Below are 121,896 nucleotides of genomic sequence, written 5' to 3' on the forward strand. Positions count from 1 at the left end.
GATATCAGTCAACTTGAAAAATAATATATAAGTATAAAATAACACCAAGTATGTTTATGCAGCACTATTATTCCATCTTTACATAAGCCAGCATCATATTCAGCTTGAGAACAAGGACTCTGAACAGCTGGACACTTCTGAGAGTTTTGTACAGAAAGAAATGTTTTTTTCAAAAGTGGCAGGAAGGAAACATATTTATTGAATCTAACATTACATAAAAACTCCTAGTCATGGCTCACTTCCAGTGCAACAGCTAGCTCCATGCTAGATTTATTTGTAAATGGCCATACATTTTTGAGAGGATGTGATGGCCTTTAGCAACATAAGCATTAGTGAGGTCAGGAACTGATGTTGAATGATTTTATCAGAGGGTCAAACAACTCCAGCTATTCTCTCTCTTGGGTAGGGGATGGAGGACGTAGTGTAGAGAGTTTGTACAGGGTCCACAAATGATGCACCTTAAAATACTTAAGTTACATAATTACATAAAAAGTTAAGTAAAATGGATCTATTCTTAATAAACACACTGGTCTCTTTCTCATTCAATGCTATGATCCTCCAGAAATTTTACTACCAATCCCTATAACAACACTGTCTCGGACTTGACGCACACACTCAAAGAGGATGAACCATGGGGTCACTAGAGTTCACATACATGGGACTCTCTGATGTGCGGCGGCTCTCTGACTAGCTGATAAGCTTCATTTTGGTATTGCAATCGGCTGTGGGTGTGTCGTGTTTGGATTATCCAAAACACACAATACAAATTAGCGGTTAGATGAACAGGAACTTAATTTCTGTGCCCCAGTGCGTGTTCCACATACAGCACACAATATTTCACTCTGCAATGTGAAATGGAGATATAAACAGTTTAGCTCAATATTTAAGGCATGTCCCTCAGTTGCTGACAGCTGCAACAGTTGGATTAGAACACAGGCCCCTTTGACACCAGCAACTAACTTTCTACAAAAGAAAGAGTCCAGAAAACACAATCCTAAAGTTTATTAACAACACTGACAACTGAAAATATCTAATTTTGTCTTGTTTACATGTGAAATGTACCCCCTCAAGCAATAAACTTTACATAAATACGAAATATTTCACGCATGTGACCACACATGTTTACATAAGAAATATTTCAGTAGTAAGTCGTTTGATGTTATATGCAAGCTCAGTAAAAACTAACCAAGGGCATATTCTTTTGATTAATTTATTTATATGCAAAGTAAATTATTAAAGTAAAAGTAAAAATGATCAGTTCCCCTCAATAACTTTAACTAAAATTATCAGCGCTAGTTCCTCTAATGAATCTGTCCAGTGAAGGACACTGAGGTCATGACTCTTAAAAAGGCTTAGACAGTGGAAAGTGAACTTGTGTTTGCCGAGAAATCCCTTTAATCACCACCAAACACACCGTGTCCACTGAACATTCTTACCCAAGGCTTAGTCTAGAAACTGGGCTTGTTTTCATTCATTCTTCCAAAATCTTGTGATGTAATGACTAATACAAAGAATTATATTTACCCCCAATTCATGCATTTCTACTAGTAAGGCATGAGCAGAAGAAAATATAGAGAAAGTGCAGAATGCTGTTTCATACTAAGTTAAAGATATTAACTTGAAATGCACACACACACACACACACAATGCAGGTTGCTTAGTAATTCTGCGTTATTATTATTTCCTTCATTATTCCAGGGTCTGACATCTGATGTTCATTGTTAGATTCTCAGTGTATTTTATCTAAAGATGGGTATAACTCATCAGAAAAAAAAAACTTTGAAAAGCTATTGGAAAGTAACATCGAAATAGAAGATGCTGAATCAGGGCCAGAATGAATCATCTGATCAAATGTAAGGGGAACCGAGGTTTCAAGTACGAACCCTGCGCCTGCTCTACACTGGTGAGTTACAAACCGGTGAAACAGAGCTGTAGTTTCTGCCTGTTTACGCTGTTTAAAAGCCAAGAACAACTTGGAATTTATAATCGAGAAACCCAGGATCATAATATGTAGTGTTTTTGAAGGAATACACGATTCATTCCTCAGAATTAAAACGTGGCTACGAATGAACTGAATGGAGCTACACTCAGCACAAAACGCCGGAAGATGCAACACGCTTTGTCCACGTAGACTTACTCATAAACCAACGTAAACAAGGAAATCTCCTTGGAAATCTTACACTGGAAAACGGCAAAAAGGACATATTAACCCTAAAAATACTGACATTGGTTTCTGTGACGTGATATTATAATTCCAAGCGCATTTCTTCCCACAATCTGTCATTTGCCCACACACAGTGCAAACCTATATTCATTCAGCGTCTCCAGCACTAACATCATCACCGACTATAGTATGAACTGGTTTTTAATTATGATATTTTGCCCTTACCTTGGTGATTTTAATTCCATCTTGCGTTATATGTTTTACTGGAGGTAACAGAGTGGCGGGAAACTGTTCAACCCCTTCTCCTCTCGCCATTTTAGACCAACTGTACCCCAAATATTACCTTAACCCAGCTTTTAAAACTCAGTCTAATTCAGTTTACAGAACCCGACTGTGTCTTCAGATGGAGACCGTTAACAAGAACGACTAGCTTTCCGCTCTTTGAATGAAACCTCAAACCACGCCCACTTCCACGAGGCCATGTTGCGTGACAGTTGGCCCCTCCCACACAGTCATACTCGCGAGGGGGGGGGGGGGGATACATTATTCAGTTTCTTTATTATTATTAGTATTATTATTATTATAAAGCCTCCCAAGAAGTTCAATTGATTTAATTAGTTTTTCTCAGTCAATGTGGTACATTTCTTACATCAAGATTTACATTGACCTCACAACAAGTGCATTTCTCAAAACAGTTAGTGAAAACAGCTAAACGTACCTCGTTCAGAATTCATTTTGCCTCAAAAGCAAATACTTATGTGAATCAACTTATCAGTGCCATCAGAATGTCTAGTCATGTGTGTAATTGCCTATGAATAAGGGAGTCAAAATACTTAGTTATGTTGTCAGTGCAGCAGTGTACACTCTAAGTATATTCTGATGGAAACTACCTAAGCTTTGGGTTACAAGAATGCTGCACATTCTGTGGCATATCAATTAAAATGGTACGTGTTACACACAAAATACAAACTGACACAGAACACAAAGTTACTGAACACAAACACTGTATGTAGGACTAAGCATGTACCTAGCCCCACTGGCACCATTAATGCAGGCTCAGTGCCACCAGTTCCATGTGATCTTTACACGCTACATCACCAACCATCACAGCAGCACCTCTACAGTGCATTTGCCCAACTAGTCTGTGTTCTGCTTATTCACAACCAGTCACTAGACCTTTCAGCTGTTTCTGATAACTCTTTCACAGCTGCCCTTAGTTTCCGGCCTCCTAACTGCACAAGCAGGGGCATGGCAGACTTGGCTACAAATCCCCTAATACCTATCTCCACCTGTCTTACATGTGCCTTCCACCCACGTTCCCTGACCTCAGCCGCCAAGCCCACGTACTTCAGCTTCTTCCTTTCGAATGCTTTGTCTGCTGCATCTTCAAATGGAACTATTAACTCTATGAAACAAACTATCCATTTACTTGAGTACAGTGCCTCAGTGTATCTGGCCTCAGTGAGGTTAATGCAACGCACTCTGGGACCTGCAGTTTTTTTACCTACGTCCACCAACAATTTCCAATCTTGTGCTTCGCCCCATCTATCAATATTTATAGCCTCTGCACACTCTCGAATATGCTAACCCTCACATACCAACCTAATCACTTTATCACTACAACCATTCATTAATGCGTTTACATCTTTCAAAGGAAAAACTACAAAATTAGAAACTCATCCTAAACATTCAAAAGAACCTGAGACAACAACTTAAGGAATTATAGTGCTTTCTTTTCTATACATCCTGACACACCTCTCTGTTGGGCCACATGTTTTCATCCATGTCACACTGGATATCTTCCCTTGCAATGCAGCATGGAAAGAATCTCCTGGAGTGTCTAATCCAGTCTCTGCAGGCATGCATATACATGTAGTATTGTAAATGCTGTTTTGGGATAGAGAAACCTACACTTCACTAAAATGAGAAAAAAAAGATTTTCCACACAGCCATATGCATTTGAATATGTAACATTAAGCAATAGCATACACATACACGTGTGATGGTAGTGTTCTGAATTTGTCATATCAGTGTTTATTTGATGCTCTGTAAGAGATATGCGTATGATAGGTGTGTGTGTAGAGTTTTAGTGAAAGGTGTCAGTTTTGAGGAGAGAGAACATTGTTTTGAGTGCTGTGTTTCATTTTGCCAGAGATTTGTGGCTTTTTGACAAAGTAATAAACTCCTATGATTTTGTGTTTAGAGGTTTGATTAAATGAGCCAAGTTTCTGGAAACGTGTTTAAAAGTTTGGGAGAACCTGTAACTGAAAGCCAAGATTCACCTGAGAACATCCATTCATTATCTGTAAGCGCTTATCCAGTTCAGGGTCGCGGTGGGTCCAGAGCCTACCTGGAATCATTGGGCAGAAGGCGGGAATACACCCTGGAGGGGGCGCCAGTCCTTCACAGGGCAACACACACAGTCACACATTCACTCACACACTCACACCTATGGACACTTTGGAGTCGCCAATCCACCTACCAACGTGTGGTTTTGGACCGTGGGAGGAAACTGGAGCACCTGAGAACAATTTAATCAATTTAGGATAAATTACCAACATTTAACTAAAAAGTTTCATAGAAATTTACAAATTATGCCTGAGAGATTATAACATGTTCAGTACTTTTGCAGGTAATGACCTAAAGCCTATGTATTGGAGAGTAAGACAATTCAACAGACAATCAGTAGAAAACATTTTGATAAACATGACATAAGCAATTGATAATGCCAAAAAAAACAGCTGACAATTGTACATTTGATCATTTTCATGAATATACAAAATGTAAAATGTGAAACACAATGAAAAATGCTATTGTGATGTGCACAAGTGACAAGGAGATGTGGAGATTGAATGAACAGTTTTGAGAATTTCAACTCGGATCTGAGAAATGTACCAAATTGACTGAGAAAAACTGTAAACTAAACTAGTGCACTCGGGTTGCTGTTTGGGACAAATCTGGGAGAGGTAGTTTAGATTTGTTCATAAAATGCGGTGGCCACAAAGCATGAGTTTACCAAAGCTCTGTAAGGCTAGGTTGTTCATTATTATGGCCTTTTAAGCCTCTTAAAGCAACACTACATAGTATTTTTACCTTGCAATACAGCTTCAAAATTATTGGGATGGTCCACTTACATTTAATAGGCAGAGTAGAGCCTCTGTCGATGCTACACTGTGCTGAGCATTGCAGAAAGAGTTGTAACTTTTAGAGATGGGCAAGGCCACCCCAACGCAAACACACACACACAAACAAACACACACACACACACACAGACGCACACCACCCTTGATTTCAGGACAGTGCTGTAAAAGTGAATTATACTCTGCAACACTAGGAGCCCAGGGAGCAGCTAAACTACACTACTGCTATAATTACTGCTTTACCTAAAATACTGCTGTAACTTTATTATTATTATTATTATTATTATTATCCAACAGGTATCATGTCAATAAATATCACATTCTTATTGGTGCACTATAACTAATTGGATCTTATTAACTGGCATGTCACTCATTTACGCGTGGTTAGGAACTACACCACAAGGGGCGATTTAGGGATTGCTCCATGAGGTGTTATTGTGCTTTGGATGAATGACAATGTCTTTGTTCTTGAACCTGTTTTGCAGGCTCCATCGGATCTCTGCATAGTGATCTTATTTCAGACAATAACAGTATGTATCCCACACATACAGAATTTCATATTGTGGTAAAATGAAAGCTGTTCCTTAAATCATAAGACAAACATTTGATAGTGCAATTGATAGTGTGGCAACCTGTTACTGTAAATAAACCTACCCTTGCACACTCTCTCTCTCTCTCTCACACACACACACGCACAGCTGTTCACAGAATATCAAGGGCATGACGTCTACACAAGGCTCTACTACACACACAGAACTGTGACAGTTTAATTTCCATTCAAAATGCCAGTTAAATACAAGCTATACTTTTTGTTCAGGACATCAGACTTTTGGCAAGACTTTTCATAGAGCCATAAGGCTTCTAAGGAACATAAACACCACTTTTCAAAACTGGACTTTAGAAAGAAAAAAACTGGACATTCTAAGATACAGAGAGATCATTTAAGACCTGGTTTCATTTATAAAACAGTCCTATTCACTGTTTAAAATTACTGCACGTGAATGTTTGTGTGCAATGAGTTGATCATCAAATGTAACCCTGATAATGAAAATGTGAACACGTAGATGCAGATTTATATTTGGCCAACAAACAGTAGTGCCAGTGACCTACAGGCTACGCAACAAAATACCATCAATTAATAGACTTGTTTTAGTTGTGTGCTGCTTTGGTTTATCTCAGTGTTTCAGGCTTTTTCAAAACTTTTGTTAATTGCATTTTTTTAAAGAGTATTTTTGCCTACAAGCACTTTTTAATCAATCAATTAATCAATCAAATTTGATTTATGTAGCACTTCTGAGATAAATTATGTTGAAAATTCAAAATGCTTTACACATGTTTTTACAAATAAAAATAGGCTTCATGCTAAAAAAAAAAACCCAAGATATTACCAGCAAAAAAGACAACAATGAAGAGAAAAATAGTAAGAGACATAACAGAATTGTTAAACCATAAACATTTAAAATAAAAAAACATTCATACATTATCTGTAAGCGCTTATCCAGTTCAGGGTCGCGGTGGGTCCAGAGCCTACCTGGAATCATTGGGCGCAGGGCAGGAATACACTCTGGAGGGGGCGCCAGTCCTTCACAGGGCAACACAGACACACACACATTCACATGGACACTTTTTTGAGTCACCAATCCACCTACCAACGTGGGTTTTTGGACTGTGGGAGGAAACTGGAGTCACCCGGAGGAAACCCATGCAGACACAGGGAGAACACTCCTCACAGACAGTCACCCGGAGCAGGAATCAAACCCACAACCTCCAGGCCCCTGGAGCTGTGTGACTGCGACACCACCTGCTGCACCACCGTGCCAAAATTAAAAACATTTATATGTAAAATGGCATGAATAAAACTGAACAATAAAAATCAATTGTTTTTCATTTACATATAAAATTGTCCAAATTTTCAGCTGCTCTCATCTCTGCCTCCAGTGGTTTGACTGATAAAAGCTGAACCATCACCATCAAATGTTTTGATCCTGTTCTGAGGAGGATCTGAGAGATCTTCTTGGTTAATAAACCAAAAGCATTTTCTAAATATTGTCTGGCACAAGACCATGTAGTGCCTTATATGTTCATTATGATCTTTAAATTGAAATTAACAGGTAGCCAGTTTAAGGACTTTAAAGTCAGTGTAAAGTATGTTTGTTTGAGTCAATCTAGTGCCACATAATTTTGAATAAATTGTAATGGATTTGTGGTTTTGGTAGAACAGGAAGATGATTGCTCAATAATATTTAGATCTGGTGACTGTGCAGGCCATGGGAGATGTTCAACTTCACTTTTATGTTCATCAGACCAATCTTGGTTTACCAATACACGGCACCGCCTTCAGGACACAATGTTTGAACCATTGGATGCACATGGTCCTCCAGAATGGTTCGGTAGTCCTTGGCAGTGATGGGCCCATCTAGCACAAGTATTGGGCCAAGGGAATGCCATGATACGGCAGCCCAAACCATCACTGATCCACCCCCATGCTTCACTCTGGATGGTACGCTTCTTTGGGACTTCTCCACACTGTAACTCTCCTGGATGTGGGGAAAACAGTAAAGTTAGTAAACAATACAGTAAACAATACATGTTTCAAATTGTCCACAGCCCAAGATTTGCACTCCTTGCACCATTGAAGCAGACGTTTGGCATTGCCGTGCGTGACCAAAGGTTTGGCTATAGCAGCCCGGTCGTGTATATTGACCCAGTGGAGCTCCCAAAGGACAGTTCTGGTGGAAACAGGAGAGTTGAGGTGCACATTTAATTCTGCTATAATTTGGGCAGCCGTGGTTTTATGTTTTTTTGGATACAATCCGGGTCAGCACCCGAACATCCCTCTCAGACAGCGTCCTCCTGCGTCCACAGTGAATCCTGTTGGATGTGTTTCCTTCTTGGTGGTATGCTGACGTTACCCTGGATACCGTGGCTGTTGATACATCACAAAGACTTGTCGTCTTGGTCACAGATGCGCCAGCAAGACGTGCACCAACAATTTGTACTCTTTTGAACTCTGGTATGTCACGCATAATGTTGTGTGCATTGCAATATTTTGAGCAAAACTGTGCTCTTACCCTCTGCTGACTGAACCTTCCCACTCTGCTCTTACTGGTGCAATATGCAATTAATAAATATTGGCCACCAGGCTGCTCCAATTTAGCCATGAAACCTCCCACACTAAAATGACAGGTGTTTCAGTTTCATTGTCCAACCCCTGTATGTATATATATATATATATATATATATATATATATATTTTTATGACATGTGACATATGTGACATAGTGATAGTGGCCAGTGACGATATATAAGATGTACATACTATCTGCGCATTCGTTCATATTTATGTCAATTTATATAATAGTACTATAATGCTTTAAACAAAATCAATAAAGGCCAAAAAATTACAGTACAAATTAATAATATACTGCCTTGAATCTGTTAAGGTATTAACCGATCTCTGTCTCCACCTTGTGGGCACAATTTTAACTGTCCGTGAATACAGGGAGGCGTGGCTATGGCGTCAATTTGTTTTTGTCATAGAGAAGAGCACCAATCACAAACACCCAATTCAAATCCACGCTAAGGTCGGTTGTGATTGGAAGGTTTCCCTAAATTTTGCTGTAACTCCCCGTCCATTCAAAACAAGAACTGGAACCGATGAATGAATCCTAAACTGTAAACACCACATGCTCAAAATATACTGAGGGTGAGTCTAAACCTGGATTAAATAAAGAAGTATCTATGAATACAGTTCCCTAGTTTGATCTAGTTTAAAACAGTCAGGGTTAAATTACATTAAACAAAGCAATCCTGGGTTTCTTTTACAGTAAAGTACGATTAAACGCGATCAAGCGAAATGGCAGGCCAGGTTTTTTTTTTCAGACTTGTTGATCCATGTTTCAGATGAAGTGGTGCAAATTTACATTTCTCTCATTAAAAATTTAAAAAATTCTATTTAATATAATCCTTGCAGTTGTAACCCCATTTTAAACACAAAATTCAATAAAGTGTTGATCACACACACACACACACATGCACACACACAGTCTCCTCTTTTTGTCAATAACAAGAAACCTTTTTTTAATCAAAATATTTATGAAGAAAATTATTCTTATCGTATGCATTACAGACCTTCAGATATACTGAGGAAACATCATTTTAAAGGAACTCTTTACTGATGTAGTGGTGATGTGTTAATGTGTGTTGTACTGGTACGAGTGGCCCTGCCCTCAGTGTCACAGCTGGACTGAGAATAGTCCACCAACCAAAAATTTCAGTTGACAGACACCTGTGTCCACTGATAAAGGACTAGAGGACGACCAAACCAAACTGTACAGCAATAGATGAACTACTGTCTCTGACTTTACATCTACAAGGTAGACCAACGAGGTAGGTGTGTCTAACAGAGTGGATAATTATGGACACAGTTTTTAAAATCTCCAGCAACACTGCTGTGTCTGATCCTCTTGTACCAGTACAACACACACTAACACACCACCACTATGTCAGTCTTATTGCAGCTGATAAAATAGACAATAGATGTAGGTGTACCTAATCCAGTGATTCAGTGTACAATAATGGACTTTACCCAAAAATTTGCATTGTGTAAGATTTAGTCTCAAACTATAGTTTAGAGTGATCTCTACATAAACTTTCTGTGTTATCTGTCACTGTGTGGCAGACGTTTGGTAAAAATGTAAATGCATTCATGTTTAAATTACATTTAAACCAATATTATACACAGATCAAATTGGATAGTATAAAACTAATATTCATAAAATAACATGCACTAAATAAAACAACATTAAGATCTATGCAAACAGATAAGGTCTATGCATTACTATCACTAGGAGATTCCTGTGTTTCAGAGCCAATTGGCCTTGTTTGCTGGGTGGTTTGGGTGGTTAGGGTGGCCCTCCCTCGAGAGGTCTGTCTTCACAGTCAGAATGTACACCTCCTGTGAGTTAACAAAGCAGATCTTGCCAGTTTACATTCCCCTCCAAGCAATCCAGTGTTTGAAAATACAGCAGTACATTACATATATTAGAGCAACCATGTGCTCCTCACCTGTATATGTCATATGTGTTTAGGGGAGCCTAATATATATTGAAGAACAGGGTGAAAAGAAGCAAACAAATTATGCAGAGCAAAAGATGGACTACAGTCTGTAATTATAGAAATATAAAGTGCTCCTGCATGGTCAGTGAAGCTGAGAATGGACCGTGATTGTAGCAACAAGGAAGTAGTCATACTGTGTTGGTTGATTTGTGTATATCAAATTTGGACACAATAATATTAATATTTGTGAATGCAAGACAAACATTAGGAAGATGCCATCATCTTATCATATATTATCTGTAAATTGGGACAAACAATTCAGGCTTTAGGTGGCAAGTGTTTTTAGCAAAGATACTTTTGCACATATTTAGACTTTTACAGATAACAGTGTTTCCTACAGTGTCAGGAACCACATACGTGCCTTTATATAAGGACTTGTTCTTAAAATGGTAATGACACAAAGTATTAGCTTTCATTTGCTTCATAGCCAAGCGTGAAGGGTAAGAATCCCCAGGACAGTGGAGCAGCGGAACTACATTCTCTGTATGTTGGGGATCCTCGTTTATTGTCAATACCAAAACTTAATGCTGTCATGGCTCTTATCAGGTTTTCACATCAATGTCTGAGCCTCTAGTTACATGCCTTCCCAGAAGAGTACACTGTTACTGCACAGCAAGAGTGAGAGTTTCTTAGTAATACCCTTTATTTTAAACAAAACATTAATGTAGCAGACTTTTGACCTAGTTGCCTGTAGAGCTGCATTGCTAGCTGACTGTGGAAGGTTGATGAAAAGTGATTTTTGCACGGGTGGGGTTGAGGACCCTCCTTTCTCTCTCATTGAGCATGCGCTTTCAATGTGAAGGCTTCTTTAGAACAATAGACCACTTCCACAGCATCAGCTGGCTCTAACTGGCCCTCTTTGAGGCTTTTGTTAGCTAGGGTTAGCATTATGCATTGTAGCTGTGGTATAAAGACAGTGTCAGGCCCTTAGTGCTGCTGGAGGGTGGGGGTGGTGAAGGAATGATGGTGAAGAGAGAGAGGGGAGAGAAATAGAAGGAGGGTTTTGGTGTCTTTTGGAACAACTGGTTTTTGGCTGAGGAAACCAGACGCTAGCAGCAGTATCCACCAACATTTTCCTTTGTAGCAGCTGCTCATTTTTCTATTTTCTTTGTTTTGTTTTTGTTGTGTTTTGTCAATTCTCATTATACTATCTTTGTATCGCTACGCTAACACATCTGCATGTTGATTCACAATTTTAGTGTGGTAGTCTTTGTTATCAATTTTTATTTTTATTTCATGCTTTCTGATCAACAGTCATGTAGCGATTATGTAGCTAACATGCTAGCATAACTACTTTAATCATGAAATATTGAAATGAGTGAAATAATCATTCATTTTTTCAAACCAGTTTATTTTGTTCAGGGTTACCATGCGTCCAGACCCTACCCAGAATCATTAAATGCAAGGCAGGCACATAGGGAATCATAGGGAATCACACCCTAACACTGTCACACACACACCTATGTTCAGTTTCACAGTCAATCCACATACCAACATGTGTTTCTGGACTGTAGAAAGAAATAGCCCTGGAGGATACTTACTCAGACACAGGTAAACCCATCAGTCTCCTCACAGACAAGTCTCAAGAATGGGTTAGAACCCAGTACACAGAGATCATGGAGCTGAGTGGCAGGGAAACACACTTTAGCACCATTATGCTGCAGACTCAAATCAAAGATATTGTTTGTGATATGGACTACTGCATGTGTGCCGTCTGAGTGGTTATTATACACAGCAGACTTTATCAGTTAGCCAGATTACTTAAGGCCAGAGTTCCAAATTTTCCAGCAGGAAAATATATTAGCTTTCCTCTGTTTTTATGTGCTGCATTGGGATTAAATTATCTAGGAAAATCAGAGCCTTGTTTCATTGGTCTGTTTATTATGTTTTGTTGATATTCATGGTTATAATGGTTCCCATATTAATTATTATTATATTGTGACTGTCTTTCTGTGTTTAGACTATAGATATATTTGTTCTTGTTAAAGGTGCTATATGATTGTGGATAATGACTGTTGATGTTTGAACTGGCAGCAATCACGCCCCTCCCTGCAGTGCTCCTTCATATGTTCAGTTTTCTGTTGAGTTTCTTGGTCCAAGCCACTTCGTTTGTTTACTATTTGCAAACTTTAGGCTGTATACGAACAATGGACTTATTTCATCACACAGAAAGACCAGAAATCTAGAGAAATTTGAGAAAGAACTTGCTGAATTTTACAAAAATATACTGGATTAAAACAGTACAAAGCACCTTTAATGTGCGTTGTTAATATGTAACTGCAGTGCATTCCTAAAAATTGTGCATTGCTATTGCAATTATATTTCTACAAATGTCTCTTACAAAAAGAATAAAGAATACTTTAATGATTGTTATTGTCTTTTATTTATTGGTATCTAATTAGGGTTTCATGTCAAATGTAATATATCTAAACTGCTTGTTGCTGGGGGGGGGGGGTAACTTTGTGCTGTGTGTTCTTTCTAGAGGGGGAGGGGTCTAAGAGGAATTTTCAAATCTCTTTTGTCTCCATCTCTGCAGACGCTTGCTACTGCATGGAGAGCCGTTATGATGGAGAGGTGAGGAGTGAACAAGAAAAAAACAGCTCCATCATAATTTTTCACTATAAGGCTTTCTTCAGTACTTGTTTTCCTAAAAATGTCATATGCTAATAAATAATCTCTAATTCCACACTTTAATTTTCCATTATTGCAAATAAATACATTAGACAGACAGATAGATAGACAGATAGATAGATAGATAGATGGATGGTATTGGTTAATACTTTAGAACCAGATTAGAATTATAACTTGTTACCTTTAAGTTTTAAAAGTATAGATTAATGTGGGTTCCTTATCAAGGAATAAATGATCAATGTCTTATGACTTTTAATATACATAATTCTCAATCACATAATTTTACAATTACTGTACAATATTTCAGTTGTGGTTATTTTTGTGACATTCACTATTTGATTGTAGTTTTCTCTATGGTCTTCATTCCTTTCCTAGCCGCTGATGTACCTGTGATGAGGTCAGCGGGGCCATTCACACTCCAGCTTTCAAATCTCGGGGAGGGGAGGATTGTGATTGCCCATCAATCTCACAATTCACACATTCAATTGAAACCACTCTCTGGGTTATGGTTTTTAATGAATGGGTTGAAAATGGCCCTTTGTGGTAAAGATAAAGGATAAATCTAATCAGATCCAAAGACATCTCGGGTGGTAAGTGTCCCTAAACACTGCAGAGATACATTTTACAACATCTAGTATTTTTTAGCAGTGGAACTGTGACTCTACATTTGATTTCTAAATAAATGATTCCCCTTCACTATAAAATGTGCAGTAGTTACTGGATTAAACAGAATAAAAAACAAATAATGAAATAGGACCTAATTAAGATAAGGATTCAATAATACAACTAAACACTTTGTAGAAACTACTATTTTTCTGGTCCTAGTTTTTTTACTCCAAATTATTTGAAAGTAGTCCATAAAACAAAGAAACCTCATGTTGTAATTTTTTAAAAATAATTACACCCACAATATGTAACCTGCTAATCCAGCGCTTTGCCTTAAGAACAATTTATTTAAAAAATATATAATTTACATGCATTCACATAAATGGCTCTGAACTCACTATTTTCAACCCTTTCATTTAAAATGATAAAATGGACATAAAAGTTTATTAAAGTATTATATTTGACTAAACATAAGAGAAATGTTTAGCTTTGTCACTGTCCAATTTTGTGTATTTTCTTTTACTACATCAATAATGTGAAAAGTTCACAAGGCATGAACCAATAAAAATGCTCCAAATTTATTTGAAATTAAATCTTTTTACTTACACTTCCATTGAAAGTTATGAAGATACAAAGCTGATGTGAGTAACCAGACGTCTCTATTTCTACAACACAAATGTAGCATTTTGTTTACTCACTATTTGTTGCAGTGCTCTGAATGTAATCCTCTGCCATGAGTATCCATTTATTTTGTGTTTTAGGTCTCAGGTTTCTTTTCCCAAAATTACTGTAAAAATGTGTAATAACTTTATGCATTTGGGGTGAATATTTGTCTAATTAAAAAAAATAATAAAATTTAAGCACATGTTTGATTTAAAAAAGTATCAAAGGTAGAAATAGGTTTAAGTGAAGATTTTATAAATGTGAACTTAATGTAAAAATATTCATCAGTGTACAACACTGTTTTTTAATGGTACAGTAACAATTCCTGAAGACTTATAATGAAGATCCCCACCAGTGAAACCCATGTTTACCTCATTAATATTTTTGTGTATACACTAGGCAATGTTACATAAGGAAAATAAACAGTCAGAAACATGGATAAGCGCTTCTGCTTTGAAGCTGCAGTGTTGTAAGGGGTGGAGTGGTAAGTGGAGATATAGGTGGGGACTAATTGCATCTGTATACATAATGTGAAGGGGTAGAGTTACAGCTAAGCCAAATTTAAGGTGTTAGGGTGTTCGTTTTTTATCACAAAACTACTAAATATGTCATTTGACGAACAGATATGAGGTTTTAGGTATTAAAGCAATAATGAAAATGTTTTTATAAAGAAATGTGAGGTAAACTTCAGGTATATTTTAAGTATATTTTATAAATTAGAACGATGGTTCTAGATTTCATTGTATGTATGTCTGGAGTTAATGGATCGTTTGAGATTAAAAAAAAATCCTGAAAAGCTTTCTTTACATACTTAATTTATATACTATGCACCAAATGTAGGAAAACCGGTGGAGTTCCCCTTCAGGCGCGTGAAACTGAAGAGTCAAAGCTTTTCGTTTGAAAGCACAAACTCCTCTCGAGTCAAAGCTTGAATGAAACTGGGCGGCGCCAACGGCCAACCCGGGCGGGATCCACGACTCTCGTGGGCGTGGTTTCGTTGGATGATGGGCGTGAACCTGTGCTGCCTCGGCTACACAAAGGCGCAGCTGTTGGCGCGAAAAGTGCGTCAGGGGTGCGGCTGGTAACCGAACAGCCGTATTGTTTCTCCTTTAATAACTTTTAATATTACCGCAAAGGAAAGCGGTGTCGGCGACACGGAGCGAGAGGTTTGTCGGCATTTGTGTTTGCAGTTGATTTCTTGTCGCCTTTTCCGGAGTAGCCCGTCCTCCAGGAGTCGGACTCGTTTTTTCTTTTGTCTCTCTTTCTCCTCTGTTCTTTCTCACCACGCTGCTCCTGCAGGAGCTCAGTGACCACATGAGCCGGTGAGTAGCGCTATTTTTATATGATTGGGAAAAGCTAGTTTTAGTTGCTCGTGAGAATGTGTAGTGTAGTGCTTCCTGCTTCACAGGACACGAGTTACTTTACAGGTGAAAATCTGCACGATGCGGAAAGAGAGGATAGAGAGAGGGGGGTGTAAGTTACTGGGAGCTGATGTGCTGATTGTGCATTTGCACGAGGCGTTCAACATTTTCAGTTCCACCTTAAGCATTTCTCCTTAAACGGTGCTTAATTTATCTTACGTTACCGCGATGAAGCCGAAGCCTGTATCTTTCTATCTATTTATGTAACGTTTATCTAGGTTCTATCTGCCCCATCTTGGTGGTGCGGGCATGGCTTTGATGCAGTAACTTTAAATGGGTGGCTCAGTCTCTGCTGCCCTGCAGTTCGGACTGCAGCAGTTTGTGGACTTCAATGAGATAAGACCCTTCACACTTTAAGCTTTTTCTGGGAGTTTTTAAAATACCTCATAGCTATATACTACCGTCAGCATTATTATTGTTATTAGTGTTTAATGGAATTGCTATTTTAAAGAGTAGCACCAGTTAGGAAGGTTCTCCAGTGAATCTTTTTATGAACCAGACATTATATTGACTGCTAGCATGTATTAACTGTTCAATAGTGGTGTTAAGAGCAGTGCTTTTCCTGCTTTAACGTTTTATACTTGAATCGCCCTTGAGCAAGGGTCTTAAATCGCAACTGCCACCTGGGTGCTGTTATGGAAGGTTGAAATGCACAGGCACACTGTTACCTTTATCACTGTTACCTAATATCCACACCTTTTTATATACTGTATTAAATATAAGGCTATCCTCGTTTGGGGGGCCCACTCTACAGAGCAGACATTTTAGGGGCTACAAACAAATTATTCACTTTATTTGATTTGCAGGTTGTAGGAAAGGTTATCGCTTTCATAAATATCGTTTATTACTTTTTGGTGGTAAAATGGTGGTTATTCTCCCCAGGCCGTGACCTGACCCCCTGCAATGCCTGGACTTAGCTGCAGTGCTGGGTTCTGGCCCATGGAGCTAGAGTCCCAGCAGCACTACTTTTACTATGATGGTCTAGACACCGGCGAAGACTTCTACAAGTCAACAGCACCCAGTGAGGACATCTGGAAGAAGTTTGAGCTGCTCCCAACTCCACCCGTGTCACCATCTAGGCCCTGGGCGACACAGGATGTGACCTTTGAGGAGGATTATGGTCCGCCTTTTGAGCTTGAGCTGGAACCGCTGGATGTTCTAGCTAACCTGAGCTCCATCGTGTTGAAGGACTGCATGTGGAGTGGCCTGGCTGTGGGTCAGCAGCTGGAGAAAATAAGTAGAGATGCCAAGGTTGTGTCAACCACACGGGCACAGAGGGTGGCACCAGCCACAGCTCTCACACACAGCAGCCCTGCCACACAGTGTGTGAGTCCAGCAGCAGTCCTCAGTCTCCCAGGTCATCACGGGAAAAAAACAGTGTCTGGGTCATCCGGATCAGACTCTCACTCAGATTCATCCGGTGAGAGTTTAATCGCTGATATAAATATTTCTCATGTACAGGACAGGTCTGGATATTATCATGTTTCTGTACAGCATTATGATCTAAAAAACACTTGCTAGTAAATTAATGGGTGTACTTCTAGTTGTAAAATAACTACTTGGTACATTAGTATGCTGTTTTTATTGTAGTCCTGGTCAGATTCTCACAGAAGGCTGTACACTCCTCACAAACTGAGGGGGAAAAATTGTTCACAGTGGAACTAACTGCTGTAAGCACACATGCCTTTAATAACAAAGCACTCCTTCTTTCTTCTACTTTACCTTCAGATGAAGATGAAATAGATGTGGTGACTGTGGACAATCGTCCAAAACGTGGTCGTCCCCCTGGCCGTCGAACACCAGTCACCATCGCAGTGAGTGCTGACCCTCACGGGCCGTGCCCCAAACACTTCCACATCTCACTACATCGGCAACAACACAACTATGCTGCTCCTTCGCCTGAGTCTGACCACGAGGAAGAGGATCTAGAACCGCAGGGGAAAAGAGCCAGACTGGAGGCATCTTCATCCTCATCTTCGTCTCCTCTCTCTTCTCCAGCCACCTCAGATTCAGAGGACTCCACAGAGCAGCGACGAAACTTTTTAGAGAGGAAAAGAAGGGACGATCTCCGTTCCCGTTTCCAGGCTCTCCGTAGTGAAGTCCCAGGTCTTTCAGAATCTGCAAAAACCTCAAAAGTTGCCATCCTCACCCGGGCCACAGAGTATTTGGTGCAGCTGAAAGCACGCGAGAGGCGACAAAACCAAGAGAAGAAAAAACTCAGAGCCAAACAACAGCAGCTGCTTCGTAAAATCTATGTGCTGAAAAACTCATGATAGAAGATGATGAATTTCCTAGTGTGATTGGACAACCTGAGCCCGAAATCCAGTAGGAAGACGTGTTTTCCTCCACATCACTCTGGACTAAGTCAGTGGTCTTAAATCCTGGTGACTACCTCAGCCAGCTGTGTTTTTTTCTGGGTTTTGCCCAAATTGAAATTTTGTTATTTAAAGGGTTCAGATTCTAAACGCTAATTTCATTGAGGTTGTTGCTCTTCAGGACCTAACATTTGATCCAATACAAATCCAATCATGGCTGTGATTTTCAAGATTCATTGTTTTGTAAATGTGGGTGGAGATTAAACTTGCAGCAGATTGCCATGAGTAAACACCACTGGTCTAGTCCAGATGCCAGCAAATTGGCCAGAAAATATTTGAATACAATTAAATAAGTCCGTCATCAGAATTACAGGAGTTGGTTTAATGATTTAAAAAAAATGTCAGAATATGCAGGACGTTGGGTCTCTGCTGGACTTTGCACCTTCCATACAGGAAGAGTTTCAGGTAGTGGAGAGAGAGGTTCAGAATGAAACCAACCCAGTATGAAATTGTGTGTGTTGTGACAAATTTTAGTTGTGGAAGGAAATGATTGCTGCAGATGGGGATTCATTTGGGGGGTGGGGGGGCTTGAATATTTCTATAATCTAGAAGTAAGATGGTCTTTTGAGACAATACTGTTATCCATACCTCATTTTGATCTTAAATAATCCAATTGAAATTCTGTTTAAAATGAACATGGTGCATATGCACTCAGAAATCATGTTTTTAAACTTTTTGTTGTGGTTTAAAGGAAATTCTAAGAACATTTGCATTGCAGAATTATTGGAATACTTAGGGGTTTTCCACCCTGTGTGTGTTAAAGTAACCTCAGGATAAGACTACATAAGGCTGGTTTATGATCCTGAGTGGATGGTTGCAGCAGTTTGTGTTTCTGTGGGTGTTGGTGTTTCCATTGGGGTGACAGTTTTTTTTGTACAGGGGGATGGCCTGAGTGTTCTGGTCTAAAATTCTTTGCCTAAAAATACCTCATTTCTCTTTGTGTGCGATTCTAACAGCAGTGAACTTGTACAGACTTGTATAGAGAGTGGAATTATGGGCCTTTTTTTGTACATAAATATGTACATGGAACTGTAAATACTTTCACCTGGGTGGCTTCCTCCTGCATCTGCCGAAGAACATCAGATTTCTATTTTGATAAGAAAAAAAATAAATGCAACTGAAAAAGTAAATGCGGTGGTCTTTTTTTTTTTTTTTTTTTTTATTATATTCAGAAGTTTTTCAGGGCTGAAATAAAACTTAACCTAGATGTTCTCCCTTTATTATGTTAGCTTTGTTATAACACGTCCTGTATATTTGAAAACAGATTCGCCTAGAGTTTACAGACTAACAGTATGAGCAGTGTGAAGTACTTTAGAAATGGCTATTTTTGTTGTATAGTCATTGCTTGTTAGCTATGTTATCCATTGCAAAACATGAATTTCACATACATTTAGAACTTAAAAGCATAGTTAACTCCATGGCTCCAGTTCAGCATGTGGTTGCTAGCTTTTGTGAATCTGAAATGTTAAAATCCAATTTAAACAAGGTAATGTTAAACACATTCAATCCAATTCAACTTTGTCATTATATTAATGAAATGTTTTCCAGTGTAAAGACTGTCAGGCTGCATCCTCAGTGCAGTGAAATAGACAAAAACATGAACATTGTTAATAGCATGAGTGATTCCATAGAGCACAGTACAATGGGTTAATTATACAGGACAATGCAGTTACCCTGCATGTGTATGAGGAAGTGCAGTTAAATTAGCCACAGGTTAACTGACACTTTATCTCCCTTTACTTCCCTGACCTGCATAACTGGTTACACACACACGCGCACACACACACAAACACACGTACTGAACTCTATAACTTTGGTGTGCTTGTGATTTATCGCATTTGTATTTTCAAAGGCCTGTAGATATTTATATTGGTGAGTTCAGCTAATTTAAGGTGCACACTTATTGTCGTATCAATAGAAATAATAGAAAAGCAAGGAATTAAGTGTAGTTTTATGGAGCACTTGCACATAAACACAAGGTTAACATGCCAAAACCAAGTTTAAACTGGAGGGGCATAAACGAACTACACATTTGTGTCTTAAGGTAGATTGGGGGAAAAAAAAGTGAAACTTGTCAGTAGGGTTTATGTTTTTTTTCTTTTTTTTTTGTTTAATTTTGTGGGTGGCACGGTGGTGTAGCAGGGGGTGTCGCAGTCACCCAGCTTCAGGGACCTGGAGGTTGTGGGTTCAATTCCTGCTCCGGGTGACTGTCTGTGAGGAGTTGGTGTGTTCTTCCTGCGACTGCGTGGGTTTCCTCCGGGTGCTCCGGTTTCCTCCCACAGTCCAAAAACACATGTTGGTAGGTGGATTGGTGATTCAAAAGTGTCCGTAGGTGTGAATGAATGTGTATTGCCCTGTGAAGGACTGATGCCCCCTCCAGGGTGTATTCCTGCCTTGCGCCCAATGATTCCAGGTAGGCTCTGGACCCACCATGACCCTGAATTGGATAAGCGGTTATAGATAATGGATGGATGGACGTTTAATTTTGTAGCAAGTTTGGTCTGTGTTTAGTTTCATGCAGTTAGTGCTCTGCTGAATTCAGTCAGATCCATCAACAGCAAAAATATGTCAATATTACCCACCTATGGAGCAGGAATGGAGTAGCATCCTCATCTCGGTTCATGTCTTTATGCTTTACGCATCATGCAAAGAGACTGGAGAGTTTGCAGATGAAACACTTTCAGAATTGTTTTTAATTAAAATAGTGAACGTTGCTTTTAAAGCTGAAGATTATTCTCTGAGCTTATAATTTTTTGAGATAGAAGTACAGTGAAAGTCATGCTTGAAGATGCATGAGGGGTGGCAGAGACATGTGGCCACACCCAAATTCAGGATCTATCTTATCAAAAGTGGGAGGTGCTTTTTTTTGATTGCAAACACCAGATTCAAGTTCCTTGTTTCTGGTGCATGAAATCTCATCTCCAATGAAGAGTAAGATTAGCCCTGGCAGAGAGCATGGAGCTCACTGCACATTCCACCGGTTGCTTCTTGTTTTCTATCCATCAACTGCAGCCTGGGCTGCAAGTCTCAAGACATCAAGCCTTGCAGGCAAGGACAAGATGTGTGGGCACCACGCCTGACATCCTACAACACTGATGTGGTAAATATTAGAGTATTAAACTCTGCTCCAGTTGAACTGAGCAGATTCTGTGGTTGTTTTTACATCTGTCTTTCTCTCACATCCCTCTACACCATACAGATGGACAGCAATGTAAGGAAGTGTGTGTGTGTGTGTGTAGAGGAAGTGCACATTCAACCAAACTGACGATTAGGATTAAGCAATGTTCTTGCAAGCAATATAAGCTTCTGTCTTCTTAACGAATTTAACAAATGACTTACAATACTTTACATTACTGAGACTTATTTCATTTCTAGTCAAAATTAAGAAAAGACAATCATTAAGCAGAATATCCTCAACTTCTAAATACAAATCAGAAATTTCAGTGTTCACTGTGACCACACTTTACCCCACTTCCAAGCTTCTATTCATTTCAGGAAGTTCACTTTCAGGGTCGCCAAATAATCTTCAGCCACAAGGTTCAGTTTTAAATGTATATTTTTTATGTTATGCATCTCACAATTAAAGTAACCAAATTCTTGAGCATAACAGCCAATACACTAACAGTGTATACTGCAACACAACACAGTCTCTCTCTCTCTCTCTGTCTCAGAGAGAGCGATACGCACCCACAGGAAATCAGACATCCAGAGGTGTTCACACCTTGTGCTCTGTGATTCCAGGTAGGATCCAGACCCTGAACTGGATCAGTGTTTACAGACTCCCCTTTTCTTTGCTTTTTTCTCCTTCTGAATGATGTGCTTTGAAAGTTATGTAAGAGAAGTCAGTGGGGTAATGCACTGCATTTGCGTTGCATGTCTCTCAATACCTGCTGGCCCTTGAATCATACTTCATGTGCATTAGTTTTCACCTGTTAAAACCTTAGTTGGTTGTGATTATTTTCTTAATAGTGGGAATAATTAAAAAGCATTTGCCTTTTTTCTATTTTGAAGGCCCATTATAAGAATTAAATGAAGTTGTTATAATATAAATAACGGTACATCTGTGCTTTTTCTGTTTTTAGAATCTGGGATTTATGCTTTACCTAATATCAAAACTAGTATCGTTTTAATTTCCCCTTGGGGATTAATAAAGTAATATAATTTTATCTAATCTAATTTATTACTTGCACTGAAAAGACTTCACAGTGAAATTAAGTCTATCATACTAACATTACTGTTAGATGGGGGTGGGGTGCGGTGGGGTCCACACTAGCCAGTGTTAGCTCTCAACAACTCTCGTCTGCGTGGCTCTGGACTCTGCTGATTTGGTATAAATTCACATAAAACAGCAGATCATCGGACACTTGGGCCTAAGTGTATAGTTAAATGCGTGTATTCCTGTTCATTCATTATCTGTAACCCTTATCCAGTTCAGGGTCACGGTGGGTCCAGAGCCTACCTGGAATCATTGGGCGCAAGGCGGGACACACCCTGGAGGGGGCGCCAGTCCTTCACAGGGCAACACACACACTCACATATTCACTCACACACACTTTGGAGTCACCAATCCACCTACCAACCTGTGTTTTTCGACTGTGGGAGGAAACCCACGCGGACACAGGGAGAACTCACCAAACCCACAGTCACATGGAGCAGGACTCGAACCCACAACCTCCAGGTCCCTGGAGCTGTGTGACTGCAACACTACCTGCTGCGCCACCGTGCCGCCCTATTCCTGTTCAGTTTATTGTAAATGTATTCAATTAATTGAAGAAGTAATAGTTTTTATTGACATTTACCACTTATCCAGTTCAGGGTCAGGATTGGTCCAGAGCTTCATTTTCTTCAAAATCACAATTACAGAGAAATTATAAAAAGATATGTCTGAACACAGAGCTTGTGCAATGTTATATAAATAAGGGCAGTTAAATGTACATCTACTTACTCAGTTCAATAAAATATTGATGTGTTTATACAAAAAAATAAAAAATAAAATAAAGATAAACAATATATGCTGTGCCTCTGCAACCAAGCAAGCAATAATAAATGCCCGTTTGGTTGCAGAGGCACAGCAGCTTTACCTAGATGAAAACTTGCAACACATGATTGTATACTTTGTGTGTGTGTGTGGGAGGGAGAGAGAGAGAGAGAGAGAGGACTGAATATATGTTTTCAAAATCTGGTCAAGGTCAATGTACTTTCTAGATCTAAGGTAATGAGGTAAATATGTGTATGTGTGTGTGTGTGTGTGTGTATGTGTGAAAGAGAGAGGCAGACTGGACATGATGTAGGCCACTGAAAGGACGTGTATGTCAATAGAGCTAAACTGAATGACCTCCACACCAACACAGCTTCATTACATAATATACATTCAAACTGTCTACCCTCTCTCCCTCTCTCTCATAGACCACCCTTTCATTTATTACATCTCCACACAAAATAGCCATTAAGTATAAGTTATTTGATTCTCCCAAAGCCATTCTATTGAGGTCCTGCACTGACCAGTCCATGGTTTTGAGAACTCCAGCATCTTCAGAATGTGTCTAGAGTTTTTCAAATTTCTTATTTTATGAATATTTGTATTTTTTATTGTTTATTTCTATGAAATGTGGCTAAGTGGGTCTAAGCTTGCAGCAACACCAACCTCGGATGAGTGGAGCGGTGGCATTAACAGATAATATCTAGTCTTTATGTGTTTCCTCAGATTGTTCTTGGGTGCTGAAACAGCACAACTTTAGGGAACTCACCTTGTTACATTACACACTGCAGCAGAAAAGGAAATGGTGTCTGCTTTTTCTTCCTCAGGGACTGGCTAAATGTGGACGAATCATTTCGTCAGATTATGAAAACAGAAACTGTAATACTACAAATAAATAAATATTTTTAAAATCACTGCTTCATTTAGGGCTTAATTTTTAATACATCTAACAACTCCAAATCATCAACGCAGACATTACGCTATAGATTTTCCAGCAGGAAGGTCAAACAACTTTGTTTTTGAGGCATAGGCTGGGAGATGGTTAAGAAATTATTTCACAACATGCCTGTAAACATTGTAATTATACACATGATAAGAAGTAAAATATCCATAGATATTTTATAACAGAGTTTATCATGAAATACGCAGTCTGGTATTATATATAGCTAACAGGTCCACTAATATCTGTTAGCACCGCAGCTTCATGTGTATGATGTACAGTGGTGTGATGCTGCCCTCTAGTGTTGGAGGTGAAATTGCTAGCCAGGAGAGACTCGTTATCGTCAGGGTTTTTGATGTAAAGCTCCTCGTATAACTCACTCTTTGGAGGGGAACCAAAGATTGTTAATAATTTTGCTTACTAGAATGTCCATGGCATTTGTGTTTAATGTGAGAAAAAAATATATATAAATGTAAACATATACACAGGCGGCACGGTGGTGCAGCAGGTTAGTGTCGCAGTCACACAGCTTCAGGGACCTGGAGGTTGTGGGTTTGATTCCCGCTCCGGGTGACTGTCTGTGAGGAGTTGGTGCGTTCTCCCCGTGTCCGCGTGGGTTTCCTCCGGGTGCTCCGTTTTCCACCCACAATCCAAAAACACACGTTGGTAGGTGGATTGGTGACTTAAAGTGTCCGTATGTGTGTGTGTGTGACTGTGTTGCCCTGTGAAGGACTGGCGCCCTCTCCAGGGTGTATTCTCGCCTTGCGCCCAATGATTCCAGGTAGGCTCTGGACCCACCGCGACCCTGAACTGGATAAGGGTTACAGATAATGAATGAATGAATGAAATATATACACAAACTTATAGAAACATTTTGTAGCTCAGTTACAGACTGTAGTTCATCTGATTGCTTATATACATTGGCCTTTTTCATCCTATTCTTTATTGTCAGGACTCCCACAGGACCCAAAATGTATTGCACAATTTATATGTTCTCTTTTTAATGTGTTAAACTTGGAATTCCATAGACATTGTGCAGCATAATGCACAGAACTATGCCTCACTTATGGTTTTTCACCATAGGGCATATGGTCATTTTTAACATGAACATGTATCTCCAAAATAGCACGCTTACAGGAGAAGAAACATTTATAGTGTCATTTATCATGACACTTTCACACAATGTGAAGGGTATCTGCTGTGTTTAAATGATGCAATAAACTACAAATCAACAAAAATGTCTATACTTGCTTTTAATTGGACAGCAAGGATATATTAAATAAAATGGATGAAGCTGCATGAGTATAAAGTCACCATGCCTAATGCCAAACACGGGTCATACAGCTCCCAAGTGATGCACTTTGGAGCAATTTACTGCTATCTCTTGAATGATGGAATTCTCTCATATGCACATGTGGAGTCTATGATCCTGAACTATTTATCCAACATCAGTACCTGACATTATATATATATATATATATATAATTTTCAGAATGATATATATAATTTTGGTGGTGTGTATATGCACTCATCACATATATGACATTTATGGCACAAATTTAAGGCAGCATAATGACACAATTATAGTTCAGTGCACACTGAATGAAGGTGTGTTATCTAAGCAAGGCATTAGGGGTTTTTTTTGTTTGTTTGTTTTTACTAGAAAATATACACTGAGGAATCACTGGATTAGGAAAACCTATCTTATATCTACACTCTTTGTTGATTTTATGAGCTTCACTGACCATACAGGAGCATGTTTACAATTACAGTCCACCTGTTTCTCCACATATTTTCTAACCCCATTTCACCCTGCTCTACAATGGTCAGGATATCATTCTCAGTGCTGCAGTGACTCTGATGCATTAATGTGTGTTGTGCTGGTACGAGTGGATCAAACACAGCAGGGCTGCTAGTCCACCAACCAAAAGGATTCAGGTAACAGTTTCCTGTGTCAACTGATGAAGGACTTGAGGATTACCAACACATACTGTGCAGCAACAGATGAGCTACTGTCTCTGAACAGAGTGGACATAATGTTTAAAACCACCACCACCATTTCAGTGTGACTCCAGTGCTGAGAATAGTCCAAATTACGTTATGGGGTGGTCCTGAGTATGGCCTGGCCATTGGTAAGCATGGTGAAATGGGTACAAGGAAGTATGCAGAGAAATACAAAGTGCACCTGTACAGTCAGTAGAGCGGATAAAATGGACAGTGTGTAGGTGATCTCAATCTAGTGATCGTTCAGTGTAATTTCTATGCATAGACAGATTTAAGGGTTTAAGTAAATGAGTGGATGCAAGCTTTAACAGGAAATATGTATTGCACTTCCTTGAGAAGAAATGATATCAAACGGGGACTGTCGCTATCCGATTTGCGCCGCTGCCTGATTTGGACGGCGCATGCGCAAACACACCACCGATAGCTCCGATATCTTATTAATTTATTCTTCGAGTATAACTGTAAAGAGACACTGCCCTCTTTGTTTGAACGTCATGTGTATCCCACATCGTTATTCGTCATGTTTTATTTACAGGAGACTACCTCAACACGGAAATCGTCCGTTGTAAATAAGCCCTCTTTATTCAGTTATCAAGTTGTTTAAAACTAAAGGACAGTGAGGAACGGCCAGCTCATGTTTAAACACACAACGTTATTCACTCTTGAAAATAAAGCTCATCTTTGCTTTGGAAAACAGTCTCTTTGCTGCTATTAAGTTTATGCGTGAAGATCAGCGCATGCGCCATCCAAATCGGGTAGCGACAGGGACAACAAAATTGTTGGATGACTTGGCGACCACACACGTTTGGCTAAAATCGGGTTAGGTTAGGTAAGGTTGTGTTTTGGAAGGGTTAGGGCTATGTCTTTTTTTATTGGTTCGTTCACGTGACAGTTTTTGTAACAGCCAATCGAACTTACGCGCTTTCTCAAGTGTCATTGGTGGATTCATATTACATCCCGCCTCTCTGGCGTCGCACTACGAATTTAATTGGTTATCGCATGGGCGTTTAAATTTAAAATGTAACGGACGGTACGGAGGTACTTTCAACTGCTACCGTCACACAGTGAAGACGACAGAGAGTTGGTGGAGGCTCTAAAGGAAAGCGGTTTTTATATTCAGAGCTCTGTTTCTGGTACTGCTGACTCTGGTGACATTAAGAGGTAAGTTTAGAGACGAGGGATTTCTGTGAGGTATAAAGATTTTAAAAGATTTATTTATTTATCAATTGGCGTGACATTTGTTTTCTGTTGGTCCGTTTGGCAGATTTTCATACTAGTAGCTAGCTAGTGGTAGCTAGTGCTGTGCTAACTAAAATAACTAGAAACTAACCTTTTTTGTCGGTTTTCAATTCTGTGGTATTGAAATGGTTCTATTGGCATGATTGTTTTGAAAACAAGTCTCCCGCATTATCATTTAACGGTAGCTTGCTAGCTTAACAGTCCCATCTGTCTTCCTTTTTTTCATTTCAACTGCTTATTCATTTAGCAGCTAATGTAACACCACTCTCTTAACACAGAAAATGGTTATCAGACGGCAATCTACTTTAAATTTACTTACAAGAATCATCTTAATGAGTACAGATTTCAATAATCCACGTGACTTAGCAACTTGATGCTCAACCAGAGGTCCAAATTTACAAAACCAACTAGTCCTTTTTATATTTGGTAACTTTTCGGCTGCTTCTTTCTGCCTTTCTGCCAGAAAAAGCTGTCTAATTAAAATTGATGTGCAAATGACCTCTTCTGATGTGTTCATGTACATCTGTCAAACTATTACAATAGCTCTAAAATATGAAGAACGTGTTTAAGAATAATTATTTATTTATTTATTTATATGTATTTATTTATTTATTTTAGAAAAAAACTTACTTTGGCAAGAGGGCATGTCTGTTGTTGTGGTTGGACTGTCTGGCCACTGGAGGTCGCTTTGTCTAATGCAAGTTAATTGGTTAGGATTCAAAATGTGGTGGCTACGTGTATGAACTACAAAAAAAAAATAAATAGGGAGGCGCTCAGACAATAAGACCTTTTTAAAAAGTGGTCGAAGCTTTAAGATTTCTTAACCTAACCCACCTATTCATATTTAAATATATGGACAGTGTCAGCTGTGGAGTGAGGGATTTTTAAAATGAGTTTAATGGAGTAATTTTTTACTAAACTTATTCATAAATAAATAATATATTTTTTTTATTATACTTATTCTTAATTCTTTTAACCTAATTCACAATTCTTTAATATTGCACCTGTCTCTACAGCAATAACTAAATAAAACATGAAGTGCACTGAAGTGCAAAGGAACAGACCATGGACTTGGTCTTAGTCCGTCACAACATACTCACATTCACTTGCACGTTCACCGCTATGGATACTTACATGACTAATCCACCTACCAACATATGATTTTTGGATTGTGGGAGGAAACCAGAGCACAATCAGAAACCCTCTCTCAAAATCCACAACCCCAGGACCCTGCAGCTAGATGGATAGATCTGATCCCAGAGGGAAATTCCAGCTGTGACAAATTTACATTTTTTGCACGCCTGTTTTTATTGACATGTTAATTTTTCCAAAAAGGTTAATAGAAAAGTCAAATGCACAATTTCACCTTTAACCCAACTGTAGCTGATCATCCAAGATGTTTCTCTTTATGAACTAGATCTGAGTCTGAACTGAAAAATAAGTGTAACGCAAAGCTCTATCAAGATGTGTCATTTTTTTTAATGAACAGTTTTGAAAATGGGTGGAATTTCCTGTAAGTGGGAATCTATACATGATTTGGTAAACTGTCTTTATGTATAGTGAGGCTCTTTGAAAGTCTGCTTTTCAAGCTGATAGTTTGTTAATTTTTAAATAGAATTTCCTTGGTCATGGACAGAGAGTCTGTAAATGGTAATTATACCACCTTATTGAACACGCTAAATCAACTTTTGTCATGCCATCAAGGGACAGGCTTTATCAGAGTAAGGTCATAATGTAATATCAGCCTTATTTAACAAATGTGGTTTGCTTGAGCCTAAAACAAATGTAACATTTATCTGTTTCTCTTGAAGGCATGATTCTGTTGCACTGGGTGATTTTTGTGGAGTCACATTGTTTATTCAATTCTTATACTAACATGTTGAGCACAGTTGGGCTTGGGATGGGATTTTAGTGAAATAGCAGTGCCAACTTTTTTATTTTTTCAGCCACACATCAGCTGACTCAATCCGTCACTGACCTATATTCTGAACAATAGCCATTCACATTGTGTGAAAAATGTTGAAATCACCTGCTTAAAAGATGTTTTCTTTAATTTCAAAGTGAAGATTAAGTAATAAACTGAACTATTGATTTTCTGTAACTGTTTGTTACTTTATTGAAGACAGACATTTTCTTCCGTTTATTAAATTCAGAAAACTTTTCACTAGGGTTAGAAAAAAGAAACTGCCTGCTGCTTTGATCATTTCAATTATTAGTTATTTATTCTCTCTGCTCATGGCAGTTGCATATATAGATTTTTATTTTATTATTTTACACAACAGAGAGAATGCCAAACATCACAATAATGGCTGTACAAACATAATATAAAATCTTTGGATGCATCTGCCATTAGCAGAGAGAAAGCCTAGCATATCAGACCAAGCCAGTTATTTTTCTACATGTTCACAGACACTGGGGTTTCGTAAACACAGTAGACTGGTTTTAGAGCACACAGACTGGAGAGCTAGCAAATGGTGAGGAAACATCATCTCTTTTATAAAGGGTGTTTTGATTACAATAGTGAACTTTGCCTTAAGTTTTAAATTGTCAAAACTTATTACTTTGGGTTGAGTTAGCTGTATCAATATTGCAAAAATGAAAGATACCCAGGCCTGCTTGTTTGTGATTTCAGTCATTTTATCACAGCTTGTGATTCAACTGTTTATTTAAAGTTCAAGTCGTTCAGGCTTATCAGTAAAACCAGCTGGTTACTGTACATTCAGTGCTCACTGGGAGTGGCTCTTCTCATGAGATGTCGTCACGCCTGTACTCCCTTTTTTTATTATTTTTTTCCCTTCCCCTCTCTCCCCCTCTCACCCTCAGTATGAGTTCACTGGTGGTAAATGATGAGAATCAGGGTGTTTGCCCTGTACGGAAGCACTTCTTGTCCGAAGCTGCTGCTGACACTTTTTCCCTGGATCAGCCGACTGGCCGACCATCAATACTGCGACAGTCTCAGGCTGAAAACGTCAACAAAAGTCTGCCCAAAGGAGTGAAGGTTGGCTTTTATTACATTTATTAACTCTAAAATATGCAGTAATGCTAGACTAAGTTGACTGTACCACCTAGGGCCTTAGTAGCCTGTTAGTTAATTTAAATGTGGCAATATCCTTTTAATAATGTTCAAATCTGCTCCAGTTCTATGAAGTTAACTCAAATGACATACAAACTTCCTGTTTCCAAACAAATATAAAAATGTGTGCATATACAGTTCCCAAACATGTATAAAATAATAATGAAAATGCGTGTAATCGTTATACTTTTTAATCTGCCCTTATGTTTGTTCATTTTACCCTTGTTTGCCCCCACACACCTAAAAATGTCATGCTGTTTTTTCCTTCCTAATATGTTAAGCAGCGGGTTGCAGCTTTGCTAGAGTATTAGCTTTTCTAATGCCGTCACCTGATTTGGAAATGTTATCTGTATATTGACCCAATACTCTTGTGAACTCTCTAATCAAAATCATTATTAGTAAGTCTTAAGTTTGGCTTAAGCTTAGTTCTGGACTAATTACTCAATGGGAATTCAAAAAGACTTTTAATCCGGGACTGAGGTAGGCGATTATGACCCTAAAATAATATCACAATATTTGAGGGTATTTTGGTGATAACAGTAATTATTGGTGATATGACAACACACAGAAAAATACTTTTTTTATTAAAGTGTTATAAATATGAAATATATAATAAAAATATTTATTTGTTATTAAAGGCTTTTTTAACAAACCCTAGTTATTTGCAGACACAGGCGTCGTAAAAACATTTGACTGGTTTTGAGCAAACCTGCATTGCTTTTGAATTCTGTCTAGGTGTTATTCTTTAGCATGTGTACTTTGTTTAAACAAAATATGGCTGCTATTTCAAGTGAAGAGATTCCAGGTATTCTTTTAGTTGTAGGTAATCGTGTATTCTATTTGTGGGTGTTTCTCCAGGTTTGCTTCCAAACTCCACGCAGAGACCCAGTCACCAAGAAGATTATGTCTCCGAGCCGTGTCGGCAAAATGACCTCTGTAGAAGATTGCATGTCTGCTCTGGAGTCTCTCTCTTTGGATTCTGCTGAGTAAGTGCTAACCTTTTTTGCAATCAAAATGTCCGTTTAAAAAAATTGATGTATTTAGCTTTACTTTTAAATGCAACCAGTGACAGGACAGGGGGGAAAAATATTTAATCAAAAAGAAACATTTTCAACTTGCTTGGAAAATATGCAGCATCTACCCACAAGTGGTCATTCAAGTGCATTCAGGCCACCAAAGTCATTTATCATGATATAAATATAAACAAGTATTGTAATTTGCTCAAAACAACATTGTAGATTATATCATGCAAATATAATTTGACATTGACTTGATAGTAGATGGCGCGGTGCATCTGCTGCCGTCGAGTCTGTTGCGCAGACCTAACCCCTGTTGGGCGAGTGGACAGACGAAAAAATCATTTCGCTGCAATGTTTTACTTGTATAACTTTGTATGTGACAATAAATGCAATTCATTCATTCATTCAAATAGGAGAATGAAATGTAGGAGGGTCAGCTGATCACTGTTCGTTAATATGCAATACAAGTTAGTTTATGATTAACTTTAATCAATTAGTTTCTGTGGTGATTAAGGTCACACCAAATAAAGTTTTTAAAAGCGAAAAGGGGGGGTATACTTTAGGGATGGGCGGTATCCAAATTTTTCATACCATCATAACATCCCAAATATTAAAATGGTATTGCCGGGGTGGTGGAGGGTGCATTGTCAGGCCGTGTGAACCTCACATCTGTGTTTAAAGTTTTAAAATAAGCTAAATAGGACAGGTTCTACATTGTTCATAAGCATAGCTGGTAGCTGGCCAACTAACAGGCATTTGTGGTTTGGCACACCACAGCAGATGGGTTTTCCAGCCAACTCCTGTTTAGATCACACGTTTACAAGATAAAGTTGAACAACAGAAGAACTATACTGTTATACTTTTTTCCCCCTCCCTTTTTCTTCTTCTCCTTGGCATCTCTACTGATCTTGTTTTTATTTACTTGTTTCTTAATGGATTTTCTATTGCTTCTGAGTATCCTGTAGCACTTTGAGATTTCCTTGAAATGTAAAGTGCATTACAAATAAAATGTATTATTATTATTATACCTAGTAGACATCACTTTATGCAATCTGTGGTGCCCAATAAATGTAGTGAAGAATTATGAAAATTGTGTGAAATAACATTTTGAATGTTCAAATAAAGGCTACACTGGGATTACTTATAGTACTAGCACTGTAAGTCCATACTTAATTCATGTCTGAGTGGCTTAATTAACTCAATTTTCTTGTGCATGTTTTAGCATAAATTCCATTAATTTAAATTTTGTCATTGACCCTTATTTTCTAGGACATCCATTCAGCAGTGTGGTGTTGCAGTTGATAGCCAGAGTAAAAACGAGCATCCTTACCCTGATGATGAAATGCCTATTCAAAGCAAAGGAGGCTACACTATTGATTTTGACAACATTGAATCCATGAATCCTTTTCAAGGCACTGCAAAAATGGCCATGTCACCACCAAAACCTGATTTTCTTTCAAATATCATGACCACTCCAGAACCAGAACAACCTAATAGTGTTTCTGTTTCTTTACTCTCTGCTTCTGAAGAAGAGGAGACAGTTCTAGAAAAAACAACTAAGATGGACGTGGCTCTTGATGAAACTATTCCTTTGAGCCAGTCTGTAGAAGACTCCCTGGCAGAATTATCTTCAGATATGCCCTCAGCAGACACAACAGTGATTATTGGACAAAGTTCTGAAACACCAGACCTGGTTCATAACAAAAATGATTTGGAGGTTCCTCCACCAGCTTCTGTCTTAGAAAGTGCATCAGTTGCTGAAGAACTCTCAGAAGCTGTGGATTCACCATTGCCAGCCAAAGGATCCTACAACTTGGATTTTGAAGATCTTGATTTGGTAAATCCTTTTCAAACTGGTGGCTCAAAGCTTCAAAACTCTCCTCCCCTGGGCAAGAAAGCATCAGTGAGCAATTCTCCACCTCAAAAAATTGAGGAATCCAAGAAAGAAAATGAAGAATCCCTTAATACCACTCTAAATGTTATAGAGATGCCTACCCAGCCAGAAGCAAAGCCTGTAATCTCTGAAGCACCTTTAATTAAAACAGAAAGCACTTCATTGCCTGTGAAAGACAGCCACATGGTACTCGAATTTAACTTTGACAATGGTGGCAAAGTCAAAAGCAAGCCTCCTCTCAAGCATTTAGGGATGAAGAGGTCTGCAGGGACCAAACCAGCCCCCCAAAAAACCACCACTGCTCCTGTTAAAGAAAAATCCCCAGAACTCAAGCTTGAAACCCAAAATGAAACTGTAGAATTTGCACCTGAAGATATCCCCATCTCTAAAGGCTCTTATACTTTTGACTTTGATAAGTTTGATGACCCCAACTTTAACCCCTTTGGAACAAAAGCAACAATGAGTAACTCTCCTCCTCGAGGCAGTCAGAGTCCTGTAATGAACAAGGATCAGCAGGGACATATAACACCACCACAAACTGAAAAACAAACAGAAAAACACTGCACTACTGATGGCACAGAAAGGTATGTTTCTCTGATTTTGCTGTTTAAAATTGATTTGATTATATTCATGGGTTGAAGCTGACATCACAGTAGCAGTAATATTGGGCAGCTACTCATTACTCAAACTCACACACAACTCAACGCAAAATGATATTTAATTTTTTATGGCTCCTGTCAACATTTTAGTACTCATTTATGTGTTAAAATTGAAGAAATATGTATGGGTCCCTGACCCATATGTCAGGTATTTTAAACAATTCTGTTTTGTCTGTGTCAAACTCAGGCTGCCTCAAAGTAAAACCATACTGCCTACATATTGCATGTCACAACTAATAATACAAACTGTAATTGGATGCTAAATCAACAGGGAAAGCTTGACATAGCTAAGGAAATATTATTTTCGTCATACAACGCACTACATAAGTGCACAAATCAGTATTTTATTACCAACCTTGCCCTACAGAGGGTGTATGAAGACATTTGGGATAGTCCTCTCTCTGATCACCCACACTTTCAGACAAGGAGAATTACTTTCCTAAACTTTAAGCTAAACAGTTAAGAAATCTATGAAGACAGTTGTGATGAATATTATCCTCAAACAATATGTTCCCGTCTATATGCAAGGACAGTGAGATCAGCTGTCAGTGCAGGGAGTGGAGCTGTGTATGAGAGAAATTTCTTTCCCATTTATTTACATTAGTGCTGTGCTCTTAAACCAGACAATTGCACCCACGTCAAAAACATTACATCTCTTCAGAACTGACAAGAAAAAACAAGTTAGACTAGAAATATAACTCATGGTAAATAAATACATTCTTTTAAATTTAACAATCTTAATGTATGTATTTATTTATTTTTCCCCACTTTGAATCTAAAATTTGTTTTCCAAATGCAATCTTTTATTCTGAGATGATTATAATGCTGTAGAACTCATCTCTTATATAATTTTTTTCCCCCTCAAATATAGCACTATTCCCTGTGATGTAAAGCCTGCAGAAACAGAACCATCTCTGACTAAGGTTAGTGACTTTTCTGAAAGAAGGAAAAGTATTTATTTATTTAACCCCCCCCCCCCCACACCCTTGTAGCAACCCTTAGAAATTTACTTTATCATTGAGTAGTGGATCTGTTTTTTCCTGCAGGTGGAGGAAGATATTAAGCCTTCAACAGTTTCCCAGAGCATAATTACCTGCAGCCCTATCAAGCAGAAGCACACATCCACAGAGCTGACATCTGAGCTCTGCTCACAGAACCAAAGCTCAGAGTTTGATTTTACTACAGCTGATGAGGAGTTTGTGCCTGGCTCCATGTGTAAGTTTTCTAGACAGAACTGTACAACTGTTTAAATTTTATTAATTTTTTTTTTATTGTTAAATAATGTGCTCCTAATGAGCTACTGACGGTTTCATTTGGTCCTGCTTTGGGCAGATCACAATTTGGAGTCATGGTCCCTCAAGTGATGTCATTTGCAAACTTTTGTCTAATTTTCCTTGTGCACCGCTACATTTTTGTTCAAACTTGTATCTAAATATATCCAAGGAGGCATTATTTGGACAACTAGAAGTTTAGTGTGGGTTTTTTTTAATACTTTTTATTTATTAATTAATACATTTTTTTCTTTTAAATGTTTTTGTTACATTTAGTTATCCCTGGTGACTTTGATGGACAAATTGATTACTTGGAGCAATTTGGATCCAGCAATGTAAGTAGTGAGGTTTTTTATTTTATTTATTTTTGTTAATTATATCAATAGTTTAGAGTTAACTTGTCCCTTCAGATTCTGACTTGTATATCTTTTTTTTAGTTTAAAGAGTCTGCTCTGCGTAAACAGTCTCTGTATCTGAAGTTTGATCCGCTGTTGAAAGAAAGCCCAAAAAAAGCAGCGATGGAAAACATGAGCTCTGGTTTCTGCTTGCCTCGGCCTTCACTTGCCATCAGGTTAGTCACACACTTCACTAAAGCCCTGGAGACAATACATGACTTTTAAAATCTGGACAGATTATAAACAGACTGGGTATCTCTCACTATACAACATGTGGGGTTTTTTTAAATGGAGACTGGGAAAAAGTCAGACACGCTGTACAACTGGAGATTATTCTAATTTTCATTCCACCTGTATAGTGAATTAAGACTGTAACCGTGATTTTCTACAGGTAATACTGGTTATTTGGGGAGATGTGCAACCAGCATTATGTAATGTATTGTAGTTTTACCATTTAATCCGTCCTCCTTCACTGTACAAACCTGTTTACTTTCTGTGCTCTATTCTCATGGGCTGTTAATGGAATTTGTTCAGCCTTGAGTTGGTGAAATGTTTACATTGTGACTGTCAAGTAAAAAAAAAAATTCAGAAGTTTTGATATGCAATTTGGAGCCCCATTGTGGTTGCCTGTCTTCTCACTGTCCTGACTCCAAGGACCCTTGGAGTGAGAAATCAGAAAGAGTATGGCTCTGTCACTGCAGTGTTTCCTTTGACACAGAACAATTTGGGATACTGTTCCTAAAGCCTGGTCCACACTACTGGATAATCACGCTGAATTAGTCCTCTTGACAATTGCAAGATGTCTCCTGATTTAAGGGTGATCATAAACTCTTATCTTCCCAGATTGTCCTGTAGTATGGGGATTCTATAATTAAATCTTTTCCCTGCGCAGTTAGGGCTGCACTGATTTGTGAATCATAAATATGAAACATTCAATATTTATGACAATTATGTAGGAGTGGGGTGGATGCAGGTTCTCTGGTGTGAAATGCCATGTTAACATCATGCATGAAAGATGATAAACCAGTGAGTTGAGCTGTAATTATGTCACCGCCTTCACTTGTGGTGTTACTAAGGCAGTATTCTGAGGGAGGAAGGTGCAGTCATGTCTGTTTTAAAGCTTGTATAAAAATGCTGCATCTTTATGCTCCAATATCTTAAAACTTGTTGACTTACGCTCCCTCACCAGAATAATTACATGTGCCCTGGCAATGTGCTGAAATATTGAATACTCTAATGTGACTCGATTTATAAAGACCTTTTTAAAATGCTGCCTTGTGAGGCGACAAGAATGTATGCTCCTGCAGCTTTCTGTTTTAGACAGCCTGTGTGTGTCCTACCAGTCACCTACCAGCTTTTGGGATGTAGCATTTCAGTAGAAATTTCCACAAGGATTTGAGGAGCAGAGCTGTGTGTGGTGGTTCCATCAGGGTGGATCATGTAATGTGGCAACTTTTGAGGACTAACAACAATCAACGCAAATCTCTGAAAAATGTCTGTGTGGGGTTTTATACATTTTCAGCTTCAGTTAGGATTTTCAAAATCCTGTATTGTAAGCCAAGCATAACTTTGAAGCTGTAACATGGGTAAGGTTTTCAAACTGGTAATTAACACTTAAGTAAAGTGATGCCATTTTATTTATTTTAAATTGTGGTTTACAACTCTTTCCTCTGAATATTAAATTGTGCAGAAAGAAGTGATTGTGAATTAAAAAGTTCAAAAGTTTTCTGTAGAGAATGTTTTTATTTCCAATAATATTCTATGCAAATCAAGCACATTTCTTTAAAAAGTAAGACTTTACTTACTGTCTGTTATTTAGGATGATGGAAGCTGCTCGCTCTGAGGTGCAACAGAAATCTCAACGGCAAGTTCAGGAACTCAGCCCAAAATTACTGGATGACTTCCCTCCACCGGTAAAGCTTTTACTACAATAATTGTATTTATTGCTATTTTGTGTAGCCTTCTTTCACTTGTAACATGGTGCATAAATGGAAAGGAGTTCCAAATGACATTTTACCTTTTATAGTCTACAGAAAATCTGTTCTCAAGCCTGGTACGCATAACAAATGGATGTAAGCTGCCTGTCTAAGGTCTTAAATAATAACCAACAAAGCTTATATTACTAAGACTGGTCTTCTGTGTATAGGCCAAAGCTCCAGTGGCTCAGGACCCCACTGTGCTAGATCTGTTAGTTCCCACCATGAAACAACCACAGAAAAGTGAGGATGTCATCATAGACGTGCTGAAGTACAGTCAAAAGGACATGGATGCTGCATTGGAAAGGGCACACAAACAGGTGAGTGAATGCACTTAAACAGAGCAAAAGATAAGAGTCACAGGAATAAAATGTCAAAACTCCTTTTGGACACAAGCAGGGTTTGCCTGGTAATGTATGTCTGAAATCAGCACTTTCCAATTGGGCAACAAGTTATGTGAATTAACTGAAATCCTGCCCTCTGAATACCCCAAGTTTCAGAGTAAAATTATAATTTCTATTGTTCTTCTTCCTGCATGGCAAGGTCCAGACACTTTCAAATGCAACTGAAATTGAGCATTTTTAACTATGCTATTTAAAAAATAATAATAATTAATTAATAAATAAATAAATAAAAATTTTGGCACATTTTTGGTTTTTAAGTTTATTTTATTAATTTGTGTTATATACAGTGGTGTGAAAAAAAAAAAAAAAAAAAAAAAAAAGTTTGTTCTCCATGATTTTTCTTCCCCTCCCTGTTCGTCACTCAAGTGCTTCAGATCATCAAACAAATTTTAAATTGGTAAAAGACGACACAAGTAAGCACTAAATGAAGTTTAGTGGAGGAAAAAATCCAAACCTACATGGCCCTGTGCGGAAAGTGTTTGCCCCCTCAGTTAAAACATAACTCTGGTTTATCAAACCTGAATTCAATTTCTCTACCCACACTCAGGCCTGATTACTGTTCTGAACCAAGAAATCACTTAAAGAGCACCTGCCTGACAAAGTGAGTTGGACCCAAAGATCCTCAAAAGCTAGACATCATGCCAAGATTCAAAGAATTTGGGAACAAATGAGAAAAAGTAATTAAGCTCTATCAGTCTGGAAAGGGTTATAAAGCCTCTAAAGTTTTGGCATGCCAGTGAACCACAATGACAGCCATTACATGGCAAAAATATGGAACAGTGGTGAGCCTACCCAGGATCAGCAAGTCTCTGAATGGCTGAAGAAAAACAAAGTGAAGACTTTGGAGTGGCCTTGATTGCAGTTGTTACTGCTAAGGGTGGCTCAGCCACTTATTAGATTTAGGGGGCAAACACTTTTTCACACTAATATTTACATTTGTTTGATCTGAAACATTTGAGTGACAGACATGCAAAAGAGAAATCTTGAAGGGGTAGACTGTGTTATGACAATGATTTAAAAACATCAGATTTGATCTCTGAGATGTGGAAAATATCAGATTTGTGCCACGTTTAAGGGGGGGAAAAATCAGACTTGAGTAGGGCTGTCCCCTTATGGTGGTTATACTGTACTGTCAACATCAAGGAGTGGTAAGCAACGTAACCCCTGCGATGTATATCTTTACTTTAGTTTGTATGTAATTGTTAAATGTTGTTGTTGTTGTTTTGTTTTTTTTCCTTTTTCTTAAAAGGAGACAGTTGAGTGTAATCTTTCTGAAAGGCTGTCAGTCTTTATTTTATAAAATGGACACAATGGCAGCACACTTAGTCACAAAACCAAATGCAGCTTTGCCAGTTTGGGAGCATTTCAGTTTTCCTCCAAAAAGGCAGGGCCAGCCAATTTAGATGAGACAATTTGCAAAATCTGTTCAAGAAAGGTTGCTGTGAAACTGGAAAACGAGAGTTTGTCTACCAGGTATCAAAGCCCAAGTGCCAGCACCAAGTTATGGAGCAGCCTCAAAAGATAGATTTCAGGCTGGTGACAGGAATATAGAACTGGAATCAGGATAAATTATGTAATTTGGGGCAGGAATACAGCATATCGCAGTGTTACGCCATGTTAAAACAAGGCACAATTTTTAACGGCGGCAGTCTTAACATTTCACTTCAGCCTGCTATTGTTCCAAATTGCTTCACTGTGAATAAGCCAGGTCCACTTCAATCCCCCCCCCCCCCTTTTATTCTGTTATCTAAAACACAATTTTTATGTTTATTTTTCTTTTTCTCTACACAACTGCATTTTAATGTGCTCTGAGCTTGGTATGAGTATCTTGCAAACAAACTCTCTTGCACTCTTTCTCACTTTTGCTTACTCTCACTCTGACTCAGGCTGAGGAAAAAGAGGAGGAGCTGAAGGCTGAGATGGAGAAACTACGTCTGGATAGCCAACACATGGTGTAAGCGCACTCATTGATTCCTCTTGCATTTGGTCAGGAATGCCGTTTTATTTGTCTGGTATTTACTTGCATGCAGTAAGCCTGTTTGTGTGTAATATTATATACTATAATAAATTTGTCCCCTCACTCCCTCCTCCAGATTGATAGTGTCCGAATTTGAGGCAGTTATTGCTCAGATAACAGGTATGTCATACTTTTATATTAGAGGTGGAAATATTGGATTTTCAGTTAAATGCTTTGTCATGGTTCTAAGCAGTCTCTGATTTTTAAATATTTGAGGATCATGAGACAAAAGATATATTTTTGTAGAGTGAACTGATTTGCCACTGACATAAGGATATAAACTTAGGCTAATATCATGTAGTGTGAACCTGGCATAAGTAAAACAATAACAAATGCTATTGCTTTCAGGGCTTGCAATTTGAATTTCATGATACAACTTAAATATTCTTTTTTGGTCTTAAATATTTTCTGGTACGTGTAATAAGTTATTTTATTTGTTTAGCGGAGCACAAACAGAAAGAGGAGTTGGCGCAGGCCGAGCTAAGTAAGGTTCTTCAGGAGAAGCAGCAGCTTGCAAAAGATTTAAACGACATGGAACGGTCCTTCTCTGATGTTGTCAAACGCCTGGACAGGCGCAAGGAAGTCATTGAAGGCTTTAAGAAGGTATCTACATCCCTTTTTGTTTTTACAAGGGAGCCCCCCCAAAGCAGTCTCTACTATTTTTGAAGGCAGAATGACTGGTCATTTTAATGTGATGTGATCATGACTAAATGACAAATATAGGCATGCTCATGAATGATTGATCGTTTTAATAAGTCTTTGTGATAAATGGGAAGCTTCACAAAGTTAAATTCAAGTATTTAAACTAATGATTTAAGATGTCTTTTTCTGTTCTGTGTAGAATGAAGAGACACTTAAGCAGTGTGCACAGAGCTATTTGGGCAGATTGCAGAAAGAGGAGCAGCGCTACCAGATGTTGAAAACGCATGCAGAGGAAAAGATTGACCAGTAAGGACTCCTTTATAATCTTCTAGGCTGTATTTATCAGGAGTATTGGCAAAAACACTTCAAGTTGGTGTCACAGTGGCCTGACACATTAAAACTGGCCTTCAGAGCAGGCCTTGACACAAGATAAAATATGTCTGTAGGTTCGCGCATGAACAACTGTATAATGCTTATTCTACCCCCCTGTGCCATTTTTATTGTGTACTTTGAACTGCAGTTGTCATTTTACACAGAGTAAACCCTAGAAAAAAAAAACCATGACTGTCTTGAGGCTGTGTTGCCATGGTAATGTAAACAGCATTCGTTTCTACAGTGATGGAGAGCTTTCAGTCACACAATGTCATTAGTATTGGGCCACACTCACACTGATCTCAGAGCTCTGAGGAGCATATTTTGGCCTTTTTGACGAGAGGTTTATAAAAATTTCTCGTGTTTTAATAAATTTAAACTTGCCGAACATTTCACATAACACCCAAGTTTAGAATTATACAAAAAACAATTTCAAAATGGGTTCCCAGGGTTTTTAAATCAGTGTTCATACTTTCATCTGTTAATGATTATGAAGGTCTTTCATAATATGATACATGATAACATCGCTCAGCATCGTCTGTGCAGCAGGCAATGTGTTGCTGTTGGGAGTGTGTTGCAGCAGGCAGCGCCCCAAGTACGGCAACCAATGTAAAAGCATAGGCTTTATTTATTCAATGATCACAACCTTGACTATAATTTTCTTTTATCAGAACCTCATTTTATAATTAAGAAAACCCTGAAATTACAAACATACAGCAACATTTGTTTTGTTTAAACAAGTCTTGACGTAGTAAGGGACACTTCATCAGTAGGAGTGGTTCCGAAGGAACGTGAAGATTGCTTTCCGATTGGTAGTCGCTGCAGCGTGTCACTGCTCATTTGCATAAAGTTGAGTGGAGCTGAATTTCAAGTCGCTGAACTTACCCAATTCGTGTCGCCCAATGTCGCTGACTCTAACTGAAAATTAATGACTTCCGTTAGCTATTGTCGTTTTGTCACTTACGGCGTGCATGCACAGTAAGATGTGTTTTTGTGTGTGTGTGTAGGGCCAATAAGGAGATAGCAGAGGTCCGCTCTAAACTCGGCACTGAAGTTTCTGCTCTTCAAGTTCAGCTGCGGAGAGAGCAACTCAAAGTTCAGTCTCTGGAGAAAAACCTGGAACAGAAGGTATACACTGTAATACTTTAAACCAAATGCTAGTATTACATTTAAGGCAAATATATTAACATAATTCGATCATGGTGCATTATTTCAAGCCAAAATATCTTTAGTGTCCATTTGTCATGTAATTTGAGTACAACTATTACAATATACATTATGCAAATTATCACCTATTTGCTGCTTATTCATGTTAGTTTGTTTACAGCTCATTTTAATTGTGTAAAAACTACTAGACTAATGTGGATTTTGACTTTTTTTTTTTTGTATTTTCAGACAAAGGAGGTGGAGGATGTCACTAAACTGTGCGATGAGCTGATTATGAAAGTGCAGAAGCACTGATTTCTCTTATTTTTGTTAGTCCTGTGTCTGTCTCTTGTTCATGTTTACTGACTGAATAAAAAATATTTACTTGTAAACTGACTGCTCACTGATTATGGATGGGTTAGAAATGTACTACATGTATGCACTTTTCTTTATAGCTCGAGCTTTTAAAGCATTACCTGGAGTCCTGTTTGCAAATAAAGTTAGCACAAAAAAGTAAGGGATTTTGTTTGGTAGATCACTTTGTTGAAACAATGCTGTGGGTTAAAGTCTTGCTTCAGGTGACTGAAGATTTTTGTCCTCCCTGTGTGCGTGTCCCACTGCAACCCGAGTAGCAGACAATGAATGTATGTAACAATGCTTCTTGGCAGAAAATTGTATATAGTTGGAAAGCATGTTAATTTCCTTTTTAAATGGTGCTACATTTGTAAGGATCATGGGTTTGTGGGATGAACAGTACAGCTGAGTGTGCTGTGCACCATGAAAAATTTTGCCAAATCCTTTCTGCTAATGTCAAACAGCTTATTTTACCATTGACTCATTTGGTGGACTGGATAATTGAAGTTTGAAGAAAGAAGACACTCAATTTAAGAATTTCAGTTAACAGTTAAAGGATCCTCAGTAGTGTGTGGAAGAACCACACATAGCCTGGCACTTCCTCATGCTGGTCACGCACTGCTTTGGGATGGCATCCCATTCTTCAACCAGCATTTGTGTACAAGTCGGCCAGCGTGGTTGTGTTGGTCACTCCGGCACCAACAGCACGCACAAGCTGATTTCACAAGTGTTCAATGGGGTTGAGGTCAGGACGCTGGCAGGCCATTCCATCCTCTCCACTGCCAGATTCGGGTTTGTAGTCTCTGATAAACCCTGCTCTGTGGGGCAAGCTTTGTCATTTTTGAGGATAGAATTTGGTTCCAGACTGGAGATCTGGGATTGCCACTGGTTGCAGTATTTCATCTATCTCTCTGCATTGAGATTGCCTCCAATGATGACAAGCCTCGTTTTTCCAGTGATGGAGATGCCGCCCCACATCATCACACTGCCTCCACCAAAACATGTTACAGTATTGGTGTGGCATTCGGCATGGCGTTCTCTTGTCTTTTTCACACTTTGAGCCTATGATCTAACTGCCAGAAGGAGAATCTGGACTCATCACTAGATGTAACATTAATGTTCTGCCACATGTTCACGTTCCTGTGCACTTGTTGCCAACACCAGTGTAAATGGGCCTGATGGTGAAGGGCAGTCATTGCAGGCCTCCTGGTGACCCAACGAGACTGGAGATTGCCTACGTGCAGTCTGGGCAGAGAGCCACTGGCCATATCTTGCTACAAATCTGTAGAAGACAGCCTACAATACCCAAGTGCTGACAAGGTGAGGAAATGATCTTGGGATGCCCACTTTGCAACCTGTTTCTGACATCCCTCGTTATATGGAACTTAAACTTCAATTTGGAGGTGGTACTAGGGCTCACTCCATATAATGCCACAACTTGGTTTTGCAGAACACCAGCTAGAAGTTGCCCTATCGCACAGGCCCTATCCAGATCCATCAAACATGGCAGGCCGATTCTTGGAGCAGACACCTACTGACTACTGTAGCAGGGCCCATGGAGGAAACATCTGAAAAAACAACTTTATAAAGAGTGGTTTTTTTTTTATTATTGCAATTGCAAGGTCACCTTTAAGTACGATTCAATTAATGTACTCTGGTGTTACCACGATTTTATTATATTTTGTGTGGGTCTAACAAAAAATGGTACCAGCTATTTTCTCATGTGCAGAACAGATAAAGCCTTGCTCTTCACCTGGTATGGTATGTGACGTAAACCCTGCCAAAATTATTATTGAAATGAAAATAAGTAATAAAATGAAAAAAATATAATTTCATTTTATTGTTTTCAGTTGTAATTTTGACAAGATTAAGCTCTTACACTATGGCGGTTTTGCTGCCACACAGGTCCAGGGATATTTAGGCCATGTGAAACTGCCAAAGGGTGTGGGTGAGTGTATATGAATGTGTGATTCTCTATGGTGGACTTTTGCATTTTTTCAGGATGTTTTACTGCCCTGGGACAAAGGTATCTGCACAGATTCTGGACCAACATTGTTCCAATAAGGAAAATGCAGAAGATAAATGAGTGAACTACATGTCTTCTAATGATAGTGTGACCAGACGTCCTCTTTTACCCGGACATGTCTTCTTTTTTAGACTTATTTAGACTTAAAAAATGTCCGGCCGGAATTTCACAACGTCCGCCATTTTGTTTTTCTGGAGCTTACATAGAATTTCAAGAAGCGTTTCGTTCACAAATTAGTTCCACCCTCCCCTACTCCGTTTGGTTCACTTGAGTGAGAAGGGGGAGTGGTGAAGTAGCCTAAAATCTTCGGATTGGACGGTCTGACTGTAGAGCTACCGTTATTGGTCGATAACCTTCTCTGTAAACATTTCATTGGTCAGTCTGCACGTCAGTAGTCCTTGTTTACGTCAGGCAAAGCTCATGTACCTACCCTCATCTCTAGCAGCTGTGCCGAAATGTAAATGTAAGTTCTCGGATGAATTAAAAAATAAATTCCCATGTTTTGTGTAGCAAATAAAGGTGTAAAGGATCTAAAAGCACACATAGGCCTTCTCCAGACTATTTCTGACATTCAGGGTGTCTGTTCAAAACCACTTTATGTAATGTGTTTCTGTGGTGAGCACATGAGTGGAGGTCTGGTTCCATACAATACCACAGTAATGTTCATAGAGGTGATGTTTTTGAAGAACCGAGTGGAGTGACCCTTGTGTGATCCTCCGTGGCTGAAGGAGGCGCTGCAGCTTTGAAAGAGTACACAAAAACGCACCGCGCCAAATTTGAGCTGTTTTGATGTCGAAGTAAAGCTTTACGGTTTATTTCATAAAATATCATATAGCTAACACAATGATACCCAGAGGAAAAGGTACTGTTACTGACTTTGTTTTTGCTGCTGCATAGATATAACTGCGCTATGAACTGTCCTGTGATTATTATGAGGATGATTACGCTAACCGTTTGATGGTAGTTTAAATGCTCCAATTTAACTTTAGCTAAAATAACACTAATGTTTACACTGTTTATACATTTGTTGGTCAAGTGTTTAATGTCCACGATGTCAAAGAGTAGAACCGTGTTCTCTGAGAGTCTGGTTTTACTTTCCCACTCTGCTGTGGGAATTTCTGCTGTTGTTTTGTTGTGTTTGTATTTCACCGCTCTGTAAAATCCCAGCAACACAAACTTCGTTAATCTAATATTTATATAATTCTGCATTACATGTCCATAAATAGCCCATAAACACGTATCTTTTGGGTCGATTTGCGCTTCGAATAGGATCGACTTAACCTCTAAATTGCACACTTTATTTTAACTATGAATCCTAATTCTCATGTGTGTTTTCATCTGACTCCGATATTTAAATCTGTTTTTTTTTTTTGTTGTTCTTTTTATTATTTGAAATGTACCTGAATTTTGGTAGAGAAACTTCCTCTTTCTCCCACCTGTAATTTTGAAATTGGTTTCCAATCCAGTTGTTGAGTTATGAACATTTGTTCAGCGCTAGGAAGAGTACAGTGCTCCATGGTGTTGTATCTATATATTTTTTTTGTGGAAAGAGGCTTTTGCAAAACGTTCTTGTGTTTAAACTGCTTAAATAAAACAATACTTGCTTAATTTGTACTATTGTCACACCAAATCAGTTGACAACATGTTGTTGCCTGGATAATGTAATTAGTTAAGTGTTTTGGAAGATATTGTCAGCTCTTTCTGAGGATAATCGTTTGAACCAGGGATTTACCCATTGATTTTTATGAGAATTGAGCATCCCTTCTCACTCAAAGTTTAAACAGTTGATCTCTCAGGTTTATAACATAGAAACACCAATGTTTGCAGGATTGCTGTTCCTAAACCTAAATACCACGCTTGTTTTTCAATGTGATACACTTCTTAGATTTGTATAGCATTCGTTTACAATATGGTTCCCATAGGCAATGACTGGCTGAATATTTAATACATTCGAATTTAACTGCTACACATGCAGTGTTACATCAGTCAAACTGTCTCACAGACTCACACACCTGCAATCTGCGATTTGCAGCCACCACACACTCACAATTTCTGCAGGAAAAGCACCCTCTAGTTATTAAGAGCTGTCAAGTTGATTCTGGATCCATATCGTTAGTCTTCTGCTTGGGTCTTCATTATCAGAATTACAGTAGATGAAGTAATTTCTAGGAAAGAATTGCCATATGAAAAATATATATACATATTCAGTGTTTCTAAACTCCTCAAAAATTCTGCACATCAATAGCTTTCACAACTGCTATGAGATATTTTGTAATATGTGTGTGGTCTATATGTCATCAGCTTTTTAAATCAGTCTATAGACTGTGAGACATGTTGAGGGTGATCTTTTATATAAGTATTTTTCATTGGCTCTTGAATATTTGATCCTATTAATTGTTGCGACTCATTAGTTTAATGTAGATTCATTCTGGCCTTTCAAAAGGAATCCAATTTTTCATATGTGACTCTCTGTAAGGATAACTGAATTAATTTTTGGTGCCAAAAAGACACATTGTATGTTTCAAGCAAGTACATTTCTGCCAAACAGGTGCAAGTGAACAGATAATTTCTTAAGGCCCCCATCTAATCACTAATCTAATAACCACCCTCTGGAGACCTGCAGCCTTCATGTTAGTCCACCCTTCACCCACATCCCTGCAACTCAAAAGCCCTGCCTCACAAGTGGATGGGATTGGTTTGTTATATTTATGATATATGACATCCTGGCTGTCTGAGACTTTAAAACACATCATTTTCACCTCAAATGTGAATATGTTCACAAGGTCAAAAATGATGTTTTCTTTGGAAGGGCTGTTTAAAAGAGCTATCCACTGATTTTGGACTTGGTGTTTAATGTGTTTCTTAAGAATGTAGGCTACGCATTACAGTCATCTTTGTGATTGCTGTTAATATTTTCCTAGAAATCTATAAGAGCTCATTTGTGGTTTTTATATATTTATTTATTTATTTATTTAAATCCTTGCAGGGTCTGGAGAGACAACCTTACCCCTCCAATCCAACAAGTAAGATTATTTCTGCAAACAACACCTAAAAATACGCTCTAAAATTCAGACACACAGTAGGATTTCTTCCCCATGCCGTTCCCTCTTTTCTCCATTTTCATGAAGGCTCTAGAAATAACCAGATAACATTATAAATCTAATTTTTAATTTTATGTTTAATATTTTTACCGCAACTTATTGCACATAATTCAGAAGGAAATATTATTTTTTCACTTTATTTACAGTTTTTACCACATTCCTTTTGTGTAAATAGTAATTCAATTAAAAAGAAAACATAATCTTTCACAATTCATATAAGAATATTTTATTTACTCAGTGTAGCATCGATCAGCAGAGGAACGTATTGTGTTCTTTTCTTTTTGGACTAAACTGAAATGACAAATCTTTAATTAATGCTTCTGCATCATCTTTTTTTTCCCTCCTCAGCAGTGATGGAGATGCAATTAAGGTGTATGTTCGTGTCCGTCCTTTGACCCAGGGGACTGGCTTAACCACTGACGGCGATCAGAATTTGTGTTTAACAGTGACGTCTCCTCAAACCGTCCGCCTGCACTCCAAACCCGAACCACGAAACTTCACCTATGACCATGTGGCTGATGTGGACACATCTCAGGTGAGAAAAACTGATCTCAGAACTTGCGCTGTTAAATAAATAAATAAATAACACTAGACCCTCAATCTGGGGTCAGCCTGTTAGAAATTCCAGCAGTTTTTACTTTTTCAATTTTTAGAAAATAATAGTGTTACACTCAAACTAAATATACCCCCAAACTTACAATCTTTTCAGAAAACAAAATACTGTTATTTAAGGATGGTCATATAAAGAGAATGATTTGCTCCAGTGCTGATAGGTCCTTCTTTTAAGTTTTGTTTCTTCTCAATTTCTTCTCAATTAGAAGTTTTTCCTGCCACTGTTGCTTCAGTGATGCTTTTTTGGGGCTAGGACCTGGCATTGTGTCAAGCTTCTTTGTGAAAATGCTGATTGTAAAATAGATCCATAAATATAACTGAATTTAATAAGCCCTGCCACTACCTATCCACTTTCTTCCTGCATACCACTGAAGTCTTATGCTGTTGTGGGCATTATGCCTATATTAGTACATCTAAACTGGAGCTCAGAACTACAGCTGTCTTCCAGGTGCATGATCCAAAACGTTCAAAAATATCAGGACTGTTTACCCTTATTCTCACTCATATTAAAAAGTTTAATTGTATATTATTTACACTAAATATGCATAATATAATTTTCATGTCCTTTAACATTTTTTTTATACAGGAGTCTGTGTTTTCAAGTGTCGCGAGAAACATTGTGGAGTCCTGTATGAATGGTTATAATGGCACCATATTTGCATAGTGAGTCTTTGTCCTTTCTCTTTTCTCAGACTTAAAGAGTAAATTGTTTCAGCTCCTCTAAATGTATTTTCCCTGTCTTTTTCTTTGCCACGATGCAGTGGACAGACTGGATCTGGGAAGACGTTTACCATGCTGGGTAAGACAATTCCCAGGTCTAACTCATTATATGTAATTTAGTAGACTTTCATTCAAGTGTTCTCTCACAAGGGCTGTGGTCATACCATACATATTTACCGTGTAGGATGGGGAAAAGAATGCTTGTTATCAGAATGACACCACACCTGTCTTTTACATTGTGTTCCAAATTATTATTCAATTGATATTTTTCTCAGATTTTCCTAAATGGTCAATACAAATGATGGTCATTATAATTTTTAAGTCATGAATGGTTAAGAGCATAAGTCAAATTTTATTGAACAAACCTCCCAATGATAACAGCATTTATTTTTTTCAAAAATAAAAAACTCAAAATGCACTGTTCCAAATTATTATGCACAACAGGGTTTGAAAACATTTTATAGGTTGTAACGAATGGCAAATTATGAGTTTTTGGAGAGTTTCTGCTTGAATTTCTTTGCAGGATGTCAGAATGGCCTCCCAGAGCTGCTGTTTTAATGTGAACTACATCCCACCTTCATAGATCTTTTGCTTGAGGATACTCAATAGGTTCTCAATAGGGTTGAGGTCCAGGGAGGATGGTGGCCACACCATGAGTTTCTCTCCTTTTATGCCCATAGCAGCCAATGACACTCTTTGCAACATGACATGGTTCATTGTCATGCATGTAGGTAATTTTAATATGTAAGGCACGGCTCTTATTTTTGTACCATGGAAGAAAGTGATCAGTCAGAAAGTCTATATAGTTTGCTGAGGTCATTTTCAAACCTTCTTGAACCCTAAAGGGGCCTACCAGCTCCCTCCCCATGATTCTGGCTCAAAACATGACTCCACCACCTCCTTGTTGACATCGCAGCCTTGATGGGATGTGGTGGCCATCCACCAACCATTCACTACTCCATCCATCTGGACCATCCAGGGTTGCATGGCATTCATCAGGGAATAAGACTGTTTGAAAATTAGTCCTCATGTATGTCTGGGTCCACCGCAACCATTTCTGCTTGAGAGCACTGGTTAAGGGTGGCTGTATAGTAGGTTTACGTACAACTGGAAGCCTCTGGAGGATCCTACATCTTGAGGTTTGATTAATTTCAGTGATTCAAAGACCCCTTAGGCACAATACCATCCACGTGGTTAACGGAAAAACAAAAAATTCAATTTATATGACACTTAAATCCATTCTGCATAATAATTTGGAACACGGTATATATTGAATAAATCAGTCTTTTGTTAGTGCAAGTGTTTCATACAGTAAATATATGAAATACATCCTTAAATAATTCAACACAGTCAGCATGGCGATTGAATACTGTGGTGAATTTTATCGTTACAAAAATTAATACACAGTATTAACACAGTAGACTGCATGTTATTTGAAATGCTGAAATGTCAAAGGTCAGTTTTCTTCCATATTGATGTTGCATGAATGAATCATTGACTCCCTTAACATGTCCATCTTCTGTTTAAATGAGAATCAAAGTACTGAAAGATAAAGAGGCTTTGATGTTTTATATTTTTGCGTAGGTCCAAACGAGATGAATGATTTTTCTGATGAACTGCGTGGTGTCATTCCTCGTAGCTTTGAGTATTTGTTCTTCCTCATCAGCAGAGAGGTGGAGAAGGTGAGTTGTAGTTTTCCCATTTTCCCCATTGCTCTCTTATAGTTAAGTGTCTTTTTAATATGACTTATATATCCTTGTTTAAGATCCCAGTTTATCTGCAAAGTATAGTATGTTGAAGCGTGTGCCTGTGTGTCTTTGTGTGTGATTGTAGTCTGCGGGTGCTAAGAGTTTCTTGTGTAAGTGCTCTTTTATAGAGATCTACAATGAGCAGATCTTTGATCTGCTGGACAGTGCGTCGGCCAGTCTGTTTCTGAGAGAGGATATTAAGAAAGGAGTTTTTGTGGAAGGAGCCGTGGAGAAATATGCAGCCTCTGCCGCTGAGGCATATCAGGTCAGAAATAAATAAAAGGTCCAACTTTTTAAACCGAAATAATTCAGCAATGGTTGTTTGCATGCAAATAAAGTTTCACTCCTTTGAGTCTTTGTGCAGGTGTTGTCTATGGGGTGGCGCAACCGACGTGTAGCTTCAACATCAATGAACCGAGAGTCGTCACGATCCCATGCTGTTTTCACCATGACATTAGAGTCCAAGGAGACAGGACAGGAAGTGGTCAACATCAGAACATCTCAACTCAACCTTGTGGATCTAGCGGGGTCTGAGAGACAGAGAGATACTCACGCTGAGGGATCACGGCTCAAAGTGAGTCAGTGTGAGGGGTAACATATTTTTAGTCATTATGAAGTATGCAAACTGTATTATAATTGGTCAGAATGATGTAGTTTATCATATGAATATCATAAAGCTGTATAGAGATATTTTAAATCAAATAATAGAATAAAGATTACATTTGTTAAATCTTATGAGCATTATAGAGTATTTTAAATGAAAAAATATAGACAATGTCCTTTAGTGTACATTCATTCATCCATTTATTCACTATTTGTAACCGCTTATCCAGTTCAGGATCATGGTGGGTCCAGAGCCTACATGGAATCACTGGGCCCAAGACAGGAACACACCCTCGAGGGGCCCAGGTCCTTTACAGGGTGACACACTCACACATTCTCTCACACACACTCACACCTAGGGATGCTTTTGAGTAGCCAATACACTTACCAACATGTGTTTATGGGCCATGGAAGGATACCGGAGCACCAGGAGGATACCCACTCTGGCACAAGGAGAACACACAAATCCCACATCCTTAAGTGTGCAGTGAAAATGACCATGTGTGTCATTTGAACATTATAGAGAATAAATCTTGTTCATGTTTGGCAGAATGCAGCATTTCAGATTTGTTTTATGTTTTTTTGTAATCACAAGAGTTGCAATTTTGAATTATATTGCCGCATTAGAAAGTTACTCCTGTATAAAACCGTATTACTGTGTTTCTGCTACAGGAAGCCAGCAGTATAAACCGCTCATTGATGTGCCTGGGTCAGGTGATTATGGCTCTGGTTGATGTGTCCAATGGAAGAAGCCGCCATGTCTGCTACAGAGACTCTAAACTCACATTCCTGCTCAGGGTCAGTCAAAAACATTATATAAAGTGTATATTTACTGCAATAATAACAGTAATAATAAAGATAATGCTTTCAGTTTATTTATTATCATTGTCACATTCAAAGCTGCTTTAAATAAAACAAAAGATGTGTGCAATTTTTATATTTTTATTTAACTTTTTAATAACTTGTTTACTTTTTGCAAATTGAATAATAAAAAAAGGTAAATTACAAAATCTGAAGGTACATCATGGACCTGAGGTCTTAGCTGTTCAGAAATAGTGTAACCTCCTCATTTTGTATTTTATTTGTTTCATAAAATAGACGTTTTTCCAGTTATTAGTTTGTTTGTTTTTAAATAGAAAAAGATCATTTTGTATTAAAAGAGACTTAAATCAAATAAAACTCCCTCTGATGGTGGTGAATTTAGAATTGACGGTGGAGACATTGGCCTCATAACAACATATAATTCCATAATTCATACCACTCAAGTCAATGGCTTCTTGCTTAACACATTTATTTAACTATTTGATCCAAAAATAACAATCCTGAGCACTGTGATAAACATTTCTCAAGAAATATAAGGTAAAATTAAGCAATATCTTTATTAAAAGTACCCCATCCCCATATCATCAAATCATCATAGTAAACAGTAAAGATAACTTAAATCTACTTCTGCTGTTTCTTTCTGTTTCCTTCTCTCCTCCACAGACAGCTGCTGCCTAGCCATAAGTTTCTAACACACAGAAAGTCAAAGTTGAGTGGCTATGGAATTGCATGGAATTACAGTGAATGTTAGATTTGGTTAAATTATATCATGTCATTTTCATTTGGCTTTAGACACTGGAGATGCATAACCTATAGGGGATATTGTATACTATGTGCCATATATAGGTAGGTAGTTGGTGCACTATGTGCATCCCAAATGACGTAAGCCAAATGAACATGGCATAGTAGTGAACGGAGAGAGAGGGAAGGCACACCTCATCCCCTAGGTTGAACGATATGCAAGAAATATTGAAGGAATTACATAAATAAAAATATAAAACCGGTTAATGAAACATGTCATGTTGGTGATCAACATTTATATTCTAGCCTCTGGTGAGGACCATTTGGATGGTTTAGTCACCACTGTAAGACTGTACATCACCAGCATCAGACGGTGGTGACAAGAAACTACTCTTTCACATGATATGCATGATTTGTTCACATTATCTTGTTTCCCATCTGTTGCTAGCTATTTTAGATGTCTTCTTAAAAGTATACTTTTATGCCATAATTTAATCAAATATTTTTTACACAAAAAAAGACATGTTGACATGTTATAGTCGTGACATAAGTAGTGTCCAAATATATGAAAAAATTTAAGAGAAAATAGCAAACTTATGGGAGCTTGAGTGACCTTGAAACATGCAGTAGAGCTGAAGGTTTGAAAATAGGGTGCTCAGTGATGTAGTTGCCAGATGTTATTGCTTTTTATAAATATCTGACGGTGGTGACGACACATTTTGAGCAACCACAAAATAATAGAAAATATTGTTCAAAACATAATAATACATTCAAAACATACATAATACAATGTACTCTTTCATGTGTGTTTTTGTTAAATAAAGTAGAAATGATTATCTCGTATCTGTGGACAACTGATTTTGTAGGCAATAGGCCAGCATGTAATCCTTAAATTAATAAAAACAAAAAAAATAAACCTATAAAAGAACCTTTAATATTTACAGAGGACCCCCGATTATAACTTTGATTCTTTTTATTCGTGAAAATGTTATTAAATTCCAACAGGATTAGCACTTTTCAAGAATCACTGACATGAGAGTCAAAGACTAAAGACTCAAGGTTTGTCGGGGGATTATATCATCGTAAAGGGAAAAAGTGAAAAAGCCAGCACACCATTTAACATGCTACGGAGGGTATTTCCCAAAACATTTAAATGGACTAAAAGCTGTCTCTGCTTTCCTGTAGGACTCTCTGGGAGGCAATGCTAAAACCTTCATTATCGCTAATGTCCACCCGGGCTCCAAATGTTTTGGAGAGACGCTTTCCACACTGCAGTTTGCCCAGAGAGCAAAACTCATCAAGAACAAGGTAAAGCAAATATGATTTATTCAGTTTGGACCAAACCTGGTACCTGTTTAATATGTGTACTGAAACAATTGTTAGAATGAAAGAGCTGTTTGTGCACTTTAATGTTTACTATTCAATGAATATGCTTGCACATACCTCAACACAGTATTGGATTTAGGCAGTTATCTGATTATTTAAATGGTCACTGTGGTAAGTTTATAGGAATGTTGCTTTAACTGTAAAAGTGCTTGTCCTGTATTTAGACAGAAATCTACCCACTGAGTGACGCTTTCTCACTGACAGATTACAAAAGTGACAAAAGTAACTTGTAAAAGTTTCTGTAACTTAACATCTTTTAATATTAGTAAAAGACCTAATCTAAGAGACAAACTCTCATTTTCTAAAGCTATTATATAATGTGTATATGTAAACACATTGTGTGTGTGCGCCTGTGCATTTAAATGTTTTCCTGTAGGCAATGATTAATGAGGATACCCAAGGAAACATAAAGCAGCTCCAGGCAGAGGTTAAGAAATTGAAGGAGCAGCTGGCAAACGCTCTGTCTGCTCAACAAAATGTAAATGAACTGTCCCCTGGAGACCCTCAGCTACACACAGGTAAAGAAAAACACCCACACTAGAACCACAGAACAACTTGTTTAGTCCTGAATCAACTGAGAGGCTGGAATATGGTCATGTAGGTAATAATCCATGACAAAGATGTCACAAGAACTATGTAAATATCCGGAAATCTAAAAATATACACAGAAACCTCTAGTAGAAATTACAAGCTTACAGAGTAAAATGTAAAAAAAAAAAAAGTATTAGTTTTAATACTTGTTTCCAGCCAGCTCAAAATTATTTTGCTAATGTTAAACAAACTATATATGGTTACCTTTTATGTGAATTAAGTTAGAGTTATTTTGTGCTTTAAGCAGTTGTGTTTTTACAGATTAGACTTGTTAGATGTGTTCTTTCTCCAGTAAAGACCCATCTTTTAGCATATTTTTTGTTGTTTGTGAAATCATACTATGTATATTTGTATCCTACTTTAGCACCATCTGATGCTGTGTTGCCATATAAGATTCACTTTCTTCAGGCTGTACGACTCTGGAAAAAACGAGAGGATGAGAAAAAGGTAAATTGACTACATTAAGTGCATTTTCAGTTTCATGTTCAATGAATAAATGAATCGGTATTCGTGTGTCGGTATTCTTCAGAATATGAAAACCTGGAACTAAATTTATTATTAATGTCATTGTTGTCACAATATAGCTGAGAAAAATCAATTGTGTTGGTGTCACAGACCCTACAGGAGAAAGTGTTGCAGCTGGAAAAGGCCTGGGCTCAGAAGGAGTCCTATTTTCATTCCAACAGAATGATCCTGAAGTTTAGAGATGATAGAATTGCTCAGCTGAAGAAACAGCTTGAGTCAGGACAACACACAGAACCACAGCAGAGAGATCAGACACTGATTGATCAATTGCTGCAGGAGATACGTATGCTCCGGGAACAGGTACTCTATACCTCTGTACTATATTGTGTGTGTGTGCGTGCGTGCACCAGTCCAAAGTTTGGACATCATCTCATTCAGGTGTTTTTTTTTTTTTTTTTTTTTTTTTAAATATCATTTTCTACATTGTAAATAAATGTGGAAGACATTTAAAAGTGTTAAACAAACCAGACTATATTTCATACTTAGATTCTTCAAAGTAGCCCCCTTTGCTTTGATGACAGCTTTGCGCTCTCTCTGCATTCTCTCAATCAGCTTCATGAGATCATCACCTGGAGTGGTTTTCTGTGAACAGCTGTGGCCTCATCAAGACTTAATCCGTAGAACTGCTTGCCGCCTTAATATATTTGAGACCATAATTTGGGTTGTGCAGAAGTAGGGCTTGGGGACATAGTTCTATACAGTGAATAGCCATTTTCCACCAATGACTGGGGGGGGGGAAAAAGAATGCTATTGGCCTGTAAAAATGTATTGCACAATGAAGCACCAGTGTCAGCTCTGTCAACTGGAAAATCAATGTATGTGTTATAATATTGAACTAATATAATTAATATCCCGATTTATAATTTTCTCTCTCAGGTAGAACATCATCCCCGTGTGATAAAGTATGCAGCGGAAATCTATAGTCTGAAGCAAGAGATTCAGGCTCTGCGAGCTCTAGAGTCAGTTAAGGACGCTCAAGAGGTTGTGTCCCAGTCTGCAGCTGAGCTGGAAAAAACTTTTCAGGAGCTCACACAGACAGAGGAGGCTAAAGAGGTCATGGGAGGTGAGTGAGGACGAGTTTGGGACAAAAGACTGAAATAATCTGAAACATTATTAACACCCACTGCAGATTCGTTTAAGTCAGCTAACTTTTATTATGGAATTCTGTCATTTTTCACTCTGACTGATCTCCATGACACTAGGGGGCAATCAACAAACTATCTACACTCACAATGATTCTCTCCAGGAATGGTCAAGGTGTGCTGTTCAGTGGCTTGAAACAGCTAAATGATCCAAGACAGACATTTGACAGTTACTACAATAAATATCCCAAAAATTGCTGATGTTATTTCCCCCAAACTCACAAAGCCCTCTTTAAAATGCATTTAAAATAACATACAGTACTTTTTTAAATGTTTATATATGTTGTTTGTTTTTATACTGTTTAGAAACAACACGCCTTATAATAATGCCAAAGGGAAAACATTTGATTAATTTCATTAATTACTTTGAGTTGTTTTAAATACAACAGCTCCAGCCTCCTACTCCACCCCTGTCACTATGGAGAAATTGTCCTCAGTTTCTGTGGAGAGACTGAAGGCCCAATTGCTGCAGAAACAGTCTGAGCTCTCCTCCAACATCCAGGCATTCGATGAGTACAAGCAGGCAACCAAGTAAGTGTACATATGAAACGATTAACAGGACAACCCCCCCCCCACAATTTGCATTATATAATACTCCCTAAATATTATGGCCCACCCGCTTTCTTGCTTATTCAATCATATTACCCAAATTGTGACATTTGGGACCCCCCAAACACACACACACACAATCAACCAATTGTCGTGCCTCTCTCTAGAAATGGTAAAGGTGCAAAGGTACAAAAATGCCTCTCTTCTTGCTGTGGTAATGTGAAGTTTTTCTGGCTAAATTTCTCCAGGAAGCAGCTGCTTGACCTGGAGTCTGATAAACGTTATCTGGAGAAGTCTAACCAGCACCTGGAAAAGATTCTTGAAGCTACGAAAGCTCACACCAAGCAAGAAGTGTCACAGCTCAATAAAATCCATGCAGAAACCATTAAGGTACACATGAAGACAAACATGTTTTTTCAGGAATTGTTGTAATTTTGAAGATTTGGTGATATTTGAATAAACACAGAATTCACTTCTTTATCCACAAATCAATTTCAAAGATGTTTGGTGTCTAATGTCCTTAGTGTAACTGACAGGCAAAATCATGTTTAGAGTACTGTCCTGAAATCAAGTCTCTCTCTCTTCTACTAACACACACTCTCCCTGTTTCTCTCTCTTTCTTTCTCTTCCTCCTTGCTCAATAATGTTTGTACCGGGAATACTAAGTTAAAGTTTTCTTGTAGATAGTTAAACACCTGTGAGATTTGTGCCGTAAAGTGTTACACATTACTCATGAGAGCCCTCCGCCCTGTTGCTTAGTCCATTAAACCAGCAGTGGACCCAAGGTAGCAGCCACAGAGGCTCTATTCTCCCTATTACAACTCTGGAATATCAATATTTTAAAAGCTGTAATTTTAAGATAGAAATACTACATAGTGCTCCTTTAAATGAATAACTAAATAAAGGCACTGAAAACAATGTATCAATAGACTTTTAAACATTTTAGTAAATGATTTTTGTGGGTGGGAAAAAGTAATGCACAATATTTAAAAAAACACCTATGATTTTCTGAAAAAGATGGATTTGAAAAGTTCTTTTGGAATGAATGAATCTTTCTGGAATGATTGTAGAGATTTTGTAGGAATATATCCTCAAGAAGAAATTGTTAAAAACCAAAAAAAGCAAAAAAGACCTTTATAAATCGTATTCTATTGAACTTAAATTCTATAGATTTGGTTTCAGCTCATCGAACACAAAAGTGGCTAAGCTCTTGGAGTACTGTGACTGCTTTTCTGTTTTCTGAAGTGATTTTGAAGAGAATGATATGTTGTGCTGTCCTAATACACGTCATTTATACACTACTTGTTGCAGAAACGTTTGCTACAAATTATCTTTTAAAAGATTATCCCATGCTCTGAGTTTGAGGAATTGCACAGGGTTTTGTTCATCTCTGATAATTTACTAAAGGATTGCAATTGCTTTTGTGGTTTCTCTCCTTGTATATGACTATTCAAAGTAAAACATCATTTGGCTGTTTGGATTAAAAGAAGATTAGGTTTTGTAAATTACACTTTTGCCAAAACCATTACTGATAAAGATTATTTTCTCTTTATAATTGTTTGGAAGTTGTGGATATAATATTTTGATATCCACTTTTTTTTACTTCTAGATTCTGACCACTCCCACTAAAGCGTACAATTTGAGGAGTCGTCTGGTGCCGTTGTCAAGTCCGGAGCATTTGAATGGTCATGGAGGGGATGGTGAGCTGGAGGACATTAACACGGAACAACCACCACCGGAGATGAATGAACTGGCCTGTGAGGCTCTCACTGAGGAACTGAAGCAAATGCAGGTGCCAACAGTCAGATGTAGCTTCACTGTGTGTCCAAAATTTGTGGTCACTTTATTTTAAAATTAATCATCAAAATCTTCCCCATTCAATGCATTTAAAGCCTGTACTCTTCAGGGAAGGCTTTATATTTGTTATTGGAATGTCGTTGTGAGGATTTTATTGTATTGAGATCAGGTACTGATATGGGATATGTCACATTAAATTTTTTCTATGGAGATTATACAAGGTGTTTAAGCTACTGAACAGCCATCTTTCTTTAGAAGAGGTGTCTATAAACATTTAACACACAGTGTATGCTGTCATACTGTTACATATCTTTTTAGCGTTCATAGAATCATTCAGTTGAATGTTACAGACAGTTGAATATCCTTGATTATCTTTAATAGTGTTTTTGCTGTTAGATATTAATTTTGGCATAATGTATAGAGCCCTGTTTAAAAGGTTAATGATTCGTCCCATGCTCTTCAGGATCAGATAAGTTGTCTGAAAGGCCAAGTCAATGAGGAAGAAGCAAAGAATGTAAAACTGCTTCAACAAATAAGTAAACTGGAGGAGCAGGTCTCCATGGCAACTGAGCAGTTCACCCGCAGAGAGGAGGTACAGCACTAACACTGCCATTTTACATGGTTACTTTTACACAAGCATGAGTATTCTGACCATTTATTATTATCATTACAAAACTCTATAGGAGTTTGGTTCTGAGCGGTGTTCTCTAAAGGAGGAGCAGCGGAAGCTACAAGAGAAGATTGATGCTTTAGAAAAGCAGTTCGCTGATGAGAAAACAGCTGGAGAAGGTAATGTATCAGTTTTATCTATAGAAATTAACAAAAGTATGGAGAGTTCTGGCTTAAATACAGCGGCAGACCACTGAGGTGATCATTCTGTAATGAGTGTCATGTCAATATTCTTCTGGTTTTATGTGGATTTCTCCACGGCAGAAATGAATCTGAGGTTTGAAAATGTGCCTTTTGTGAAATAAACAGTTTCAGCTCTGATCCTGAATTCCTAATAGCAGTCACCAATGAAGATGTCAGTTGTCTGTGTTTTGTTTGCTGTAATGATAAAGTTTGACTTCTAAACCCTCAGTGTTGCGCGGTGAGGTCTGTGACCTGCGGCTCATTCTGCAGTCATCTGATAAAGAGCTGGAGACAGTTCGGAAGGAACTGGTGGAAAGAAGGACTGAGCAGGAAAAAGAAAACGCACATCTCTCTAGCAGCTTAATCAGCTCACAGCTCCAGCTGGATAAAGTTAGGTGAGTGCTGCACTTTACACATGGCAAACAGAGGTCACTTTCATCATAAGTGAATCCAAGTCCAAGATTAATGTTTATTAATTAAAAGTTACAATTCATCAGGTGTATTAATTTAATCGTGTGTGTGTCTACCAGGTTGGAGTGGGAGCAGCTTCAGGAACAGCAACGTTTGCTGCAGGACTCCTTTGATACACTGCAGGCAGAGTTTAAGTTTGAGGCTGATCAGTACAATCAGCAACTGGAGGAAAAAAACAGAATACATGGAGAACAGCAGGCAAAAATTGCTGTGAGAATCGTGAAAATTCATACATCTTACATCCTATTTTTTTTTCCTTTATCTTCCTTTACCATAGTGTGTACTGTACCATAATTCACACACATCTCCTTTCTCTTTTTCTAATCTCATGTTTTATTCCTTTTTTCTTCTAATCTGTTCCTTTTTCTTTTCTAACATTTGTCTTTTTTCATTTTTTGTAAATAATTTCCTTAATTTTATTTGACTGTTTTTTAATTTTTCTTTTTTTTACATTTTTATTCCAGCGAATAGTCCTTGTTTCTGTCCATGATCTTCTTTGAACTTATGGTGTCCCTTGGTCTTTTCTCTCCTCTCTTATGAGTAAATCATGAATGTTGACTTGTTTTGTATATAGGAGCTGATGAATGCTCTTCAGGCTGAGAGCGAAATAAACAACAACCTGAGGTCACAGCTGAAAGACAGAGAGAGCACCTCCAAGTAAGTTGGAAGGAGTATATCTCCTTTTATGTGAAGAAATGTATTATTGTTCTGTTCACAGCTTGAAGAAGTTCTTGCTGTTCCAACACAGCAATTGTTTTGAAATGTTTTAAATAGCAACACAAGCTATATTTTAAAAAATAATGTAACAAAAACATAATCTGGAAGTTTTATTCTTTTGACTGTTGATGTGAGAAATGTCTGTCAAACAGGAAATCTGTGTTAGAAGCCTCCATTTAGCAGTTAGACACAGAGTACTTGGGGCAGGGTGAAACACAACGTGCAGCAGACACACACACACACACACACACACACACAAACTTGCAAGCAGTGAGCCAGCCACAGGGAGAACAGAAGGCTTTTTTTTTTTTTTTTGAATGATCTGCATCCATCTTTCACACAAGAAAACTGCAGTGATCATGAATCCATGGGAGTGTTTCTTTTTGGAGCCAGGGACAAAAACTTTTGTATTTTTCCCAAGGACATTTACTGTCGCACGTTTCACATTGCTACTGGTGGAAGTTAACGTTAAACATTTAACGAGTGACGAGGCAGGACTAAACTGCCACTTTTGTTGCACATTAAGTTTTATATATATAATCTTATATTAAATTCTGACATGTAGTTACAGCTGTCACCAAACAACTATAACATTTATTAAATCTATAAAGGAATATTACACAGATATTACAAAGAGTACTACAAGACAATTTGATTAATATGACAATATTAACCAGCACTACAGGCCATAGGTTAAATTACTTACCAATTACCTGGACAAATCATTTAAAGCTCACTCAGTGTTGTTCATTGTATAAAATGCACAAATGTATCTGTGCTACTTAATGTTTAGGCCTTTCTGTAAAATGACCTGCCATGATTACGTCATTCCCCCAGAACCCGAACGAGCAAAAAGAAAATGGGCTTTGCTACAAGGACACTTGTGTTGGTTTTTAAACATTTGTCTATCCTTCAGGGTTACTGTAACGATGGCCGTCCTCACAGATTTCTTTAGCCCTTCTTTTAGATGTGTATATGTATGAGATGTGTTTAAAATGCTGCTGCCCCACAGAGACTTATCAGAGTCTATAGAGGAAAATGCTGTCCTGAAGAAGCAGATTCTGGATCTCACTTCAGAAAACCAACAGCAGGTGTGTGTGTGTGTATATATGTATGTGTGTGTGTGTGTGTGTGTGCATATACAACAAGCTTTTAAAAGAACCTATCCTCTGCTGTTAATAATGTTAATATCTTTTAATATTATAACTTCTCTGTTTATGTCTTCATTTTTTTCCTCTTTTTTTCCAGATGGAGCGCATCAAATCTCTTCAAAACGATGTGAGCACTGTCAGCACCTCAGCATCCAGCCTTGAGCAGAAAATAGAGCAGGACAAAGTAAGATAACCTCAGGGTTTTATACATTAATAGTTATGCTCCATAGAATAAGAAATTGTAAACGTTTATGTTTTTACAAACACTCTGCTCTCCTCCTCAGTCCAGGAATTTTAATGCTTTATTTATTTATGGTTACACTTACATAACACCTTCCTAAGGATGGTTTACAATCAACACACAATGCCATTCCAATAAACATTCAATCCACACAGTCTGGCGAGGAGCGACAGCCAAACACACACACAAAATACTCTCAACCAGGAATGACTGTGTACATGGAGGACTGCATCAGGCAAACTGGGGTTCACCCAGGATAATGTAGCCATCCATATCTGGGCACACACATACAGCCTTTCATTCTCATTCACACCAGGACTTAGTAGTAGCCATTTCGCCTAACCTTCCTGTTTCTGGACTGTGGGAGGAAAAAAGCCACACAGACATGATGAGAACATGGAAACTCCACCAAAGATGGCACTTGAACCCAAGAACCCCGTTCTGAGGGGACGAACATGTTAAACATCAAGCCACCATACTTCTCAGTGGACATATGCTCATTTTAAGTCTTTTAAAGTGAAGCAGGAATCTCTAGAATGAAACCCCATTAATGGCTTTAGTGTCTGGCTTTATTTCTGATGAACCTAGCATCAATTTATATATTTCAATTGCACTTTGTTTGTTCAAGGCTGTCATTTTGGATCTGATGAAGCAAACACGAGATCTCCGGTCTGAATTGGGACAGAAAGAACAGTCTCTCTCCCTAATGACTGCTGACTTCAGCGACATAAATGTAAGTCTGAGATATATATAAAACACTCAACTTCTAGCATTCATTTAAAGACTCAAAAATATACCAGATATTATCAGATTCTGTTACGAAACTACTGCAAAAGTTCTGTAGTCATAAGGAGTGGATCAAAATCCATAAAGGCCTTTGAGTTCAAGCGCTAATTTAAAAGTTGAATCTGAAGTTTTCATGAGCACTAAGGACGGGGGTTTCATTTGAACTTAAGTGCATCTGCTTCAACCAGAAAGTTGAGGTGTTTTAGTCACAGTGAGATTGTTGTATTTGCAGGCAAAGTATGTTGCTGTGTGTTTGGAGCGAGAGGAGAAGAAGACACTGCTTTCAAACATGCAGACAGAGCTGCAGGACCTCAGAAAGGCTTCAGAGAGACGCCTTGCATCTGACCGTGTTGAGGTGTGTGTTACAATTAAGAAACCATCTGAAATCAATAAATAACGATTAGCTCAGGTTCTTGGCCACATTGACCAGTTTATAACATTTTAAATGTAAACATTCTGATAATATTACAGGACAGATTAGTTTTGGTGTTAATTTTAGTAACAAATAAAATATTTTACATCCCCTTGAACTACACATACTTGACATGGAGTGAAAATACTCTAAATATTTATATCAATAGTCATTTCTTATACGTACTTGTAGTTGAACAAGACCTTTTCTTATAATCCACAGAGAGAATATGAACTTTCTACTTTTTATTATTCTTACTTTTGTAATCCTTATAGTGTGTGCTGTTAACATCCTGAACAACTTCAGAAGTTCCTTATTCGTATTAACAAACGTATTGTTAGTAATATTGTGTCCATATCGTAGTCCTATTGTGAAGCTGTGTTTGTGTTGTAGTTGGAGATGCTGCAGGAGGATCTTGCTTACACGACAGAGGAGGTAGAGAGGCTAAGTAAAGCTTTAGAGGAACAGACTGCTTTACTGCAGGAAGCTCAGCTTTCCAACACCGAGAAAGAAACAAAAATAAACAAACTGCAAGACCAGGTACTGTACATACATGACATGTCCAAAAGATGATAAAGATAACTTTCTGAAACACTTTAGTACCCCACAGAATGAACATTTATTGCTAACATCACTTGTGCTATTTTATGACAGATCTGTTAGAGTTCGTTTTTGTGTTCCCTCCAATTTTTCATTTATTACTCTCTGATGATATTAGTCTCAAACTCAAATATTTTGTGCCATTTTTATACATTTATAATACCTGCTGCACTGGAATTGTATGGAAGTAAGTAATGTGTGTGTCCGTCTTTGTGTGTTTGCACACATGTACATAGTTGAAGCAGCAGGAGGAGCAGAAGGTTTTAAGGAACGAAATTGTGCAGCATGCATCAGCTACACCTCAAGCAAATCCACGGGTGAGTTTATCCATCATCAGTTCCTTATTTTAATGTTCCTAACCCAAAATCATTTGCATGTACTAGGAATTTGTCTTGGTAAAATTGGTACATACACATTTTGATACATTGGTACGTTTGATTGGTACATCTCTGCAGAAAGTAAATAAAACAAATGAATAAACTGCATGGATAATAAAATAAAGGAATGGTTCATTGCCCATCTCAAACCTAATTTATAGTCCAGATAACTAAATCTGATTTACAAACATTAATGTTAAAAACAGCACATAATTAATTGTAAAATAATTTTTATTGGATCTGTTAAAGAGAAAGAGAATATGAGAATGACAGTAATGGAATCATTCAAAGATTGAATGTTTAAAAAAAAAAAGTCACTTGTCTTCAGTGGTCTAAATAACGTATTAGTAGTAATAATAATAATAATAATAAATAATAATACTATAAACTTGCTATAGATTCATTCTTATCTAGAAAAGATGTCCACTTTTATGAATTTGTTTTATATATATTTTTTGTTCAGACCCCTCACACACCTCGCAGCTTTAACTCCAATATCACTCTGGTGCTGGAGAGCCAGGAAAAGGAGCTAGAAAGCAGACGCTCATCTATGATGACGATGGAGGTTCTCTTGGCGGAACTTAACGCCGAGCGAATGGCCAAGAACGAGGAAATCCAGAGACTGAAGGTTAAGCATAAATACATACAATTACAGTAGCCACAGTAATGACAGAAAGCCTTTCTCATAAGCATCAGCACTGTGAATCTGGAACAAATCATATACCTCTGCTAAGAGTGTAATGACTCAGTACCAAACTTTGGAGTTTCTTTTGTTCTAAAATGGAGTATGTGTCAGTGTGCATTTTTCTACTATGGCAGTGTTTCAGTTTTATGATACAAACACCATATGTCTGTAGATTAGTTATGTTTACATAACTATAAATTATAATAATTCTACTTAAATATATTAATAAATAAAATAACATTTTAGCTGTTAAAAAAATTAGTTCCTAAATCCATGTTTGTGTTTAGTTTAGTTCTGTTTTGTTGATGTCATCTTTAATGATGAGATAAGAAGTTCCACTTCACATCTGGGCTATTTTGTGATGTAGTGGGTGATTAAATATATGTGTGTGTTTGTGATTTCTAGGCTCAGCTAAATGAGAAAGAAAGTGTGCGTTTGGAGATCCAGTCTCTGTTGGAACATTTTTACAACACAAAGAGCCAGCAGTCCCTGAGCGGTGATGCTACAGAGTGAGACAAACATTCACTCATATGTACTTAGTCATGTTTGCATACTGCAACTGATGGAATGCTACAACTGACTTTATATATTATATGTATGCTCTCACTGACAGTGTACGGTAAGTCCTCTGGTCCAGTCGAACCTTAAATTGGCAAACTTTCAAAGATGCCAAAGTCTCTGCTGATTTGTGTGAATAACAGCCGTTAATGTGGCAATGCATTGATACACTCTCATTTATGAAGAAAAGGAGAACCACTGCTTAGACATAACTAAATTGGTTCTTTAAGAGGACAGATAAATGTGAGTCTCTACATCATGTGTTGCATCTTGTCCTCTGTCTCTTGTTGCTGGTTAGCTAGTTTAAGGCACAGACACTCCGCCCACAAGTTGACAGAGAGTCTGTTACTTTCAGTGCACTAATCTAGACTCACTGTCAGGATTCTTCCAGTTGCATTCTGATTGGCTCACTGTACATCCGTGTATGCGCATTTCCTTTTGTCCTGGCTCTTACTGGTTCTATAAAGACTGCCTCCTCCTACAAAATAGTAAACTTGAGATTGGTCCTTTTGCATGTTGGTCAAATTTAATTTCCTGCAGTATTAGCTGCTCTTAGCTACATTATGTGTAGAAAGGTACCAGACTCTGCCTAGGGAGTCTGTCAACGCGAGACTTCTGGTGAGCCATCTCCACCGTCTCGCACTACCACCTCCTCCAGTCAGTAACTCGTCTGTCCCTGCCACAGTGCTATATATTCCATAGAATAACTACAGGACTGGATATATAGGCTAACTTATAACATTTAGACAAACTAAACTTGTAAACGAGTGCTCAGAACAGAACTTGTTGTGATACTGTTTATAACATATATTTGTAGATTTTTAAATATTTCTTTTGCCCCACACACACTTGGTTAATTTTTGGGATTTCTGTCACTGTTTTATTTTCAGAAACTTGAAAGAAGTCGTCCATCATTCAGCTCTTCGAGAGTTACGAGAAGAGAGGTGTTCAAATGTAGGCCTCCTTTAAAACTAAACTTTAGAATGCATCGTTCTGACTGTGTCTGAGTCAAAGGTTCGTCTGATTATGTTTTTGTTTTGTCTTGGTCTCATGCAGAATGCCCTGAAGCAGCAGCTGATGGAAGCCCAGAAAGCGTAAGAGGAAAATAAACACAAATTCAGATTTTTACTGATTTAAACAAATATAATTTGTGACTAATTTACTGTGAAATTATTGATGTTGATTGGTTTGTTTGTGTAATGGTCAGTTTGCAGAATAAGGAGGTAACCTTGGCTCAGTCTCAGACGTGTGTTCAGGAGTTGACCACGGAGCTGAGGAACCGCTGTCTTGAGCTCAGAGAACTGAGACTGAATGACCAGGAGCGGGAGAATCTACAGCAGGTGATGGGAGACAGAGGTTAAGGAGAAAATAAGGTTCATGCAAAATGACTGCAGAAGGGAAGAGAACAAGTAATAGTGGGACACAGAAATTGAAGGATAAAAGAGAAACTACTAAAGGAAGGAAAGAGAGAGGCTTGAAAGGACATACAAACTGATGTATAGAGAAGTACTTGGGAGGCGAGAGAAACCACTACAGGTGAGGAGGGAAGCATGGATATTGGCAGGAGGGAACAGGTAGAGCCATGGAATATAGACAAAAGAGGAGCTGAAAATTAGGAAACCCCACTCCAGTGAGGAGGGAAGAAAGCATAGAGGAACTGAGAGATGAAAGAATGCAGGAATTTAGAAGGTGGAAAAGATAAAAAAGAAACTGAGATGGAGAAGTTACTGCAGAACAGCTGGGGCAAAGGGATGGAAGAAAGGATCGAATGGTGGAAATGTAAATATAAAGAATGGGCTGAGGCAGAAAGATTTATAAAGGTGAGCACATGGGAATAGAGATGAGGGATGGCAGAGAGACTTCTAACTATCCCAGGAGTGGTCAGTCATGTACAGGGGTTAGACAATGAAACTGAAACACCTGTCATTTTAGTGCGGGAGGTTTCATGGCTAAATTGGAGCAGCCTGGTGGCCAGTCTTCATATATGATTGCACATTGCACCAGTAAGACCATGTGCATCCAATGGTTCAAACATTGTATCCTGAAGGTGGTGCCGTGTATCAGGACGACAATGCACCAATACACACAGCGAGACTGGTGAAAGACTGGTTTGATGAACATGAAAGTGAAGTTGAACATCTCCCATGGCCTGCACAGTCACCAGATCTAAATATTATTGAGACACTTTTGGGTGTTTTGGAACCAGGAAGCCAGGAAACGTTTTCCTCCACCAGCATCATGTAGTGACCTGGCCACTATCCTGCAAGAAGAATGGCTTCAAATCCCTCTGACCACTGTGCGGGACTTATAAATGTCATTCCCAAGATGAACTGGCGCTGTATTGGCCGCAAAAGGAGGCCCTACACCATACTAATAAATTATTGTGGTCTATAACCAAGTGTTTCAGTTTCATTGCCCAACCCCTGTATATTGAGTATATTTCTGTAATTTTTTTATGCTTTTGCTAACAGGAAGTGGAAGCTTTAAGGAAGCAGGTAGATCATTTGGCTGAGGAGAATGGCAAACTACTTGGCCACCAGAACCACAAACAGAAGATCGAGTACATGGTCCGTATTAAGAAAGAACTCACAAAACTGCAGGAGGTGAGTTTGTCAGATATAACTTGCGAAGACAATGACCAATTCATAGTGGAATTTTGTAATGTGACATCTTCAATAAAGTGATGTGATTGTGTGCAATGTGAAACATATAGTGCAACATGCTTTATTCGACATTGCACCGCAATACAACAAATTCTGACAAATTGCTCAAGGATACTTTGCAGTTGGATGTTAAGTGGTGAAAGCTCCACGCCCACCTTGTTGTTTTGTTATTTTAATGTCTCACATTTATTCATTTGTTTCAAATTTCTGCAAAATTTCCCTCAAGATCAATAATATATCTGTCTATCTAGTCCGACTGTTTGAGTTGTCATTAATATTAAAACTTTGTGTTTTTCCACAGGAGAACGAGAAGCTACGACACAAAAGCACATCCTAAACTTAATGCTCTCAAACTGAGTCCAGTCAATCAAACGGAACATTTCAGGAGCCTGCACTGGTTCTAATTACACAGAATAAATCTGGTGCATCAAAACAGCTTTTCATGTTTGTTTGCAAAGGGTCTGAAAACTGGTAAATGGGGCTAACACAGTGTTGAACATGTACACATCTTTTCCTAAAAGCTTTTTTTGTCTCACCTGAACTGTGAAAACAACTTGCATTTGATGTTCAATGAAGAGAGTCTGGGTGGAAGTGTGTTGAGGTGCATGAGCTCTTTGGTAGGAAATGACAAAGCAATATGAGGGTCTTTAAAATTTAGGAAACATTGTTATATGTATTCTCTTGATCTTTACATGAATAAGAAGTACATTAATCTGAAACAAATTGTTTTATTTCCCTAAAATATTCTATTTAAACTTAATTGAACAGCTAAAATTAGATTAGTAAATATGGTTCACCTTCAACTTAGTTGTGAGTGAGTCTCTGGCATTTCACCCACAATTTAACAGCTAGTGAAATAATATATCTGTGAAAGTGATTACATTTGTGTTTTACAGTAAAATGATTTCTTGTAATGTATATACATTCTCCACCATTAGACACGTATTACGCAATATTTATTATAGACTATTATAGAGCAAATTCTGTTGAAATGTGCACATGGTTTGCGTGATTTGGATTAAATGGTGAAAATACGGTTTTTAACGTACCATGTAAGGATTAGTCACTTGATTAGCTACATGATTTTTAGGGTATATTTTCACATATTTGTCTGTAGTTTTTTCTGTGTATTGTTTTGTTTCACTTTTTTTTTTTTTTTGTTCTAAATGGTCCTGTCTCTTGTGCCTTCTTCGCAGTTTTAGTCCAATCATCTTGCTCCTTTGCTGCATCTCTTTCCTGGACATTTGTGGAAAATATTATCTAGCCAATGAGATATTTTTTTAAGAATAAAAGCATTTTCTAATCCAGTATTGTGTGCTTTTGTCAAACAACTGTGTGCCACCATTAATGAGATATCATTTCTGCAGTCAGCCATTTCACATCAAAATGCTCAAGGACTACTACCATTTAAACAAATGTGCTGTAGTATGTGAACATAGGAAAAATGTGAGGATTTATCCTCTAACACCAAATTTATAAAGCAACAGCTGCAAAATTGAAAACATGTAGAAGATCTGATCTGGGGGATAATCTTGTTCTCTTGGTGGAATTTTTTTCTGGTCTCTTTACAGCACCATTTCAGCTAAAAATAATTTTTCAGTGAACAGTTGAAGTTAGTGGTGTTTGTGTGTAGTAGAAACTTCTCAAAGTCATTCCCACTCATTAAGTTGGTCCCATTTATTACAATTCCCAAACATTAGGATATCGTTCCCACTCATTGAATGTCATGTTCTTAAGTCCTTCCAACTTATTTAATATCTGGTTCCCGTGCACAACTCTATTTATAAAACGTTGTAAATTAAGAATCTCGTTCAAGTCATAATACATTTATTCTCTTTTTACTGAGGGTTAGTGGATCCAGTTAAAATTTTGCGACACATTATTTCCCACCAACCAAACGGAGGAGTGTGAAGAGGACGTGATAGAGAGCAGGAGGCCTGTGTACGTGTTTGCTCGTGAGCACTGAGTTCTACGGTGATGTGATATGTTTCTGGTTTATTTCATTTTGATTTGAGTTTAAAAGATAATGAAGCAGGCGATCACAGCAGAGCAGATCACTCAGTGGTTCACTATCGGGGCCCAGTTCGCCAACGTGAGAATCACCGATGAACCGAAGAGAGAGAGCGGCCCCGACTCTCCCAGTGAGAAACCCGGGTAAGACCAGCTTCACTCAGGGGCCGAGGCTGTGGGGCACAAATTGGTATGAGGTGTATTAATTAATAAACACCGTGTTCTTCAACCTGGTTTTACTCTGGACCTACACTTTCCTAGGAACAGTCGCGGAAATTATCCTGAAACGAGCTGGCCTTAGCATGAGGTTCATTAGTCCAACTACCATTCCACCTTAACGCGCCAGAAACTCATTAGCCCAACTTTCTGTTCCACCTAACCTGAGGGTCGTTTCAGGAGATTACTTCTTATGCCTTAAAGAGTCTATTTAAAAAAACGTTTTTAAATTAATTTCTGACTGCACTATTTTATGTGGTATATATTCGGTCCTCGATTGGCTAGTATTTAATGTCATTTTATATCGGGTGACCAGACGTCCTCTTTTACCCGGACATATCCTCTTTTTTAGACTTAAAAAAAAATGTCCGGGCGGAATTTCACAAACGTCCGGGATTTTGTTTTTCTAGAGCTTACATAGAACTTCGAGAAGTTTCGTTCACAAACTAGTCCCGCTTGGTTCGCTTGAGTGAGAAGGGGGCGTGGTGAAGTAGCCTAAAATCTTCTGATTGGACGGTCTGACTGTAGAGCTACCGTTATTGGTCGATAACCTTCTCTGTAAACATTTAATTGGTCAGTCTGCACGTCAGTAGTCCTTGTTTAACCCCCCCCCCATCTCAGATCTGGTCACCCTATTTTATATAACCTTCAAATGAATATGACATGGCCTCCTTTAATATTTGCTGAGCCCTGCCGATGACATCCATTCATAATACATTTAATGCTTGGGAACGACTTAATAATGCGAGGAAACAACTTAGAAAACAACAGGAATGAGATGTTAATAGCATTCCCACAATTTATTTAAAAGGCTTTTGTTACCAATAAACCTGTGCTAAGATTTGTCCTGTGTATTATTTTCAACCGAAGTATATCATGGACATTTTACTGTTTTTCCATTCTACCATATAGTATACTCTCCAAAATGCATCAGGAATAAACTACAGGGACTTTAGCTAATTTACACACTAGCATTCACAAAAAGTAGTACCACTATTGAAGGATGTGCATGGCTGATCATTTCCGCTTGGAAACTGCAGTGTTCCAGAAAAGGTTTTAATTGGGCAGTTTCAGGCAGTCATGGTTTCTTATGTCATAAATCTAAGGAACCAATCTTGTGAACTTAACCAGAAGGTTGTATGGAGGATTGGACTAGCTGTGTATGCATAGATTTGTGTGTAGTGTATGAATGAAAATGTGTAAAGTTGCATTTAAGCAACTTTTAAGATATTAGGGATTGTAAATAACTTTTAAATATGTAGTTTTGATTAGCGGATGGGAGTTTTTAGTGGTTTAGTCTATGATGGGACAGTCAGCTTAAAATCCCAAGAACCCCAGCTTGTGGTTTGAGGCCCAGCTTTGACAGGACACTCGCTGCTCCAGTGATTACTCAGACAACAGTTCCCCAACATCTGTAACATGATTAAAACTTGAATCACTCTGGATAAAAGCCTCTAAAACATTTTTTAAAAAAGAGTAACGTTTAGTGTGTGTGTGTGTGTGTGTGTGTGTGTGTAGACCTAATGAAAGCAGTCCAGTAAGAGATGGAGCAGAAGGAGGAGGAGAAAAGAGCCGCAAAGGTGGAGTGCGCGTTGGTGAGACATTTTTATAAAATTTAAACACTGTCATTAACCATCACACACTCCCCTTCACACCTGTACAGTGTCATTAAAACAGAGGGTTACCCTTAGACTTCAGTACTGCATCAGATTATATTAACAAAGATATCAAGCATTGCAGAAGTTAGCTAACGTATAAGGTACTGAAATAATTGTTTATACCAGGGGCAGCCTATCTCTTTGCATTGTGTGGAACAAAATGCCAGGTTTGTAGTGTGCTCAGGGCCCGAAAAGACAAAACCTTTATACAAATGCAGACTTTGAGTTTTAAATCAAGCCATTAAACATGTATTTTGTAACACTGTATGCGTTTGGTAAAATGTTTATTATTAACCAAAAATTTAGAGTTTAGTCATTTTAAATAATGTGTTCTCTTCCTGGGGAAGGTGGTAGTAATCAGTACAGAGAGTTTTAGTTCAAACTTATTACTCTATTGTATCATATAACTGTTGATTTAAAGCAGAAGAAAAAAAAAAGATAATAAAAGTTATTAACAAATAGCGTTTTTTTCCATGTATTAAAAGAAAAACTGGAGATTGTTTTGACTGTGTGGTTGATGTCATTTTTGTATTTGAATCTTGCTTTATCTTCAAGGTCCTGGGACAGATCCTCCTCCTCGTCTTGCCAGCTATGAGTACCCAGCTCTCCCCATCACCAAGAATAGACAGGAGGTATGTATTATATATAAAACACACAAAACACATACATGCATGCTGCATGCTCCCTGAATTGTAGCAAAACACATAAATGAAACCAGCCAAAAATGTAACCATGAATAAGCTGTCAAAAATAAACCGTTTAAATAATATAAATATTAGCAGTGTTTTCTATTTCACTCTTTCTCTTTTTTTTCTTGTTTTTAGGATTTTGTATGTTTTTTCTTGTGTGATCATCTCAGTGCACAGATGGTGTTGGCAGGGACTTTGTGCTTGTGTGTTCTATTTATGGAATCAGGTGTGTTCTTAAAGTGGTGCCTCTACAATCCATGTTTCCTCTCTTTGTGTCTGTGTGTATGGGTATGTCCAGTTAATCTCTCTGATAGAGAATAACTCTGTGGTAATCATCCGTGGAGCAACGGGCAGTGGAAAGACGACTCAGCTACCTCAGTTTATCCTTGATTATTACACTGAGAAGAATGCACCATGTAACATAGTTGTCACACAGCCCAGGAAGATTGGAGCATCCAGCATTGCCCGCTGGGTAGCACGGGAGCGGAAATGCACGCTTGGCAGTCTGGTGGGGTATCAGGTAATACAGTAAAATTCCTGGACCATAGAAAAGTACCTTTAAAAAGGTGTGACCCTTTCAGGTATCGGCCCAAAGAATAGAAGTGCAGAATATTGTTTTGTTTTTAAGGTTTATGTAAATTCACAAGAGCTTTTTTTCTGGAATGATCACTTGTTTGTGTATATATAGGTTGGTTTAGAGAAGATGACGACAGAACACACACGACTCATCTACATGACGACAGGAGTCCTGCTGCAGAAACTGGTGTTGGCCAAAAGCCTCACTGAGTTCTCACACATCTTTATAGATGAGGTGACCTTAATTCTGATGAACTGTAATACAGTCCAGAATGTGTAGGATGATTTGGCTTCTATTGAAGTGTTTGTCCTATTAATTCTATTCCATTAAATGATTTTATTCTGTTCTACATTATTTTTCAGGTGCATGAAAGAACAGAGGAGCTGGACTTTTTGCTTCTGGTTGTCAGAAAACTATTGCATTCAAACTCCCGCTATGTCAAAGTACAGCCACAAATTCAAACACAAGTTCTCACAAACACACACACACACACACTTCAGTAGGTAAATGTATTGCATATTTTCCAATAATGAATTACATTTTTGTAGATTTTTAAAAACTCTGTAATATTAAAACAAACAAACAAAAAAAAAATTGGGACACACAGACAAAAGGCAGAAATTATCCACTAAAAGCCAACCCCCCCATCTCCTTCTCTCAGCCTCTCACTCTCTGCCTGCAGGTGATCCTGATGTCTGCAACTATAAACTGTGCTGAGTTTGCAGAATATTTTGGAACGCCTCTGCGGACTCAGATGAACCCTGCCTATGTGTTTGAGGTGGAAGGAGCGCCATACTCTGTGGAGGAGTTCTACCTTGACAACCTCAGAGACATCCTGCCCTTCAGGGTGAGTCAAAGGGGACAGTAGTGATTTTGTTTGTTTTGTCCAGGAAACAAATTACTAAGTTCACAACAAGCACAAACAAATATCAGGAATTCTGTGAGAGTTCAAAAAGAAAACCTGCGCTCTCCTAACTGCATTCATCCTACTTACATCTGAAAACAACACAATCTTGTTTTGCTGTATTAATCAACACCGACCTAAAAGAGTTTGGGGTTGATTCCCCTTCCCGCAAGTTTACAACCAAATCTGAATGGTTACACTACCTGGGGGGTTTTTCTTTTGTTTTGTTTGTTTGTGTGTATGTTTTAGCTGGACTCCCCTCACCTTGATGACCCGTGCATTACCATAGAGATGTATAACGTTGCTGTCAGTCTCATCCAGAGCTTTGATGAAATGGAGGCCAAAGATCAAAGGTCAGATTAATTACCCATCTGGTGTTTTTGAGCTGTTTCTAATGGAAGAATAACTTTTTATTTAGGTGAGAATTTAAAATGTGTGTGTCTGTGTGTGTGTGTGTGTCAGCCGTTGGCAGGAGGGTAAAAGTTCATCTCTGCCGGAGAGAGGCAGTGTGCTGGTGTTTCTGCCTGGACTGGCAGAGATTCAATACATGCAAGAAGCTCTCGCCAAACTTGTCCGCAAGAGGTGAGCAGGTCATTAACGAATCTGAACAGCTCAGTGCAAGTTGTGTGGAGTGGTTTCTGACACTAAGGACAAAGCCTTTGTTTCTCAGGTTTAGAATAGATCCTCAGTTTCTTAGAATTGTGTCTGAATTAGGATTTGATCTGTGTTATTCTCAATTAGGGCAAGGCCTGATTTTTATTTATTTATTTATTTGGGACGCTGCCTTTTTCCTGAATTGGGAGTGGGCCTGTGGAATTCTTTTGTGGGAAGAAACGTCAGTATTCTGATTTGACTTAATTTTATATGTGAGTCTCCATAGATATCTGCTTTCTATGTCACTCATTCACATTCAGCAGGCTTAAAATTCTCCCCAATGTGGTGCTATAAGTGTTACTTCATTCTGAATCAGGACATGGCCTGTGGGTTTGCGATGAGGTCAGTGTGGATTTGACCTGAGACAAGGCCTGTGATTTTATGTTTATAGGTTGCAGGTTTATCCACTGCACTCCACAGTAACACTGGAGGAACAAAATGGCGTCTTCTTGGTGCCTGTTCCTGGATACAGAAAGGTGTAACAAATGCCCTCTCACTTCCTTTAGATTTTTATTGAAACAGGTTAATTTTATACTCTGTAAATGTGAAGACCTGTGTGGTACATACTTGTAACTCACTAAAGCATGCTTGGGTGTGTGTCCCCGTCCAGATCATCTTGTCAACTAATATTGCTGAGAGCTCGGTAACGGTGCCAGATGTTAAATATGGTGAGTTGTGGGAATAGTATCTCTGACTAATGGAATTAAGACAACATCAATTAAGATTTTAAGCAGACTAGACTTTAAACTCTCTCTCTCTCTCTCTCTCTCTCTCTCTGTGTGGGTGTGTTTGACAGTCATTGATTTCTGCTTGGCTCGTCATCTGGTGTGTGATAAAGAGACAAATTACCAGTCTCTTTGTCTGACCTGGGCATCCAAGACCAACTGCAACCAGCGCAGAGGTTGTTCCTCATTAGATTATAATTAGTAAACTAATAATTTAGTTGATTAAAATGTATTGATTGTTGCATCAAGTGTTGCAATTTTACTCTTATTTTATGATATTTTGATTCAGTGTCATTCTTTTTTCTGACTAATTGTCTTTAGGTATTTGGTGTGTTTTCTCTCTCTCTCTCTCTCTCTCTCGCTCAGGTCGTGCTGGTAGAGTATCAAAAGGGTTTTGTTATCGCTTGGTGACCAGAGATTTCTGGAATAAAGAGATTCCGGATTATGCTGTGCCTGAGATGCTGGTAAGAGTTTAACTGACCTGTCATATTCACATCAGTTCGTCACCTGATGTACAGCAGTTTTTCCAAAAGAAATGGATTTGTGGTATAATCTTATTTTATAAGATTATAAAAAATATTTTACTTGACCATTTCTTAAAGGACCAAGAAGTAAAATGTATTCCACAGCTTTTTTGTGTGTGTATTTGTTTTTGGTTTATTTATTGTGTGTTTGTGTATTTGCTTTTTTGTTTGTTGTGCGTAGCGTTCTCCGTTGGCGAGTATAGTGTTGAAGGTGAAGCTGTTGGATATGGGTGACCCTCGCGCTCTTCTGTCAACTGCCCTCAGCCCCCCAAACCTCAGCAACATAGAGAGGACCATTCTACAGCTGAAAGAGGTCAGAACTCAGTTATACACTGTGTGTCCATTGTGTGCATCACATTTTTACTGAGTAAGTTCAGTTACTTTAAAGTACACTCATTGTGGACACATTATGGAAACCACTATAATAACTAAGGCATGGAATTAAACTAGTTTAATGTCAACATGCTTAATACCAAGTGCTTGCCAGAAGGGTATAAAACCCCTAGCACTGGACTGTGGATCAAAAGAGCTGTGTTCTCTGGGGTGATGGAGCTCCACACTTTATCTTATGGGATGACTTGGAGTGGTGTTTGTGATATCCATATCTAACCAGTGAGTTAGATTCTGTGTGTGTGTGTGTGTGTGTGTAGATGGGTGCTCTTTCAGTAAGCAGCAGTTCTCATAAGCGTTTTGATGGTGTACTGACATTTCTGGGTCGCGTCCTTGCTCACCTTCCTGTGGATTTGCTCCTGGGGAAGATGATTGTGCTTGGAAATGTCTTTGGCTGCCTGGAGGAATGTCTCATCATCGGTAACGCACACACTGCCTCTGTCCTAGTCACACAGGCACCAGTTGTTAGCATATACCCACTGGGTTTATTTTTCTCAGTTGGATTGCATGTAAGTGTCCCCTGTGAGCTTTTGAGTTTTGAAAGCTTTCACTAAGGCAAAAATATTTATTGGGTTTTTTTATGTTTTTGCAGAACTGAAATGTATATCTTGCAAGAGCTGCAGTTTTTATTTTCCCCTGAAAACAGGCCTAAATATTTAAATAGTTACAATTGAAATTGGTGTGAATATAGGTTTTGAAATTGCTGGACTTTATGAAAGCCAAGAACAGCATGACATTTATTCTGTGTCTGTTTTACAGCTGCGTGTCTCTCTCTGAAGAGTTTCTTTGCAATGCCGTCTCTGCAGCATCTTGCAGGTTACCGGTGAGTTCATATTTCCTATAATATTTACAATCAATAAATATGCCATAAAGTGATACTGTGGCCCAAAAGGTGCTTGAGGGTTGTGGGTTCAATCCCTGCCTCATGTCACTGTCTGTAAAGATTTTGATTTGTTTTGTCTGTGCTCTGGTTTCTAATTGGCCAAAGTTTGAGTGGCTCAGTGTGTATGTGCGATGCCCAATTCAGGGTGTGTTCCTACCTTGAACCCAATGATGCCAGGTATGCCCCAGACGCTTTGTGACTCTGAAAAGGAAAACGCAGTTACAGAGAATTAAAGAGTGAATGAAATATGGCATATTTTGGTGTTTATTTTAAGCACATATTAGTGCCGATTGAGTGTTTTAGTTTTTTTTGTTCATACTGCTGGGGTTCACTGCTCTCACTGTGTCTGTGTGTGTTTTGTGCTTGTAGGAGTAAACTGGCCTTTACTCATGGTGTACCCAGTGATTCTGTTGCATTCGTCAATGCCTTCAAGGTTGAAGTGCTCTTCTTAATATTTAAAAACTAGCATAATTGATGTTGGAGATGATGATTAAATATAGTTTTGACATATAAACCATTAAGAGATCATTTAGAGAATAGTGTATACTTGTCATGTAACCTTGAGTGTGCGTTTGTTTTTTTAGGCCTGGTACACATCCAGAAGTAAAGGAGAGTTTAGGCACCCGAAGGTCAGTATAAATGCATTTGTTCACTAATTATGTGATGTTGTTACATACAGATAGTCTTTTGTTTCAGAGTAATGATATACAGGGGTTGGATAATGAAACTGAAACACCTGGTTTTAGACCACGATAATTTATTAGTATGGTGTAGGGCTACCTTTTGCGGCCAATACAGCGTCATTTCGTCTTGGGAATGACATACACAAGTCCTGCACAGTGGTCAGAAGGATTTTAAGCCATCCTTCTTGCAGGATAGTGGCCAGGTCACTATCTGATGCTGGTGGAGGAAAACGTTTCCTGACTCGCTCCTCCAAAAAACCCCAAAGTGGCTCAATAATATTTAGATCTGGTGACTGTGCAGGCCATGGGAGATGTTCAACTTCACTTTCATGTTCATCAAACCAATCTTTCACCAGTCTTGCTGTGTGTATTCGTGCATTGTCGTCCTGATACACGGCACCGCCTTCAGGATACAATGTTTGAACCATTGGATGCACATGGTCCTCCAGAATGTTTTGGTAGTCCTTGGCAGCGCCCATCTAGCACAAGTATTGGGCCAAGAGAATGCCATGATATGGCAGCCCAAACCATCACTGATCCACCCCCATGCTTCCCTCTGGACATGCAACAGTCTGGTTGGTACGCTTCTTTGGGGCTTCTCCACACCTCCCAACCTCTCCCGGATTTGGGGAAAACAGCAAAGGTGGACTCATCAGATAACAATACATGTTTCATATTGTTCACAGCCCAAGATTTGCGCTCCTTGCACCATTGAAACCGACGTTTGGCATTGGCATGAGTGACCAAAGGTTTGGCCATAGCTGTCACAGATGCGCCAGCAAGACGTGCACCAACAATTTGTCCTCTTTTGAGCTCTGGTATGTCACCAATAATGTTGTGTGCATTGCACTATTTTGAGCAAAACTGTGCTCTTACCCTCTGCTGACTGAACCTTCACACCCTGCTCTTACTGGTGCAATGTGCAATTAATGAAGACTGGCCACCAGGCTGCTCCAATTTAGCCATGAAATCTCTCACACTAAAATGACAGGTGTTTCAGTTTCATTGTCCAACCCCTGTATATATTTTATTAATCTGGCACAGTAACATCGTGTTTGGAACTACAAGGCCGTTTTTTTTTGTATTCTGTATTGTATTCAGAAGTGAACAGCTTTCTTTTTTTGTCATGCAATGTTTTAGGATGAACTGGAGTGGGGCAAAGAGAACTGTATTCAGATCAAAAGAATCAGAGAGGTAAAAAGCATCCAGCCACCCCATGATTATTAAGGAATCTAATAAAAAAAAAAAAAGGATACAGTGTCACACAGAGTACCGTGCAAAAGTTTTAGGCACATGAGAAACTGAGATTTAAAAAATGCATGAGATTTAAGCCCAATTTATACTTCTGCATCGACCCTACGCCGTAGGCTACGCATCGACATGAACCCTATGCCACAGCCTGATACCTTTTCTCCAGAAATGTAACTACACGTCACGTCAACACAGACCGCAACGACTGTGATTGGTCAGAAGTCGGACACACATTGGTTATTGGCGGAACCGAAGAGGTACAGATACATTAACTCCATTCATAGTGAGAGATTTCCTCAGACATGATGTGGGCTTCAGGGATGAATAAAAATTTGAAGAAAGGAAAAACTCACCAAGAAGTGATACGACACAGGAAAATTGTGCCGGTTTTGTATTAGCTACTTTCCTGGCACCTCATGTAAACTCTGCTCTGTCCCACACAATGATCTACTCCCTAAATAGTGCACTTTAAAGGTTTATAAAAGTAATTCAACTACACCACTACATTGTGTACTACATAGTGTGGAGGAAGATGTTTGAGATTCAGCCCTAGTGGTGTGGCGGTGAACTTGCAGAGTGATGCCGACGTAACGCCAAATGGCTCTTGCATAGCCTACGGTGTAGGGTTGGCGTTGAAATATAAATTGTACTTTAATTGCCACCAGTTCCTTGTGAGCTTTTTATGATACACCAACTATATTTTCAGCATATGCTAAAGATTACCTATGAGCACAATAACATGACACAATACCCCATTCACCAACCTAGCCCGAGTTCTCAGAACAGATCTTGTTTTTACGTATAGATGTAACTTTATTTTGTATATCAATCAACCATAACCACCTCTGTTGGTGTTTCTACAGTAACCATACATTCTCTCACCTCCACTGATCATATAGGAGCATTTTGTAGTTCTACAATTGCAAACTGATGTCCGTCTATTGCTCTTAATATTTCATTGTTTTAAATGGTTCTTCGAGGGTCAGGACCATACCAGTGCAGCACACTAATGCTACACCACCACATCAGTAACACTGCAGCACTGAGAATTAGCCACAACCCAAATCATACCTGTTCTATGATGGTCCTGTGGGGGTCCTGATCATTTGAAGAACAGGATAAAAGGGGTGAGACAGTTTGAAGAGCGGCAGGTAGACTACATTCTGTAACTGTAGAACTACAAAGGGCTCCAGTATGGTCAGAGAAGCTGAGAGAATGAAGAGTGAGCGAAGAAACAAGGAAGTGCTCGTGTTATGTCTGATTGGTGTTTATAAACAGTATAAGAAAAAATAGCATTCTTATCATTACATGTCCTTGTGTCTCCGTCATAATGAATCTACAGGAAAAAGTAGTTTATGGATATTACAACTGGTCCAAAAGTGTGCAATAAACTATTTTGACCTATGAAGGTTCTTTAGGTTTTGAACAAACGAATTTTGAAGATGGCAGGTTTGGTGTTGGGACAGCAGCTAACATGTATTTTAAAGTTTAAACATTTAGAAGAAGATTCTTTTCTCTCTGTGTGTGGGTGTGTGACACACAGGTGGCTGAACTGTTTGAAGAGTTGAAGAAGAGGGTCACTCAATTCAACATGAACGTCACTGAGAGCTCCTCTCCACTGGCCTACACCAGCTTACACAAACAGAAGTTCATATTGCAGGTATTCACTTTAGAATTGATTTGTAAAGAAAATTAAGATTCATTAAATTAAGTAAATAAAAATGATTATTTGTCCATTTTGTCTTTTATTAACACTAAAACCATGTGTCTGATTACTTTTGAAAACACACAAGATGTTTCAGTGTATTTTACAGTGCATTTAGGTCGCAGTCAAAAAACGTTTAGCTTTTCTGACTGTTTTCTGTCAGTAAAATGCGAATGAGTTCAAGCGTTACAAGCAGTGTTCTGAACTAGTTCTCTTCTCCGATGAAACACAAGTGAGGAAAGGTTTTATTTTCTGTTTTATAATTTGAATTTATCTTGAAAGTTTCTGTTGAAACTTTACAGTGAAACCAATATAAATCATGCGTCATGAATATGTTTTTGAAGTATGGATTTTTTTTAATACGTATTTCAAAGTTTCAAAGTACAATGACTACATAAGTACAATAAATATTGGCTTGAACTCAGAGACAAAACATAGAAATAAATGGGAAGCAAAGTTTGCCTTAGTTCTCTATAATACAAATATAGAATATGCAGTATGTAAATAAAATAAATAAGATGTAGTCAACCTGAAAGCTATAAATATTGTTCTAGTTATAAGCTTTGATAAATCGTCTTCTGTGCAGGTGGTAATTGCTGGAGCTTTCTACCCAAACTACTTCCTCCAGGGAACAATAGATGAGGAGCTTGCCTCTAAAGAACTTGCTGGAAACAACCCCAAAACCACTGTACTGGTACCAGACAAATGTTTTTGTATTCATGTCCTGTAGAGCAGATGCCCAGTTCCACTGAGAAGTTGGGTGTTAAAGTCTTTTTGCTTAAGCCAGTGGGATAAAAACGATAATCATTTTTTGAACTTTAAAATACACACGACTAGTGCTAAGTATTTAGAAAAGCATTTCAGTAAAGTAATTATGTTGTTCTTTTCCTTAATCCAGCTTTAGCAATTTGAGATTTGGACAGTTGCTACTCAAGTAGACTTTAATTTTTAATCTCTCTCTCTCTCTATCTATCTATTTATCTCTCTCTCTCTATCTCTGTGATCTCTCTCTCTCTCTAGGTTCGTAATCTTCCTCCATTTGCGTTCCTCTATTATAAACAGCTGCAGTCTCTGTTCAGACAGTGTGGCCAGGTCAAGTCCATTGCCTTTGATGGCTCCAGGTAAACTTGGGGACAGGGACTCTGCTGACCATGCAGGAGTCATTTTGGTTTATAATTAGACTGTAGTTCATTGGCTGCTCTGCATACTTTGTGCCCCCTTTTCACAGTGTTCTTCAATGGTCAGACCATTGAAGAGCAGGGTGAAAGGGGACAGACAAAGTATCCAGAGCAACTGGTGGACTACGGTCTCTAGTGTTATATATATATTGGTTTCTTACCAGAACAAAAACGTCAATAAATTAAGAGAAAAATATATGGATCCTTTTCATTTGTTCAACGTACGGTGAAATCCTGTGTTGTAAATATAATTTGCCTTGATCTTTGTTAATGTGTTTGTGTGTATGTGTTTCAGAGCATATTTGGAGTTCTATCGTTCCTCTTTGAGAGGTTCTGGTGTTCTTCCCGAGGTTTCTCTCTCTCTGCTCCTGTGCCAACAGAGGATTCCTTTGCAGCTGCAAGTCCATCCAGTGGAGGAGGTGGAGGCTCGTGCTGGGGGGAGAAACATTTCCCACCTTAAATATGCACGGTAAACACACACACACATGGACTACACAAACGTCTGCTTTTAATGATACTTAAAAATATGGAATAAACAAAACAGTGATGAATGACAAGTCATTTCAAAACAGAAAATCTGGATTAAAACAAGAAAAGAAAAATATATATTTTAGACGCAAAGTTTGGGACTCACAATACACGGCTTAAAGACAATAATAAAATATATTTTCTCTCTTACTCTCTCTCTCTCTCACTCACTCACACTCTCTCTCACACTCACACACTCTCTCTCTCTCTCACTCACTCTCAGGGTGAATGTTGATTTTCAGAGTCAGAGTGTATATCCTGTTGGAGTTTTGAGCAGCAGTATTGAGCCAGAGAAACTTCCCTCCAGTCAGGTCTTCATCATCAACATCACTGAGGTCAGTTTGACTGAAGAATTTTAGATATTAATGGAAAAAAAATTAAACCTGGATCAATTTGTTTCTTTAGACCCCTAATCTTTAATTTTGAGAGAATGAAAAGTGGTGTAACAATGTGGGAGATGTGCTCCTGTCCACGTTGGAACATGTTGGCACATTTTTGAAATTGTAATTTGTAAATAAACCAGTATGTGTTCCATAAGTAATCTAATGTTACTCACGCCTTCTTTGGGTGTGTTTGTGTAGGTGGTGGAGGTGGGTCATTTCTGGGGTTTTCAGGCTGATGAGGTCAGTATGGAGAAACAAAGGAAGCTGACCACAGAGATAAACCAGCGTCCGCTGAAGCCAGTGTCTGTCTCTCTTTACCCAAACTTGCTGTGTCTCGCTCCATTCTGTGACACACACACACAGACTGAACCTGCCAGCTACTACAGAGCCAAAATTTTGCACATACTCGGCAGCAATGTGGAGGTAACACACACCACACCCACTTGTAGCCAACTGTGTTTTAAACACATGTGGCAAAATTAGAAGATTGTATATAATGGCTTGTTTGATATTACAGAGTAAAGATCTGATTAAAATGATTCAAACATTAAAAATCAAAGCGTTGGAACATTCCTGGAATCTAGCACCTCAGAAAAGCCTCTGCACAGATGGCTCTTTTTACTCTGTCAATTTTCTATGATCACACTACTAATAAAAGCATATTTTGTGTGTGTGTGTGTTTTTGTTCAGGTGTTCTTTGTGGACTTTGGGAACACCTCCCAGGTGCCATGTAACAGTCTGAGAGAACTCCCTGCTGATCTGCTGACTCCACCCTTTCAGGTGCTGTTTCTATGGCAGTTAATACAATATAGACTCCAATAAAGACTTTATACAGTACTTTTTAGAAAATATTTCTATAAACTGCTACACACTGAACCTGACATGAATTTAAAAAAAAAACATGCAGAATGTCTTCAAGTGCATTTTTTTTTTGCTTTTTCCTGCAAGGAATAAATGGTGACATTGGGGGTGTTACTTATTTAAAAAAGTGAAAGAAGTGTATTACTGCCTCATTCAGTTGTTTTCAGTTCTGTTATAAATAGCTTGGATATCTATTATCTCTGATAAAGCTTTCTGTGAGCTTCTGGCTGTTTGTCTGCGTGTTAGTGTGACTGTGTTTTTCATGTGTTTCTGCTTGTTTCGTTTTGTGTGTGTGTGTGTATTCAGGCTCAGGAGTTTGCTATAGCTGGTGTGTGTCCCTCAGCTCAATCAATGATTTGTGGAGATCAGTGGAGCAGTCGAGCGAGGAATCGTTTTATCACTCTGGTCAGCGGCCGCTCGCTCATCGTCACTCTCTTCTCCATCCTGCATGGCGTAATGCGGGTCCACCTCCATGTCGCCTTGGAAACGGGTGATGTCAGCGTGGCCGACCTGCTGGTAAAGGAAGACCATGCCCTTTATGCAGCTGAGAGCTTTGAGAGCCAGGTAATAACATGCATCAGCAGTTTTGTTAGTGAATCTACACTACAGGTGTTTGTACAGGCCTCAGATTAAGACTCTGTTGACACTAATTACTACAAATCCTCATAGTTACTTTTAGCACACACAGAAACACATGTCATTTTACCTGTCATTTAATGTTCTTTTCAGTTTAAACTAATGACCGATCAACTAAAAATGTTGTTAATGTCTTATTCTTCTTCTTATTTTTATTCAAAACATGTAAAATTAATTGTTCTTTGAAATTTTTTATTCCCTAATAAATGGTGCAGCACTTACACTTGGGTTTTTCTGATCCACTGTAATATCTTGTTGCTTAGATTCTGGTATTTACTAGAATAAATAATGCTTGAGAGAATAAAAATGCCTCAGCCTTTCATACCGAATGACAAATTCAAATTTCAGCTTTGTCTAAACAGATTTGAGTTTGCCAGGTGCCCCCTGGTGACACATTCTCTTCAGTTTTAATTGCAAAAGCTTTGTTTAAAACATTTGTAATGGGTGAAAAGTAATGTATTGTAACTGAACAGTTTATTCTGATAAAAGTAAATTTTCTTGTAATGTGTAGGAATTGAATATTTTTTTAACAAAATAATACAGGGGGTCCTCGACTTACGACGTTGATCCGTTCCTACGTCGCGTCGTAAACCGATTTTCGGTGCAAGTCGGAACATACGTACACACTGTACGTAAATAACATATTGTAAGCACTTATCCTAACCTAACACCTATCCTCCTCGGTCCCGAGCCGCGTAACCGTGTATTCTTCCGCTGCGCAACACCAAACACGAAGTTTGCGTTACGACGTTTACGACGCAAAACCACTTAAGTCGAAACAAGGCTTTATACAGTAAATGGGAGATGTGTCGTAACCACGAAACATCGTAACTCAGGACTGACGTAACCCAAGGACCTCCTGTAATTAATGTATAAATATTAGAAATTTAATAAATATGTAATTATTTTGTTAAACTGTGTACTGTAGCAGTCCCATGAAATGTTGAAGAGCCTGTATGAGGATCTGAAGGAAGGATCCTTTACTCCGAGTTCCACCAGCAGTTCCTGGCAGAGCCGCAAAGAAGAGGAGAAACAGCTTATTGACTCCCTTCTGCTCTCCTTCTCTAAAACCAGCCGCAGCACCCCCAAGTGCAAGGTATTGCCACTCAGCTTCTTACAGGCAGCATATTCACTGTCACCAGGCTTCACATTTCATTACCTTTAAATGGAAATAGTATTGATGTAGAATGGTAACATGTTTTCCTCAGGTTCCAGTGCATGGCCCCTCCAGTCCCCACAAGGTCACTTTCCACAACATGAGCGCAGGTGCACTGTGCAGGTGAGAAACACACACACACACACATACACACAAACAGCATTCATTGTTCAACACTAGCTGCTTCTGTGTAAAATTGTATTAATTTAGCCTACTGTTTCCAGGTCTGTTGTGATAGAGAGAGACAGTATAAACTCTGTGCTGGTGAATGATCATCCACAGGACAGTCATGAGAGGATGCTGGTGGCTGGATCGGTTTCACTCAGTGCATCAGGTCTCACTCCTCTCTTTTTCTCATATATATAATCAGTGGGCGGAAGGGAACACCTTCGCAGGGCAGTACATTCACTCTCACACTCACACTTATGGATACTTTTGAGTTGCCAATCCATCTACCAATTTGTTTTTTTGGACCATGGGAGAAAACCCACATAGACACTGGAAGAACACACCAAACTCCTCACAGAGAGTCACTCGGAGTGAGGCTGGAACCCACAACCCCACATCTGCTGCGCCACTCTGTATATAATATATATATATAATATAGTTTCTATTCTCAACAACTAGCATTGAACTGCACATGTGGGGGGTTTCTATGAATTGGTGGTAATGATGAAAATATTAAGCAATGTCCAAGTTCTGGATTCGAAAACCTCCATTTTAGATGATTCCAGGTAATTGAACTAGATTTGATTAAAAGGGGAGGGAAACAGTGGGTTAGATTTGATTAAAAAGTAACTGATTTGAGTGTTTGTACAGGTTCATGTGTTTTACTAAAAGAAACAACGCTGATGCCTCACATCCGTGGCCTCCCAGCCCTCATCACCATGCTCTTCACCCAGATCATGGAGTTACGGTAACGTTCAAAAACTTAACTCTGCTGCTTTCTGTGTTACAGCTTATCTCCAAAATAGTACAATTATAAAGCATTTTTTTAGCTTAGCATTTAACAGAAAACTTTTGGTAATTGCTAACTTACCCAGGTAATTGTTTCATTCACCATTAAATTGGAACATTTTAGCATCAAGAAAATAAAACAGTAAAGGCTAATAATATAATAATTTATATTATTATAATATATAAATAATTTTAGCAAAAAACAATATTTTTTATCACGAATGTTCATCATAATTTACAATTGTAAAATTTTTAAATTTCAGTAAAGTAATGACAAGACTATCACACTGAATTAGCATACACACATTCACAATGTGTTTTTCTTCTGTAGCACTGATAGAGAGAGAACCAGCTTTACTGGAGCATTGTGTGGCCTTGGGACCAGCTCCAACTCCAAGGAGGCTCTGCTCCCCGAGTATGATATCGAGCTAGCATTTGATGTGAAGTTTGATGTCGAGGACATCACTGAGGTAGTGTCTGTGCGATGGAGCAGTGTAAAAACTGAAATTGATAAAAGTATATTAACAGTAATAGCAAGTTTGAAGCCTGATTGTTGCTTTTGTCCTTTATTGGTAAGTGACTGACTGATTGACATCATGTGTCCTAGACACGCAATGCTGAATCACAGATCACACAAAAGTAATGTTGTGTCTTTCATGTTGGGACCAACAAATGCCAACATTTTAAGAATGCAAAAAGACATTAATTATTAAGATAAACCTTAGGGACTTAACTCCACAAACCAAGCTTTTGTAGTATAATTCATATTTATCAAAATAATTGTGTGTGTGTGTGTGTGTGCATCCCTATATACAATAACAATCAAAGCCACTTTATTTTGGAACTATAGTGTATAACTATAGAGTATATCTTATTGATACGTGTACGATATGATTTTAAACCATATAATAAAGTGTATTAGTGATAACTAAAAAAATGTCTTAATTTGACAAAATGTCCCTTATTTGTCCTTTAACAGAAGCTGTAGAAGTGTTCAGATAGACTGATTGTGTGTGTTGTACAGATAAATGCCCTGAGGGGAGCGATAAACAGATTGGTGTGTGAAGGTCCAAATGGTCTGCTCCACCTCAGTCCAGAGAGGATCAGCTCTCTACAGGAAGATGCTCGAGAACGACTCATCAGGTCAATACCTCTATAAATAATCACAGATTTGATTACAGTGGATTCTGAGGAACCTTTATAGAACATAAAAGATGCAGTAAAACAAAATCAAGTATTAGTTGTATTCTGTAATCTGCCAAAATGTTTGTTTATGCCCCTCCCCCAAATTTAGAACACATCCGCCACAAAGAACACACATCTAAACATTTAATAAATTTACATATTTGGAGGAATAATATATAAATTGTGGCCTGTGCAGATTCTGCATGGGAATTGGCAGAATAATGTCATTATATTTTTGTTCCCTTTGGAAAATGTTCACTTAATAATGCACATTCATTCAAACATTCATGTTTTCTATTTGACTGTTCACTGCCATTATTACATTTTGTACTTACACACTGATTTAGTAATGAATTGCTGTATAAAATACACAGATTTATTTATGCAAAAATTTGTTTGTCTTTAAAGGTTAAGCAGCAGCGATATGAAAGTGTCAAACAAATAAATACAGTGGAGTTTGAGTTCCTAACTTGTGTTTATTGATAGTCAGAAAACATGTTATTTCTTACTAATTGAAGGAATAAGGTTTAAAAGACCGTTGGTCCCCCCCCCCCCCGGTGTTCGGAAACTCTAATAGGCGTCTTGCCTGTGACGTAGATGGTGGACAACAACTCTAGAAGCTGCACTTAATTTAATGCAAAATGACGAAAAGGTGTGTTGTTTGTGGCTGCAATCATTCAATGTACAGTGGGACATCTGTGCACAAATGGCCCAAAGATCCCAAAATATCCAGAAAATGGACTAAATTTGTCCACTTTAAATGGGCACTTTGGAAAGGACCATCCGCTCACTCCGTTATCTGTAGCTCATTTCACTGGCGCTTTTCCAACAATATGGGCATGTAAGGACACCAACGAAAGGTGTTGAAGAGCCTCTGTAACATGGAGGTAAACAGGGTAAGGACACTCACTTCGCCTGTTTTAGTTGGTGTTAGTTAACGTTAGCTTGACTCGCTAAACTCGGTGTCTCAGATTATACTCGGCTACGTAGCTGCATTACGGAGGTTTATAGTGTCGGATGAATTCGAGTTCGACTTCGATCACATTTACAAGAATAACAGTACCTCTACATTTGAGTTTAGCTTATTGCTAGGCTATTGTCATGAATAATGTTGGTTATTTAGCTAGATACTGTCATAACAGTCGGTCATAACGGTGTTTTACCGCGGCGTTGTTCAGCTGTTGTCCACCAGTGACGTCACGGTCGCGTTCAAGAATTTCCGTAGCGAGCTCGGGTTTTTCCGTCAATTTAATAAAATTGTCAGTTTTAAAGCAAATTAAGCTGCTATTTTCATTTTAATTCATACTTATATCTGTCAGTAACTACAATAATGTGAAATATTCACGGAGGTCCATTAAGTGGTGCTTAGCCTTTAAAATAAAATCTTAGGTTAGTTATACATCGTAAGGAAAGGTGTGGGGCAGCATTCCCCTGCTTCTTTTTTTTCCAAGGGACTGAGCCCAGCCCATACTCTGGAGACCAGGAAGACTATATCCACAGGCAAAAATTGAGAGAAACAAAGTGAGAGTTCTGTACATGCAAAGATAAAATGGAAAGGCAATGCTCAGCCTAAGGAAAACAACATGATAGTTTTTTGCATCATTAGAGCCCTAAAATAACAGTACAAGTGCCACGCGTACTAAAGGGCATTATTGATATTGACCTCGTTTGTCAGTTCTTTCAAAAATGTATGTTTTTAGAAGTTTTAAAACATTCACTTTAGGCCTATTGCTTATATTCTCTCTATAGTTTTAGCAATTATTTTAGAATAATTGTGTTTAAAAAAAAAAATAAGAATATACAATGTTTTAGGCTCTTCTGTAAAACTCCTGTTAGAGAAGATCGCACTCCTGTTTATTATGACAAACAAAAGAAATGGAATCAGGTACCACACTTTAATTATTATTTATATTGTGCATTCTTGTAATGTTACTCTGTCTGGACTTTTAAAATGTTAAAATAAAGGTAATCAGTATTGTACCAGTTTAACACTAGTAACAGCCATAGATTTTAGAAATATTTACAGTGTTGTGCCTCAGGAATGTAACCGTGTGTGTGTGTTAGGTTGACCCATCCCAGCAGATGGAGGTTGTACAGAAAGATGACATCAGAACTAAAGGGGTTCTGTTCGAGCTGCATCCTGTAACTCTGCTCAACATGTGATGCTTGTGGCCATGTGATGCTGTGGCTATGGTTTAGTGTTGTAGTGATGTCCTTAAAAATGGTGTAACCCACAACCGGTGGCTTGTTCTGATTGGTGGTTTGCCGTTATCAGACTCTGTATTTGTTTATTTCTATTATCTTGCCCCAGTGGCCTTTATGTTATTTAATAAGAGTTACCTGTTATCTGTTTCCTGTTGTTAGCTAACAGCAGCAATCTGTGTCTTCACCTTATTTCATATTTGGTTCTCAAAATAGTATAAAAAATGCTGGATTGGAATTCTTTTGTTTTTCTTTTCCTAATAAAGTGTGTTGTGTTGTTTTGTATTGTTTAAGGCTCTAAAGTATTTTGAATTAGAGACCACCCCCTGGAATTAACCAGGAAAAAATAATTTTCCACTGTTTTCTCTCATGCCACAAATGTTCTCATCAGTCTAGATGTTTTAGTGTGTACAAGGTTTGTCCCTAACGAGTAATTTTATACACTCATTTCCAATTTAGCTTGTAATCTGCAGCAGCTTTTGATTTACACTTTAATCCTCTTTTTCACTCAAGCCACAAAAAAGCAAAAGCCGATAGTAAAAGCTAAGCAGATAGTTTGGTTGAAAATTTGCACCTATACTTTCTCTCATCTTAATGTACGCAGTCAGCAAAGAATATTACTCTGATTTGTCCATCTTTAGTATGAATAAATGTTTATTGACATTAAACAATAAAATATATTTTTTTGCCATCTGTATAACTACTGTTTTGGAGTTTTTTGGACCACATTCTACATTTCGACTAATGTCTTTACAGCCTTCAGTTATTTTTAACTGGGACCACAAGCATAAGCTTAATGCTGACATACAACATAGAAATCACTGGGTGTTCTACCAGCAATTATTAATTCTAGACATTTTTTGATTTGTAAAAAAACAACAGCATGACACTTTTTACATTACGGAACATTTATTTTATTCATTCATCAATTAAATACAAGTGCAAATAGTTAGAGTCCCACTGATTTTGAATAAACTAAACTGAACATAGTACAAAGTTGGACAGGTTTTAATCACTGGATGGTTCTCAATCTTGGAACTAATCCTAAAACCACTTCGGCTTGTGTGTAGACTTCCCTAGAGTTTTACAAAAAGCAAAAAATTACAGTTACGACACTTAGTGAACACATTTTTAAATTATTTTTGTGCTTTTAAAACACAGGATAAAACAAAACCCACGATTTGACTGATATATTAATATGTTTATGCTTGTATGTATATACACACCAAGAGTAAAACACTCTTTACAGTGACATGGTGACTAAGCAGTTAGTTCAAATGACTTCGACAGGCATGATGCTTTTATTTTAGTGTGTGCACCACCGTTTTACAGTCAGAGAAAAAGCACTGCCAAAGGAAGAGCTGAAAAAAGCAGTGGAGAGACTCACTCAAGACTGAACTTCATGCATTTTAATCAGAAGCAATGAAAGAAAAAAAAGCAATTTATGATTTTTCAGTTCTATCTATAGCCTTAAAATCCCCCCATGACAGTGATCTGCTCTAGTGATTTAGCTTGTTAGCGGTCATAACTACTAGTGCGGGGGATTTCAGTGATTTTTTCAACAGTTGTGCCACTATTTTAGCATAATGTGAGCTTTTCTGTTTTTTTTTTTTTTTTTTTTAAACAGGCGGTGTCTTGGCCTTTGGGGTCCTTATGTGCTGGGATTAGTTGTAGTCCTGTTGGCTCACAATATCACATTTTCACTGGTAGTTGATGGGAGGAGATTACTCATCCTTCCTTTTGGCCCCAGGAACCTTCTCCCTGATCCTGCAAAAACAACACAAACTCTCTTTCACACCTGCTGTGACGAGTAATCATAGGTGAACCTAGTGACTGAGGTGAACATAGAAAGTTAATTAAACACAGTGCAAATCATGATATTAACACAGACACAACAGTAACAACAAAAATGAACAGTGATGAAAGAGTACATGGACAAAGCAAAGGAATGCACCTGTGAGCTGTCACTCGACTACCTAAGCTCACAGGTACAGGGTAGGACCAAAGGAACAATGTGCACCCAGAACATACAGAAATGAAAGATTGTTTTCCAAAGTTCTTTATCCACACCAATGTTTTGGAAAATCCGACTATACATGTTTTCAATATACCATTTAAAAAAATAAAGCCAGTCCGGGAAGGGAAAAGACTACATGTGATGTACAATGTGTGTGACGCTGTGATGGCAACATGCATCAACTTAGACAACTTATATTATTCAGTATTTCAAACAGATCTAAAAGAAAACCTACAGCTGGCTTTTGTTGGGTTGTTTATGTCACCATTCTCAAAAAATGCAGTTATGAAAAGGTCAGTTCTGCAGCTCAATAAATGAAAGTTAGTTGTGATGTCAATGTTCCCAAAAGCAGTGTTTTGCTAGTGCATCATTTCACAAACGACCCTAGAAAGCATTTTCAAAAACCTGAGGACATGGCCAAAGACAGTAGAATCACAGACCTCCCATGCTGCTTCTATAATAATTTCTCTCTCCAAAAGACCTGAAGCTTGTTTTGATTACATTTATATGCAGGACTTACTTTCCCATTATTGAGTTCACTTGGGTTCTCACCAGCCCCAGATACTGGTCTATCTGTGTCTGAAAAAAAAAGAGAATGAGAGGAAAGTTATTAGGACATATATGAATAAAAGCAGAAAGGGTGATACTTCCATAGGAATATCTTGTATCCTATACTTCACTGCATATTATTTCTTTCCTGTGTTCACCTATAAATAAAGTTTGATCAACTACAAAAACTGTCAGCATTCATGTTTACCTAATCATTATCCATCCTCAACAGTGCCTTTTTACACGCTATGCACTACATGAAATGAAGGTTATTAATCAGGAGTGTGTTCCCATTCTGCTACATCAACTACTGATGGTGGATGCTTAGTTCTGGATCACAAACCCCACTCCAACTCATCTCAAAGGTATTAGATATAAATTTATCAATCCAGAGAACATAGATCCACTGCTTCACAGCCCATTTAAAGCACTCTAGCCCTAGAATTTCATTGATTATGGTGACTTTAGACTCATGTGTAGTTGCTTCTAATTGTATAATTTATTTAATGCTTTTTATGGAAATGATACGCAATTGTGCACATTATGTGTGTGAATGCTTAGATCTCATACCTGATATTTCTCATAGACCACAGGCATGGAGAACATGGACACCACCGCTGAAGAAAACAGATAAAGGGAATATTTGTGTCAAAAACACTTTTGATTTCATCACAAACTGCTTTAGGTCATAACGGTCTGATCGAAAACCGTGTGTGTTTATGTTTGTGTGTTAGTTAATCATTGACTTAGGTAGTGAATTGCCCAAACCTGTGGCTGCTACCACACCAGTTAAAATAAGGATACAATTACTCAGAATGCTTTTTATTATAGTAAATATGACAAGTGCATGACAGTAAAATCTCTGAGGAATGAAGTAGCACTTGTGAAGATGTACACAAAATGTCTGAGAGTGCTCCATTTTAGAGTTTCCTTAAATGAGAACAGTTCACAGTTCAAAGTGGTTATGAATGGAACCAGATGTCCAACTTCTGAAAGCTCTTCACAGAAAGTTATTACATTAAATTTCCTAAGTTTCTCTAGAAAGCAGCAAATCCACTTTTAGTTTTTGATATATTTTGCTAAATTCATGGAATTAATTATTGACCATTCAATTTTACACTTGAATAAATCCAAGATGATACTGGAAACATCTATTCAGTGAGATGGGTCCAAACTGTATCTGGACCCATACAGTATCTCAATGTATATTTAATAACTGCACTGGAAAAACAATTTGTGGCATAAAACTGGTCAGAAATACAGAGCTGTGTACTGTGTTGTGTTTTCTTACCCAGGATAAGCAGAGTTAGGCCGTTAAAGAGAGCGCCAACATAGGTCAGCAACCACATCAGCACTGCAAACTACACACATAAAAACGTGTAGAGGATTTCACCACTTATTTTCATCAGTAATATCCAGAAATATAAATATAGAATTGTCCAGAATATATATAGCAAAGTCATGCTTTCATTTTATATGAACTATTTCTGACAAGCTCATTAATACACTCTCAATCCATTTGTCGTTGTAAGTAGAGGATGTGATAATATAACATCATTTAGTATTTCTGACTTTGTAGTTGGTTGGAATATCAAACAATTCTCACCTTTATGGAGTCGACCAGGTCCTGAACCAAGAAAAGCCTACGCAGTTCTTTCAGTGTATAGTTAATATACAACTGCACTTTCTCCACGTACTTACTGATCTGCTCTGGAGAGAGAGAAATTTCCACCTCCAGATACGCCCTGAAACACATACACAAAGATTTAAATTCCTGAGGCATCACCTGGGATCAAAATCTGCTTGTTATTACTTAACAATTCCACACAGCTAGTGACGAGTGTGTGATGATTTATGTACGCAGTTAGCACCATGCTAATTGCTAGGCTAAAATCTTCCATTGCTAGCTACATTAGCCTAGTGCTAAATCTAAATTTCACAACAAACATTTCTTAGTTGATTGTATATATTTGGATTAAAATAAGGGGAATTACGTAGGTGGGTAAATATCAGTGATGGTTGTATGTATTCTGTTTTAATAATAAGCAAATCTCCAGAACCACACAACTATGTCTGAGAGTCTACTTTAATATGGTGATGAATAGAAGTTCAAAATTTGTATACATTGTATATATATATATATATATATTATTATTATTATTTTTTTTTTTTAACAAATGTATGTGACCACTTGCTGAGGTTTTCCTAGATACTTACTTAAAGGGGTGTCCCTCATCAGTTTTCTGTACAGCCTGCAGCACTGATTTATAAACTCTGAAGCTGATTGTGGCTGAAAGCGTGGCCAGAGCAAGGTAGGCCACCACGCTGACCACGCTAAACTGAGTCAGCGAAAACAGCAGAAGCAGCACACTGCCGAAGAGCAGGCCAGACTGCCTAACATCACGCCAATGCAGGAGATCCACCACTGAAAAACACACACAGTTGCCGTTAATTTATTTCTAGGTTCTAGGTAACATAGAAATGTATTTCATTTCGCATTTCTGATTCCCTCTACAACATGTTTAAAACTGTAAGTCGCTCTGAACAGGAGTATTTGTCAGATGCCATGAATCCAAATTAAACTGATTGGTTTTTGGTTTAATTTTAAAATTAAACCAATGTGTTTTTGGCATAGGCCTTAATCCAAGTTATAAAAACATGAATCCAGCACAGTTCAAATACACAGTGAAAAAACATTGTTTAAAGCAAAGCAATGAAATATCTTCCCTGCCTACAGCAGTTATCTTTTCAAGCACGATAGTGTGAGCTCCAAACAAACATGCTAGCAGAGCTTAAAATACACAAGATAGTTGTAATAAGAAACTATTCTAACATAACATCCTCCAGGGAGAAAAGCTAGTTAGCATATACTCTAATAAGCAAGGCTAGTGTGGAACCCTAACGTATAAAAATGGACATTTTTGTGGTATTATACACATCTTTCTTGCTTCCTTGAGCCCTAGAGTTAGCCTAGCACTTTAGCATGACTTATTTTAGTCCAGCCATGTTCAATAAAAACTAGTTATTAGCAGCTGAGTGAGGAGATGAAATCATCTTTATAGTGAGTTAGATGCTTTGCAGGTGTAAGATGCAAATACAGTGTAATGTAGATTTCACATTTTCAGCTGAGCCTGGGAATCCAAGATAGCATAACTGGTCTCTAGGTGTACAGGATGGCCCTCCCTTTCCCTATTACCCAGCACAAGGTTGGTCAATGCAGTTGCCTAGTAGCCTATTAGCTACCAGGACTGGGAAGTTCTCCTTCAACTCAGTTGAGCTGATGTAAAAAATTAGCTATTAACATTCTCTTCCAAATATGAGCTGATGAAAAAGGAGTAGAGAGTATTTTTCTCCTGCAAGCGTGCTGAGCAATGAAAACAGATTAGCAGAGTAGTATTCTCTTCAAAATGTAGTTAGCTCTTATGATGTTGTCTTGGTGGCAATTCTCCCAGTTTGCTAGCATCGTGATTAGGAGTGAGACATGCTGCATTTTACTAGATCTACAAACTAAGAATTTCGAAACTCAAACGAGGAAAATTCTGGGGGGAAAAAACCCCTCCAACTGCTGGGAATATCTACCTGGAAAATCAGGATAGGGTTCTCAACACTGAGTTTATATATTTTTTAATTTTCACTCCTCACATGTAGTTATCGGTCCACACCTGACTGTGTCTCACACATGAACCTGTAGCTCTGCTTACATTATGAGCACCTGTACACACACACACACACACAGGTTAGTTATGTTGCCAGCAGAAATAGCCAGTTTATCAGGGGTTTTGAGATAAGGGCTCAAAGTGACCAGCTTAGCACTGACAAACAAGTTTCTTGAAGTTAAAATGACGAATCACCTCCACAGGAGCTGCACTGGAGACAAAAGTCATTTCTTTCACTATTTGTTTCACCAAAGTTAGTACCCTACCCTAAAGCTATACTGAGTGAAAACAGCTCCTAAATGATACCCACCAAACACAGACACTGAGTTGTGCACACACAGCTTGTATATTCTTTACAGAAAAGCATTATGAAACTAAATGAGAGGCACTGGAGCCTAAAGTCACCAAGGTTCAATTCAAAGAGTCTGCCAGAACAGTGTAAGGAGCACTAGTATTGAACTGTGGGACTGTATTCTTTGGAGTGATGTCTCGTTTAATTCATTTGTGAGAGGTATTTGTGACCAAGAACTAATCATCTAAAATCAATAACAGACCTGACTAATATGTATGTGGCTGAATGCTATCAAATCCTCACAGAGTTGTGTAAAACCATCCAAGAAGGGTAGATGCTATTACTGCATCCAATGGGAGTATCTTCTCTATTAATACTAATATTTTCAGAATAAACCCTATTGTCTACAGAAATTTGAAAGCATTTTTTTGCCTACGAGATTAGCAGCTTCACGAGGAAACAATGCTAAATCTAAACTGCACAGACAAATATATAAAGTTGGGCTGTTCCTCAATACCATGAACACAAAGAATGGACTTATTATTGAGAAGCCACCTCAAGAGGTGATGCCGCAGTGAATGATGGGATTTTTTGGATCACACGAGAACACATTGAGATACAGCCTTGCCTTTCTCAGCCAAAATTTATGGATTCCAGAAGTGTTCATATAGTGCTACTAAAGCTGTTAATCCCTTCAGCAGACCGATTAAATACGTCTTAACTCTCTCTCTCTCTCTCTCTCTCTCTCTCTCTCTCTCTCTCTGTCACACCGTTTTAGTTCAGCTTTGGAGCTTTTAAGGATGTTTACTAGACTGAGACTAAACCCAGGCGTAGTGTCTGATGCAGCAACTCAAATGTTCAGGCAGATTTTTATTTGGATACTGTTAGATCTCAGCTGATAGTCTCTCATATATTCACAAATATATAAAACAAAGAAGCAGATGCGCTTCCTGAAGTGGGTGTTAACTGCACAAAGAAGATTCTTTATAGATAGGAGATTAAAGTTAGCATTTTCCTTCAGTACTGTGATGTATATATGTGTGAAATGTGGTAGGGTCTCTGAGCATTTATTTCCCATTGATATTTCCCATAGATTGGTGTGTGGAGAGGTGGCTAAAATCATTGTGCAATTGGTATTGTTTTTTCGTACCCACTGCACTTGTGCTAATGGGCTAAGCCAAAAAATAATGCTAATTTATACCCTGACATTTGGGATCATTTCTCTCACGCTCACCTCAAACTGTCAGGAGTTGCTCTGTAACCTCTACACAAACTTTTATATGTAGATTCTGACATATTTTGAGACACTTATATATAAACATGTATAAAAGGAGGCTGTCTAAGTATAGCTGTTGTGAAACTGTGAAACAGTAAACTCAATGCCACAGTAATGCCAAAGCCATCTGTATCTAGGGGTCCTCTCTCTCTTTGGGTGTGTTGGATGGGTCTCCCTTTCCACCACATCACTCAGCATATCGGTAGCTACACTGGCATACCTGAGTTTATGTAAGAGAAAAGCAGTTACTGTTCTCCTCCAAGCATGTTCAGCTACAATGATGCATTGTTAGTAATAATTTCACATCTCAGAAACCTTGTATTTAGGAATTGGCCAACAAGGAAAGTGTGTAAAAATGACATGTACACATTTCATAGATAAAATAGCAGTACAAGCTCTCTCAATGACTCGCAAATCTAAATAAGCCAAATTCAGGCACCAAACCTGTCTCACTTAATCAACTACATTTGGTTTAAAGCTGTGCATATTAAAAATGTCACCACACCATTGCTTTAAATGCATTTTTGCTGTAGATGACCTACAGGCTCTGGTCTGTAGACAGCTTTCAGTGTGGGTGGAAAAGCAACACACTCACTCAACACATTTCCTTGTCATACATTTTACACAAAGAAAAGATGGATAACGTGTTGCCATGAGAACCAAAAAGAATCAATGTGAAGCACTAGAAAAACAGGGGTCTATCTTCACAGATGATGCTTTCAACTGGGGTTTTCACACCTACATCTGCCAACATCTTATAAAGGGAACTGCAGATAAAAAAGGAAAAGTGTATATATATATATATAAGTGTGTATGAGAGCTCAAGTCTCCTGAGTAATTCTCCCTTTAGTCCTGCAGTGCTATATTTAACCCAGCCGAGCAGAGAGGAGGGCAGAAATATCGGCCATTTCATATCTTTTCATATGCTCTGATTATGCTGAAAGCAGTTAACATTAACCAATCACAGTTTAATCACCTGGAACAGATGTGGGCCTATACACCAGCTGCTCTACAACACTCTGTAACACCTAAAGCCTTTATCAATGTCTTAGATTAGTACAGAGCTAATAATTCCTGTTTATTAGATTTTATCTCATTCAAGACACAAATTTGAGCATATGGCTGAGAACACCATGCTAAGCTTGTCAATCCACGGATAAAAAGCAGGGGAACCTTTAACACTTTCCGTATCCAGTGCCTCAAAATAGCCTTAATGTGGCTTAACCAGACAGCAGCTGTTGTTGTGTACATGACCATTGACCGTAAAGACACACACACGTAACGTAAAGATTTTTAGATTTATGTTTTTTCTTATTTAACTTTAAATTTAACCAGGAAAGTCATTATACTCCGGAAAGAGCAAAACATTCTTAATCAGCAAACACTGAGGTCAAATGTCAAGCTGAAGACACTAAGACACCAGACAGGTTCGCATTTCACTAACTACATATAAACAAACTAGTGCTAATCCACTGCAGTCCTACAAAATCTATATATTAAAGGCTATATAGTACCATGACACACACACACACAAACTTTACTGCAAAATGAGATAAACACTGACCTGTTCCTGCCATGACTGCAGAGAGAAAGAGAAAAGAGAGAGGTAGCAGGCGAGTGAGCACACAAAGGGAAAGAGGGAGGGAGGGAGGGAGGGTGAGAGAGAGAGAGAGAGGGAGGGGGAACCGAATGCTAACATACTGACATCTCACACTAGCATTAGCTAGCTAATCACACACAAACATATACACACAGAGGCCACTAATGCTCAGCCTTTGTAGTAAAACATACTAAAATAATAATATTGTAATTATACTGTTATATATCTTCCAATTAAAACTGTCATGCTTACTAGATATTTTAAGTAGCAGAGAGTAGCAAGATTTATTTACAGCAAAAAACACAGGTTTCATATTTCTATTAATCAACTTATTATTCATTTTGATTTTTTTTTTTCAAAATTATTTCAATGATCAAAATGATTTTAACTCCTCCAACATTTTAATCTAAAATGAAGGGGTGTTCTTCCTGTGCTGCAATAAATCCTTTTCTCAAGTGTAAACTGACATTAGAAACATTGCTCTGAGGATAGGATGTCGCCACAAAAGGATAAGTGTGGTCAGGTACTGATAATGGATGACTATTCCTGAAAGAAAAACACCACTCCAGCTCTTCCCAAAGGTACTGGATGGAGCTCCACCAATAGAGTCCAATACTAAGGAGAGTTATTCCTTTTTTTTTGCCCACATTTGGCATTAAACATAGTGACCTCATGTTCATGTGCAGCTCCAGAGCATTAGGCTATATTTCATACGGATATTATACAAGCTGTTTCCAAACAATACATCTAAATTAAACTGGATTCACTAAGTTATAAGGGGTGTGTGTCACCATCTGGTGTGAAGGTGTACAAATGCAGCTATAACAATATATGCACTGGATGGAGAAAAGGAGAGAAAAGCTGAAGGGTGGTAATAGTTGCCATAGATACAGTGCTCCAATTCCATCCTTTTAAACTTGCACATGCGCACACAAACATATACACCTACACACACACACACTTCTTTGGAAGATGACAAAGGTTCACGAGACATAACTCACTAAGAGCGTCACTACTCTGACACTATAAAATATCCTTCATCTGTGCGAACACACACACACACACACACACACACACACACACACACACACACACACTGATTCATGAACAGGGTTTTAGGCTACATTTAAAATAGCATAGAGAAGGGTTGGGGGGCAGTAATTGTGTGTGTGTCTGTGTGTGTGTGTGTGTGTGTGTGTGTGTGTGTGTGTGTGTGTGCGTGTGTGTATAAATATAGCCACTCAACCAAGCAGCCATGCCAACAAATTAGCCTGTTTCTGTTCTCCAGTGAGATGTCTTTGCCATAGAGACAGCAAATATTACATTAAAATGATATAAAACACTAAAAATAAAACAATGTTAAAGGTAAACTCTGGCAGACTTTAAACATTCTTTCCTCATCCAGTTTCTGGATTGAGTTTTTATTTTATTTTATAAGGTGTCCAAATAATCTTAAAAATAAGGAATATTTTGATTTCTTTTAACCCTTATGTCATTGCTGGGCTAAACATATGGACAACGAATCCACAAGCAAAAACTAACAAAGTAGCTGACCATCTATTAAGTGTCATGAGTCTAAAACTAGTCGTATGTTGCCCCAAATCAGTCACATCCCTGCAATAATGACTTGCTAATAGATATAATGTAAAAAGGAAAAAATGATGATATAGAAGTCATAAATATTTAGGAAATGTATTTTTTATAAGTGACATGAGTTGAAGGTGTATAGAATCACCCTCTATTTTCATATATTCATTTCAAATCACGGTTTAATGTAGCTTTCTCCCACAATTATCCTGCACTTTTTGAGTTTCCCCTGCTCTAAAACATTCACATTCACCCAATAAGTGCTTGTTAATGAGCTGCTTAGTAAGATCAGGTGTGTTGGGAGGAGCATTCAAAAACATTCAAAAATGTTTTGAAATTATCATATATAAATCAATGTAAACATCACAGGTTTAGTTTGTGTATAAAAGTATGTGCTCAAAATGGCAGCTACTCTTCACAGTGACATCATATGGAATATAGATAGAGCAGCTTTAATTAATTAAAACATTGCTTGGAACTGAGTAAATTCACCCGGCTTTTACTTAATGACATTTTCTATTGTTTATTGTACATATATATTTCCTGTAAGCAGCTATTCAAGTCTGAATTTTTTAAACTGGATATTTTTTTACAAATCTCTCCCTTACATTGTTCAAGATAAACTGTATAAAATGACAAATCATGAAAGAGCTGACTAGCTCTGAGCCTAAAAGCCTTGCTGTACATACTGTTTACACTAAGGCTCATGGGAATATCGTGATTCCATTGGAAAATAGGAAATGGAACCAAAGAGAACAGGAAGTTGCAGCCCTGTCAAACCCAGATTACACTTGTGCAGGAAACAGACACTTCAACTACTGAAAATCCACATATAAGACATCTTAAATTCAGTAGATTTCAGCACCATTACTGCATTTCATCAGAAATAACTCAGAATGAAATAAAACCGTGTCACGTATAACTTGTATGAGAATGTTTAGTTCCCAAACAATAGTTTTGACTTCTTGGGTCAAATTGTAATTTAAATTTTTTAAAACTGCACTGAATCTACACAAAGAATATAGAATATAAACATTACACAAGGTATAAAATTAACCCAAATATATAGTCTTACACCATTCATATAGACTCACTGTGATTTAAAAATCTCATAACTTTACTAACCCTCTGTAACCCTTATCCAGTTCAGGGTCGCGGTGGGTCCAGAGCCTACCTCGAATCACAGGGCGCAAGGCGGGAACACACCCTGGAGGGGGCACCAGTCCTTCACAGGGCGACACACACTCACATATTCACCCACACACTCACACCTATGGGCAATTTTGAGTAGCCAATCCACCTACCAATGTGTGTATTTGGACAATGAGAGGAAACAAAAGCACCCAGAGGAAACCCACACAAACAAAGGGAGAACACACTGGGAGTTCCTCACAGACTTGAACCCACAACCCTAGGACCCTGTGTGAAAGCGACTCTGCCTGTAGTACATTAAAATATTGTTAAAATACTCTAATTATTACCTTTTTTACATTATTGTTATTATATTATTTACAAAAATATGACTCTATATTATGTAATCAGCTATGATCAATCATTCTTTCACTTTTAAATTTTGACACAATAGGCTAGTTAAATCTTGAAATATCCAAACAAAAATAGTCCATTTAATATTGTTTACTCGTGATAATTAGTCCTCATTGATTTGGACTTCAGGAGCTGGACTAAAGGCCTTACATGCTATAAACTATTAAATCATCAGTCTCTTTATAAAAGGTCTAGATAGGTCTGTGAGTGTAAACAGGTGGCATAATGTAACCAGGTCTCAGTCAACTATCAGAACTACTAAACAGCGTCAATATTTCTATGCAAGGATCTTTCCCAAAGTGTCATCGTAGCAGTGACCCAAATAAGAATACATGTATGTTAAATGGTTGAGATAAAACATGGGTGTCAACAAATATCCATGTGCACCAATGTAACCTTAGAGCTAACTTAGAAACCTCTGAGCTAAATTAGAAACCACACAGGGCCAAAATCTAATATTAACATGATCAGAGGTGGGATTTTTTGTGTTTTTTCAATTATGGCTCCAAATAAAGGCTTTGATCTAATAATCTAATTATTAAATCATTGATCTGGGTTCAAAAACATTTAAAAACATAGTAATAATAATAATGTGATTGTTATTTTAAATGTTTTAATATTTCAATGTAAGTAATTTAACAGCAGCTGGTGTGTTTTTTAAATGAAAAACAAAACAAAATAAAAAGATAAAGAAAAGAAAATGGAGACTCTTTTCATCTTATTGTTCTGAATATAGTCATCTTATGGAGGACATGATTTCATTATGATGTCACATTCTTCCTTGAGCTTCTGCTTCAAGGAAGATGATTCACAGTATACAGTACAACATTAAAACACTAACAGTCAGGGCCCATAATTTTCCAGTATGGTCAAATCAATAGTGAAATTATGTGATGAAATTTCAGGATATTTTTCAAAGTGTGTTCTTATTTAATTTCAAATATGAACATAAAAACTGTTCAGAGGTGTCCAAACATTTGCACACAGCTGTACTATCATTCTGTCATTGCTTTTATATAAGCATACACTGAAAACACATGCAGGCTTTGCACACAGGCACAGGCACACGCACTTACACGTTCATACACACACACACACACACTCAGGTACCATGGCTTCCCGGAGGTGCATGATGTAATGGAGATGGGTGTGACCTGGTTGCTACAGCGACTAGCTGGTTCTCTTGCACAAAAACAGCCTGAAAATGCTGGAACCATGGCAACCGGTCTCATGAACGAGGAGGAAAACAGTAGGACCCCCTCCGCCCCACAAAAAAAACACAGCATCCTCCTCAACCCCATCCTTTGTCTACATCATAATATTTAGAACAATAGTTCACTATCGGTAATAGATCAGAGATCTTTACAAGTAGACATTCATCTAGCGTCAAACACACATTTGTAAACCTATAGAGCTGGTTAAGTCTACTGTAAGCATACAAAGTGTGATGATTTATCCTCCGATGTATGTATGATTTGCACAGCCATGTTGCTGCTGCTGAAGTTACCTACACGATGTAGCCCCTAACATCTCATTTGTATTACACAATTAGGCTTATTATTTAGTGCCTAATTACATGGAAATCAATGCAAAATAAATGAGCTATTGACTGGTCTTGGCCATTTATCTGTCTAATTATCTAATTATAGGTTGGCAGTATGACTAGTTTATTATCATATTGTGATAAATTAACTCACAATGTGCATTTAAGGATACTGTGTTCACGGTAGGATGAAGCAGTTACAGAAAATGAATGAACACATAAATGAATGTTGGGTATAGTGATCATTAGATTATATTTTGTGATGTAATTTTTGCTATATCACCCACCCCTGCCCTCCAAATATTAATATCTGCATTTTCTTGCCTTGTATTTTACTGAGCAATAACTAAATAACTAATAAGTAAAATGATATCTATTTATTTATCTATCTGTCCACTGATATGGCCCTTCCTTCATCTAATATGATGTGATTTTTCTCACTATACTGATCTATTATCAGGCTATTTGTGTATCCATCCATCTACACAGACAGCAGGAGTGGGTGATGTGGTAATAGCGTAACATTTAATGATTATTATTTTATTTGACCATAAACCCACCCCTACCATATCCATCCATCAGCAATTCTACTTCAAATCAAAGCCCCACAATGTTACCACCAACTAAAATATACACTGTCCTGTATATCCCACAAAGGCAAAAGTGCAATTTCATGCTTGTTTGATAGCACTGTGATAGCACAGCCCTTATCATGCACTCTTATAACACACACACACATATATAGCTATATATTGCCTTTTCCCAAAGCATGCACAGTCACACCTGCTTGTCCAAGAGCACTACAATATTATAACAGCCTAAATAAAGAAGGCAGTACCCTGGCCTTTCCAGCAGCTCCATGAACACTCCTTCTTCCCACAGTCCATATCTGCACCTCCCTTTTTCCTCCTCCTTTTCTTCTATCGTTTCCTTCTCCTCCTCCACCGCCTCTTCCCTTCTGCTCTCCTTTTGCTTTCCTTTGTCTTTTTTCCTTTCACTCGCAGCTCTACACCTCACAACAACATGAATGGCCGAAGGAGCAATAGGAGGATGCAAAGGAGAGAGAGAGCGAGAGAGAGAGAGAGAGAGAGAGAGAGAGAGAGAGAGAGAGAGAGAGAGAGAGAGAAGGAGGATGGGAGAATAGTCTAACGCAAGGCTAGAGACTAACACAATGCTGTACGGGGAGGGGGTGGGGAGAGAGAGAGAGAGAGAGAGAGAGAGAGAGAGAGAGAGAGAGAGAGAGAGAGAGAGAGAGAGAGAGAGAGAGGATGATGGGAGAATAGTCTAACACAAGGCTAGAGACACTGCTACTATGGGGAGGGGGGGGGTAGAGAGGAAGAGAGAGAGAGAGAGAGAGAGAGAGAGAGAGAGAGAGAGAGAGAGAGAGAGAGAGAGAGAGAGAGAGAGATCACATGGTAAACACTGCAGTCTGCACTGCAACCACTGATGCGTAGTGAATTGAACTGAACTGGTGGGAGGGAGTTTTTTTTAAAGGATGAAAGCTTCATAATAAAAGCCCCAAATAGCCAACACTGCAAGCGTTACAGCTAGAAGCAAAAACAAACAATAGCACTGGACTCACTCTTTTCCCTGTTTTTCTTTCTTCCTTCTAAATTTGTTCCTCCCCAAGTCACTGTTTCTGTCTTTGTTTATCTCCCTTATTTCCTTTTTTGTTTCAATTTTCTTGCTTTCCCACCCCTTTATCTCTTCAATCTCTGTCTGTATTTATCCTGTTTTTTGTCTCACCATCTTCTCCTTTCTCTCTCTCTCTCTCTCTCTCTCTTTCTCTCACACACACATCAGACTTTGGTCATGTGACCTAAGTGGCATCACCATTATCTCCACAAGGGTGGGGTCATGTCAGCATATTGTTTTTATATATATTTGTATTTTGTGTTTTGCTTTTGTATGCTTCACAGTTGGTGAGATCTCTAGGTGGAATTATGGGTAATATAGTCCAACCTGGGAAAAGTTTATATGTTTGTTTGTTTTTTGCGTTTTCCTGTTTTAGGAAAAGACTCCTTGGAAAATACTGGAAATTAAACATTTTTATACGATGTCCATTGAAAGTTAAGAAGTTTTTTCTTCCTTCTCCTGTAAAGTTGCTATATTGTTACTATTTCTTTGAATAGTAACAAAGGTTCATATAATTTTTAAATAAGAGAAGGAAGCTTAAACATAATATATATCTTAAAGCATCCCTCCCTTAAATCTCTCGCCACAGCAACAGCCAATCACACCAGCAGATGTCAGCCTAGACCTACTCCCCCCAGTGTTGCTATAGCAACAACGGCTGCTCTCTCTCTCTCTCTCTCTCTCTCTCTCTATCTATCTATCTATCTCTCTCTCTCTCTCTTTCACAACATCCTTACATATATGCAGCTGGAAATGTGGAGACAAAACTCAAACCCATTTAAAAAGAACCTCACAGTCAAACCAAGACTTCATAATTGCATGGTAATGAGTTGTGTGTGTGTGTGTGTGTGTGTGTGTGTTATAAAAACAAATCATCTATCGCCCCCTAAAGGCAGAAATGAGCAAGGCTGAAGAAGCAATGACCTGTTTTCTGCATTCCAGAAGCTTCAGTGTGTGTGTGTGTGTGTGTGTGTGTGTGTGTGTGTGTGTGTGTGTGTGTTTATGGTTGCTGTATTACTCTGATCCCATACATTGTCTGTCAAGTTTGTGGGTGTGTATTTATGTTATATTACATTTATGTTACCTTACATTTTCAGGACAAATAAGCATTCTTAACTTTGTATTAATCTAAAAATCTGCCTCAAAATCCTGAGACAATATTTGAAAAAGTGTCAACTCTATAAGCAGTGATTTGCAACAAAACATATACAGAAAATACTCCTGACACTGTGTGGAGAATAATAATCATTAAATGATTCAGGGACAAAACTGAAAACCCCAAATGAACATTGTGACAGAGGTCACTCAGACGCCACTGCATTAAAAACTAGTTTACTTATGTGAAGAAATTTACCACATGGATGCAGGTAAAACATGTCACAATTATTACGTATAGAATTTGTAAAAGAGTCATGAATTTTATATAAACACACAGTACGACCAAAGGGTCCACAACATTAACCTCTCACACTCTTTCTCTCTCTCATACACACACACACACACAGACACACCTCTGTGCCTTCACTCCTTCACTCATACTTCATGTATATGTTTCTGCTCCTGTGTGATCATGTTGTGGTGATCTGAGTCCAGATGGCTCTGAGTCAGTTCACAGCACTACATGGGGAGGGGGAGGGCCATAGAAATGAGAGCAGCCATCTCATATTAACAACATGATTTTCAATAGAACCATTCAGTCACAATTTAGCGTTATATTTTGCAAAATATGAAATGTGCTACATGTGCTGCAAGTGAACTTCGACTGCACATAAGCAAATAACACAGTAGCTTTGTCTTCTGTGTCTTTCTCTGTGCGTTATCTCTGTGTTGTGTCTGGGATTTGTAAATGAGGTCGATGCATATGTTTTAACAACTGGAAGGAACTCAACATTCAGATTATCTCCTTCATTTTAATCTAATGATCCCATCACACAGCAGTCTTACACATAACATATTGGGATGTGGAGCACTGGAACTGAGGACAAACAAACTATCAAAACAGTACAACTTACAAAAACAGTACATGGCTTCACTAATTTTCTGAATGCAATGCAAAATGAATCCTGAATGAGGCTGAATTCAATCAAGCCTTGAGTAGAAATTTGTTTACGGGTCAGACTACTTTGATTATGTTTAAGTAATAAGTTTATAAAATTAAGTATGAAAACAGTATTAAAAATCACATTATTACACAAGTGATTTTTGGCTGAGTGAACAACCAATTACAGTGCAACTGGGACACTGACCAGTTAGGCCACACCTGTGCACTAGTTCTGTCAAATGTTAAATAGGCATTTAACAAATGCTGTCACAGAATGTGCTGGAATGAAAGCCTTAAACTTTAACCTGTCACATGTATTCTAAGGAACACTAGGTAAGAGGTAGTGTCACTGTCTGTGAGAAGTTTGGTGTGTTCTCCCTCTGTTTTTGTGTGTTTCCTCCAGGTGTTCCAGTTTCTCCCACAGTCCAAAAACACATGTTGGGTGGGTTGACAGGCCATACTAAAGTCTCCATATATCTTTTTTTTTGCAGGATCACAATCTCAATTTTATCACAATTCTTTTTCATGCTGGTTTTTAACCTCTTAAAACTCCAGGTATTTTTTTTCCATTTTCCACCTGAAATCCATCCATCCATTATCTGTAAGCGCTTATCCAGTTCAGGGTCACGGTGGGTCCAGAGCCTACCTGAAATTATTGGGCGCAAGGCGGGATTACACCCTGGAGTGGGAGCCAGTCCTTCACAGGGCAACACAGACACACACACATTCACTCACACACTCACACATACGGACACATTTTTGAGTCGCCAATCCACCTACCAACGTGTGTTTTTGGACTGTGGGAGGAAACCGGAGCACCCGGAGGAAACCCAAGCAGACACGGGGAGAACACACCAACTCCTCACAGACAGTCACCCAGAGGAAACCCGCGCAGACACAGGGAGAACACACCACACTCCTCACAGACAGTCACCCAGAGGAAACCCAAGCAGACACGGGGAGAACACACCAACTCCTCACAGACAGTCACCCAGAGGAAAGCCATGCAGACACAGGGAGAACACACCACACTCCTCACAGACAGTCACCAGAAGGAAGTCCACGCAGACACAGGGAGAACACACCAAACTCCTCACAGACAGTCACCCGGAGCGGGAATCGAACCCACAACCTCCAGGCTCCTGGAGCTGTGTTACTGCAACACTCCCTGCTGCACCACCATAAACTAGAAGCTATTTTATGAAGTAATGTTACTGAAAAGCCTTCAGAATTTTTATAGATACTGAAATGAATCATGGTTAAAATATGATCAAAACAACAAAACATTTTAGGCACTTTTCTAAATTTAATTTGGAATCTTTTTTGAAATCTTCCTTTGGAATCTTCAAAGACCCCAACCTCTCCATAAGGAAAATTATTAATTTTACAGCAGAAACAAAAATTAAATGATCTAAGCTTAACGGCAACATTTTACATTTTACCTTCCTTGAAAAACTAATCTCATGCACCTCTCTAAATGGCTTTTTACCCTCACTAGACAAGAAAAAAGTTCTGACTCACCTAGATTTATTCTGATATTTAGTCTTGTTTCTAACCCAGTACTCTTCCAATTTAAGGCCAGTCAGTTTGAAAGGAGGGCGTTTTTCCTGACTGGTTGTAGACTGAGGCCGCCTCTCTCACCGCCCTTCTGTGTTTAAATGGTCTCAGTAGACCATAAGAAAGTGAAAGGGAGCTAAGCTTTAAAAACGTATTTGCTATTTTGATTGTTCTTTATTTTGATTGCTGTTGCCATAAGTTCTGACTTACATTACCTGTGTCCCAAGAGTCTGCCCATTCCACTAATGTGTAATAGTCCGACTGTTTCTCTGCATACTTTTGTATCGCCACTTCACCCTGCTCTTCAATGGTCAATACCCCACAGAGCAGAAATGATTTGGCTGGTGGATCATTCTCAGTATTGCAGTGATTGAAATATGTTTGTCTGTGCTGTGCTGGTACAATTGGATCAGGCACAGCAGGGTTTTTAAAGCCCTCTGTGTCCCTGCTGGACTGAGAATAGTCCACCAACTAAAAATACCCAGCCAACAGCGCCCTGTGTCCATTGATGAAGGACTAGAGGATGACCAGCACAAGCTGTTCAGCATCAGTCTCTGATTTTAAATGCACAAAGTGGGTAAGTCTAACACCATGGACATTGATTTGACACAGTGTTTAAAACTCATGCAGCACTGCCGTGTTTGATCCACTTTGTATTTGTAAAGGATATGGTGCAAATTATTTAAATGTACAAGGGTTTAGGATAGGCACAGTATACTGCCAAAAATATTTGGACACTGCCAAATCCAACAATAAAGATTATTTAACCTGCTTTGTTGCCTCTACTCTTCTGAGAAGGCTTTACATGTTGGAATATTGCTGGATTTGACCGTATTCAGCCCTATAAGCATCATGTTGGATGACAGATAATTAGTTATGGATCACAAACTTATATTAAAGGAACTGGAGGAAAAGGAAAACACAGCCCCCCTGCACCACAATCCAATTTTCATCGCTAGATTTATAACAGCACAGAACTCCCCAGATCTGTAATGTCAGCTAACAGGCACTTGCACTGGGCTTGTTATGAGGGGGAAGAAGAGGGAGGCCAGCTCTGTTCTCTGGGACCTGATGCATTAATTGGGACCAAACCAGCGATACTCCAGTGATAAGGTCAATGCAGGTTTCAATCACATGGCGTGATATTTACTCCCTATATCAGAGGCCCAACCAGCCATTATCCCCAATGATTCTTCTTCATGTTATTAAGCAGCAGTTATACTGGCACCTTGAATCAAAGTGTAAGCATGCTTTTGAGGATATTTAACCAGAAAAGGCTCCCCCTTCCCTTCACCTTTGTCTGACTACTGTTGAAGGAGTCCACCAGAGAGTCCTCTAGCTGTAGTCAGGCAATTAAAGTCCTGCTGCCACAGATAATATTTTTTTTATAACAGTATTTGATTTTTTTTTATATAATTTTGAAATCTAAAAGTATTTAAATGTAATAACAAAAACATTTCCGATATTAATGACCTCCAGCTTTAACCCATGTATAAAATCTGTTCCTACCTTTCTGTTTGTTAAAGGTTTTGAGGAAAGGTTTCAGGTTTGCAGGTTTAGTTTCAGCCGTTTTGGTTTCTCCACTGCTCTTGTTCTTACTGGCCCAGTCCTCCAGTGGGCGCTGCTCTGGAAGAGTTGCAGCTGTGACCATTGCTGGGGGACAAAGTTTTTCTTCCTGTTTCGGTGGCTGGGGCTTGGGCTTCTCCACTATCTTCTCAACACTTTCTTTCTCCTTCTCATTTTGTTTTTCTTTCTCTTTCTCATTTTCATTTTCTTTTCTGGTGCTTGGTGTTGATGGAATGGGGATGGAGGGGATGTTCGGTGCTGGAGGTGAGCTGGGTTTTGGGGGACAATATCCTTGCTCACGTTTGGGACTCTCTTCTGAGGCTGATTCGATCAGCAGGTCACTGTCTAGCTCTGCTTCCCTCTCTTCACGTAACAGACTATAAATTGGAAGGTTGCCACTCTTACCAGTGCCGGGACGCTCAAATGGATTGCTAGCATTTACTTTGCTGGCCTGATGCATCTCGAAAGGATTGCTAGCTTTATCTTGACCTCGACCTTTATCGCTAGACAGGCCAAATGGGTTGCTAGCTTGACCAAATCCCCCTTCTGAATTCTTGGTCTTGCCTACCCTTGGGGAATCAAGCTCTTCAGCCACTTGCTCAATTTCAGAATCTCCAGATTCACCACTGCCTTCAAGATCTCGATTGCTTCCCCCAAATCCAGACAGGTCCCACGGAGAGGACGGCTTGGTCGGAACTTTCATGTCCTGGTAGGGGGCGCTGTTGTTCTGAATGGGGCTTGTGGATTTTATCTGTGCAGGCTGGAACAAAATATCCGAAGGAGACTCTCTTCCTGTGTAAAGGTGAATACAAAGAGAACTGTGAAATAAATGTACAGTATATGGCTAAAACCTTGTGACCACCTGCTCGACATTTAATTAAATTAATGGAATTAGCAACAGCGTCATCTCTCCTTGGAAGTCTTTATATTACATATTATAACATTTCAGGATAACAATTCTGAATCCTATATAATTCCAAACAGTTTGGATGAAGCTAAACCACTCCAGAGAACACAGATCTAACTGTAAGGAGTACATTTGGGCATATAATTATACCCTTACAGTTTTATGCAGAATTTGTCCTCGTTGTCACATGAAATTTCTAAGAAATAATTGTGAACAAATCCTCTACGGACAAGAAGACCAAGACAGTTTAATTTTACCACTGTATATGAATCACTAATGAAGTTTGTGAATTGTTAAATTCCAGTACAAACCGAAAAAAAAAAACATTAGATGCTGAACATGTGTTTTTGACAAGCTACCAAACTAGGCAAATAAGTGTGAGGGTGGTCACCTGTAGGAGAGTGGTTAGGGGAATGATTGGCTGAGGAGGCAGCACTGTCGTCTTCTGGCTCAGACAGTGTTACTGTGGGAAGGCCTTGCTGCCCAAAACTGAGCACGCTGTCTTTTTCTGCAGCGCCCCCTTGTGGAGAGACCCTCTGAGGCTGGTTTGCCGGGTTACGGGGTTCAGTTGTCACGGTGATCTTGACGGGGCTTGCTGTCTGCGGGGTTCCCATCATGCGGTAAGAGCGATAGTCAGCTGTTTCTTCATCTGACGGATCCTCTACATATGGAAATGCATGCTGACCTCCAGCAGATCCTTTATTCTCTGGACTTTCAGAGAGAGGGGCATTTTTCTCCAGGTAGCGTCCAAGATCGAATGGGTCAGACTCTTTTTCCTGCTTCTTTGTCTTGAAATCCTGAAGACCATCCAAGTCTTCATCGTCATCTTCTTCTTCACTGTCATAACCTCTCATTGGCTGGGGATTTGACTTGCCTTTTCCAAGGTTTCTAAGGTTTCCTAAGTCACAGAGGTCGTCACCCATGTCCATGTAGTTGTAAGCATCTGTCCGGTGCGTCTGGAGGTCACGGAGGTCGCTGGGGTCCCCAGGAGTCATCCCAATGCCGGAGTCAGTGCCAAGAGGAGAACGTTTCTCCTCTGAGGAGAAAAGAGGAGCACCTCCACCAAAGGGATTGGAGGAGGAGTGAGAGGAGAGGAGGGAGAAATCGTCTTGACCTGGAGAAGACTTCAGGAAAAGATCAGACATGGAATCACCTGCAGAAAGAGAAATACAAAGAGAGAGAGAGGTTAAGTAAAACTGTGTACAAGTATTTTAATACATCTCACTAATCTCCATGGTCAAAAAAGATGTATCTCAGTTGTATGAGCAATTTGTTAATTAGGGCAATGGGGTGATGTACCACCAAAAGGGAAAGGGAGAAATTTGTTTTCATGCTACCACAATATTAACCAACGGCTGTGTATTAACCAAACTCTGATATACAGTTTGTCCCGCCGCTGAGTATCCTAGTCCAATCAGTATTAGGTTTTGTTCTGTACCATCCTGCTTTTTTTTTTGTGCGTGATTTCAAGATGGTGAATATTTGCACCTGGCTCCACTCAGTTGCAGAGCCTTCAGTTCATTCTCTATGGGTACAGGAAGGGCTCACCCCACCTGCTTTCATCATACACAATGAGACACTTGTTCCTAATGGCTCCCCACTCTATTCACTATATTTCCCACTTTCTAGTGAAGTATAGACCACAGTTGATTATTCTGTCACTGTAGAAACAACGCAACTTTATTAAAGAAGACATTAATAATGATCTCCTGGATATAGCCATTTACAAATACTGTACAGTATGTAGAACAAGAGAAACTTTATGATTTAAGCTTTTTGAATCCACATTGTTGAATCAAAAAAGTATTTCTACATGAAGTGACCACAGAAATAACACTCTTCTATGTTAGATGTCAAGATAGTTTCCTCATTAATTTGTAAACACAATGTGCCAGTTGTGTAGATGGCTAACTCTTAATTTACCCAGTGAACAATCTGTCATTGCAACCATGAGCCCCCTGAGAGATTTGGCAGGAGCAGCCACTGCTTAGTTGTTTTCAGATTTTTGTCATGCATGAAAATTTCACATTAGAATAACCAGTAGATTTCAAACAAAATAACTTTTTCTTCATAGATACATGTTTTTGGACAGTGATTTTTTCTCCAGTGCTGTAGGAAGAACACTACATGTAGTGCCACTGTGACACACCCTATCCCAAAAACTGCAATTTGTAATGTTCGTTCATTCATTCACTGTCTGTAACCACTTATCCAGTTCAGGGTCATTGGGCGCAAGGCTGTAACACACCCTGGAGGGGGCGCCAGTCCTTCACAGGGCATCACACACACACACACATTCACTCTGTGGAATTCCTATGGACATTTTTGAGATGCCAATCCACCTACCAACGTGTGTTTTTGACCATGGGAGGAAACCTGAGTACCCGGAGGAAACCTATGCGGACACAGGGAGAACACACCAAACTTCTCACAGACAGTCACCTGGAGTAGGACGTGAACCCACAATATCTGGGTCCCTGGAGCTGTTGTGCCAATATGTTGCCCAGTTTGTAATGTAGTTAACATAATCGACAATCTTAAGTTTAATCTGAAAATTTAACTCAATGAAACACAACAAGTGAACTGCTTGTGAACCAATCAAAACAACTAAATTAATGTTCTGTGACATAACCATAACTGGTGGTCTGGCACAAACTTTAATAGGTCTGGGGGTACACCACAAAGCAGGATTTCTCCTTCAACAATGTAATTTTAACCCAAGGAGGAGAGGTCAGAAATATTCCTATTTTCAAGATTCAAGGGGACGGCGCAGCAGGTAGTGTCGCAGTCACACAGCTCCAGGGACCTGGAGGTTGTGGGTTCGATTCCCGCTCCAGGTGACTCTCTGTGAGGAGTGTGGTGTGTTCTCCCCATGTCCGTGTGGGTTTCCTCCGGGTGCTCCGGTTTCCTCCCACAGTCCAAAAACACATGTTGGAAGGTGGATTGGCGACTCAAAAGTGTCTGTAAGTGTGTGTGTCTGTGTTGCCCTGTGAAGGACTGGCGCCAACTCCAGGGTATATTCCCGCCTTGTGCCCAATGATTCCAGGTAGGCTCTGGACCCACCGTGACCCTGAACTGGATAAGCGCTTACAGATTTAAATTATCCAGCTATCTCTCTAATTATGCCTTGTGGAAAATCCAACAGATATTAAATTACAAAAACAATAGTAAATTAAAAATGCCATTGCCATATTCTTCTAAAACCACAGACATTGAATTTTGTCCATACAGTTTGTATAACCTTCATAGCCATTGCCAACAGAATGGAACCATCCAGAGCAGCTGCACATGAACAAAAGTCATTCAGTCCAATGCCAAAAATGAGGAAATATGTGTTATAAATCCCCCAGCACTATTTAATCAGAGCACAATAATGTTTCAACATTGAGTGTAAAGACAATTCCAAACAAGTTACTGTAGGCTGGCAGCAAAGAGGAATTAAATTTCATATTAATACACTTTGTTGCAAAATAAATGTTGGACAACCAGGTGTTTTGTCCAAGATTGTACATTTTGACCATTTACAATCACAATTAACAGCATAAACAAATGCTTTAATCTCTAATACAACACTTGGTGTGTGTGTTTTGGGAGTATAAAATCCTATAATCCCTCAACAGAAGGAGAGAAAGATGAGACCTAAAAGCTTCCAATTGTAATAGATTTATACTCCAGTAAAAAATGTGTTGCATTTTAAATGGACACATTAGAATGAAAAGTCAAACTTCTTTTACGTTTATTGCTTTGACAGAAGATAGAGCTCCTCACACACACACACACCTACAACTGGAAACAGAGGACTACAAAATTGAATCACATATAAACATCCAGTGTTGAGAGACTGGAAAATTAAAAGTTTAATAAACGTAGACGTATTAATTTTTTAATCAGTGCAAAGAACTTCTATTCATTTATTCATTAATTAATTAATTTTCCATGACCGGTTTATCTTCACTGTGCACTTTTGGAGTGGGTCTGGATATTACGGAATGGGGCACCAGTCCATCACAGAGAACCACACACTGACAAATTCACTCACACAACATCCCACCTATGGACACTTTATGAACAGCCAATACACCTGCCAATGTCTGTGTTTGGACTGTGGAAGGAAACCAGAACACTGGGAAGAACCCCACGTAGACATGGGCAAAACACACAAGGAGAAATCCTCAGAAATTGTGACCTGAGGTGGAGTGTGAGCCCACAACCCCAGAACCCTTGAGCTGGGTGACAACAACACTACACTGCACTTGCAAAACAGTGCTGCTCTAAATGGAACTGGAGATGTCCCTGGGTTGGCTCAAAGCTCCAACATTTTGGGTAACATCCGAACATGCTAACCAACTGTGCCACAGAGACCCACATCCAGCTATGCTAAATGCTAATAACATCAAGAGCAGCTTGCTAGCAGCCATATAGCACCCAACAATTAGAACATGCAAACCCACTGAAGCTAAGCAGGTATGGTTTTAGCCCGTATATCAAAGGGAGACCTCCTTGGGAAAGTGAGTGTAGTGTTGGTGGTGGGAACAGTGTGCTATCCCTGTGGTCTATGTGAATCCCAATGCCTATATGCAGTGAAAGGGATTAAAAAAAGATCCCTGGGGAATTCCAGGAAAAGAGTAGGGGTGTTAACGGATATCTAGCTAAATCATTTGCTGTGGCCAATTCTGGCCTTCTAATGATCCAGAATTGGATCTGTCATATATTTTCTTTTTCCTGTCTTTATAATAACTGATGTGCGGTGAGGGTAATGGCACGGACTAGTCTCAACCATAGGCTCCACCCACAAGTAGACGGACAGTCTGACTATCAGTGCTGGCCTCAATCTCAGTATTTTGCCTGCTTCATTCTGATTGGCTCTTTGTAGTGATTTTATATTGGCTCTGGTACTGGTCCAACATGAATCAAATGTTTACATGTCATACCAGAATAGAAGACTGTGATTGGTCCTTTTGCATGTCAGATTTAATCTCCTGCAGTAGTAGACAGTTTGTGGCCATGTTAAGTGGCGAAAGTACCAGACTCTCCCTAGAGAGTCTGGCAATGCGAGGCCAGGCATGGACTGTCTGCTTCCACAACAACTATGTTAAAACTTCAGGCGTTTTGGGGGTCTAGAAAAGTGTTTTACCTACTATCATCATAGTCATCATAATCATCTCTATAAACTGAAATAATCATAAAAAGGCTACAATGTCTAAACATGTCTGGGCTGTGAGTTTTATTCTGGGGTGAGCAGAGAGAAACCGCAAATTTTACATTTCACCAGCTCAAAACGCTTAGAGATGTGTGTTATTGTTAGATGTGCAAGCATTACATTAAGTGTAAACCATATAAAGAATGTTGAAAGATGTTTCTGTTGGATATGGGCTGTAGGTCAGTGGTAAGAGGATTAGGTTTGACTTACTGTTGTGTAGGAGAGACAGAATATTGATCTTTACATCAGAGCTGTCCAGCTCAGCATCCAGCTTTGACATTGACCATCCTGACTATTCAGATCTGCTAAACAGAGAGGTTCCCTTTAAAATGATGGTTCAGCTAAAAATCTAATGTACTATACTCTTCCCTTAAACGTTCCTGCACCAGAATATCAGCACTGCCCATCTGTATATTTTAATGTTGATTTGTCTAGTCCTAATTTGTCTAATGATCAGAGTTAACAACAACAGAACTCAAGATACACGTCAGTACTGTTTTCAACTCCGCAATGTCTTTTTTAGAAAGGCTCAACATCAGAATCATTTCAGTATCTACAGATGTATTCCTAAGAAGAAAAGCATACCTTCTTATCGGTTTAGATAATAATCCAATATTTTATTATATATTTAACCTAATGCTCCGGAAGAGCAGAATGTTCAGTTGCTGCTCGGTTAAAAATGTCTTAGCCCAGTACACATTTGACTTATCTCTAAAATGCTTATTTTTCCATCTTCAACTTTTTATTAATATTATCGTATCAGCATCCACACAGATACCTTGGGTATGTAAAAGGCACTATATAAGTGTAACTTATTATTATTATTATAAGTTCATTTATTCATTGTCTGTGACCACTTCTCCGGTTCAGGGTCGCGGTGGGTCTGGAGCGCAAGACAGGAATACACCCTGGAGGGGGCGCTAGTCCTTCACAGGGCAACACACATTCACTCACACCTATGGACACTTTTAAGTTTTTTTTTTATTTACCATAGAATTAGTGATCATAACTTTCAATTAAGTTAGAATATCTGAAGTCCAAAACTAATTTGTGAACATGAATGAATAGACACATTATATTTTACGTCAGTATACGTTGTCAAGTAGTATTTTTAGTATGTGTTTTCACTCACACATTCTGAGAGACAGTGTAGGGTTTTCATGCTCACCAAGGATATAAATAGAGCCCCTTCTGTTTGTGAGAAAAAGAAAGGAGGAAAAGAGAGGGGGAGAAGCTACTCAAAATAAATGGGAGAGAGAGAGAGAGAGAGAGAGAGAGAGAGAGAGAGAGAGATGGAAAGGGAGACTGTTTGAATGTGCATTTGTGTGTCAGTCTAAAAGCAAGGAATGTGTGTGTGTGTGTGTGTGTGTGCATGAGAGAGTGAAAGGAATTAAAGGGGAGGAGAGGGAATTGAGGCTCCAGATCATGAATATTTGAACTAAAACAGAGCAAGAGAGAGAGAGAGAGAGAGAGAGAGTGTGTGAGAGAGAGAGTGTGTGAGAGAGAGAGAGAGAGAGAGAGAACAGACAAAAAGAGGGAAGATATTGAAGTGGGGGGAAGCTGCATATGTGATGTCTTTCTGTTCTCCAAGGCTAAAAATAGCTATAAAAGCCCTGATGGTCACTTCCTATAGGTACGGTCTTCTCCTCACAGCATCACATTGATCCCAACATCTCTCTCAGACTGAAGTTATCACAGAATTATAACATGATCTACCTGATGAAAATCCATCTGAAGCCGAACTATTCCCGTTTCCATGGTTACACCACACCTTTTTCCAGAGTTACACTAACCCCCCTGTACACTGCATTCACTAATTTCATTACTGTAGCTGATGAGTATTTGCCAAGTTAATCATTGTTGTGATTATTAAACCTTGTGAAGGCTGGCTTTTTCTGTTAACTGCACACATCTATAAAAAACACATGCCTCAAGTACCCCATCTGGCAGATATTACATCTTACTTTCTAGCTGACAATGCTCAGTCGTTCCCAAATAATCACAGACAAAGCTAACCTGAAGAAACTTTAAGCTCAGAAAGTGCAATTAACAAAAAAAAGCAATAAAACAAATATACATTTTATTATTTAATGTGTTATTAACAAAAACAATAAACACAAATTACTCAACCTCATCCTCTACAGCTGTTATTAAGAAATATTTAAATACTCCAGTTCCTATTGTCTGTTTCAGTTTAAAACCACGACTGTGAAAACGAACAACTGTAATCAGGAAAGTACGTATTAATTATGACAGGCCGAGACTTAATTAAACCAAAGACTTAATAATGGAGGAAAGTGTACAGTAGGCTCAACAGTTTTGGTACCGTATCTTTGCAGCTGCAGGCTGAGGCTAAACCTGAAGATGTCTGAATTATTGAATGAGTTTAAATAATGCACTTGAAGAGAGGGAGCCGAAGACAAGACGAGGACAGGAGCAGCCAGCAGTCATTGCATAAACATCACACACACACACACACACACACACACACACACACACACACACATCCAAAACAAAAACAGAGTAAGAACCTCTGTGTTGTGTTACTGTTAGCTTAGAGATATCACTGTCCACTTAAACACAGCACAACAGAAGAGATATTCAAAACATGTTTTTACTTTAATATTATTTTAAGTATTTTTAGCAAAACAAAAAAGAAAATATATTTTTAATTGCCACTGACTACAATGCAGATATAATAAAAGCTCAGATATGAGCCAGCAGTAGAAAAACCCACAGGAATATTTAAAAAAACACACTTTTCCCACATATACTGGAAACAAAACAAGTAGTTTCAAGCTTTGCATTTTTTTGGGCCCTAACACCACTATAAATATTCTCTTGCCCACATGACAACACAAATCTCACTCTGAACCTGTTCATATACATTCTGTTATATGGCGGTGCTGGGTCCAATAGTACAGCACACTTGCGTTAGAGTGTAAGCTCACCCTAATTGGGCTTAAAGGAACTGTCACTGCCTGGAGGCATGGCAGGCAGACATGCCAGTCACTTCTAGGCCAAGTGGTGCCACAACCAGAGCTAGCTGCATCTGGGCACTTCCATTTCAGCAGAGCAGCCCCTGAGAAAAGAAGCATCTGTGTAACGCCACAACTGGGTATCAGAGTGTACTTCCACTCCCATTAACTTTCCTACGTTAGGGGCCAAACCTCTCTTACGTTAGGGGCCACAGCACTGTAGACTGGCATCTTGGCATTGGGAATTTAGCTATAGGGCACCTGGAGGTTTGCCTTTGGGTATTGCCACAATGGGCATCTTGAACATTACACTCCTAGGGGGTGTCCACAATCTGTCAGTTCCATTATAATGGTGATGGTGCCCTGCCAAAGCCAGAGGCATCTGAGAGTTAACACCCCCTGCACAGGGTCATCTGCCAGATCAGTCACAGGGGCATCAGGGTAAGTGAGACTCAAATAAATGAGCAAAGTTGTGGCATCTAGGCACAATCCAGTCTGTTAGAGGCCACCCCTGAGCACAGTATTACCTGGGCACAGCTGTAGTCAGGTCTACTGGGCTCCAGCCACTGGCACTACAAGGAAAGTTGGCACCCAGGTATTTCCATCTCCATTAGAATGGCATTAAGGTTTATAGAAGGTATCACACCCTTGTTTGGGCATAAGGGCAATGCCACACCCAGATGCAAGGGGCATCCAGACACAAGGGGGCGCTCTGAGTGCCCAAACAGATTTTGGAACACAGCTGGCATTATAGGTAACACTATTCGTCTTACTTTTTTCTTTTTTCTTTTTCTTTTTTTAATTTCTGTTAAAAGTTAACACATTTCAATGAACGGACTGTAAAATCTAACTCACAGTCAGCAGTGTGCGGCCCTCTGTTCCAAACTCACTGCTGACCACGTCCACCTCCTTCACACCTCTCCACGTCCACGCAGCACAAATGATGCGCTTACCTGTGGATGCAGTTTCCATAGCAACGCCGCTGCCTCTCGAGCCGTCCGCGCCGAGCGCGTGTTTGTTCTCCGCGTCCTCCCAACGCGTGGAACTGAGAACAGGCCCGCGGCCGCCCAGGGCGTCCTTCCCCGCGCTCAGTTCCTCCTGCTCCGTCCACGAGTCCTCCGCAGCGCGCGCCCCCGACATCCTCACGGATCAGCCACACACAGCAACGGGAAAAACGAGCGGAGAAAAGCGCGCGGGAAGATCCGACTTGTTCTGGTGATGATGTGGAGGTGTTTTTACTGGAGAAACTGAGTCGACACGCACACAGGGAGAGACTGAGCGGATGGTTTAGTTTCAGAGCGCGCTGACGTCGCTCTGTGTGTGTGTGTGTGTGTGTGCGTGTGTGCGCGCGCCTTTGTTTCGCTACACTTATAGGGACCCCCATGTCCTCACAATGACAGGAACACATACGATCCTCTACATATTTTTAAAGTGTACAAGCTTAAGGGTTAATTTTTGTTGTTTTATTTTTGGCCAATCATACAACGCAACAATTTGCGACGATGGGGGCAGCACAAACGTCCTTCTTTTTGAACTGCCACTAAACAGCATTGGATCTCGACACGCTGTGAGGAGAACACTAACAGTTCATTGTTACATTAACCCTTTGTTTTGA

General features: G+C 38.6%; 6 protein-coding genes across 12 annotated transcripts in view; 4 read left to right on the forward strand and 2 right to left on the reverse strand.

Moving 5' to 3' along the window:
- mfsd2aa (MFSD2 lysolipid transporter A, lysophospholipid a) overlaps positions 1–2,603 on the reverse strand; it is a 17,505-nt gene extending 14,902 nt beyond the window's left edge. The window contains exon 1 of the mRNA XM_066679498.1: positions 2,390–2,603. Coding sequence (XP_066535595.1) covers positions 2,390–2,479 — 90 coding nt within the window. The 5' untranslated portion in view covers positions 2,480–2,603. The remainder of the gene's footprint in view (positions 1–2,389) is intronic.
- Positions 2,604–15,373: 12,770 nt separating this feature from the next.
- mycla (MYCL proto-oncogene, bHLH transcription factor a) lies at positions 15,374–19,232 on the forward strand. 2 transcript variants are annotated; one of them, XM_066678313.1, is made up of 3 exons: positions 15,374–15,644; positions 16,626–17,163; positions 17,472–19,232. In XM_066678313.1, exons 2-3 carry the CDS (start codon positions 16,647–16,649, stop codon positions 18,014–18,016), a joined length of 1,062 nt encoding a protein of 353 aa, XP_066534410.1. In that variant the 5' UTR covers positions 15,374–15,644; positions 16,626–16,646; the 3' UTR covers positions 18,017–19,232. The 2 variants fall into 2 exon arrangements, with proteins under 2 accessions (XP_066534410.1, XP_066534411.1); XM_066678314.1 differs by having other exon boundaries at positions 15,467–15,488.
- A 7,837-nt stretch (positions 19,233–27,069) lies between these two features.
- On the forward strand, positions 27,070–42,582 carry tacc3 (transforming, acidic coiled-coil containing protein 3). Of its 2 annotated transcripts, XM_066679411.1 has the most exons (17): positions 27,077–27,201; positions 28,895–28,929; positions 30,103–30,277; positions 31,211–31,338; positions 32,641–33,849; positions 34,796–34,847; positions 34,971–35,139; positions 35,472–35,530; positions 35,633–35,766; positions 37,410–37,503; positions 37,737–37,886; positions 39,857–39,924; positions 40,064–40,107; positions 40,430–40,590; positions 40,829–40,935; positions 42,009–42,129; positions 42,397–42,582. In XM_066679411.1, exons 3-17 carry the CDS (start codon positions 30,104–30,106, stop codon positions 42,460–42,462), a joined length of 2,736 nt encoding a protein of 911 aa, XP_066535508.1. In that variant the 5' UTR covers positions 27,077–27,201; positions 28,895–28,929; position 30,103; the 3' UTR covers positions 42,463–42,582. The 2 variants fall into 2 exon arrangements, with proteins under 2 accessions (XP_066535509.1, XP_066535508.1); XM_066679412.1 differs by lacking the exon at positions 28,895–28,929 and having other exon boundaries at positions 27,070–27,201.
- Positions 42,583–45,251: 2,669 nt separating this feature from the next.
- kif15 (kinesin family member 15) lies at positions 45,252–69,640 on the forward strand. 2 transcript variants are annotated; one of them, XM_066678975.1, is made up of 35 exons: positions 45,252–45,389; positions 47,514–47,550; positions 47,977–48,163; positions 48,827–48,903; positions 49,002–49,039; positions 50,545–50,642; positions 50,794–50,973; positions 51,073–51,282; positions 51,984–52,109; positions 54,060–54,182; positions 54,637–54,778; positions 55,216–55,298; positions 55,467–55,676; positions 56,253–56,439; positions 56,908–57,049; positions 57,316–57,457; positions 58,677–58,859; positions 59,328–59,456; positions 59,548–59,653; positions 59,946–60,111; positions 60,247–60,397; positions 60,762–60,844; positions 61,917–61,995; positions 62,153–62,239; positions 62,925–63,029; positions 63,315–63,437; positions 63,888–64,034; positions 64,331–64,411; positions 64,935–65,099; positions 65,562–65,665; positions 66,605–66,668; positions 66,771–66,808; positions 66,922–67,054; positions 68,186–68,317; positions 68,679–69,640. In XM_066678975.1, exons 1-35 carry the CDS (start codon positions 45,371–45,373, stop codon positions 68,712–68,714), a joined length of 4,113 nt encoding a protein of 1,370 aa, XP_066535072.1. In that variant the 5' UTR covers positions 45,252–45,370; the 3' UTR covers positions 68,715–69,640. The 2 variants fall into 2 exon arrangements, with proteins under 2 accessions (XP_066535072.1, XP_066535073.1); XM_066678976.1 differs by having other exon boundaries at positions 47,980–48,163.
- A 567-nt stretch (positions 69,641–70,207) lies between these two features.
- On the forward strand, positions 70,208–90,927 carry tdrd9 (tudor domain containing 9). 2 transcript variants are annotated; one of them, XM_066679016.1, is made up of 35 exons: positions 70,208–70,531; positions 72,122–72,198; positions 72,817–72,893; positions 73,249–73,470; positions 73,639–73,761; positions 73,890–73,970; positions 74,210–74,374; positions 74,681–74,784; positions 74,894–75,013; positions 75,477–75,561; positions 75,696–75,753; positions 75,882–75,986; positions 76,177–76,274; positions 76,516–76,647; positions 76,985–77,144; positions 77,484–77,547; positions 77,977–78,040; positions 78,192–78,236; positions 79,431–79,484; positions 81,085–81,201; positions 81,833–81,940; positions 82,267–82,367; positions 82,720–82,893; positions 83,176–83,287; positions 83,534–83,758; positions 84,026–84,115; positions 84,503–84,760; positions 85,761–85,928; positions 86,041–86,111; positions 86,213–86,322; positions 86,808–86,904; positions 87,277–87,415; positions 87,970–88,088; positions 89,943–90,015; positions 90,195–90,927. In XM_066679016.1, exons 1-35 carry the CDS (start codon positions 70,404–70,406, stop codon positions 90,291–90,293), a joined length of 4,023 nt encoding a protein of 1,340 aa, XP_066535113.1. In that variant the 5' UTR covers positions 70,208–70,403; the 3' UTR covers positions 90,294–90,927. The 2 variants fall into 2 exon arrangements, with proteins under 2 accessions (XP_066535113.1, XP_066535114.1); XM_066679017.1 differs by lacking the exon at positions 89,943–90,015.
- A 295-nt stretch (positions 90,928–91,222) lies between these two features.
- Positions 91,223–121,588, reverse strand: rtn1a (reticulon 1a). 3 transcript variants are annotated; one of them, XM_066679029.1, is made up of 9 exons: positions 121,235–121,588; positions 112,495–113,256; positions 111,140–111,988; positions 95,116–95,323; positions 94,505–94,643; positions 94,190–94,259; positions 93,469–93,515; positions 92,870–92,928; positions 91,223–92,099 (listed from the first exon to the last, which is right to left on the reverse strand). In XM_066679029.1, exons 1-9 carry the CDS (start codon positions 121,419–121,421, stop codon positions 92,057–92,059), a joined length of 2,364 nt encoding a protein of 787 aa, XP_066535126.1. In that variant the 5' UTR covers positions 121,422–121,588; the 3' UTR covers positions 91,223–92,056. The 3 variants fall into 3 exon arrangements, with proteins under 3 accessions (XP_066535126.1, XP_066535127.1, XP_066535128.1); XM_066679030.1 differs by lacking the exons at positions 111,140–111,988; positions 112,495–113,256; positions 121,235–121,588 and adding an exon at positions 105,236–105,564; XM_066679031.1 differs by lacking the exons at positions 111,140–111,988; positions 112,495–113,256; positions 121,235–121,588 and adding an exon at positions 99,687–99,739.
- Between the last annotated feature and the right edge of the window lie 308 nt (positions 121,589–121,896).

This window comes from Hoplias malabaricus, chromosome 8, assembly GCF_029633855.1.
Source record: "Hoplias malabaricus isolate fHopMal1 chromosome 8, fHopMal1.hap1, whole genome shotgun sequence".
Classification (NCBI taxonomy): domain Eukaryota; kingdom Metazoa; phylum Chordata; class Actinopteri; order Characiformes; family Erythrinidae; genus Hoplias; species Hoplias malabaricus.

Coding starts and splice junctions, on each gene's coding strand:
- mycla (XM_066678313.1), top strand. CDS start 16,647: ATGCCTGGACTTAGCTGCAGTGCTGGGTTCTGGCCCATGGAGCTAGAG. Junction 17,164..17,471: donor CTCTCACTCAGATTCATCCG/GTGAGAGTTTAA, acceptor CTTTACCTTCAG/ATGAAGATGAAATAGATGTG.
- tacc3 (XM_066679412.1), top strand. CDS start 30,104: ATGAGTTCACTGGTGGTAAATGATGAGAATCAGGGTGTTTGCCCTGTA. Junction 40,108..40,429: donor AGTTATTGCTCAGATAACAG/GTATGTCATACT, acceptor TTATTTGTTTAG/CGGAGCACAAACAGAAAGAG. Junction 40,936..42,008: donor GCAGAGGAAAAGATTGACCA/GTAAGGACTCCT, acceptor GTGTGTGTGTAG/GGCCAATAAGGAGATAGCAG.
- kif15 (XM_066678975.1), top strand. Junction 60,112..60,246: donor CTCCAGCTGGATAAAGTTAG/GTGAGTGCTGCA, acceptor TGTGTCTACCAG/GTTGGAGTGGGAGCAGCTTC. Junction 68,318..68,678: donor AACTCACAAAACTGCAGGAG/GTGAGTTTGTCA, acceptor GTTTTTCCACAG/GAGAACGAGAAGCTACGACA.
- tdrd9 (XM_066679016.1), top strand. CDS start 70,404: ATGAAGCAGGCGATCACAGCAGAGCAGATCACTCAGTGGTTCACTATC. Junction 75,014..75,476: donor GCCAAACTTGTCCGCAAGAG/GTGAGCAGGTCA, acceptor TTATGTTTATAG/GTTGCAGGTTTATCCACTGC. Junction 83,288..83,533: donor TCATCATCAACATCACTGAG/GTCAGTTTGACT, acceptor GTGTTTGTGTAG/GTGGTGGAGGTGGGTCATTT.
- rtn1a (XM_066679029.1), bottom strand. CDS start 121,421: ATGTCGGGGGCGCGCGCTGCGGAGGACTCGTGGACGGAGCAGGAGGAA. Junction 92,929..93,468: donor TGGTCTATGAGAAATATCAG/GTATGAGATCTA, acceptor TTTTTTTTTCAG/ACACAGATAGACCAGTATCT. Junction 92,100..92,869: donor GTGAACTCAATAATGGGAAA/GTAAGTCCTGCA, acceptor TTGTTTTTGCAG/GATCAGGGAGAAGGTTCCTG.